The 121,896-nt window shown below is 48.7% G+C and overlaps 1 protein-coding gene and 1 pseudogene across 1 annotated transcript; one reads left to right on the forward strand and one right to left on the reverse strand.

Annotated features, from left to right (window-relative positions):
* Window positions 1–1,305: 1,305 nt before the first annotated feature.
* On the forward strand, window positions 1,306–107,523 carry LOC149334684 (sarcospan-like). The gene is made up of 5 exons (XM_089555294.1): window positions 1,306–1,468; window positions 6,802–7,234; window positions 64,961–65,053; window positions 95,131–95,325; window positions 106,681–107,523. Exons 2-5 carry the CDS (start codon window positions 7,094–7,096, stop codon window positions 106,933–106,935), a joined length of 684 nt encoding a protein of 227 aa, XP_089411420.1. The 5' UTR covers window positions 1,306–1,468; window positions 6,802–7,093; the 3' UTR covers window positions 106,936–107,523.
* A 10,072-nt stretch (window positions 107,524–117,595) lies between these two features.
* Window positions 117,596–121,452, reverse strand: LOC149334685 (uncharacterized; annotated as a pseudogene).
* Between the last annotated feature and the right edge of the window lie 444 nt (window positions 121,453–121,896).

Genomic DNA, 121,896 nt, shown 5'->3' on the forward strand with positions numbered 1-121,896 from the left:
CCTGTTCCCAATTTTCTTGTCGCGTTGCATTGTAATATAGCTTCTTTGTGACTGTTTGTAAGTAATTTCAGCCTTGCAATACCCCCTTAAATGCTTAAATAAATACCCACTTAAATACCAGCCTTAAATCCCCCTTATAAAGTTTTGTCGCTCACCCTAAAATCCTGATTTCATGCTCCATATTTTTATGATATTCTACCGTTTGAACTCCCTTTACCCCGTAATTCTGTACAATGATCCCACAAGTTATTCATTTACATATGTTAATTATGACTGGAAAAACATCTCAATTTTTCTTGTGACCTTCACGCGCGTGCGACCTGTATAATTTATATTTATCATGTATATATGTAAATAGATTTATTGTCAGTGTACTCCTCCCCCTGTCCTTTCTACTATCCCCTCCCCTCTTTCTTTTCACTTTTACACTCTGCCTGCTATCCTTTATTTCCGCTGCCCCAGCTCAGGTGCTTCCAGCAGCGACAGCAGATGCTGGGGTAGAAAAAATTATTTTACCTTCCATATTCAATGCAAAATAAAAAACCACTACTACTACCATTCTGTAACTGCTAACCCCCCTCCCCCCCAATGCACTCTGCGTGGGCCATGAAACTTGAAATAAATAAATGGAGAAGCCACCATTCTCAGAAAAGGTCATAGCGAACCTGTCGGATCGAGTAACTTGACAACAGCCATCTTTTCTACGGCAAATGCTTGCCTGGATAGATGGTGAGGGTGGGGGCCGATTACAACCATGGTTTTGACCCTTACCCCTCCACGCAGTGACTCTGCTGCGAGACGTCAGCAGAACTCAAAACGGCAGTTTCATTTCAACAACCAGCAACTAACACAGGGAGAAAAAGTGAGCGTATTCTTTCCTTATTTATTCTTTCGTTCAAAACATGAGCGTTACTTATTCTTTCTGTCATCAACGTATTCCCGGTAAGCTTTCTCCCAAAGCAATCAAGACGGGATCCAATCAGCTGGGAAACGGGGGGAGCTGACGCGAGTGGAAAAAAACGCACGGCTCGGGAGCCCACGTGCCGCTTAACTGCACCGTCATTTTGTTTTATTCGGTGCCCTTGCCCAAGTGCTATATTTGTTACTACGGACGCCCGCACGTACTTCCGTATCCGCTTCCCTGCTCCGAGGCCGACGCGCCCTCTCGTGCCACAAAACGGCACCAAGAACGCAGCAATGCGCTGCCCCCGCTGTCCCTTTCCTCCGCGTCACACGAGGCGGCGCTCACGTCTGGACTCTCTCTCGTCTACTCCTTTCCGCTGACGCACGTGTCCAGGCGGCGTTTTTTGCTGGGTTTTTCTCGTTCTCCCCTCCTCCGGGCCCCTCGGGTACTGGGAGCGCAAGCAGGGCAGCCCGAGCTCGAGTCGCGACTGGGCCGCTTAGCGGGGCGTCTGCATCAGGGCGCCCTTGAAGGCTGAGGAGACCTTGGAGGAAGGATCGCCACCCGGTGAGCGTCAACGTTTTCTCTTCTCCCTCGAACGCCGGCAATAATTCGAGCAGAGCTTGCAAAAAATTCGAAGCTTCGACACAACCTCGGATGCTTTCAAACAAACGTTTCTCGCTCGTAATGCGTCATCAACGGCTGAGCCACAATTATGGGACTGGTCGAAATTTCTGGAGCACTTCACTGCGGTGTCCCAATAGCCTAAGTCCCTTCGGGACATGAAATCCTCACAACCAGAATCTCGGCAATTATGGGGACATTTATCTGCCTCGAATATTCTGCTCTTCGAAGCGCAAGTCAGACGCCCAAGTACCACGCGTCATCCTTTGTTGGCTTCCGCTTCTAGTATTTGAGGCAGTAGCTGCATATGGACAGAGCGCTTCACGGATTCCAGGCCTTTCGCTACTTTTTCCGAATGAACTCGTAGCGCCTGTGTCGCCTCTTTGTCACTGTTTGCGCTAAAAGCCCCTCTACATAAATATGAACTGCCGACTCGCCCAAAAGGAAGTTTTAAGGCGCGGAATCCCTCTTGCAGCCGACCGCCACGTCACGCGTGGGCGTGTCATTAGGGAACAGCCGATGGCCTCTTTTGCCGCTCACGTGCGAATTCTTTCCTGCAAGTGCAGACACGGTATTGCACACCTTCCCTTCAAGTGTACCTCATGTCCCCACGGTCTGCTGATGACACCATTGCAGCCATCGCAGATTACGTGGCCGAGTCGTTGCGATGTTTTTGCGCCAACACGTAGATCTTTTCATTCGCAAAGACTTGAAAGGTTGTTGGCAGTGCGGGATGCTCTCATTCGCACAAGCGAAGCAGTCGCACTGTAACTGGCGATCTAGTGCGTAACACAGCTGCAATAGTGCCCAATGCGAACAGTGAATTAAAGCAAACATCTAACCGTTAGTCGCCATAAGCAGGCAAATAGTTTTCATGATCACGTTAAGTGGAAAGTAAGCCATTTAAGTGGGCATCGACAAACTGCTGTTCCCAAGGAGGTAAAAACAAGGTCATGAACGTAGCCACACGACGGTATTGTTTCCACTGACACCCTGTGGGGTTCCCACGCTATAGTTGAGTCGCTGTTGCCATCACCGTTACGTCTTGTGTGTCAGAAGCGCGGAGGGCAGTCGCGTTCTGCGTGCGTAACCGCACGAAGGTGTGGGATGCCGAAGTGAAACCTGGCGCTTTACGGGTAGCAACCGCGTATTGCCCGTTGTAAAAAAAGTGCAGACTGACGGTCTTGCGCCCTACAGAAAGGTGCTTGAAGTGCACTCGGTTCAATAGGAAGTTGAGATGCGGACCGCGACAATTCTGCTGTTTTGTGCACGTGTCACGAAGTAGCTCAGCGCATTGCTTGGTCTAGAGGCAGCACGCTTGTGGCCTTGTTTTCTGTCGTTAGAGCACACCAGGCGTAGCTGAGAAATAGCTCCTGCGATGATAGTTAGGAACGCTTTTGTTTCTATTCTCTCGAAACTCGATAAGCATAAGTCAAGACTACGCTAAAGAAGCTGTACAAGTACGAAAAAAATTATGGCAAAGCAGTGAAAAGGAACGAGCAAACGGAAACAAGGTAAAACCGGTACATGACAATCTTAAGATCAAAAATCGTATCTACATCTCTGATCGCGAAAAGAATGAGCGGTGTCTGTACCGTACTGAACAAGTTAAGGTTCTTCGATTCAAAAAGAGGGGAAACACTGCTAGCCCGACATTGCTTCAGTTGCAAACTTCAGGCAAGGCAGTATAGCAAATAAAGTAACTGATTTAGAGTATCTACTAATTTCTCAGAACCCTGATGTATTGATGTTGGCTGAGACATTTGAGAGAAAAAAAAAACTGACGCCAACCGAAATTTTAATTTTTGCCCAACGTTTCGGGACCAACTCGGTCCCTTCTTCAGGGGTGACTAAAATGTGCCAGCAGCACCCCGCTGCTGCCGGCACACTTTAATCACCCCTGAAGAAGGGACCGAGTGGGTCCCGAAACGTTGGGCAGTATTAAAATATTGGTTGGCGCCGGTTTTTTTTTTTTTGTCTCTCAACTGTCTCAAAAACCCAACCTGATGGACCTCCGTCGAAGATGTTTTCGTTCAATTGACTGAGACATGGCTACATAGTGCATTCTGAAGACACAAAACTACGCAGGAGACGACACAGAAAAGGTGCAGACAGGACGCTCGTCCTGTCTGCACCTTTTTTCTGTCCTGTCTCGTGCGTAGATTTATGTCTTCAGACTGCCTTACCAGATAGCCTCTCATCACACACTTCTAGAATTACATAGTGCAGTTAATGGCAGTAGTATTTTTCCTCCAGACTACAAGGTGTTTAGATGAGACAGGGATTCCAGTGGTGGTGGCGTGGCTGTTGTTGTGAAAAGCACTATAAACGCAGTCGCTCTTGATTGCAGTCTCCCTTCTCCCTGAAACGGTCTGGTGCAAGTTCAGCTGTGGAAACATGTGGCATATATTAGGGACTGTTTACAGACCACCAGCCACACCACCAAAATTTCTGGATGGCTTGAATGTATTTCTTAACTCCCATGAAAATGAAAACACAAGACTAATAATGGCTGCTGACTTTAATTTGCCGTATATTAACATTGAAAGCCTGGGAGCCTTAAGGCTCAGAATTGTGTAAGCACATAAGAGCATGGACGGCGACTGCTGAACGCCGGTCTTTTTTTTTTGTTGTTTTCTGCACCGCTCGTAACGCAACGCGCCGAGCGGTTACTACACGATGGAAATGACGTCAGCTGTTCCGCTGCGCTGTAGGGCTTCCATAGATGCAGCGCTGAAGCTTCGCTAACTCCATCGCCATTCCCGCCACTAGGGCGCTTTAATAAGCACAAGCGTTACCGGAGCACCGAAGAGACTATACTGCCCATTTACAAATGTTAGAAGCGGGGAGGATGATACCGGAACGCACTTTTCGCGAACACCGCACACTTGCTTGCAAAAAATAAGACTTGGGCACATGGCAAGCATGTAGGTCTATGAAAAATATTCTCCATTTGAGAGACATCGCGAAGGATATTTCAAGGCAGTTGGGGAACATAAAAATTACTACTTATAGGTATGAGAAAAGAATTCTAGGTAATTCTAGGTAATATTTAGGTATGAGAAATGAATTCAATTTAAAATTAATTCGATTTTATTATAGTACAGTATGATTTAAAATATGCGTTGTGATTAGTATACAGGCTTTTGCAGTGCTTCCAAATAACGCCAATCGAATTACAGCGTTCTCTACTGTCAGGAGATGCATTACTGCGTGTTCCAGCGAGGCACAGTTTGCAATCTCGGCAGTGAATACCACAGCGCGCAGGCTTCCAAGAGAGAAAAGAGAGTCTATAATGCGTAATAGAATCCGTTGTCCGAGTTGATTTTTGTCTTCCACAACTACAGCGGCAAATGGCCACATAGGAAATCATGGTGTTGTACCATTTCAGAACGAGTGCGCAATTTCTGCGAGTGCTTTCCTTGAACCGTTGTCGTTTTATCTTGGCCCAACTTTTTGCAGAATGGAAAGGGGATGTGCACATTCAGGAAGATGGGATATGTATTGGATCATGCTTAGCACCGACCCTCAGTGATATGTTCTTGGCCTTGCGTGACAAGAGACTGCAGGATCATTTGGAATGTTTAGGTGTGTGCCGCGTTGTAAGACCTGTAGACGATTACTTTGTATTTTTGCAGTCTGAGAACCTCGAATTTGAACAGCAGTTTTTTATAACTTTATTCAGTGTTCTCAGAGTGTTCTCTGAAACTTTGATTCTAGCACATTAACCATCCCTTAATGATTCTATTAGGTTCTAGGATGTTTGGTTCGGTTTATTGGGGTTTAATGTCCCAAGGCAACTCACGCAACGAGTGACGCCGCAGTGGAGAGCTCCGGAAATTTCGACCACCTGGGGTTCTTCAACATGCGCTGACATCGCACAGCACACGGTCCTCTAGAATTTCGCCTCCACCGAAATTCGGCTGCCGCGGTTGGGATCGAACCCATGTCTTTCGGGTCAGCTGCCGAGCGCCCTAACCACTGAGCCACTGCAGCGGCGGTTCTAGGAAGTGTCACTGCACTTCACTCCATCCCACGTGTGTTGACCGACGAGCTCAAATACCCAAGGTGCCATATGCATCAGGCTATTCTGAACTTGTAAAAAGAGCCATTGGTCATTCTGTTTTTAATGTTTTAAAAGAGCGTTGTGAGCGCTGTATGGAACGCAGCTGTGGAAAACAAGGAGATCGTCTTATGAAAGCTGACTACTCGTTTGAAGTTATGACTTCAGTGGGAAAAAAAACTTGAAAAAAAAAAACAGCTAGGAGCTCTAGCGACTCCGTTAGCAAAGAGAAAAAAGAAAAGTTGTGTTGTGCCATATCTTCATCAGGTATCGCAAAACCAAAGGATTGGAAACCGTGGGGGAGGAAAGGTAATTTTGTTTCTTCAGCGCCTAAAAAATATTCCAGCATATGCAAAGAGGTGGATGGCAGGAATTTTGAACAACGCAGGTATTCAGTAAGGCACCGTGAACATTCTGTTCCTTGCAGAGAAGGTGTCATCTACTCTCTGCCCTTGTCTTGTGCAAAGAAGTATGTCGGCCAACCTGGCCGCTGTCTTAATCAAAGATTAAAAGAGCAGAGTGACAATGTCGAACGGGTGGCCACCTCAGGCCACGTTGCCAAACATTTCAGGGTCTGCAGGATGACCGCGCACTTTGTGAACCTCTGTACGCCGAATGAAGCGTCATAGGAAAGAACCATGGCGCACTAACAAGACAGATACTGGAGGCACATATCACTGTAACATTGCAGGACGATTGAATAAGCGCGCACTCAGTAGCATTGTCCGTAAGAGAAATCAAGTATCTCGACTGTGATATTTGACGCGTGTCATTTATCCGCTAGCACTTGTTCCTTCTTTGCATGTTTTGTGTGATTTTTATTTTCTGCTCACCAGTGGGTATAGAAAGCCGGCTGGCCATCCTATAAATTCTGCTGTCAGTCAGCGCTCTCTGCATCTTCTTCGTCTGTGTGCCTTCTTCTGGGCCGTCAAATGCGCTGAAGTTATGGAAGTCGATAGTGCAACACAAATGGGGCGTTGAGGTTCCATGTGGCTGATGACAGCGTCCTGCCTGGCTCAATCAAGCTAACAACCTCTAACTGCCTGCGAGTCCCACGGAATCCATAGAGAATAGCACGCCGAGTGTAGGCCTTTTGACTCCAAAATAAACAAACACAGGAATGATTTAAGGAAACAATAACGAGAAGCTTGTCTCCAGTGACCTTCGGTTAAACCTCAGCAGCTCTTGGGTGATTCATTTCTGTTTCTTACAGCTTCGCAAGTGACGCCGTGGATGGTGCGAAGTGGCTGACTTCGGGCACGGTCTGATGGTCGCGCGAAGGAACTGCCTCCTCTGCGCGTGGCCAGCACACAGACTGAACGTTCTGCGGTCGGCCCAGTGACTGACAGGAGAAGGCCCTCCACTGTTCCTAATGGAAGCGACTGTCTTGGGTGCGCGCTCGCTGTGGCACAAACCCTGCCAAAGTTTCAGTGAACGTGACCGAACATGAGGCATGGCCTCGTGTCAATGAGCGAAGACGGAATCCGAGTGGTGCGCCCAACAAAATGAAGTGTGCCAACGTGGCCCTCGGCCTCGCCGCCGCCCAGCTTGTGGCCGGCCTGGGCCTCACCGTGCTTCCCATCCACACGATGCTCAAGGTTCCTTCGCTGGCCACCAGGGACTGCCCGCTTTGGGCTGCCGGGCCGGTGAGTGGTCACTCCATTGGGCTTCGTCGCGAAAAATACCGCCGACATTTGCTCCTGCAAGGCATGTATGCAGTGTGTTAACCGCGTGGAACCAACTCGCTAAAGGCAAACGCAGTTTCCCTTTTTCAAAGGCTGTGACGACGCCCAGTCGTTTCTGAAGAAAATACCAAGGGCATCGGGATCATTAAGGACAGAACCAACCTTACTAGTTGTGAATGTGTAGCAAACACGGGACGAACCGCAACGAAAAGACAGAGACACACAAGCGCACTAACTGTTTTTTTTTTCTTGGGAACGCATACTTATACACCTGACCACGCATGCTCAAACACAATCTTTAACCACAATAGTCATGCCAAGGGCTGTTAACGCAGACGCGAACGCAAAAAATTGATTTCAGCTACGTACACAGCCACGGACGTATCACTGATACAGTTTACAGCGTTTTCCTTTATGTGGAAAGCTTCCAAAGCCAGCCGGGCATGTTCGTTTATGCTTTTGCCAAATATCACGGTCTCGTTAAATCGCGGTGCGCAATTGCGGCAAGAACTAAGATGGGAAACAAGATGTGGCTCTTTGTCTGTGCTGTTAACTTTATTCGCATGCTCCCTCTACCAACTATAGGGCCAACCGAAGTTTAATTCATTCTGACTATAAAAAGAAATTTTCGCAGTCCATCGAAAACGTGGCCGCAGTGGTGCTCATGCGAACTAACGGCGCAGCAGTCGAGCCTTGCTTCCGGCCCACCGCATTGTCTGCCACTCGCGGCGGAGCGCAGAGGCTCGGCACTTATGTGCTTGATATGCGATGCCACTCTTCTAAGGAACGAAGCAGGAAAGTCACAACTGTTTCTTCATCTTGTGCAATAATGATGTGCTGAGATTAACACAAGTGCCTTAAAAGTCCTACTGTGTCCTCTTTTACGGGTGCATTTTCTCGGAAAAAAACTAGAAGGTCATCGCTTTCGTGACGGCCGAATGGAAGCATCAATTTTTTTACTGCATGGTAAGCCGATCGATCATTCTCCTTAAAAAATTGAGTTGAAGAATACAAGCATGAAAGAGTGCTTGGTTGGGTAGTTTTGCAAATACAAACTGCGGAAAAGCACTTTATCCGAGTAGGTTCTTCCTAAACTAACCACCGTTATTGACTTCGACTGCACATTTCTGTCAGGCGCTTGCGAACATCTGCATGACATATTTGCTTCCTTCATAATATCTGGACTAGAGGAGTAGTGTGTGGACATGTATTTAGGAGGAGGTACTGGAGCCTCAGAGATGTGTGGAGAGGGGTTGTGTTGGCCACTTGCATTGCTTGCCGCCACAGCGCGCGGTAACAAGGCTTTCGAGACCGCCTGAGTCCCTCCGCTCTGTCCCTGAATTAAAGTAGAGGTGCGAAGTGCGAAGGTTGGACAGAAAACAGTAGAAATTCGGTCATTGTTTATCACTACAAGCGTTTGAAGTTACCCTCGAAAGGACTATTGCGCGAAATGACCAAAATGCAATAATTTTTCTGGCAATCTTCCTAGCACGCTATTCCGTTTCAAGTGCAATTATGCCTTGCCTATTGGAAATGAAGAAAAATTAATCGCCATCGTTTCTCCATGAGAAAGCTTATAAAAGTAACGTCGACTATGCCATCATGCGTATGCCATAGCTGGAAATTTCTGCTATAGAAACACGTGAAGGAGGTTCAAAGGCATGGCGATCGCCTTTGTAACAGACGAAGGAGGGCAAAAAATAATCAGCGCAACGATAAACAACCCAAACATAGAAGTAGCTGAAGAAGCCGCCATTGCTCTGGCAATATCGCACGGCAACGCAACAGGACAAAACCTCACTATAGTGACGGACTCCAAACAAGCATGTAAAAAATACACAAGAGGCAGGATCGACAGCATCGCTAATCATATTCTACACACGACGAGAAGACACAAAAACACTAAACATAGTATAGTGTGGTTTCCCGGACATTTGGGGCAACGTGGCAGCAGACGAGTTAGCTCGACCGTACGTCAGCTGAGCAGACTAAACACTTTGCACCACAGGCACCTTTGACCCAGTTACCCCCACGTACTCAAATTTACTCGATCATTACAGGGGTCAGCGGAAACGCTACCCAGACCCGCACAAAAGGCTCACAGAAGAGGAGGTGGTAGACTGGTGCAGACTACAAACACGAACCAACCCACACCTGCACAAACAGACGAATGTCCATGGTGTCAGGGTAAACCTACACTAGAGCATGTCACATGGACCTGCCCTAAGGCAGACTTAGAGCCAAGAATAAACAACCCGAGTGTGATGCAGTGGGAGCACTTGCTAGCCAGCGAGGACGAGGAAGCGCAACGATTTCTTGTGCGCCGAGCCACGATGGCAGCAGTCAAGTGCGGCATCCTGGACCAAGGATCGACCACGGCGCCCAGTGATCCGTAAGGGTCAAGAACACTTGAAATTTATCGACAATAAAGTTTTTTGCATCCATCCATCCATCCGTTTATATTTGTCCCCACTTCCTAACGCTCTACTACTACCGAGTTTTTCGATAGCGCTACCCAATTTACGTTCACTCGCAAATCCAGCGTCTTAGCTTCGCATGCAAGCGTTTAATTTTGAATCAGAAAGTATCAGTGCTTAATGACGCGTTTTTGTGCTTCGCGCCCAACGACGGCCCTTATGTCTAGTTGTAAGTTCATTTTCGCTCACTAATCTCTGAGACCCGTCACCGAGAAGACAAAACTGGCTGTTTATTGTAGAGAAAGAAGCTACACTGGCCTGCCCTCAGTGATTTCGCCGGTGCGTAAAAGTATACAACAGCTGTGTTTTACCGGTACTCAACTATGGGGCAGAAACCTGGAGGCGAACTAAAAGCGCAACGCAGCGAGCTATGGAAAGAAAAATGACAGGTGTAACGTTGAGAGACCGCAAGCGGGCAGAGTGGGTGAGGGAACATGCGCAGTTTAATGACATCCTGGTCGAAATCAGGAGGAAGAAATAGCCTTGGGCAGAGCACGTAATGCGAAGGCAAGATAACCGCTGGTCCTTAAGGGTAACGGAGTGGATTCCAAGAGAAGGCACACCTAGCAGGGTGCAGCAGAAAGCTAGGTGGGCGAATGAGATTAATAAATTTGCGGGGATACAGTGGCGGCAACTGACAAAGGACAGGGTTAATTGGAGCGACATGGGAGAGGCCTTTACCCTGCAGTGGGCTTAGTCAGGCTGATGATGATGATTAAAGCGAGTGTCGCAAGCGCGCCGTGGCTATGGCAACCGTTTTCACCACAGGTGCGCCGCGCGTGACGTCACACATGCGCCGCCCGCTCCTCAGTCACAGTGCGCATGCGCGCGGCGGTGATTTTATGCTGGAGATGATGCGCTCGCTCGTCAGACGCTCGCCACGAAATAAACGAAGGAGTCTGGAGTCTGGGCCGCCGCTCAACGGCGATATAGGCAGCAGAAGGTCGACTCGCCGGATCCCGAAGTCGTCGCTCGGTACTGGGCGGGCAAGCAGAGGGAGAACGAGCTGAGTATAGCCAACCGAGCAGCCGAGAGGCCTGAAGAACGGCTAGCCAAGCGGAACGCCAAACTGCGGAACGCAAGAAGCGCCTAGCCGCTGTGTCGGAGCCTGTGATGTTCGATAACATCAGCCAAACAGAGGAAGAAGTGAAGGCCCATCGGCTGACCGTGTTTCGCTACGTACAGTCTTTGTTAAAAGTAATCAGGCTGCATGGTTTTGCTTCTCACTCGTATGTTTAAACCATTATGCTAGCCCTCAAGCTCTAAATCTCTGTATGGTAAGGAGAACTACTGCCCTCACCTTCAAAGAACTTTTTGAACTTTAGGGAAGCAGTCAGGGCTATACTATACAAATGAAAAGCAAACCATGCAGCCTGGTTTCTTTTGGCAAAGGCTGTACATCCTGGCATAGCCCAGCTACGCCACCCTTTTACCCTTTTATTGGTCCTCTCAAAAACGGTAAAAACAAAAGAAAGAGAGAGGATGCCTGGACCAGCAATGCTTTGCCAGGCTTAACGCCAATTCAATATAAATGAAAAAGAACTAAATGCTGCAAAGAAGAAAAAAATTAAGCGAAAAACAGAGCTGTCAAAAAAAATTTCAAAAGAAGAGAAAACAGAAGGCTCGTCACGGTAAAATTTAGTAGCAGCTAGACAGCCAAAGCACAATGTGCAGCCAGCGGAATAAATAATAATAAAAAAGAGAAAACCCAAGTCACTGCAAAGTCATGGTCACAGTAACAGTCTAAGAAAGCACTGTGCCGGACACAAAATAAAAATCAGAAAAATCAAAACATAATCAAAACAAAACAAGACAAAACCGAAGTCACAGTTACAGAGTCAAGGACACAGTCACACAGTCAAGACAGAGTCACAGTCACACAGTCAAGGACGCAGTCACAGTCACGCCACGAGGAAACCGCCTATGCTCAATAAAGGAACACGGGGCTCTCCTCTGTGCAAAGCTTGGGGAAGAGAAATTAGAGGAAAGAGAGAAATCAGCGTGAATAATTTGGAGTCGTACTACTTATGAGGTCAACCATTTGAAAGAAAAGAGCACAAGCAGCAGGGTCTCGGAGAAAGAAGGGGTAAACAGATGGTGTGATGTCCGATGAGCAAAGAGATTTTAAACGAGAAACTAAAGAAGCAGTAACGGAACCGTCCCAGAAGTAATAACGGAGGTTTTTACATAACAATCCACAGGAACAAGTTGAAGATGGAGACAGGCCAAATCTTTTAAAATTGAACGGAAGTCTACCATGCCCAGTAAGTAAAGTAATTAGAAGATTCCTGGGTAGACGAATAGGTGGAATATTAAGTGTATCAGGGATCCAATTGAATAACTCCAGTGCCACCATTATTTTCGCGCCAAAAAATGCTCCATGAAAGAAGTGAAGAATGATGTAAACGGGAACGCACGCAACGACGTGAAAGGGTAGAAATATGTAAACTTCCAAACTGCCCGACACTACCAGCAGCTTGGTCGGCTAACTCGTTACCGAAAATTCCGGAAAAATGGGGCTAGAGAAGAGAAACGATAGAGATCTTTCTTAATGGCAATAATTGTCGGATTGTAAGAAGTAACTGAAGACAGGCAGAAAGCAGAGAGAGAGAATCAGTGTAAAAATGAACAGGTGTAGAGGGAGGGTTGTGAATAGCATAAACAACAGCAGAATGAAAGGCTATAAGCTCAGCGGCATAGGCGCTAGAAGGTGGTTCTAAAGAGAGACGATGAACATGTACCAATATTTTGTTTGGTTTGGTTTGGTTTATGGGGTTTAACGTCCCAAAGCGACTAAGGCTATGAGAGACGCCGTAGTGAAGGGCTCCGGAATTTTCGACCACCTGGGGTTCTTTAACGTGCACTGACATCGCACAGTACACGGGCCTCTAGAATTTCTCCTCCAAAGAAATTCTAGCCGCCGCGGCCGGGATCGAACCCGCGTCTTTTGGGTCAGCAGCCGAGCACCATAGCCGCTGAGCCACCGCGGCGGCGCCCAATATTTTGTGTTGAGCTAAGAACAACAAATGCAGCACCAGCTGAGCGAGGAGTGAAAGACCCATCAGTGTAAATATGCAGGGCACGTTGACAAGAAAAGAATACAGCTTCTTGAGAACTAAGTTGACTAAGTTGAACAAAAGAAAATTTGAATTTCAATGAGGGATGCTCTCACCAGGGATCAAATAATGTTGAATTTGAGAGGGGTCATAAAAAGTATTGACGTACACTACGGATTGACGTAACGTGAAAAGCATAAACTCTGCGCATAAATTGTCTAGATAAATAGGCAGAGGAAGAACGTTTGCAAGAACATGAAGATTAGCGGTTCGCCTAGTATTATAGGCACCAGTAAGAGCCAGAACAGGAATTCGTTGAAGCGACGAAACGCGATCTCTTAGCCGAGAAAGGGGGCAATGAAACCACCAAGCTGGGGCGGCATAGGTAATTGTAGGAAGAATAACCTGATGATAACTTTGGCGCATATGAGAAGGATAAACACGAAAATGGAAATGGAACCAATTAAGGAGCTTGGTGGTAGATGCAAGAATTTTCGTTTGCAAATAATTAACATGGGGAATAAAGCTTAAGTGAGAGTCAAAGACAACCGCTAATAATTTAATACTCGGTTCACACCTGGGACTGTAAGTGTCTAGTCGAATAGTCGGCTTACGCTTATGTAACGCCAGGGCTCCATTAAAAACAAAACATAAGAACGCTTTTCTGGGTTTAACTGAACGCGGGATGTGGTACACCAGTTTCGGATTCAAGTTAAAACATTTGAGCCCAGCGTTAACAACTCGCGGCTAGTTCTGCCAGGGATGAGTATAATGGTGTCATCTGCATATGCCTGAATGCGGATAGGTGAGGGCACAAGAAGGTTTAGGAGACCATATTGCAAAATGTTCCAAAGCAATGGCCAAAGTGGTGAACCCTGCGGACTGCCGAGGGAAGAAGGCACAGAAAGAGCACAAGAAGGAGATTGATAGGTCAAATGGCGGTTATGAAGGAAAGACTCCAGAATGGAATATAGATTTCGAGGACAACGATGTTTTCGTAAAAAATGTCAAACGAGAGGGTGCCAAACACTATTAAATGCTCCACTGAAGTGCAGAGAAATTAGAACCACAGGAATTTTTTGTTGTTTATAAGTATGTAAGAACTCCCGCAAATTATATAGAGCCTGAACAGAACTGCGGCCATGCGTGAAACCGTACTGATTTCTATGAAGCAATTTATTTTGGCGCAGGAAGTAATACAGCCGACCATATAGTAAACGCTCGAGCACTTTACCGAAAGACGAATTAATACAGATCGGTCGGTAAGAATTCGGAGGTGCTTTGGTCTACTCAGTTTGGGAATAACAATATTTCTGCCAATGCACCAGGTCTGAGGAAAGTAACCCAAGTGCAAGGCAGAATTAAAGAGGGAGACGAAAAACAAGGGATGAGAGTTAAAGAAGGCGACAACAAAACGGGGAGAGATAAGATCAGACCCTGGAGAAGACGACAGATCTAATGAATTGATGACAGCTTCGATCTCCGCAGCAGTGAACGGTAAATCTTGGACTGAGTTATTGTAAGCCTGCGCAGTTATGTCCCGAACATTAGTATGAAAAGGGAGATCACGGGAAGAATCATCTGTAGCGACGTGAGTACGAAGGAGCAACTGTATGGCGTCAGGAAGCGTTTCAGTATATGTGCCATCAGCGTGCTGTAGAGGAGGGATAATTAAAGGGCACCTGAGCTTGCCAAAAGCATATTTATATGGCTTACCAAAAAGATGTTTCCGTGTAGCTGTGGAGCAGATCTCTTTTATATAACAATCATGTGTAGTTCTGATGTTAGAGCGATACTTTGCAAGAGCTTTAAAATAAATTGAACGGTGAAGAATTCTCAGCTGTGGGTCTGAAATGCGTTGGAAACGGCGACGAAGAGCGCGCACACGGGGCCTCTCCATGCTCAAATCAGCCGTCCACCAAATGAAACCTTCTGGAAAGTTTGGTTAATCCAAACGCCAGTTTTTCTTATAAAGTGTCATGAAGGTGGCGTTAAATTTAGAGGGGACATGATCAAGAGCACGCGCCGAATGAGACTGATGATAGTAAAAAGATTTTAACCAAGGCAGTGAAGTTAACTGAGAAATTAAGCGACTGGAGCTGGCTCTGGCGAGCCGCAAGAACGGCGACAACGGTTGGGAAAGAAAAGAGTATGCAATAAATCTGTGCTCGGAAAGTGATGAACCAGGAATGACTTCCCAGGAGTAGCCCTTTGCAAGCAAATTAGGTGAAGTGAAACTGATGTCAATCTAACTTGAAGCGTATGGAGTTTCGTAGGTTGGTAATGAGTCCGGATTATTCAGAAGAAACAGGGCATTAGAAGCCGCAAAAGCTTCAGCATGAGTTCCTCTAGCATCAGTGATATTGCCGCCCCATAAAAAGTTTTTTTTGCATTAAAATCACCGCAAATGATAATATTGTCAGTGGGTGAAGTCTGTATACAAGTGGTAAGCAAAGCCAGAGATACTGTGATATCCGCACGAGGCGGTACATATACTGCTACAAAAAGGAACTGATCAGTCGATGTCGACCATAAGATGGAAACAATTTCAGGAGAAGTTAAAGTTGGAAAGATATCAAAGGTAGGATTGCCTAGCAATATGACACACCGAGGGTTTTCAGGAGACAGGATTCTGTGAAAAGTAGAGGGAATTCCTACAAATTCGTTATGGGTACACCACTCTTGATTTAAACTTTTGTATAACAACCTATATGAAATCCAATAAAACAATTTTGTATACCCGGGGCTTGGCACATGACAGCCCTAGCCGCTTATGCGCCATCAAACCCAACACAACACAACCCCTCCACCAAGTGTAAGGGTGTTTTTTCTAAGAGCAGTTCGGTGGTCGTTGATGGAAGAGCGTCACTACCAGCACACTCTCAAGAGTCGTTGCCTCACTCGAGATCCCCAACTCCACTTCGTTGACCTCCGTCCCGCCGCTCGAACTGCTGCCGGTCCGTCCAATTACATACTTGACGATGTCAGTTTTTTTAACGGTATTCAAGCCCCCCTGCTGGTGGTGTTGTCCTGAAAAGGTCTGCAAGAGTATTCAATTTAGTGTGACATGGTGCATCCAGGCTTCAGGTAAGGCCAGCTGGCTGCTTATAGCACTACCAGATGTATGAAGCAAGGACACTCAAACGTTTTCCTCACAGAGCCACTTTTTAGGGTTTTGGCTTCCAAAGCAAATCAGTAGTCATTCGTGAAGAGGAGATCCAGTATACCTCGAAATAAGACATGATGTTGGGCTAGTCGGTTCATGGTTAGAGCGAAACAAAACTGCGCGAAGACGACGGGACAAAAGAAAGGCACGAATACACACATACAAAGCGCAGACTTCCAACTGACTTTATTTTGTAAAAGCAGGGTGTTTATAAAGGCAATCACAGCAAAATAGGAGACAAGCAGAAGCAACGTGCGAACGGCAATGACAGGGTAAACAAGACCACGTGTGAATTACGACGCATGAAAAGTTCGGATGTGTCCATCTAAGAACTTGATTTCCTGACATGAAAGAGATAAAGAAGGGGCGCTAACACACTTATCACCCCTTTTAGAAATGAAATAGGCCTCGATGACTTCTCTTTCGGTTTTTGTTTTGGCCTTTGAAAGGAACTTTGTTTTTTCCAGGTAAGGAGAACAGTTTTTAGTGTCGCAGCTCTTACAGTGCAAGGGTAGATTGCTGCCGGTGCCACTGCTAAGGGATCGCCTGTGCTCTAAAGCGCGTTCATTAAAACAACGGCCAGTCTGGCCTATGTAGGAACGACCGCATGACAAAGGTATTTCATAAACAACTTCGGAAACACATTTTGTAAACTTGTTCCGGTGGTTCTTCTTGCAAGTTGTGGGTTCTTTTCTTGTTCCAGCCAGTAGAGGGCACACTTTTTTCAGCTTGCAGGGAGCCGAAAAAACAACGCGTATCCCATATCTTTCTGCTACCTTCTTGATGTTATGGGAAAGGCAATGAAAATACGGCATGACAAATGGTGGCTTGGTATCCGAACATCCTTTATCTTTTACATGTGTAGATTTTAGCCTTTGAAGCAGGCTTTCGCAGGTGCCAAGAAGTAGATGACGGGGATAGGCAGCGGAAAGAAGGCGCTCAACTTGACAGTGAAAACTGGATGACATGGTGCGGGTACAGGATTTCTGCAGGGCAGATAGGCATGCAGACATGATGATGCCACGTTTGACTAGCTTAGAATGAGCGCTTTTGTAGGGTAGTAGACTCTTGTTCGACCTTGGGCTATACGACCAGCAAACGTGGGCATCAGTGAAGTGCAGATTTAAGTCTAAAAACTGTATGCGGTTGTCCCTTGTCAGTTCATGAGTAAAAAGTAAGCCTTGCCCCTCAGAGGAGAAGGCGTTAAGAATGTTAGTGACAGCACTGTCAAGGTCATAGTTAGAAGAATTGTCTAGAATCACTAGAAAGTCATCGACATAACGAAACACACGTGATACAATGTGGTTTAAAAGCTCTTTTTCTAAGCGTCTGTCTAAAAAAGCCATAAAAATGTCACACAGCACTGGAGCAACCGAAGACCCAATGCAAATTCCGGACTTTTGAACATAAAATCGTCCGTCGTAAAGAGTGGCTGTGGAACTCAGGTAAAGCTGTAAAAGCTCTAAAAAATGCTCGGTACTGATGCCAGCCATATTGCGAAAAACTAATTCACCATGCTCTTGAATGCAATCCCTCACAGCAGTGTACAACCCCTCATGCGGTACTGAATAGAAAAGATCTTGTACATCAACGGAAATAGCTGTGTAAGCGGAGGGAATTCCCTGTTCCAGAGCCAGCACAAGGTCCTTGAAGCTGCGGATGAGGAACGGATCACGACCCAAAACTTGGTCGAGGTGGCGTTTTAGGAAGGAGCTAACAGAACGTTGCCAACTGTCTCTCTCGGACACAATCGCACGTAGCGGGCAGTCAAGCTTGTGCGTTTTGCCAGTGAAGAAAATATCCAGAAAATCTCTGCCTGCTTTTGACACCGAGTTTTCGACAGCGTCCAGATTCATCTTGTTCAGCAGCCTGACAGCTTGCTTCCGCTGGGTAGAAGCACGGAAATCAACAGGTTTGGAATTCTTGAGCACTGCTTCTCGGGCCTTTTCTTCAAACATGCCTTGCGGCATGACGACGAAGCCCCCCTCCTTGTCAGCTTCCACGATAGACAGTCCGTGCTCCTTAAGGTATGAGACTGTTTTTTTGATCGGGGCTTTTGTAGAAGAAAGGCGACTTACATTGCGTAGAAGGCAGTTCACGCTGTCACTCACGGCGCGTTCCCTCGTCTGATCGGAGGCGTGGGAACCGACGCGTCGCACCGTGGCAAGAAGCTCCGAACGGCCTGACGGAGGTTCGAAGCAGAACTTCGGCCCCTTCTGCAGAGTTTGCTTGACAGACTCCGAGAGTGTCTTTTACAGCTTTAGAGCTTTTACAGTTTTACCTGAGTTCCACAGCCACTTTTTACGACGGACGATTTTATGTTCAAAAGTCCGGAATTTGCATTGGGTCTTCGGTTGCTCCAGTGCTGTGTGACATTTTTATGGCTTTTTTAGATAGACGCTTAGAAAAAGAGCTTTTAAACCACCCTGTATCACGTGTGTTTCGTTATGTCGATGACTTTCTAGTGATTCTAGACAATTCTTCTAACTATGACCTTGACAGTGCTGTCACTAACATTCTTAACGCCTTCTCCTCTGAGGGGCAAGGCTTACTTTTTACTCATGAACTGACAAGGGACAACCGCATACAGTTTTTAGACTTAAATCTGCACTTCACTGATGCCCACGTTTGCTGGTCGTATAGCCCAAGGTCGAACAAGAGTCTACTACCCTATAAAAGCGCTCATTCTAAGCTAGTCAAACGTGGCATCATCATGTCTGCATGCCTATCTGCCCTGCAGAAATCATGTACCCACACCATGTCATCCAGTTTTCACTGTCAAGTTGAGCGCCTTCTTTCCGCTGCCTATCTCCGTCATCTACTTCTTGGCACCTGCGAAAGCCTGCTTCAAAGGCTAAAATCTACACATGTAAAAGATAAAGGATGTTCGGATACCAAGCTACCGTTTGTCATGCCGTATTTTCATTGCCTTTCCCGTAACATCAAGAAGGTAGCAGAACGGTATGGGATACGCGTTGTTTTTTCGGCTCCCTGCAAGCTGAAAAAAGTGTGCCCTCTACTGGCTGGAACAAGAAAAGAACCCACCACTTGCAAGAAGAACCACCGGAACAAGTTTACAAAATGTGTTTCCGAAGTTGTTTATGAAATACCTTTGTCATGCGGTCGTTCCTACATAGGCCAGACTGGCCGTTGTTTTAATGAACGCGCTTTAGAGCACAGGCGATCCCTTAGCAGTGGCACCGGCAGCAATCTACCCTTGCACTGTAAGAGCTGCGACACTAAAAACTGTTCTCCTTACCTGGAAAAAACAAAGTTCCTTTCAAAGGCCAAAACAAAAACCGAAAGAGAAGTCATCGAGGCCTATTTCATTTCTAAAAGGGGTGATAAGTGTGTTAGCGCCCCTTCTTTATCTCTTTCATGTCAGGAAATCAAGTTCTTAGATGGACACATCCGAACTTTTCATGCGTCGTAATTCACACGTGGTCTTGTTTACCCTGTCATTGCCGTTCGCACGTTGCTTCCGCTTGTCTCCTATTTTGCTGTGATTGCCTTTATAAACACCCTGCTTTTACAAAATAAAGTCAGTTGGAAGTCTGCGCTTTGTATGTGTGTATTCGTGCCTTTCTTTTGTCCCGTAGTCTTCGCGCAGTTTTGTTTCGCTCATACCTCGAAACGCAAGCACTTTTACGCAAGCACAGTTGCAAGTACCGCCCTGTGTCGTCTTCTTTCTCTGTCCCGTGTCCGCTGCGGTGTCTAGCTCCTTCATGTCTCACCAACTGGCCTACACATCTACCCTCCTAAGTTTAATTTAAATATTTACAGGAGTTGCAGGGGCCCTTTTACGGCCACTCTGAAATGTGTAGCCACATAAAGTTTATCGTGTTCATAGTTTGGGGATGCTGTGGAGTGGGATAACCCACGTGCAAAGAGGTGTTGGCCAATTTATACATACTTTATAAGCCTGGAAAAGTTGGTTGTTGTTTTAAGGCTACATATATTTTTTCCTAATCTTTGTGTCTCGTAATAACAGTAATAATGATTATAGCTATAGCATTTATTCAGTGAAGATACAGTGACTAATTTTTAACAGCGCGAAAAGACGACGACGTTTACACACGCAACAACAGGAGCGCTTACTTTCAACTGAAAATTTATTATCAGAAAAGACATTTATACATAATCCCGCCAAAAAACAGACACAAAAAACCTACTTATCCTGTCTTAAACTTCCGGCAAAGGCTACTCAAGAAGGGCAAATTGTTGTGTGTATAAACGTCGCCGTCTTTTCGCGCTCTTAAAAAATGAACAATCACCAGCTCGCCTAGCTTTCTGTTCTTCTTTTAATACAGTGACTAGTGGCACTGTTTTTGAAATAGAAACACCGGCAAACAATTCCACTATTGACCGGCATTTCATTGTGATTCACTAATTTCGTATTTCTTTCTCCGACGTGTGGTTCATAACTTTGGTTTCAGACCAGCTCCATTCTATTTTCAAGCTTGCCAATGCTGTTCACTTGTGTATTGAATTTGCCGTATAGAATGGCAATGGTGCATACATTGCCGTGTAGGCACTGTCATTCCATGCAAGATCCACTGGAATAGCAACACTGGGTTTGACAACAATAATTAAATCTAGAAAAGTGTGGTGAGGGGCTAGTTGGTACGACATTATGAGAAGAAAGAATAACTGCGCAAAAAAGGACTGGACAAGAGAAAGAGAACCACATGGGAGAAACGCAGACTAACAACTGATTTACTCCACCAACTCTTTTTCCTTCAGCAGCAAAGCGCATGCGCTCCAAGCACAAAAACAAAATCCACACTCATCTGGTGAAATCAAGAAACTCCAACTCCTTGCGGTAGAGGTGTACTGAAGCATCGCTAACACATTTGCCAGGCCCTAATCTCGCGATTTCCAAGGCTTCAATAATTTCCCCTTCTTTCTTATCCCTCGAGTGTCCGGTATCCTTAGTCCTGTCGAAAAGCGAATTACAATCTTTCTCATCATGCTTACAGGTGTTGCAGTGCTTAGGCAGATGCTGCTCCCTTAAATGAGCTAAGGAATTGGCATGCTCTGATAATCTAATATTGATGCAGCGGCGAGTTTGCACGATGTACACCCTACCACAACTCAGGGAAATCTGATAAATTACATTGCATGCACAGTGTACGAACTTATTCTTGTGGTTAATGTCAAACACAACCTTCTTTGGCTTATCTTTTCTCGCTAAATTTCACAAACGTGACAACTTGCAAGGTGCTAAAAAAAATGACCTCAACGCCGAATTTACCGGCGACCCTTTTCTTTGTTCTCATAAACATTATTCTCCCAACATAGTTATTCTTTGTTCTCAACATAGTTATCATTCAGGTGTTTTGTAGTGTTTGTATGTTTTCTTTCTTTTTTGAAGTTTGGTGTGATCTTTGGCTGTTGTTAAATTGCCCACTCTGCTTGGCCCTCGGGCTGCAGTATTTTGTAAATAAAATAAATAAATAACAATAATTAGAACGAGGTATTATCAATCATGAGAAAGGATCACCTCAAGTATAGGGATATAACTGTGTTGAACCCTGCCCAATGGTAATGAATGGTTAGGGCCCAGAACTTCGCAATCGCGATGTGAGTATGGCAAGCAGTCAGAGGCTGGCCGTGCCCGCATAGCTTTGGTGCGAGGCTATTTCAACATGATAACGTCAAAGGCCCTGTTGCCGAGAAAATTCGGCGTCGCCGTTGTGAGTTAAAATTGCCCGGAGAGGAAACCTAGGAGGCAGGTGGGCCGCCCAGGTCACGTGAACTTTCGGCCCCATGACAGCCTGCCCATCGGATATTGAATAAGCTCTCTACGATGGATGGATGGATGGATAGGAGCGCCCCCTTTGAAACGGGGTTGTGGCAATTGCCACCATGCTCAGCTTTTCTTTATTTATTATTTTTTTTGTTTACTGTGTTGGCAATTCTCATTAAGATTCTCCATCAACTTTGCCTACGGTTTCCTACTATTCTAACCTTATGCCACATCTCTGCTTTTCAGCCACCAATCCTCCAATCGCTTTTTACTGACTTCCGCTGCAGATTTATTTACATGACCATTGTTATCTTTAAACCCTAGGGCCTCAGAAAGAGTGACTGTGCCTGCATCGACATCCGAATGGATACCATCACATTTGATTATGAGGTGTTCAATTGTTTCCACAGATCTACCACACACTGCACATGTGTCATCTTCTTCGTTAAATTTCTTTTTGTAGCTGCGCGTTCTAAGACACCCTGATCTAGCTCTGATCTACCGCGGCAAGCGGCAGCTCCACTGATGGTTGGTCGCGCGGCAAGAGCAACCGCTGGGAGCACCTGCCATCTCAGGGTAGCGGTGCACCGCTTAACCGCTCCACCACTGCACCAGGAGGAGTATCAAGACCCCTAGGCATCTCTGAATGCAAATTAAAAAATGACCTGCTTCATATATGGGGATTAACTCATTACGCTATAGCGTCGCACCTTAAGGCAAAGCTTATGTTTCCCCTCTAATTTTTTTGAGCGCCTGATTTCAGGTGCAGCCCCTGCAAGAGGGACGTAACTGGAACGCGGCTTGCCTTCAAAATACAACCGACACAACGAATTGGAAGTTGGCGCTTCGTCCTGTTACCTTCCTTTGTGTCTCGTCTGTTTTTTGCGCCTAGAAACTATTTAATTATGAACCAAAACCAACTAGCCCAGCAGCAAGTGCCTTTAGATTCAAATGCGAATATGTGCAACACGGTTCAAATATAGCTGCTTAATTAACTGGGACGCTGTTCCACGTATTTCATCATTTTATATGAAATCAGGTTCCGCATCAGTGGAACTTGTTCGGATAAGTTCCACGTTATCTCCGGTCGCTTAGTGGAACCTAAGTGGAATCAGATTAAAAGTGGGCTGATAGAAAGTGCTTCACTAGTTCCGCTGCCATAAAAGTCATTTCTGTGAGGGAAAGACGGGGACCCTACACCGTAGCACTGCTGCCTGGACTCTGCGGCTGTGCAAGCTCTCTAGACTCAGTCACCACCCGCCAGCTTGTCCGCTGGCCGCGTCTGCAGCGAAGAAGAGCATCCCACCGAGGCAGACGAGAATAGCAGGCAGGCCCATCTCTCAAGCCGAAGGATGACGTACTCGTCGAGGCTGGCGCGTGCCTCTCACAATGAGCACTTCCTTTGCACGGAGCGAGGCTTCCCCAAACAAAAACAGGCGCAACGCCAACCAGGAGCGAACACGCGGCTCGCTCGGCTGCGCGTCGCATGCATGCAGACTGACCCTGTGCAGTGTGAGATTATTCAGCTCTCCGGCCTTACGAGCAATATTAAGGAAGTCGGCTTCAGCAATGTGCGCGTGCTCCTTCTTATACCGGAGTGGTCGGCCGTAAGAAGCAATAAGATAGAGGCCGATGCCGCCAGAAAATGCCAGTTGTACATGCGCCGTTCTGATGAGGCTTTGATGTTCGCTTTCCATCCATTTTTTTCACTGTCTACGGCAAAACATCCTCCCGGATGATCTATGAGGAAGGTCGCTCAGGAGGCGCCGGAAATAACCGCATCAAAGTCACTCAATATCACTACTCAGTGTCACTCCCGTTCTTGTGCGGGTAATTTGTTGGTGCTAAAAAAAAACAAAGAGGAAAATGCTAGTATTCTTTGTTTTTCTTCTGTCAGTCCGTCCCAAAGGATTATTTTACTGCTGTATTTGTACTATGCCTGGTGAAAATAAATCTGTTGCAGTAATTGATTTTGCTGTTTCATTTGTTTGCTCAGTAACAAGTATGTGCTCTGTAACAATTAACGGCATTACTTTTGTACCTGTAATGTTACTGCGCTTGCTTATTTTTTTTTCTAGTTGGGCATATATTTGGCTTCTCAAGTCAAGTTGCACTTACTGTATTGTATTCATCGATCTGTTTTGCTGCATATGTATGCGAGAGCCCGAGGCCCCGTCAGGTAATCCTACGCCTTTAGCTTCGGTCCCCCTTAGACGTGTTCGAAGAAAAAAATACAATGTTCTGATTTCCGAGGTGGTGTGGGACAGAAGGAACTTGTCGGGCGATGTGCTGGAAAGTACGGTCGCAAATGGTAGTCTCTCACTTCTCCCGGTCGGCCTCTCTGGACCTTTGCCCGTCGGAATACGTGTTTGCGCGCCAAGCACATTTACTGATGTCATACATGAATGGTCCCTATCAGAAACGCTTCTTGCGAGATCAGCGTAGGCAAGTAAAGGGTGTATGGACAGGACATATGTTGACTGCATGCTCTTGCGCCAAATTAGGCACGCCATGTGGGCGCGTAATTTGCATGTAACTCGTTCTTCAATAATTGATGCAGTAAGTCAAATAACAAATGAACCACGTTTCCGCAGTCGTTATGCTTTCTTGAATGGTTCATATCCTTTCTCACAGCTCTCCTAAAGGCGCGTCTCTGAGTTAAATCCTCTCATCGGGCCAGCCGGGCGAATGCTTGATCCAAGAATTTTCGAGAACTCTCTAGCGTAGATTTGGTTTATTTCCGCTTGGCGTCCACTCCAACCTATCGGCGAATACCGTCTCCGCGTGTTGCAAACCCTGTAGTTGTGGACATGGTCCTGCTCACTGCTGCTCGCCTGTTCTTCAGCAACCGCAGCGGTGGCCTAGTGGTACGAGCATTCGCCTCGCATGCGGGAGGTACGGGGTTCGATCCCCAGTGCCGCCTGGCACCCACCTGTGATACAGTCGGTACAAGCTCTCTTCCCCTGGTCTGGTGCTCGACTTATTCAGGGTGAATTGCTTGGGAAAGGACACTTTGACCCCACCTTTAGTAGCGAAGCAAATGCCCTGTGGTATGGCGCTCTTTGGCCACAGATGCCCTTGCGCCATAAAAATCTATCACCGTCACCATCATGTTCTTCAGGAATTCACGCTGCTGGTTTCGTCGGCTGTCACAAAATTCAGCACATTTTTGAAAAAAGAACCGAAAACAGCGCCGCGCGGAAGGCTCTCACCGGCGCGCGTCGTAACAGAGGGGAGAAGGAGACCCTGGAGTGCGACTGGATTTGTGTGTGTGGCTGCCCCCACCCCCACCCCACCGCCGCTCGCCGCCGCAACGCTCCGAGGGATTGCATTAGCCATGGCGTCGATTTTTGGGGAATGTCGGAGACGTTTCTACTCAATACCGACGGAGAGGGCGTAGGCTTGCGCGTGCTAAGAGAGGCCCTCCCCCTCTACACTGGCGCGTCAGCGGCGATTCCGCACCGGAAAGGTCTCGGTGCGCCTCGAAGACACTTCTGGCGTTCTGACCAATGGGGACGCGCGCCCGGCGCAAGAAGGATAAAGCGACTGCACGGCCGATAGTGTGGGCATGTGCGCGTCTGTCTTGGCTCGAAGAACGGACAGACGTGGAACAAGCCTGTATAAGGGCGTTTACCGCTGTCGACCATTCCAATTACTTAGGCTGTAGGTGAAGCACGTCAAGTGTTTTTGCGATAGAATTTAAAATGACAACATAATCGGCAATTGAATTTTAGGCTTCTCCTCAAAGCAATTGAAATGGGCGGGCAAGTGCAGTGAGGCATCACGACAGGTAAAATTTCAAATTACCGCTGCCGTCAACCACACCCTTCTCTGCGTGCATGGTTTGATGCTGTCGAACAACTCTCGGCGGGTTTTGCATTCAGTGGCGTTGGTTATTTTTTTCTTCAAAGCAAGCTGGTTGGTTGGTTGGTTTATGGGTTTTAACGTCCCAAAGCGACTAAGGCTATGAGAGACGCCGTAGTGGAGGGCTCCGGAAATTTCGACCACCTGGGGTTCTTTAACGTGCACTGACATCGCACAGTACACGGGCCTCTAGAATTTCTCCTCCAAGGAAATTCAACCACCGCGGCCGTGATCGAACCCGCGTCTTTCGGGTCAGCAGCCGAGCACCATAACCACTGAGCCACCGCGGCGGCTCTTCAAAGCAAGCGTTTATGCGTTGGAAATTACCGGAACCTTCGATGACCTCATCATGCGCCCCCCAACTTGGCGCTGTGTGTTGCGGAGAAGCTTGAAGGCTGTCGCGATTTTAATCGGCGAGTATGTCACCATTTCAAATGCTAGCCCAAAAGGACTTCGCATGATTTGTCTGCAAGTTTAACACATTCGGTTCCTTTAAGCTCGTCGATTTCTGAAACCTATGCAGTTGCACTTTAAGCCCTCATTTCCTCTCCCTAAATGCACGGCTTTTAATTAGTGGGGAACGAGGGAGCTTACACACCAGTAAATGTAATCTAAAAGGCGCCACGTTGAGTTCAAGTCAATGGGAAAATATCGTGCTCCTCCACTACAGTCATTTTCACGAAAAATAAGCGCTGGCTTCCACAGTTGTGGAACCCTGGCCTTGTTACGCATAAATTGATGAAATCGTTCAGCGTCTGTTAGAGGGGTAATGCTGACAAAAGTAGTAAAACAGTAACTGCCACAGCCTGTTCCAAAATATAGGAGTCCCGCACACAAACTGCAGTAGCCGTGGGATGGGCTCACACTTTTTGCGTGTCTTCTGTCGTAATATCTTGGCAATAATGGGTCACCAAAGTAAATCATGGTCAAACGAAGAAGTGGACAGGACTGGCGCGGTCCTGTCCACTTCTTCGTTTGTGCTTGTCTTTTCGCGCTGCATTCTTCAACCATGATCACTGACCAACAAGCCCAAACAGCCACCTTAGTTCACCAAAGTAAATGCCTAAGCAATTAGACATCGTTCAATAGTTGAAAGCACCACTTTGCTTCTATTCATTTCATTCACATATGGCATCCCCTATTGCGAGTTTCGGTAGCCACCTGAACAAGGCAAATTCCAGTGCACAGCAGCTGCCGACTCGACGCGCAGTGGACACCAGCTGCCACCCGGAGCACACTTTCGCTGCAGACAAGCAGCTCTCCCTCCAAGCCTGAGCAAACGCCTGCCGCCACTTGCGGCTTTCCTGCACTCAAAAGGGGGCATTTTCCGCGCTAGGCTCGCAGGCACGGTGCTGTTATTTTCCTCAGCTCGGTGGCCCGCGGCGGCGAAGATGAATTTTTATGAGGCTTCGTCGTCCGCCCAGCAGGTGAATAAATGATGGCTGAGCGTCGTTCTCAAGTCGGCCCGTTTCTGCGGGCATTGCGTGCGGGAAGCTCTTAGCCATCGCAAGTATACACCGAGCTGCGGTTGTGCGAGTCGCTGCGGACACTGGCAGAAAGCCACTGTGCGCACAATGTGCGCTCAGATATCTTTTAAACGAGATCACCATTTACACTGCTGTAACCCCTAGTTAGAAGAAAATATCACATGAAGAGGCAAAAGCACTGATTACAACAAACGGTTGTTGAGCAGCCAAGCGTGAGTAAATCAGGCCGTTATGGAATACATGCCAAGATTAGCTAATGGCTTTCTTTGTGTATAAAAAAGGCACGGTATTTTTAGACTGACCTCATTACACTAGAGTGCTAAATGGACCTTAATGTTAATATCTCGCCCGTTCGCTGTATATGTGGCGACGGGTGTAAATAGAGCTTCGGCGATTGTTTAACTGTTTGCGCGTAGGAGGCGGATGAAGTTAAAATTTATGACAAAATTGACACTAGGACAGGCAGCCTTGCCTCCGACCCATTTACACAACTAGTGTAACAATCCAGATGCGATATAACAAAACATGTCCAACATTGATGGAAAAAAAAATTTGGATACTGGTAAACTGTAAGCTACTGTTATGGAGGTAATCGTCCATTCTTCCGATGCGTAGCAAAATATTTATTTTAAAGGTTTTCCAAGCATTCTGGAATGTTTTTAAACGTCAGCACAACTGTTAATGGCAAAAAATGCAAGCCTGCCAACGGAAGATCTGCGGATGCGTTGATTGCTCCGCTGAAATGTTACAAGATATGAAAAAATTACGCTCATACACTATTTCTCGTTCAGAAATTTTTTTCTCTACATTTTTGGGTGTGAAGTGCGGTGATGGCGTTCCCTGCTAGATAAAATACCAACAATTGGGGCTAGCTGGTACGTCCTCTTGAATAAAAATGCCCCAACTTGTACAAGCTGGACCACCGTAGACAGAAAATACAAACACTACACTATCAGAAAAAATTCTGCATAAGTACGTCGCATGTATGGGCTAACCTTGGTGCTGCAACATGCGCTGTACTACTCCGTTATGAACGTGCCCCGTAGAGGCATGTTACGGCGCATTCTTCAACAACATGATTAGCGCACACATGCTACGTACTCCGTCATGACGTCAAATGTGCTCTACCACACGGTTCATGTGCTCTACTTTGAACGCCATATCTGCTGTCATGCAAACTACGGCGTATATCATGACATGTCATGTTCCTTTCCACGTGACTACTTGCCAAGTTCTGTACAGTGGCTGTACAGTGCTATGTTTAGTAAAAAAGTTAACCTAGACGTGCCACGTGACACCTCATCATCATCATCAGCCTGACTACACCCATTGCAGGGCAAAGGCCTCTCCCATGTCTTTCCAATTAACCCTGTCATTTCCCAGTTGCGGCCACTGTAGCCCCGCAAACTTCTTTATCTCATTCGCCCACCTAATTATCTGTCGCCCCCTCCTACGCTTGCCTTCTCTTGGAATCCACTCAGTTACCCTTAAGGACCAGCGGTTATCTTGCCTTTGCATTACATGCCCTGCCGAAGCCCATTTCTTCCTCTTGATTTCAACCAGGATATCATTAACTCGTGTTTGTTCCCTCACCCACTCCGCCCTCTTCCGATCTCTTAACGTTACATCTATCATTTTTTTGACACCTATGACAGTCAAAGTTCCTTTTCGAACCTTGACAGAACGGCGTTTCTTTGATGCTTGATATTGCACGTGTTTCGTGTGTACCAGGTGTCCCACCTTAAGAAAACAAGCTTTGAAAAGACGGGAGTGTTCTAGCCCCACGAAACCAACCAAGTGCAATTGCAGGTTGTGTGGCCTAGCCTGCCGTGTTTTCTAGGCCTGAAAAGTTATTACATTGAAATGACATCTTGTCAAAAAGCTGTAATTAGAAAGACAAAAATGATACTAGAGGTAGTATACGCAAGATATACAGGGAATTATGCGCACAGGAACACAAAAACATTTGTATAAGCTGCAAAGTTATTGTATAAAATCAAACTAAATCTTAGCTGCGCATTCTTGCCACTATCCAGAACTTCTCGAGCAAAAGGGCGTTGCACACTTTCTGTCCACTGGCAGGATGTTCAGAGGAGACAAATGCTGGCTCCCACCAGGTTGATGCCCACCAGCTGCACAAAAAGAAGTGATATATTAGAAGCTATACCGTTCCGTATGGATAGCAGATTTCTAAGGCAAGCTGCGTGGCTATTATTCGTATAGGAAATAGTTAAATTCCTTTCATTCAAACATTATTGGAGCCAAATTCTTCACGAGAACAGGAGCTCAGATCGTCCCTTATATGATGGTTATACCAAATTTTCATGTAAAATGAAGCGCGTCAAAGCCTTATAGATACGCGCAGCAAGATACATATGATAGGTACTCCATCTCCCATAGCCAGTCAGCTAATCTGGCGCATGTTGTGCACACCATATCGGACGATGTGTACCACGTGATTTTAAAAATGTTTACAGATTGTTATTGTTGAACAGTGATGGAACTATGAGCCACGCAACACTGCCGTTTGTGCCGGTGCATTTTACAGCAATGTGGAGATCTGGCACTTGTTTTATTGCAATATTCCACAATTAAAATTATCTAGTTACCGTTTTATTTATTATTTTAGGGGGTAGGATTGTACTGCAAAACTTGAAAACTGCCAACATAGGTGAGCCCAGTTGCTAAATTTCCCTAATCCATAATGTGGTTCAAAATATCAACCGTAAAAATAGGCTCCTGAGAGATAACAATTGCTGTTTCTGCGTTGCACATTTATAGAACGGCGCTCCTGCGTATAGTGTCGGCAAAATCAATTGGACTGCTTCTGCGTCACAAAATGGACAACCTTCATTGGCAATACAAATTCAAGCAACACCATTGTATAAATGCGCAACATTAAAAAGCGAACTGAGCGAGCCAGTTTTTAACGTGCACTTCAGAAGTTCAATATCTCAAACCACTATGCAGATCAAGAAATTTAAAAACTGTGTGCACCTTCGATGTTCAATTCTGCAATATAATCTTGTCTCAATCAAATGTAAAAACGTGGGTGGCGCTGATGAACACTCTCAAGGTTAGGTTACTTGTAAACATAAATACCCCCGAAAGCAGAAGAATTGACAGCCGTCGCCGCAGCTCAGAGGTAGAGCATCGGACGCGTAATTCGGAGGTCGTGGGTTCGGATCCCACCGGCGGCAGGTGGCTGTTTTTTCTTCTGCTTTTCTAATCAGTTATCTTTAAACGATAACATATTCAGTAATATTCTAAATTGATCAACACCACAAAACAAATAAATTAAAAAAAAATCCCCTGTGCCCCTTGGTTTCTGTGGCTGTTGGCTTCTGTCAAAAAGTTGACTAGTTAGCTAAGTGTTTAAATCTTGAGCTCTGTCAAGTACGTAATGCATGCCTTCTGTGCAATCCACCTGCGCAAACCACACCCACATCTCTTAGTTATTAAAATATAAATCTGTAAACATGACAAAAAATCACCCAACATATGTGACCTCCTCCTTTCGATTGGAAGTTTGCTTTGTTTTGCTTCGTTTGTTCTCCCTTTTATGGTCACACTGCCCGAGTTGATGCTGACTGCAACTTTGCAGGTGGGCACTTGACCGATAATGCTTTTAATGAACCGAGTTGCAAGCATGGCAGGTTTATTTAGGGCACACAGCTATGAGCTGGTCAACTTGGGTGGAATCGTGGACGTTTGACGGAGGCAAGATACAAAAGATACCATCAGCAAGAAATGAAACGCAAACAAGGCAACTGAACTACGGACAGCAAAATACGCTGCTCTTAGCCAGGGGAAGCTGAATACGGGTTTCTACTATTTTATTTTCGAAGGCGCGAAGACTCTTCTTTAAAAGTTTTATTCAACCTCGTAGTATTTCTCATCCAGGAGCTCATACTTTGGTGTTAATTTGTTGCCACCTACGTTTTCTGGTGCGCGTTTCATTCGTTGCTGATAGTACCTCTGTGCAGTGCTATGTCAGTGCACGTTAAAAATTTCCAGGTGGTCGAAATGTATTCTGAAGCCCTCCCTTACAGCATCTTTCTGTCTTCCTTCTTTCAGCCCCTTCCTTCAAAGTGAGGCGGTTGAGGTATCCACGGAGCAGCGAGAGAATTATTGTGCCATTGCCTTTCCAAAAAAAAAAGTTCTGCATGGCTCTGCAATCCTTTGTCTTTTACTGCACATTCAATTTTCAACTGGCTTCACAGCCTACTTTGTAAAGTATCGGTGGTGGTGGTGAAAGCATTTATTAGGAAGGGACAGGAGGTATATCTGGATCAACACACAAGGGACCTTACAAGTACTAGGTGGAGGTCCCTAGTTTCGGACCCCAGTGGCAATGGCCACCGCCCGGGCGCGCCCGACTAAGGCTTGTTGGGCCTGTAAGTCGTGGCAGCCGAGCAGGGTCGCCTCCCAGTCCTCCCGGGAGGACTTTGCTTTCGTCCGTACATACCCATTGCAGCCCAGTCTGGGGCAGTACAACAACTACCAATTTAAACAAAGTTCTAATATCGCAGAAACGCGCGTTCGAAGCTATAACTGATATCCAGATAAGATCGCTATTGATTCATTTATTTCCAGATATAAAATCATGAAAGTTACCGACATATAAAAGTGCTTGTTCTAATCTTATACAAGCCCCAGTTACACCATAACAGCTGTTTGCATTCAAACATTGTTCAGTTAATAACAAATACAAGACCTGACACAATGAATACTGGTACGTCACACGCCCGCGCAGCAATTTTGATTTCCAAAGTGTCACCTTTCGCGCACTAATGCCGGCACTCTCGCACACATTAGAGCGTGGGGGTTGGGGGGGGGGGGGGGTGGGGGTAGCGGTCTCGGTCTTAAGGGCACAGGGTAAGCCCTATACTTCCCATGCATTTTAGGCCATGTTGAGGTACATGTTTCTCGCCAACTAATAGGTGTACCTTGGTAATATATATATCATTTTGTTCCAAATTTTGCGCTCTTTTTACTGAACTAGAATAATTGAAATATGTTGAAAATTTAATTTTTAATCAAATTTCTACCTGTAGTACATAAATTTCGGCTTTCTTTTCACATTTGAAAATTCATAACGAAAAAACTACTGAGTGAAATTGCTTAATTCTAGTTCAGTAGTTGCCAACACTTACGTAGATGGTTTAGAAAGAAAATCAGCTGTCTGTCTTGAAAGACGTTGGAAATAATGGTACCTTTGTAAGCAAAAACACTGTTTTGAGATAATTGAGCCTAATTACTTCAGTTGGTACAACTCCGGAAGCTGCACATTTGCGACAGGGAAGAGAACTCTACTTATCCTTTCCGACACAATAAAAGACGCATGCCAAAAACTAGAACCAACTATGGTAAACAAACAGTTCCTTATCAAATGGCTTCAATTCTTAATAAACTTGAAGGTAACTTAAATTTCGCATCTAATATTAGCACATTCAAAAAGCACATTAAAGATGTCCTAATAATATCAGGTGTTTTGTACGGGGAGTGACGAGTACTTATGACATGCATACACAGGTTGTATCCTTCTCTTGTACCATGGTTTTTCACTTTATTTTTTGTTATAAGTGTCCGTCAATGTATTGTATACTGAACAAAATCTCTGTATAATATCCTTGCATATTTTTGTACTTATCATACTGTGTTAACGTTGTGATTATAATGATATAATTTACCCACATTTGTTTTAATTATGTGACTTGCTTTCTTCTTATGTTCAAATTTGTATTGCACTTCCGTCGACTGCAGAGGGACAGAGGCCTCGTCAGGCGCCACAGCCTTTAGCCTCTGCCCCTGCAGCAGATGCTGTAACTGCTCTGCTCAAATAAATCTTTTCAATTCAAAAATTCAATTCAAAAACACTGTTTTGAGATAATTGAGCCTAAAGTGAAAAAAGATGTGAAAAACAATTTTTTAATCGCACAAACACATTCATAGCCATTGTTTGAATAGCCCCCTACTTCGTAGTCACTGTCGCAGTCAATTTTTTGCGTTTGGGCTGGTCATTTTGCTTGCCGGGCCTTTTTTGTCAGCTGTCGTGTTGCTCGGTCCGCAAAGTACATACGTTTGTGGTCAGCTTCCCTCAGCCACTTGATGGTGTTGCACCCTGGGTTCAATCCACACGCCTTCAAAACGTTGGCCCGTGCGATGCTACCATCATTAAATAAAAGAACAGCGTCCAGTGCTGCCATCCTTAGCGTCTGAATCCTAACAAACGCGCGCTTTGTCAGAATTTCGGTGAACTCAACCGTTTCACCGCACTGTCTACACACACAACTCTGTGTAATTGCAGCACAAATGCCGTCCATGTCCATTAAGGTATATTGGCTGCTGCTGTGCAGCAGATCCTCTTCCTGGAAGCACACAGAAAATCTTGAAAGCTTCGATATCGAGGAGCTGGCGCGTTTGGCATTCGGCGTCTCATTAGGTCGTGGACATCCTTTGATTTTTCACGGTGAGTGTAACGGTTGCCGTGAAATTCAGGCCTGCCGAAGGCCTTCTTTGCTCAAGGCATATCATCTTATCAACAACAACCAACGCCGGCACAAAGTACAATACTCATCGGAAGGGAAAGCACTCGTACGCAGCTGCATGAAAGTTGCAGAAACGTGGAAAAAACGTGCGCAGCGTCTCTCAGGATTATCTTGGCTAATAAAGACACCTGAATAATAGTTGGCAAACAATTTTTTATATGTAGCTGATTTCAGACAAGCTTTCAAATCAGGTGGTGGACTTTTTGGTTGAAAAAATTGGCGACAAATGCGGAGGGTATCCGGAAAGGGGGCGTGGGGGTGGTGGTGGTGGTGAAAACATATATTAAATCATAGGGAGAGGTGTTGGGGGTCGTGACCTGAAGGGTCACGCCCTTACAACCACTAGGTGGGATGCCTAGACAGGTACCCCATTGGCGTTTGCCGCAGCCCGGGCGCGCTGCGTTAAGGCCCTTTGGGCCTCGAGGGTGCAGCAACCGGACAGGGTCGCCTCCCAGTCCTCTCGGGTGGGGTTTGGGATAGGGGGTAGGGATGGGTTCTGCTGGCAGGCCCACACCATGTGGTAAGTGTCAGACACCTCCCCACAGTGTGAGCACCGCCCGTCGAATTGAGGATCGAAATGTTGCAGAGTTGCCGGGCACAACATCGTGTTGGTGAGCAGGCGCAGGAGTACCCGCTCGTTGACCTTCCCCAGTCCTTTGCACGGGGTGGGAAGAGTTTGGTGCGTGGATTTGTAATACTCGCATATTTCTTTAAAAGTATAAATCGGATTGAAATCAGTGTCCTGGTCGGCGTCGGGTTCCGTGGGAAATGCCCGGAGAGAGAGCGCGCGGGCGGCGGCGTCGGCTGCCTCATTTCCGTGGACGCCTTGGTGACCTGGAGCCCAAACGAGAGATCGGTGCGCGGGATCCGAGTCTCGGCTACAATTTTGGTAAATGCGATAAGCTAGGGGAGTAACCCACCCTTGCGTGACGTTACGGCAAGCCCCTCGCGAGTCGGTGATTATGTATTTGGAGGAGGTGTGAGAGGCTGCCAAAGCGATGGCAACCTCTTCTGCGTGAATTGCTGACTGGGCCTTGAAAGTAAGGGCGTCTACTGTTTTACCCTCGTGGACAACCGCGGCCGTGTACCATCCCCTGGGGTCCGGGCCGGACGCGTCCACGTAGAAGGTTTGCTCCGAAAATGGCGGTCCAAGGCTTCCGCCCGCGCCAGGCGCCTGCCATTATGATCCTCTATGGACATATTGGTGGGGAGAGGCCGCACGTGGAGGGCGCGTCTCCAGTGTACGGGAAGGCCGCTGACTACTTGGTTTCGGAAAAACCGGTTTTCAGCCCGAAATATGGCTTTTTGAGGAAAGTGCGATCATGGAACATGTGTAGAAAGAATTGAACTTCTCAAATAGCAAAAGAAAAAAAAACTTTTTTTTTTCTAATTTTACCTTACCCTGTGCCCTTAAAGGAGATGCCCTCGACTCAGCGTGCAAGATCAGCCAGAAACCAGCTACCAAGTGACAAGGGCAGTGGCCGTTTGGTGCCGAGCTTTCGCCGGTCGCAAGCCTGAGAATGGATCGGAGCCAAAGGTTGGCAGACAGAACGAACTTCATACAGCAAAGAGACGGTAAAGGAGATTTCTAATCACTCGTACAAGTACATACAAAGTGATTTACAACACAACGCAACTCGTGCAAAGTAAAAATTCAGGGAACACCTTGGCTCTCTAAAGTGCTGCAAGGCGAAAGCGTTTCCTGGCGCACTGTTTGTTTTTAATTTATATATTTTTATTTTATTCTTATTTTTCCTTCTTTTCTTATTTGTATTGCTTTTTATTTTCTATACATATTTTTCATTTTATTTTTATTTCGTTTCTTTCCTTATTTTTATTTTTTATTCATTTTATTTTATTTTTGAAAACCATACACTCACTAGATGCGCCTTTATTCATGCCCAAACCTTGAGCCTTTGTGGCGGAGTGGTAGCGTCTCCGCTTCAAATGCCAAAAGCCCTGGTTCGATTCGCAGCCTCGACACAGTTTCTTTTTAAGTAGTGACGCCGAAACGAAGACAAATCTGCCGACACGGCTGTCGACACGGCTGCTAACGACAGTATGAGGCATTAAAGGCTGTCGCCTTAAAACTCGAGAGGGACTACAGTTGCTACTCTGAGCCGCGGTGGCTCAGTAGATATGGCGCTTGGCTGCTGACCCGAAACACGCCGGTTGGATCCCGGTCGTGGTGGTCAAAATTTCGATGGAGGCGAAACTCTAGAGGCCGCTGTACTGTGCGATGTCAGTGCAGGTTGAAAAATCCCAGATCAGGCGTGAAGACTGGTTTCCAGAACATTCCAGTTCTTTCATCCGCCCGGCCTTGCCGGTGCGCGAGCGAAGTGGGGAGGGCATCAGTCAGCACGCGCAACGCTACGCCCTCCCCGAGGCTCTTTTATCCAATGTTCCAGAATGCTCTAAGGCGCGCTGAGGAGATTCTTTTGATCATCACATTAATTTTTTGTTTCATGGCACCCTAATTTTCTAACTTTGTCTTTATTAACTCAACCACTGTATTGTTACCTGCTTTGCCCTGGCGAATATGCATAGGTGATGGTAGCTTGCCGAGCCGCTTGATGCGGCTTTTTACTCTCATTTGTTCCTCGATAATCTATCGCTTGCTTGGAAAGAAAGACAGAGAGAAAGAGCGAAAGGAAGGAAGGAAGGAAGGAAGGAAGGAAGGAAGGAAGGAAGGAAGGAAGGAAGGAAGGAAGGAAGGAAGGAAGGAAGGAAGGAAGGAAGGAAGGAAGGAAGGAAGGAAGGAAGGAAGGAAGGAAGGAAGGAAGGAAGGAAGGAAGGAAAATGGGGCCTCTATTCATGTCACACCCTCGCCACAGCTCCAGAGGCGGACGCTACGCGGGTGTGATTTCACAACTGCCTTGGGAAGTTCCTCCAACCTTTCCGGCCTACCCAGCGAACCGAAGAAAAAAAGGCCGTGTTTAGCACAGGGCACTCATGATCAGTTTAGCCTCATTTTTTCACCAACAACATGAGTGCCATGTCCATCACGCGTATCTCTCGAACACAGCTGTCTGAGAGAGGCGCAACCACGGTCGATTCTTCCCTCTTCGCTAGAAACAACCGCCAAGACTCATCGATTTCCCGGGCGACTTCATCGTATTTGCCCCGAGTGACTGCGTTGTATGCAATATCGCTGGAACACAGGAGTTCAGTATATAGCCTGTGTACCGCTACCGTGAAATTCGCGCACATACGACGTGAACGGAAGCCACGGAATACATGACGCGAGGAATGTTTCTGCAAAGTACTATGAGCACCATTAAATCGATGCGTCCTCAAAAAGCCGTCCAAGCGTTCCATGAGCAGCTACGTATGAATTTACTACTTACATACCCGTTTTTATCGGCCCAATGGTTGGTGGAAAAGGGGATGCTTCGTTGTGCGGGCGTATTTTGCGAAGCATCGCTCCGGAAAAACGCTTGCTCTGCGCAAGTTGTTTCATTCTGAACAAAAAAGCGGCGCGACGAAGACGTGGACAAAGCCAGAGAACTGGACGGGACCACAGCTGCTAACATAGTCACAAATTTCCTCCTTGAATAGGTTAAGGCGCTGATCCCCTCTGCGGTTACCCGCCTTCCCAGTACGGATTCCTGTGGCATATTAATTTTATTAGGCCGGTTGACCTGTGCGTCCGGTGGGGTGAAAGAAGGAATTTGCGAAACTTTGGCTTGTACACAGCTGGGCATTTAATCTTAAGGGAAAGTTTACAAAAGAAACAGAAATACTAAGAAGAGTGCTACAGGGCTAAATAAAATCGAAATAAAAAATTCAACAAATCAAGGATAAGGTGGCACAAACAATTGGCTTGGAGTATATACAAGATTCATTACATTGATGCAAAACATAGATCAAGTCAACACTAAAAGGGCGATGTTAGGCGATTTTAGGACGTACGAGCACACAAAAGCACACAATAAAATAAATAAAAAAAGCAGAAACGTCCGAATGGATCGCTCAGGAATGTACAATGCTTACACAGTTCTCACGTTGCGGCGGAGGCGAGGTGGGGGGCGGGCGACGCTGTCGTAGCAGGGTCGCGTATAGGCCTGTTTACATGAACTCTACAGAGTCGAGTCGAGTTTGCTTGTCGGGTAAAAAACCAGTTGTCGCGTTCATGTAAACGCTGTCGGGTCAAGTCGGGTCAAGCGAGTCGAGTTAACTCGCCTGCAGCGGGTAGGTGAAAGAGTCGGGTTAGAGTGAGGGGAGAGGATACATGCGAACCTGTTTTTCACTTGCGCCGTCGCGCCTGCGAGGCAGCGGTGCCATGTCGCAGTCTTGGAGGCTGTCACTGCCCTTTCCCGCTTTGCTGTTCGACACTTCTGTTGAACCGGTCTCGACTCGCTAAAATCGAATTCATATAAACACGCATCGTCGAGTTGGGCTGACCTTGTTCAACTCGACCACCTGACTCTACCCGGCGCTGTCGGGTTTATGTAAACGCGGCTTATGACGGACGACGGACGCTCGGTTCCGCAGGAGGCACACAAGACACTGGATCTCCCAAAACCTTCCCGGCCGCCGGCGGCACTAGTCCATCTTTTCAACCCTTCTCTAGGGCTGCTTGGCGCGGGGCCGGCAAGGCCTCGAGCTGCCCAGTCACTGATCCGAGGTTCCTGTCGGGACATGTCCGGCGTGCAGGGAGAGGGGGGGGGGCGTATACTTTCCGAAATGTGGCGCCATCTGGTCAACTACCACTTTAACAGCCAAAGTCATCAACAAGCTGCCACGGTAAAATGGCAGAAAATAGAAAAAAGGTTGCTTCGATATTTTCGGCTGACGTGGTTGGTATTGTGTACACAGCCGGCGTAGGTGCAGTGTTCACCACAGCCAACTGACGAGGTCATCTAATGTTGCCACATGTGTGTTCGACTAAAAACCGAAATAGATTCGAAAGCAAACAGAATCTGAAAGCAAAACCACAGCCTATTTCAGGACCCTTTTCTGTAAAATAGGGCATTTTTAGGCACCGGCGTCGGAAATGGGCATTTATAGGCACTGACACCCAAAATAGACATTTATAGGCACTGTAAAAAGAGTATTAAACGTATTGTGAACACCTAGTTCATGCTCATTTGTAAAAATGGTGGGCCTATGAAGCGTTGAAAAAAATAGGCATTTGCCTAAAATCCGGTCTCTAGTCACCACACAAGAGCAGTAGTAAGTCAAGAAAAGAAGCGCGGAAAGTAATTCTCCGTCGCATGTACAGTTCTGCTGGGCGTGACACCGCTACAAAAGAGTAGTTGGTACTTTTGATATAACGATCTAAGTAACTCAGCTGAAAAGTAGGACGGGTGAGTGCGCCATTCTGGCACTGGTGTCGTACCCAAACTAGGCCGGTGCGGGCTGGCATTTATATGCCGCGCCATTTGGGCTGTCGTAATATGCTCAGCTTAGCGCCCCGGTTAGCCCCGACGAGCTGTTCGCGACCGTTAAGGGCATGAACGCCGCCTCAGCTCCAGGCCCTGACGGCATCCCCACTAGCTTTTATGCTAGGTTTTTCACCGTCCTGGAGCCCCACCTTCTCCGGATGGTGAACGCCTTTGTCAGGGACGGCGAGAGGCCGGAGTCTTTCAGAGATAGCCGTGTCGTGCTCATCCTGAAGCCCGGCGGGTGCCCATCTGACCCGCAAGCGTGGCGCCCGATCACTCTGCTTAACGCAGACTACAAGATCGTGGCGTCGCTGCTGGCTAAAAGGTTGAGTAAGGTTTTATCGGTGCTTGTAAGCCCTGCGCAGACCTGCAGTGTGCCCGGACGCTCGGTTTTCTCGTCTCTCGCACTAACGCGTGACTTGTTCACGTTTACCTCGAGAACGGGAATTCCGGGTTGTTTCGTTTCGCTCGATCAGTCTAAAGCCTTCGATCGGGTCGAGCACCGATACCTTTTTGGCGTTCTCAGGGCTTTCGGCTTCCCGCCCGAGTTCGTAGAGCGGTTGGAGCGGCTGTACTCCGATCTCACAGCCCGCTTGCTCTTTAACGGCGCGTTGAGCGGCCCGTTCGGCATCCAGCGCGGCATTAGACAGGGCTGTCCCCTATCGCCGTTGCTGTTTGTGTTGTGTATTGACCCCCTCCTGCGCCGCGTAGCAGAGTCCCCCTCAATACGCGGTTTCCCTTTGCCTGGCCAGGGCCAGGTGAAGGTGTCAGCCTACGCCGACGACGTGTCCCTGTTTTTGCGGGACGAGGACAGCTTCGTAGCGTTTTGTCGGCTATTTTCTTCTTACAGCGAGCTGTCCGGCGCCCTGCTCAACAGGGGCAAGAGCAAGGCTCTCCGCTTCGGAGCCTTCGCGTCCGACCTGCTAGGCGAGGTGGAGTGGGTCCCAGCATGCAAGGTGCTAGGCGTAGTCTTCCTCTCCTCCGGGGAGGTAGCTCGCGAAACGTGGAGCGAGCTACGAGCGACCGCGGAGCGCCGTCTCGCAGTGGCGGCTAACTTCCAGCTTTCGCTGTCGGAGCGCGCGTTCGTCATCCGCTCCTCCGTGTGCGCGTCGCTGTACTACGTAGCTCGCGTCGCTTGCCCGCCACGCACCTTCACGCGCCGCTTAGCCACCCTTTGCGGCAGTTTTTTCTGGGCGGGAAAGACGGAGACCGTCGCTCGCGCGCTCCTCCGTCTTCCGACGCGCATGGGCGGGTTTAGCCTGCCCAACCTGCGCACCATGTGCAGCATCCTCGCTGTTAGAGGCGTCCGCGACCTAGTCAACTCCACCGACTACCCGGGCAGAGGGCTCCTCGCATACCTGCTCGGGACTTCGCGGCGCCACTTTTTTAGCAACTTCACAGGTCCTTCAGCCGAACAGCAGCCGGGGTTCTACCGGTATGTCTGCCGGACGGCCGAGTCCCTCACCGCCACCTTGCCCGAGGTCGACGTCTCTGAGACGCAGGCCTCCCGCGTTTGCGAGCTCCTTGCCATCCAGGAGGCTACACCAGACCAGCTTCAGCGGAGCAGGCAGGTGCGGTGGCGGGACTTGACGTCACATTCGTTACCACCCGACGTCCGCGACTTCGGCTGGCTGCGAGGCTGGAGTGTCCTACCGACGGGGGTCCGCATCGCCGCGTGGGGCATCGCTCCTTCTTCGCGGTGTCCCCAGTGCGGTGCGACCGAGACCCTCGAGCACGCCATGTTCGAGTGCGTCGTGGCGCGCACTTTTTGGAGACTCATGTCTCGCATGTTTTTTGTTTCTTTAGACGCGCGCACTAGGCCGCGCGACTTTTTTGTGCGCCTCCTTCTTTGTGTGGGCGCCTTTGTTTTGTGGCGCCAGCGTGGCGTCGCTTCGTTGCAGGGTCGGCCTCAGCGCGCGATGTTCCCCCTGCTCCAGCGCGTACGAGCGCGCCTGTTCCAACAGGCGTGCTTGGACAGAATCCAACTACCAGAAGAGGAGTTTTTGCGGCGGTGGAGCACCCGCTTCATCGCCGCCGACAGGGGTCGCGTGACGGTGCGGCTCCTGCCCTATTAAGTGTGTGACGTGCGCGTTGGTGGTATGTACCGTAGTGCGTGCTTCCCCCGCGCGTTCTGGACATTTGAGGACAATCCGGACTCTCGTGGAGTTTGTTGGTGTTTGTGTTGGTTGTCGCCTTTTGTATCTTTTTTTTTTTTTTTTTTTTTCGCGACTCGGGTTATTGAGCGACGAATGTCGCTGTATTGTTCATTTGCCTGTTCGAGGGACTGTGGTCCCTTTTATGTACTTGTGGGTCCAATAAATTTCTCTTTATCTGCTTTACTGAGCACGTATTTCCTGAATCATTCAAAAGAGGCCGCATTGTCTTTATTCCTAAAAAGTCTCCTATGTCGACATGTCCGGCAGACTGGCGCCCTATCACCCTGCTAAATTCAGATTACAAAGTATTAGCAAAATTACTCGTTCGTCGTCTACGAGCTCTCCTTCCGTCACTTATTTCCTGCCACCAGGTTTGCTCCATCCCAGGCCGTGAAATACATAGTTTATCTTCTGTAACGCGAGACATCCTAGCGTATACTTTACGACGGCGCGCACAGGGTCTTCTTGTTTCCCTTGATCAGGAAAAGGCGTTCGACTTCTTGGAGCACGAGTACATTTACGGGATGCTGGATGCTTTCGGCTTCCCACCTTCTTTCGTGCTTCTCATTAAAGAGATGTACAGAGATATTTCAAGCACTCTGTTCCTCGATGGCCGGGAAAGTACCGCATTTGATGTTCGCCGCGGCGTCTGTCAAGGTTGTCCGCTCTCCCCCCTTTTGTTTGTCTTAGCATTAGAGCCTTTCCTTTTGGCAGTCAATCGCTACTCCTTTATTAGAGGTCTGGCTTTGCCAGGCAGCGAAGCGGTACGCGTCACTGCTTATGCAGACGACATCACTCTGTACTTAGCTGATGAACGCAGCCTGCTTGAAACTTTAAATGTTTTCCGTGAGTACGCCTCCTTGTCTGGGGCTGCTCTTAATTACTCGAAGAGTTGTTACTTTTTTGTGGGGTCTTCCCAGACTCGTATTACATCTTCAATACCTTTGCAGTGGTGCGCGCAGATGCGCATTTTAGGTGTGACCTACGACTGTGCTGGAATATGGAATGGTGTGTGGTCTTCGGTCGTCGAAGACATTACAGCTCGTGTGCGAAGGGCGCAGACATTCGAGTTGCCTCTGCTTGAGAGGCGCTACCTGGTTCAGTCCGTCATACTTGGTGCCTTCTGGTACCTCTGCTACACTGTTAAACCACCCCTCCGTGTCATAAGGCGAGTGCAGACTACAGTTTTTTCGTTCTTTTGGTCAGGCGGAACCGAGCTTGTAGCCCGTGCTGTTCTTGGACAACCACGGGAGAGAGGAGGGTTTGCCTTTCCAAATTTGTCCGTCACGTCCTCGCTGTTAGCGTTGAAGAGTATTTTGCGTATCCTGCTAGGAAACGCGTCTCCGGCGCGAATCCTGGCTCGGTACTTTTTGGGCCCTTCTTTACGCTTTTTGGATCCGGCGGCCCCTGTTAATCATGGACCCCAGTCAGAGCAACCTACCGCTTTCTACGCTTCATCAGTGGCCTTTTACAGGCATGTAAGAGCAGTAGCACCTGCTGTCAACATCGTTGCAGACCGTGTGGTGGACATTATGGGCACACTATTGTTACCTGTTGTGCCGGCGTCTCGCCGCTCACCTATGCGCCGCGTTCAGTGGGCGCGTTTAGCGTCGACACCTCTCCCAGACCATCCACGCGACTTTGTCTGGAAACTTGGCTGGGCAGTGCTCCCTACTTGTGATCGGTTAGAGCGATGGGGTGTTTTAGCTCCAGTATCTGTCCGAATTGCCCACTCCCGGAATCTAATCGCCACGCTAGTCACCTGCGTGGTAGCGCGTGTCTTTTGGCGCGCGGTTCATGCGGGATTCCGTGGGCAGAGCATTTCGTACTTCGTCTCCCGCGGCCGCTTCCCCAGCGGCCGTTTTGCTCGCCTGTTAATAGTTGCAGGTCTTTTTAGTTTATGGCGCAGTCGATGCGCCGCGGTCTCTAGTGGCTTTCGACGCCGCGCTGTGTGGCCAATTCTCGGCCGTCTCCGACGGGAGCTGATTAGTTTTTTGTCCGAGGAACTCTTTTTCTTGGGTGAGGAAGAGTTTCTCCGACAATGGTCATGCCCATTTATTTCTGTTAATAACGGTCGTCTTGTCTTGGTTTTTAGGCCAAACTGGCGCTAAGGTCTCTTTTTCAATGTTTCAATGACTAATTATCGACTTTTCGCTCTTCTGTTAATCGGTATATATGCATTCTTATTTTACATTGCCCATTGCTGTTAGTTACTTAGAAATGTTTATGGTACCTCTTTAATTGGCTCACCTTACATGCTTAATGTCATGTGTTTTTGTTAATGTGAATGTATCTTGTAACCTTGGCATGTGTACATATGTAAATAAATTTTTTCTAAACAACACAGAACCCGACCTTTGGGCCGCCTTCATAAGCGATCGATAAATCCTGCGAAAGTACGACCTGCCTGCGGTGTGTGTTCCGGCCGCCGGCTTGCGTCGGTGGCCGGTGTTCGACCTTTGGACGTGCGCTTTTGTTAAGGTGTCCTTCGGCTGGCGGGCGCCTCAATATGGTGAGCCAGCCACCTACAAAGGCTCTTGCCTTTGATGTTGTCGTCCCTGAGGGGGCTAGTCCGGAGGATGTCGTCGATGCGACAGCCTCCGTTGTTGGATTGGAAGAAGTGTACTGCGTCCAGCACTTCGGTGGACGCAACTACCAAGTCACTGTGAAAAGTGAAGCCGCCATGGCTAAAATCGTTGAAGCTTCCTGCCTCATCATCGGCAAGGAACGCGTCGCCATCGTTCCCCTGAGCCCGCAGGTGACCCAGGTGACTGTCCTCTTTCTGCCCGCCCGTGTACCTAGTGACGCCCTTGCCAAGGCTCTCTCCCCTTATGGCAAGGTGCTGCACATAAGTCGCGGCGTCATGGGGTCGCGTCCCACTGTCACCACCGGGACCCATTATGTGCGGATTGAGATGAAGCCGGAGTCACCCGTACCAAACTACATCAAGGTCGCGGGCCACCGCGTGACGTGTGACTACAAGGGAATGCAGCGCGTTTGCCGGCGTTGTGGGTCCACTGCGCACTTCAGGGCACAGTGCACGGCTCCTTTCTGCGCCCGCTGTGGGGTCTTTGGGCACCAAGGCCAAGGTTGCGTGCTCCCATATCGCCGTTGTGGCGATCCACATGCTACCGTGGCGTGCGCCATCAAGCCCTCGTACTCGGAGGCTGCGGCCCGCCCTGCGCCCCCGCAGGCCGCTCAGGGAGCCGCTGAAACCATCAAGAAGCCCGGCGCATCCAACACCGACGCCGTTACGGTTGCTTCCGCTGCGTCCCAGCCTCACTGCGTTGAAGAACCGGAGTCTGCTCTTGATGCGTCCAATACTGCACCAAGTGAGCAGACAGTAAATGTGCGTGCTGCGTCAGCCTCCGTCTCTCCGTGCGTCCCTGATGCCACGGGGGTCGAGCCTACTGTGGCCCTGGAAAACCCTGATGCTGAGAACGTGCCCCTTTCGGAGCCTGTGCTACAGCCCGCGGCCAGCGTTGCGGATTTGAGCAGGGACACCGACATAGCTGAGGTTGACGGTGACGACAGCAGCTTGCCATCCTCAGCCTCTTCAGTCAACCTCGTCATTGACGAGACTGTCATCACGCCTGAGGAGGACCCGACGCCGCCGTCGTCGTCGCCGACATCGCTTGGAGAGGAGCCAAGATCATCTCCAGACGCTGATCCTGTGCAATCGCCGTCCTCTTCGACATCGAGGACCAGCGCCAGCACTTCCAGCGCACAGTCTTCCGATGTTGAGATGTTCGCTTTGAGTTCAAGCTTAAAGCGTCCACATGCGTCAACTACGGACTCGGACAATTCTGCCGGTCGGCCAAGGAGGCCTCGTGCCTCCTCTGGTCCGACCCTCCGCAAAAAGTGAGGTGGTTTAGCGCCGTTCGCGGCGCGCTTTGTATTGCCTAAACATCACGACTTTTCAGGTTTAATTTTTCATTTCCAAAATGACTCATCTTCAAATTATTAATCTTAACGTACAGGGGTTCCGCAGTGTTTTGAAGCAGGCAGCGGTGGTCGCATTCGCTCGTTCTTCGGGTTGCTATATTGTCTGTCTGCAGGAAACCAATTTTTTCGCCTCAGTGACGTGTTGAAATTCAAGCGTAGATTTGGCGTCGATGCCTTCTTTTCGTACGCCAGCACGTGTTCTAGCGGCGTTGGCGTTCTCGTTTTGAACCGCTCACTCTTGCGAGATCATCATGTTATCTACGATGCGCTTGGACGCGTGCTGGCGTTCGACTGCACGTTTAACGCACTTCAGCTGAGAATTCTTTGCATTTATGCGCCTGCTCATTCTAATTTGGTAAACGCATTCTTTAAAGATTTAGATGTGTATTTTCTTGGAGGGCGTAATGTTGTGATGTTGGGCGATTTCAACTGCGTGCTCGATACGCTCGCCGATGTGCAAGGCCCTGGTAGGGGTAGGCCAGGCTGGAATGCGCGCGAGTTGCGCCGCCTAGTCAGCCATTTTATGCTCATGGACGCTTATGAGCTCCTCTATGGCAACGTCTTTGTGTGGACTTGGCGTCGCGGGTTATCGGCGAGTCGGTTAGACAAGGCGTATGTTCCGACGAGCCTTTCGCGGACAGTGTGTGCAGCCAATGTAATGATGCTACCATCCTCGCCGGTGCACATATCAGACCACCGCCCTTTTCTTCTATCGCTCGCGGTTCCGGCGGCTGCAGGATCTCCTCAGAGACCATGGCGGTTGGATGCACGCATCCTTCACAACGCCAGCACTAAAGAGGGGCTCACGCGCGTCTTGCGTTTTTCGGTTGTTGGGGCCGTGCCTGGTGACTGGGACCGTCTGAAGGAGCAGTGGCGTCACCATTGCGCCGCATCTGGTCGAGCCCTTAGGGCTCGCGTGTCAGATTTGCGCGTGGTGACGGCGAAGTTGCGTATTGCTCAACGCACCCCGTCGCCTTCGTCGCTTATGTGCGCATGGAAAGAGGAGCTTTCGGAGCGCCTACAGCGCCTTTTACGTGCCTCCTCTTTGACAGCTTCTGCATGGCGTTGTCGACGCAGTCCAACTGCTCATCCCGAGGTACTACTTCGCTTTGCGCGTCAAGAGCTGTTGACCCCTCAAGGTGCCCCTGCCTTTACACCTACCGCAGGGGCTATGTCCCAACCAGGTGGCAGGAATTTCAGTGCGTTTTATAACCATTTCAGAAGTATTGCTCAGTCGCTCCTTCTACTTGATCGCAATGTAGTTTCCGCAAACCAATTTTTAGCAGGCTTGCCTCAGGTTTCCACTGAACTCCATGACGGCCTTATGGCTCTGCCAACAACAAGGGAAATCAAGGAGGCGTTGGACTCCATGAAACGAGGCTCAGCACCTGGACCAGACGGCCTTCCTGTGGAGTTCTATTTACAATTCTGGGATATTGTGGGCCCCATTTTCTCGGAAGTGCTAAAATTATGCTTCACTCAGCAAGTTTTCCCTAAATCATTCAAAAGAGGCCGCATTGTCCTAATTCCTAAAAAGTCTCCTTTCTCGACATGTCCGGCAGATTGGCGTCCTATCACCCTACTAACTTCAGATTACAAAGTACTAGCAAAATTACTCGTTCGTCGTCTGCGGTCTCTCCTCCCGTTGCTTATTTCCTGCCACCAGGTTTGCTCCATCCCAGGCCGTGAAATACATAGTTTATCTTCTGTAACGCGAGACATCCTAACGTATACTTTACGGCGGCGCGCACAGGGTCTTCTTGTTTCCCTTGATCAAGAGAAGGCGTTCGACTTTTTAGAGCACGAGTATATTTACGGGACGCTGGATGCTTTCGGTTTCCCAGCTTCTTTCGTGCTTCTCATTAAAGAGATGTACAGAGATATTTCAAGCACTCTGTTCCTCGATGGCCGGGAAAGTACCGCGTTTGATGTTCGCCGTGGCGTCCGTCAAGGTTGTCCGCTCTCCCCCCTTTTGTTTGTCTTAGCATTAGAGCCTTTCCTCTTGGCAGTGAATCGCCACTCCCTTATTAGAGGTCTGGCTTTGCCAGGGAGCGAAGCGGTACGCGTCACTGCTTATGCAGATGACATCACTCTGTACTTAGCTGATGAACGCAGCTTGCTTGAAACTTTAAATGTTTTCCGTGAGTACGCCTCCTTGTCTGGGGCTGCTCTTAATTACTCGAAGAGTTGTTACTTTTTTGTGGGGTCTACCCAGACTCGTATTTCATCTGCAATACCTTTGCAGTGGTGCGCGCAGATGCGCATTTTAGGTGTGACCTACGACTGTGCTGGAATATGGGATGGTGTGTGGTCTTCGGTCGTCAACGACATTACAGCTCGTGTGCGAAGGGCGCAGACATTCGACCTGCCTCTGCTTGAGAGGCGCTACCTGGTTCAATCAGTCATTCTCGGTGCCTTCTGGTACCTTTGCTATACTGTTAAACCACCCCTCCGTGTCATAAGGCGGGTGCAGACTACAGTTTTTTCTTTTTTTTGGTCAGGCGGTACCGAGCTTGTGGCTCGTGCTGTTCTTGGACAACCACGGGAGAGAGGAGGTTTTGCCTTTCCAAATTTGTCTGTTACGTCCTCGCTGTTAGCTTTAAAGGGTATTTTGCGTATCTTGCTAGGAAACGCGTCTCCGGCGCGAACCCTGACTCGGTACTTTTTGGGCCCTTCTTTACGCTTTTTGGATCCCGCGGCCCCTGTTAATCATGGACCTCAGTCAGAGCAACCTTCCGCTTTCTATGCCTCGTCAGTGGCCTTTTACAGGCATGTAACAGCAGTAGCACCTGATGTCAACATCGTCGCAGACCGTGTGGTGGACATTATGGGCTCGCTATTGTTGCCTGTTGTGCCGGCGGCTCGCCGCTCACTTATGCGCCGCGTTCAGTGGGCGCGCTTAGCGTCGACACCTCTCCCAGACCATCCACGCGACTTTGTCTGGAAACTTGGCTGGGCAGTGCTCCCTACTTGTGATCGGTTAGAGCGATGGGGTGTTTTACGCTCCAGTATCTGTCCGAATTGCCCACTCCCGGAATCTAATCGCCACGCTACAGTCACCTGCGTGGTAGCGCGTGTCTTTTGGCGCGCGGTTCATGCGGGATTCCGTGGGCAGAGCATTTCGTACTTCGTCTCCCGCGGCCGATTCCCCAGCGGCCGTTTTGCTCGCCTGTTAATTGTTGCGGGTCTTTTTAGTTTATGGCGCAGTCGATGCGCCGCGGTCGCTGGTGGCTTTCGACGCCGCGCTGTGTGGCCGATTCTCGGCCGTCTCCGACGGGAGCTCATCAGTTTTTTGTCCGAGGAACTCTTTTTCTTGGGTGAGGAAGAGTTCCTCCGGCAATGGTCATGCCCATTCATTTCTGTGAATAATAGTCGTCTTGTACTGGTTTTTAGGCCAAACTGGCGCTAAGGTGTCTCTTTAAATATTTCAATGTCAAATTATTGCCTTTTCACCCTAGTGTCAATAGGTATTCTATTCTGTTTTACATCGCCCAAGAGCAATTCATATTAGTTAGAGATGTCTATGGTAGCTGTTTAATTGGCTCGCCTTACATGCTTATTGTCATGTGTTCTTGAAAATGTCACTGTACCTGGTAACCTTGGCATGTGTACATATGTAAATAAATTTTTTTCTAAACACAACAGAAGCCGATGCTCCCAGATGCTGCGACCATGTATTACACGGCTTGGGCGAGCCCAGGGTAGGCTCATCGAAGACGTAGGATCGGATAGGTCGCACTCCAGGAAGCCAGGGGAAAGCGCTACACAGTAGCTAGACCGGGGAAAGCGCGGGTTAACTTCTAAACGCGACAGCTCTATAAAATTATCCGCGATATATCCGGTCCCCACAACCGTCACTGAGTGCTGCATTCTGGCAGTGGTGTCATACCTCCATCAATAATTCGAAGGATTAGTTACCAAGGATTAAGGTGCCAATTACTGCAAGGCGGACATTTTGTTCCTCGTAAGAGTCGATAATTAAACGAATATTTAACCTAAATTTACGAATGCACTTCTTATTTTCGATTTAGATGGACAAGGTTATATTGCAAAAAACAATGGCCGTCAACATCCAAGGTGGGCTGTGTTTTATTGCGTAAGCAATATTACGACAGGTGTCAGCCCGTCGCGTCGGGGCGGCCGCGAGGCACGTTTGACCTTGAAGGGCGGCACGAGCCGCGGCGCACTACAGCTGTAGCCGCGCCGCTGCCGAGTGGAGGCGCTGCCCTCGCCAGCTGCGGAGTGTGGAGAGGAGGCTGGAGAACGGGGGGGGGGGGGGGGGAGGGTGCATAAAATGCGTTCGCTCGCTTGCCGGATCCGTCGCGGTTGTTGCTGCGACGCGCGTCTTTTTTCTTTCACTCTTCTTATCTTTTATCTCTCCTCTGTCTGCACGTGCCAGCGGTGGTGGCTCGGCTCGAGCCAGTTGGCAGGCCCGTGCAATTTTTCTTTTCATTCTTCTCTCAGTCGCAGCAACAACAACTTGGCCAGACAGGGCGCTGCCTAAATGATCGCCTAAGTGAGCATAAACGCTCCCTAAAACCACCCCCCAAAAGCAATTTGGCTCTACATTGGCTTTCTTGTAAATGCACCCCTTTTTTCAACCGTACTACAATAGTGTATAAAAATAAGGACCAACGTACGCGGGAAATAGTTGAAGCTCTTTTAATTCACCGGGGTCTTGACAATTGCGTCAGCAAGCCTTCCATCACGCTAACACAAAAAGAAATTGACTATCTTAGCAGTTAAGTACGCTAGTGTAGGGTGCGATTGTGTGCTTTGTTTGTTGTGTTTCTTGACAATCATCACTGATGCCGTATCTGTTGATTGTGCTCCTTTTTCGCCTATTTATTGCGTGCGAGCAATAAAGCATTTTAGTCGCAAGTCAGCGCTGTGTTTGTCCCTTCCTTAGTCCTGTCTTCCGTGCGCTGTTCCTTCAGTTTTAACAACAACGGCTCCGTCCTTATGCCACCTGATAAACAAAGGGAGGCTACGTCGGCTTGACGAAGCCAGGAAACGACAGCGGGCTTCGGAGACAGATGAAGAACGCGAACAGCGCCTTGCTAAGCGGCGCGCTCAAGACGCTGCTAGACGGGCGCACCGCGCCTCTACCGAAACCGAACGGTCTACAACCGGTGATGATCCCGACTGGAGCGCTATGGATGCTTACGCAACCTACCAGGTTTAACGAAAGCTAAACGCCAACAATTATTTAAGTTTTCTTTCACGACAAAAAATGTGCATTTGAAAAGCAGTTTTACCCGCATTGCACATTTATAAAAAAAAAGGCGTCTCCCGCTCTTCTTATTCATGAAATACAGGCGCAGTTGGTGATGATGCAGAAGGAGTTAACTTGATTTCGACAACGATACCGCGCGCGGTGACGTTATGTCATAATTAGGTAATGGAGGAAAGCCAACTCAACAAGGTTTTCGATGTTCGATAATTATTGCCAGTCACATTGATTATTAAGAATGTTTATAAACAGGGCTCGCCTGTGATGTCCACAGCCACAAATATCTCAATAAAACCTTGCCCCCAAAACCCAGAACTAGTTCATCGGGTATTTTAAGTTTTTAGTCGTCTAATTATTGATATATAATAGGTAAATTATGTCCACCTTATTGTGAAATTCAGCTCAACAGACCGCCCCGACATACACTCCGTTATTAAAATGAAAAAATGCAGGGGGCACTTTGACTGTCTAAAGTGGGTAGAGGCGGAAGCGTTTTCCGCACCACCTTCGCTGTTTCTGTGGCACTGGTGGCGTCACATATATTTGAGTACTAATTACTAAGTGATGGCAAATCACTAATTAATTGTTAATTACTGATTAATGCCTGAATGCTAATTAACTGCTAATTAATGACGCTTAAGCTTCGCCTTTAGGAGTGGAACGCGACAGCGCGTTGTAGCGCTGCCAGGGAGTCCACGGAACGCCACCACCCGTTCGGCGCGATGCCTTGCCCTTTTAACGCAACGCTTTTTGAGGAAAGGAAATGGCGCAGTAATTCTCTGTCATCTCGGTGGACACCTGAACCGCACCGTAGAGGAAGGGAGGTGGGAGTGAAAGAAGATAGATAAAGAGGAGCCGTAATGAAGAAAATGAAAATTGTATTTGAGGAAAGGAAATTACGCAGTAACTGTCTCACATATCTCGGTGGACACCCGTCAAAATTCAGGGGGGGCACTTTTTTGACCTAATGTGTGGTCACTGATGTGTGGTTAAGATGTTAAGCTTCGCCCCTAAGAGTGGAACGCGACAGCGTCTTGCAACGCTGCCAAGGAGTCCATAGAACGCCTTCTCCCATTCGGTTCTACGCCTCGCTCGTCGGTACATTGGCTTTTGAGGACAGGAAATGTATCTGTCTCTCATTTGTCGGTGGACACCTAAACCTCGCCGGAAGGGAATGGAGGAGGATGAGAGTGAGTGAAGACACCGTATTCACTAGACGCGCCTTTGTTCATTCCAAACCATCGAGCTGGCATGGCGGAGTGGATAGCGTGCTCGTCTCTCACGCCGAAGACCGGGGTTCGATTCCTGAGCTCGACCAATTTCTTAATCGCTTTTATTTATTTATATGGCCTGACTAGTAAAGCTAGTTAGGCTAATTGGGTAATTAAGGAACTAACTAAGCTCAGTCCCACTTACTTGGAGCACCACTATACGATCCCTTCAATTGGTTGTATGGTTACTACCCAAAGTGCAATTGGCCCCGTTTGAAATTCGCGCACTGTGACGTCACGACCGTTTCCACCAATTGAAAAGCGTGACATTTCTGTCGACAACTGCTGCTTACAACGATGAGACATTAAAGGCTTCCGCCTTAAAATCTGTAACGGTTAAAAAAAATCATCCTGTACTGTGAAATGTATGTTTGTGTTACCCGCGTATACACGTGTTATCAATGCTTGCTAGCGGTAATTTGTCGGGATATTCATTGGCCATAGCAGCAAGAGTATATTGTATTCATTCAGTAAACATTTGGACAATGAACGCACGCTCCTGTTTTTAATACGACTGCTGCTGCCTTATGCGCGAGCCCCGATAGGCACCCTTAAAATATGTCAGAAAACAGCTTTCTCGCCTGAGGACCTCAATTGAAATACTGTGTATTAAACTGTGTGGTATCGAGATTATTTTAGCTTGCGCTTAGATTAAACTGAACCGAATAGAGTGAGCAGTTGAGCACGTGCGCCGCTTCAGGGCCGCAATCAGGCCGCAAACCTTATAAAAAGGTCTATAGACAGTCTATAGACTTCTTATTGACTCTATTGACTTCCTATAGACATTGTTTTTTGTCTATTCATAGTCTATTGACTGTCTATAGACAAAAGTCTACTAAACGTGTGGCCATAAATCTATAGATTGTCTATAGACTATTGCATTTGTATTGCCTATAGACTTTTGTCTATAGACAGTCTACAGACTTTATAGACAGAAGTCTATAGACACTCTATAGACTGTCAAAAACTTTTTTTGTAAGGGCACGCTTGGTGGGCCGGGCCAGGCTGAGGGCGAAGAAAAATTTCCCTGGCATGGGTCAGCACAGATCTTTAGATGCACATACAATGATGTATGTGCATAGATGCACATCTTTAGATGCACATACAGAGGCACATACAATGCACTACTCAGAATAGTGACTATTACGAAAGATTTGAAAAGAAGAAATCCCCTGCCTCGGTGGCTGTCAGTAACAGCCCAAGGGCCTCTTGTAGGAATGTGGGCGAACCCGAGGGCTCTTTCAAGAAGTTCAAGCCTAGATACATGTTAAAAATAAAGAGGAACCGGCCAAAAAGGTGTAGTCAATATGACAGACGTTTCGGCTTCCGCATGGAAGCCTTGTTCATTGAAGGAAAAAATTTCCAACATAGAGCTTAAGTACGCCGCTTTAATCGCCGCAGGCATCTAGCGTACGCGGGCGGCAGATTACCGATGTTACGATTCAGCGTGTGGTGTGTTGTCTGTATAAACAAGGACTCCAGATATTGGCGTGACGTTCAGTTTTTCTCACGGCCCATAACTGCGGCCGTGAGAAAAGCGATACTGTGCTTTGCGCTTTCGGCATGGTCAGCAAGTGCGTTGGATGCCACCTTCTTGCTTCTGACGTCATTCTTGTGATCTTTCAGCCGTCTCTCGAAGTTTCCGCTTTCCCTTATGTAGGAATAATCGCAGTCTGAGCAGGGGATTTTATAAATTACGCCGGGAAATCTTTCCTTCTTCATCTTGTCTTTTACGGCCACCACCTCATGACGAAGCTTGCACGCAGGAACGTGGGCTATATGCACATCATATGTGCGAAAAGTGCGAGCCAATGATTCACTCACGCCTGGCACGTAAGGGATGGCAGCTCGTGCACGGCAAGGAATGCGATGCGAGCGGGCTGAGATGGCCTGGCTGTTTGGCGTATAGCAGCATCCACAAAGTGGTTTGGGTAGCCACATTCGTTGAGCTCGTGGCGTACTTGGCATAGGTCAGAGGCTTTATCCTGAGGCTCCGAGCATATTCTTTCCGCACGTCGGACGAGGGTAGAAACGACGGAGCGCTTGTGGCAAGTAGGGTGGACCGAGTTAAAATGAAGATACCGGCCTGTGTGCGTGTCTTTTCTGTGCACCTTGAATGACATTCGGTCATTGCATCACTGAATCATAACATCCAGAAAAGGAAGACGCCCAGAAATCTCCTCGACCGTGAACTGAATGAAATCTTCCATGCTGTTCAAATGGTTCGTGTAAGCAGCCAAGGCATCCTTTTTGATTATGCAAAAGCAGTAGTCAACGTAACGAAAAAAGACCTTCGGGCGTGGCTGGAACAAAGCCATAGTTCGGCCTTCCAATGCTTCCATTGTAAGGTTTTCTGTTGTAACCGAGGTTGATGCTCCCATGGCAGTACCGTGAACCTGCTTGTAGACAGTACCCCGAAAGACAAAGTATGTGCTTTCGAGGCAGAACTGCAGCAGCCTCAACAGGTCCGGTAGCTCGATAGGTGTTCTGGTACTCAGACCGTCGTCGTTCTGAAGAACTGATCGGCACACATCCACAGCCAGATGCACGGGAACACTCGTGAACAGTGATATGACGTCAAACGACACCATGACCTCGTCGCTGTCGATAGTGACCCAGATACCACACCAATATTTGAATGAATTGGTCAAATATTGAAAAACTTGCTAAACAACTTAAAAATAAAAAAACAAGAAAATGCATTTAGGTTGCTTGTTATGGCGTCCTTACACAACGACTGTCTCATGCTGTTCTACCAACTTTTCTCGCCGAAACCCCGGTTGGTTCCATTGCCCTTATATGGTGTGGTTCAGACATCACCTATAATCACCTTCTTGAGTACCTTCCATTGGATTATCCTATCTAACTGCACTAATCCACCCCACTAATCCACCTTAATCCATTTTCTAAACTTTTAGTGCAACAGCGCAACGGCGCGAGGGCACAGGAAGAGAAGGGACGAGACACAGCGCTGTGTGACCAACGTGCCCTTTTATTTATTTAAAAATACTGTTTCCTCGGAGGAGAGACATAGCAGGAGTGGGTATATACGTTAGTAAAAACAAATAACATGAGTAGTCAGTTCAAGATGCACATTCCCTGGAGTGGGCGTGCTTGTATAAATTTGGGTGGGGCTTTGCAAATTTTACGGATGGTCGGAAACTGAAATTTTGGGGGCTGTCATGTTTTGAAATTTGACGGTGCCCTATGATTGGCTCACTGGTGGTCATGTGGTGTTGTTGACGTCACAAACCTCTCAAGCAACCAGGGAATTTCGTGAGAGAGGAACCGGATTTTCTTTGTGACACGACAACCTAGATTCTACCGCATTGGTATGTAAAAAATTCGAGATCACTGCGGTAACCCGCATTGGAATAATGCGAAAGCCATGACTCCTCCTGATTTCATGTTGCTTTTTGGTTTTAATTGGTTCCTTAATTACCCGCCTCATTTAGAATTAATTCATTTCCTTGCCCCTTATTTCGCAAACAATTAAAAGTAATCCACTTAATGCACACTTAATTCACCTTAATGTAGCATTATTTCACATTTAAATCGCAATAATTCACCTTATTTCATAATAAAGCGCCTTTATTCGCAGTAATGCATCTCAATTAACCTCAATTCATGATTAAACCGCCTTTATTCGCAATTAATGCACCTTAATTCACCTTAATTCACTTTTGACACCTCCTATAGGATTTCGATTAACTGCACATTTTCCCTCGTTTGCTCTCAGTATTCATTCCGGATTTTCAAGTTTGGCACCACGCGTTGGCTCGGCTTAAACTTCCGGTCACGTGGCCCCACAATTCCGGCATTTTCAAATCTGGCGCCACTTTTGCATCCTCTTTCGAGTGCCACCACTCGTTTTGACGATACCTCTTATGTAGGGGTGTGCGAATATCAAATTTTTCGAATACGAATCGAATACGAATACTTGGTTCCGAATATCGAATCGAATATCGAATAATCAAGGACAGGCACATTTAAACACTACAATACACTTATTTGAGCACCCAAGAACATCACAGTTCAACTATCAGTGATGAAATGAGCACAAAAGGTGTGTGTGGCTGCACAAAAAGTATCAAAGTCTCGAACACTGTTTTTAGAAGAGTGGAAATATCATAGAAGATGGCTGGTACACGGCATTGATCAAGGCTAGCTTGCCATAAGCACAAAAGCGCGTTTGCTGGGATGAACATAAAAGGTTGTCGTGAAGGAAAACCGGCTGCTCCACATGGTCAGGTAGAAGTAGTTCCCTTCTAGCTGAAACGACTTCTCCAGCCACAGAAAATGCCCTCTCAATTGGCACTGAACTGGCTCGTATTGCGAGGTATTTCGTGCACAGCTCTGACTTTACCAGCTTCGCAGGTATAGCCACAAAGAAGCTAACCAGTGCAGTCAGCTACTGCATGGCCCAACGTTACGCATTGCTCTGGGCACCGCCATGTTGTTATGTCTCAGTAGATAGGACTTGCGGACCGAAATGAACGCCGGTGCTCGCAACAGAATATTCGGCTGGATACAAATATTCGCGTCTTGTCGAAAATTCGAAACAACACGAATACTTGGACTTCGAATCGAATACGAATACTAAAAATATAATATTCGAATTATATTCGAAAATTTCGAATATTCGCACACCCCTACTCTTATGAGTTGGCCACAACTGCTGCCTACTCATTTTGCGGACACGACCCCGCCGGCACAGCCTAGTACTTGATTATTCGTTTTTGCAACTTCTTCTGCAAGGGCCTGCCTAGCTCACCTAATACAGACCACCGAAGAAGCACAACAGTCGACGTAGTAAAGGAGAACGAGTTGGCACAGTCCCGTGGTACGCAGGAAGCTGCCCTTCGGCGCACAAACTGTGCACTGCGGGACTGTAGTTATCATTGCCATCATTACTGCAGCACTGGCGACGCGACTGCGTACTTGTAGGCTCTGCCAGAGCTGTACCTGCTCACGAAACGGGGAATACCTTGAAAGTACCTCCACACATGCAGCAGACGCGTCGTGGGAGCTATGGCGCTAAGTCCTTTTAAGAAAATATGCACCAGTTAGCACCCCAGCAAGTATTAAATATCTGCCTGTGCAGCGAAACTTTCCATCGCGCTGTCTGATGCATGACAGTGAAGCGACACCGTTTCATGCTGCCATGTTTCCGAAAATTATGTACCAAGTAGGCAAATGACACTTATATAGTGTCCCGGAACCAAGGCAGGAGACACCGTTCGCCAGCTGCGCTAACAGAACCAGCTCTCAGGGCGCGTGAGCCAACTCTCACCTCTTTGTCTTCTGATGCCACCTGGGGCCACCTGGTGGCAATATTCCCACTCCCGAAGAAAAAAGAAAAGAAAAACGGGAAACCATTACGACGCCACGAGCTAACTGAAGGGAGTAGGGGAACAACAATCGAAGGGGCAAAATGACAGGGGGAAAACGGGCCTCTGCGAAAAAGCAGAAACCGAAACAACTGTGGAAGCGCGGTAAGTTAGTGCGTGAAAAAGGGCTTCATACGCAGTACGTGCACTACTTCAGGCTGGGGTCGACGGAGCGCACTGTGCACAGAACCGTCGGGCAGAACTTCATAAGTCACATATGTTATGCGACGCAACACTCTGTAGCGGCCGAAGTAGCGACATAGGAGTTTTTCCGACATGCCTCGGCGACAGACAGGGGTCCATACCCGCACTTGGTCGTCCGGTTGGTACTCGACTTGGCGGTGTCGTTGGTTGTAGCGGCGTGCATCTGAGCCCTGCTGCCTCCTGATGTTCATGCGGGCGAGTTGGCGGGCTTCCTCCGCGTTTTGGAGAAATTCTTCGGCGTGTGGCGTGAGCGCCCGCTCGTCGGCAGTGCATGGAAACATGGCATCCAACATGGTGGGCACATCGCGCCCATAAGCAAGGCGAAATGGCGTAAAGTGAGTGGTTTCTTGTACGGCCGTATTGTACGCGAAAGTCACGTATGGAAGGATCTTGTCCCAAGTCTTAAGCTGGACGTCTACGTACATAGCGAGCATGTCTGCTATAGTTTTGTTGAGTCTCTCGGTGAGCCCATTGGACTGGGGGTGGTAGGCAGTAGTCTTGCGATGGCTGGTATGACTCAACTTGAATACCTCGTGCATGAGCTGCGCTGTGATTACGCTGGACGGGGCGCCGTGTAGCAGAAAAAAGCGATGCATGAAGAACTGCGCAATTAATTTCAGACGATGTGCCACCCGGCACCGCTTTGGTTTCGGCATAGCGTGTCAGGTAGTCTGTGGCGACAATTAGGATATCTCACCTAATACTTTACTCAGTTTTTAAAAACAGGCTTTTTCTTTCAGAACAACGCTTTTTTCGGATAGCGTTTTCAACTGTGTAGTACATGAGAATACAACTAAGATGTGCTAACTGTTTTGTTGGGTTTAGTGGCTCCTAAGCATCTAAGGCTATCATGCGCCAACCTAAAGGTATAGGTCAGGTAGGTTATGCTAACTGGGAAGATGGTTAACTGATATGGAAGAGCTACCTTTTTAACTATTACTGCTAGGCTCCTTAATTACGCAGAGGTGTGTAGCGCACCGTAAGTAGTATCTATATCAGGTCTACAATTTGGAAAACGTGTTTACCTTCGGTGCTGCGGCCCAACAAATTTTGGCTACATCGCGCCAAAATTCGCGCGCTTTCGAGAAGCTTGCAGGCAAAGCAACCTCCCCAGTGCACGTAACTCGTCGAAATTGCCAGAATTTGGTGGTCTACATCGCCAAGAGTCGAAATTCTAAAAAATATTATGTATAATACTTACGGTGAGCTACACGACTCTCAATAACTAAGGAGCCCAGCAGCAATAGTTATAAGGTAAACTCCTCAGTATTTGCTAAATAGGTTCCCGTTAGCACATCTCAGCTCTATTGTGATGTACTACACGGCTGAAGATGCAATGCTAGAAAAAGTGCTATTTTAAGGCAAAGAGCCTATTTTTAAAAACTGCGTATAGTCTTAGGTTAAAGGCCCTGTATATTAGGCGTGGTTGTGAAGTGGCTACGCATGCGAGATGGATTTTTCTCTTCACTTTCGCGTGCGCTGGTATGGCCCACGGAACACATCAGTCACTGGAAGTGTTTTTCAAATTACAGGATTTCTCTTATTCCCGCCAAAGGATCTGCAATGGGTGCCGCCGCCATACGTCTCCAGCGCAGAAACTACCTTTGTGGGGCCTTGCGTATCTGCCTTCGTAACTTTGTAATAATAAGTGCTAGCTTAAAAACCTTTTAACCTATGTGACGGCGAACTTGGAGGATATCGACAACACTGAAACCAAACGGCAAAAAGATATTAAGCAGTTCGTTTCGGCCTACTTTGTGGATCTTTGCAAGCTCTAGAGGACATAGTAGATGCTTTAAAGAAGTGCCGCTCTTTGTAAACTATCCGCAAAAGCTTGTGCTCGATGTTCGGGCAATGTTGGCCTGCGACAGCCATTGACCGTTCGCGGTGCGATGAATGCTTCAAACGAATCCTTCTCCAGTGACTCTAGGCAATTCATAAAAAGGTGCCTTTCAAAACTGTTGAGACGGCGTTGTCGGTGGACAAGCCGCTCCCGGTTGATGCACCAGACAGCGTAGCCAGGCCGGAGAATGAGGCTTTATTCTCGGATCAAGGGGTATTATATAGCCAGAGGGGCGAGGGAAAGAGGGAAAGAAAGAATGAAAGATCGGTGTCGGCACGGGTTCATAGTTGGTGGCTTATCGCTTCTGCTATCAGCAGAATCCCTTCCTCCTAATAGCCATAGCGATCCACAGGTTTCTTCACCCGGGCTGACCGGCGCAGCGTCGTCTCCTGGGGTGCAGGGTCAACGGGTGCTGACGTGGGTGCGTTGTGTTCAGCCAGCGGATGGTCCGATGGTACTGCTGCTTGACTGTTTGTCCCTGTGTGTGTGGAGCCCTCGTCGTAGCGTTTGCGGACTTGATCAGCATGACGACGAACCACCACCTCATCTTCCGTCTTGACAGTCACTAGTCGAGCGCCTGTTGTCGACTTCACCTTTCCGGGTGTCCACTTGTCACCCACTCCATAGTTACGGACTAGTACTGGGTCCCCCGGAGCGAAACTCCAGCTGGCGTCGTCCGAAGTTCTCTTAGCTTCTCTGCACAGCTGCGCAGCTTTGTTCCTGGGAGGAAAACACATGTCAAGTCGAGTGCGTAGTCGATAACCTAACAGTGTTTCTGAAGGTGAAAGGCCGGACTTCCGCGGGGCATTCCTGTAACGACACAAAACTCGCGCGAGTGCGGTTGAGAGATGCACGCCCGGCATCTTCTTTAATCCATCCTTCACCGTCCTGACTGCACGTTCTGCGAGTACATTGCTCTGAGGATGGTAGGGCGGTGTCCGAATGTGGGCAATGCCGTTTCTTTCCATGAATGTGGCGAAATCCGACCCCGTAAAGGGCGTGCCATTATCCGTTACTACAGTGCGCGGTAGTCCGAACTGGCTGAAGAGCGTACGCAGCGCGTTTACCGTGCTACTTGACGTTGCACGCGCTAGTGGAATTGCCTCGATCCACTTACTGTGGGAATCTACCACGATTAGCAACATTTTATCTGATAGGTCCAGCAAAATCCAGGTGCAGACGGGACCACTTTTCTTCGGTTGCCGGCCAGTTCACTGGCTCACGAGCTGGTGGCATTGGTAAAGCCTGGACACAGTTCCTGCATTGAGCGGCAATTCAGCAAATATACAGGTCAATCTCCGGCCACCAAAATTTAGACCGCGCTACCTTCTTCATGGTGCAGACGCCCTGATGGGCTTCGTGCAGCATCATCAGCAATCTAGCGCTTGCCTGTTTGGGGATTACTACACAATATCCCCACAGTAGGAGACCATCCTGAACAGATAACTCCTGCCGCTTTTTGTAGAAAGCCATCATCTAAGAGTTACCGTTTGAACATGCGTTGGGCCAACCCTCACGGACGACCTGCATACAAGGGATAGCACCTCCTCCGTTGCTGTAAGCGACCGCAATTCATTTATGGTGATGGCCGACTGGTCCCACTGGTCGATGGCGAGAACAAACTCTGCGTCGCCTTCTGGTGCAGTCTCGGTTTCCTGCAAGGTTTGAGGTAAACGGCTTAGGACGTCCGCGTTGACCATCGTTTTACCGGACTTGCAAAGCAGCTTGTATTTGTATGCTCCCATTAAGAGCGCCATCTTTGTATTCTGGCGGCGGTCATGACTGGGGCCTGGCGATCCATTCGCAGAAGGCCAAGCAGAGGACGGTGATCCGTGACCAGGGTGAACTCCGTGCCAAGTAGGTAGTCACGGAAACGTGAAACACCGTAGACAAGAGCTAACGCTTCCCGTTCTATCTGTGAATACTTCGTTTCAGCCGAAGTCAAGGTCCGGGACCGAAATCCAATAGGCCTGTTTTCTCCATTTATGCGATGGAACAGTGCCGCTCCTACCCCGTGAGGAGAGGCGTCGCATTCCAAAAGTAGCTCGAGCTTCGGATTGAAATACGTTAACACAGGAGCTGCGCAAAGAGCCTTTTTTGCCAGCTCGAATGCAGCTTGCTCTTTTTCGCTCCACATCCACCTGGCTTCTTTCGTCAGCAGCTTGTACAAAGGAGCAAGTAATGTGGACAGATTAGGGAGAAACTGATTGTAGAACGTGATGAATCCAAGAAAAGCACGCAACTCTGTAACATTACGTGGAGAAGGGGCTAGTCTGATAGCATCGATGTTCTTCTCAATTGGATGCAACCCGTTTTTGTCAATGCGATGACCAAGATATGTTACTGCTTGCTCGGCGAAGCAACATTTATCAGAGCGCAGCTTAATACCATGTTCCCTGAAGCGCAGCAGCACTGCTTTCAAGTTGGCGTCATCTTGGCTCTTATCAGCTATCAGCACATCGTAAAGGTAGGCCTGCACGCCGGTTAACCCTTGGAGTACCGATTCAATTTTCCGCTGGAAGATTGCTGGCGCCGACGAGATACCGAATGGTAGCAGATTGTAGCAGTAGAGCCCTTTGTGAGTGTTAATGACTGTCAGTTTCCGCGAATCCTCGTCAAGCGCGACCTGGTTATAGGCATCCCGCAGATATAGCACACTGAACCGTTCTCCTCCCGCTAAATTGGCAAACATATCGTCAATGACTGGCAGCCGGTATTGCTCAATCTCACACACTGGATTTAGTGTAGCTTTGAAGTCTCCGCAAATGCGCACCGAGCCGTCCTTTTTCAAGACGGGAACAATGGGCGTGGCCCATTCCGAATATGGCACTGGAGATATTATCCCCTCTTCCGCGAGCCTATCCAACTCCTGCGACACTTTCTCTTTGTATGCAAAAGGAACCTTCCTTGCCTTGAAAAACTTCGGAGTCGATCCGCTCTTGAGATGAATCCGGGCTAGCGGGCCTTTCAGGCGTCCCGTGGTCTCGGTGAAAAGATCGGCCTAACTGGTCAGTAGTGCCAAAGCCGGTAGCGGGGCAGCTGGCGGAATTGTGCTGGCCTTGTTGGGTTGCGCCTTGACGTGAAGGAGAGCCGTTCCCGTGTCATCCACTTTCTGCAATAGATCCCGACCACAAAGACTGGGGCCTTTGCAGTTTAACACCACCAGGTTGCATTCAACTGTCGCTGCTTGATAAGACACGTCCATGCTCATTACCCCAAGCACGGGTAGCTTCCCGAGATAGCACAACAACTTTATCGGCGATTTCGCAAGCGGAGGCCATTCCTTACGATGCTTGTCATAGATAGCTTTTGAAATGACGCAGACTGGGGTTCCGGTATCAATGTCCATTTTTAGGTCAACGCCGTTCCACGTGAATGTTTTCTGAATGGGCGGTAGCAGTGTCTGCTTCGTGCGGAGAGACCAAATCTGCGATGTACTACTATCATGTCCTCAGATTCCTGCTGCGCTTGCGCTTCCATGGTACCGGTTCTGTTAACAATGTCCGATGAAGAGCACATCCTCGCTAGATGACCGTACTGTCTGCATTTGAAACATTGCCGTCTGTTAAAGCGACACGCTTCCGTCTTGTGGCCATGGTTCCCGCAGCACTGGCATTGCTTTTGTGGCCTGAACTTCGGCTTTTCTCTCTCTGGTTTGCGCCGACGAGTTACAATGAGCACGTTAGCATCCAGAACTTCTCCGGTTATGCCCCGTGAATTAAGTTCGGCGCTTTCTGCAGCTAGCGCGAGAGCCTCTGCTTCCTTTAGCGACAGGTCCTTTTTCGCCAGAAGTTGCTTTTGCAAACTTTTCGATCTGACGCCGCACACGATGCGGTCTGATCATTCTGTCTAGCATAGACGAAAAATTGCAGTTCTGTGCTATTTGTCGTACAGGAACAATGAATTCTTGCACGGATTCCTCTTCTTTCTGATAGCGGTTGAAGAACTTGAAACTTTCTGCTATCTCGTTCGGTGTAGGATCATAGTAGCTGCTCAAAGTGTCGACCACCTCATCGTAGCTCAGCGAGCTTGCTTTTGGGGGCGCTACTTTACTGCACAAAACTTGAACTGTCTTTGTCCCAAGGGCGGCTTTGAGCAAGGCCCTTTTCTTTGCGTCAACTGTGATTTCATTGGCTTCCAAGTACGCTTCAACTTTCACTAGGTAAGCTTGCCACTTATCTTTTTCATCATCGAAGTCCGGTAGCCTGTGACCCATGTGTGCCGCTGTCCTGGGCCCGATGTCCTGGTTCAGCCTCGTCGCCACTGTTGAGACGGCGGTGTCGGTGGACAAGCCGCTCCCGGTTGATGCATCAGACAGCGTAGCCAGGCCGGAGAATCACGCTTTATTCTCGGATGAAGGAGTATTATATAGCCAGAGGGGCGAGGGAAAGAGGGAAAGAAAGAATGAAAGATCGGTGTCGGCATGGGTTCATAGTTGGTGGCTTATCGCTTCTGCTTTCAGCAGCAGAAACAGAATAAAACTAGGCCATCAGACCTGTCTCTGTTTTTGCTCACCTGCAACGGCTTTTTTTGCGTTTCAGCTCTTCTGCGTATTTGGAACCGGATAAAGACCTGCCACAACCAGTAGTGCTCCACGCGATCACATACTTCTCTCTCAGTTATACTGCTCTCTCATACTCCTCCCTCTGACCTTCACTTGCGAAGTTCCAAACGAGAATTTTCTACAGTTTTTAGATATTGATTTCAAGTTCGGTGGGGATCACCTGCGTTGGCGGTACTCTCCACGTGTGCAGAAACGACTTTTACCATATCAGTCTGCACACCGTGAAATAATTAAAAGAAGCATTGTGAACTTATGGCTAGAATCTGCACTAGATAAATCGTGCGAACACGAAGAGGAGGGAAGTTGAGCGCACTGTGCGTCCGGAAGTTGCCCTCTACCTGCACACAGTCTCTCATAACGTGAAGAAAGTAGCGAAGAGGTTTGGGGTGCCGCTCGTTTTTTCGGCTCCGAAAAAGCTCGGCCAACTATGCCCTCGTATCTCCGATGAGGAGGCTACTAAAGCTGGATGCGGGAAAAAGCATACCAAGCCCCATGTACACTGCCAGTCAGGAGTGGTATATGAAATTCCACTGTCATGCGGAAAAGCCTATGACGGCTAGTCTGGCAGATGCGTCAACGATCGATTGAAGGAGCATGAAAGAAATTTTGACAATGATGAAGATGTTAACTTCGTTAAACATTGCAGGCCTTGCCAGGATTGTTCGCGCCGCCGCGGTGGCTCAGTGGCTATGGTGCTCGGCTGCTGTCCCAAAAGACGCGGGTTCGATCCCGGCCGCGGCAGCTGGAATTTCTTTGGAGGAGAAATTCTAGAGGCCCGTGTACTGTGCGATGTCAGTGCACGTTAAAGAACCCCAGGTGGTCGAAATTTCCGGAGCCCTTCACTACGGCGTCTCTCATAGCCTCAGTCGCTTTGGGACGTTAAACCCCATAAACCAACCAACCAACCAGGATTGTTCGCCGCATTTTGACGGTGCAAGGATTCTAGGAAAAAGCAAAGATCAAACTGCACGTGAACTACTGGAAGCTTGCCATATAAAGAAAAAGGGCGATTTTTGCGTAAGCGATAGTTCTATTCATTGGTACAAAGCAGAATATAATCTTTCCTCTGTCACATGGTAAGACGTATCTCACGGTGTGATAATCTGTTTTTTTGTTGACGGTGGCACGTGTACTTTCCTGCCCGCACATTCGCGGCGGAGCCTTTATATTTCCCATTGCTGGCCAAATAAAATAAAATCAGTTGTGAGTGCAGCGTTTGTCTGTGTCCTAGGTGTTTCTTCCTTTGTGCTCATCTTTTTTACACTGCAGTTATGTGGAAGCTCAGTTATCAGTTAACCATTATACGAGCATTAACAACTTTCCTCGTTTCTTTTCCCACCACAGTTGCTGTGCGCCGGCATCGTGGGCATCCTCGCAGTCTACAGCAACACAAACTACAAGAGCCAACAGAACCGCAAGCCCATCTTTGTTCTCAAGGTAAGGCATTCCGCACCTGCACAGGCGGGCGATTTTTCTCCTCTAAAGCCAGGTTAAAGCTTCCGTGTCGCATTTCGTGAAAACGGGCTGTTTTGCCCTGCATATTGCGGACGGCTGTCTTACCAAGTAGATGAGCGCACCTCGGTAATTCAGGGAAACCTGCCCTGCAGTCCTCAGTAATAAGCAACATGCCAACTAGTCACCATGCAAATATGCCGCTTTCACAAATAAAACCAGGCTAGTGGTTGTGAACTGAAACTGTTAACTGCAGCACAGACAGCCCTAAACGGAAAGATAAAACACAGCGAATCTCACAGAGCAACTTTATTTGCGATGAAGCAGTTCAATTTCTCTACGTCTATAGAATTGGCTGACGCGAAACTACGCGCACGACGGAAATCTACACAGCCGATGCTCTTGTTCCCTGTGTCGCTTGTACCAAAAGGAGAGGTCAGTAGATGTTACATCACTGGTGGCAACATTTCTTGTGAGTAAGGGATATGAAAGTTGTGAGATTAAAATTAACAATAACATCGTCCTTTCCATCTCTTTCTTTCGAAATAGCCAGTGGCCATGCACGTTCAGCCCGTGTGTATAGAACGAGCGTCTTCTGCTTCTTCGCGCTGTGTACGACGCGCTATAGTTGCCAACTCGCCCAGCTAGCTTCTCTTTGTTGGACGAGGTGGTGGAAAACGTTTGTTTGCTCTATCTTACAAGATTTTTTTTTGCGGCTTCAGCAGGAGTCTTCCATCGTATCATCAGGGTCGGTTCCCTAGTCCAGGGCTCCGCTGAGGGCAGCTGCCCTGCGTGCACGCCTGACTAGTCCTTGTCCGACTTTCAGGATGTCGCTGGATAGCATCCTCTCCCACTCTTCCGCACTCGGGTTTTCAATTATGGGTAGCTTGTTTATTTTCTGGCATGCCCATGTGGTATGGTATAATGTTGGTTTGTCTCCACACCACGGGCACTCGCTCTTGTACTGTGTGGGGTAGATTTTACTGAGGATGTTTAGGCACGGGAATGTTCCCGTTTGTAACTGTCGCCATGCTACGGCGTCTTCTCTATTGAGTTGTTTGTGCGGGGGCGGGTATTTTCGTCTGGTCCCTCTCTAGTAGTTAAGAATGTCTGTATAGCTTGGGCTACCGGCTCGGGTACCGCAGCGGTGTCGGGAATGTTGGATGCTCGGTTTGTTGCGTACCCTCGAGCTATCCTATCCGCCTCCTGATTTCCCGTAATGTCGGTATGCCCCGGCACCCAAACTATCATGTGTTTGGCCTGGTTGTTTTCGGTTCTGCCACTTCAGCGGAGAATGCTGAGCGCGCTGTGGCTGATTCTGCCGTGTGCAGCTTGTGGGTCGGTAAGTATTGTTAAGGATCTGTTGGATCGGTAGCCCTCCGCTGCCGCTAGAGCCACGGCTGCCTCTTCGGCCTCGACTACCGTACAGTTCCGGATTGACAGGCTGGTGATTTCTTTTAGGTCCGAATTGATCACCGTTGCCACTTTGCTTTTCTTGTGGTTTCCGTTACCAGTGTTTGTCGGACGTGCCCTTAGGGTGGGCACTCATAGCACCACTGTAACGCCCATAAAGATCTTAAACAGCATCTTTTCCAGCCGGGCTAGGTATTTCCACTTGTGTGGCGCTGTTGTCTTGAATGCATTGCGGCTGATCTTACAGAAAACACGCTATGGATGGAAGTTACAATCACTTAAGAGTGCTGCATGGTTACACCAGACGAGTATTTATATGGGTTGAGAAAAGGCTGTTACAATGCGCTTTACTTAACCCCCCCCCCACGCACACACACACACACAAAAAAAATGTTTGACAAAAAGATTGCCGACGATTACGTTGCTTGCGAATGCGAAATTTGAGCGCAGCTCATCAGCTGTTCGAGGTTCTCGATAGATTGAGGCAAAGAATTCGAGCAAGACATGTATGTACAATTACAGACTTGTTATTTTTCTCACATATTCCTTCTTCACGAAACCCTCCACTAACAGTTCTTGATTGTCATGAAGGAAGATTTGCGGACGGAGAAATAGACGGATATTTGCTCGACTTGCTGCACCAATGCCTGGTTCTCAAAGACGAGGTCTGTGGAAGTAGAGCAAGGTGTGTTGCTGGGCGAGTTGGTTGGGGTACATTTTGAGAAAAAACAGCGCTTGCAGACAAAGGAGCAGAACAAGAAGGACACACAACTGCGCTGCCAGAACAAGAAGGACACACAACAGCGCAGTTGTGTGTCCTTCTTGTTCTGGTCCTTTGCCTGCAAGCACTGTTTTTTCTCAACCTGTGGAAGTATTTAGCGAGGTTGTTGTTGCGACTGTAAGAAGGGCGAAAAGGAAAGTGCACGGGCCTGCCCACTGGCTCGGGCTGAGCTACAGTCACTGTCACGTGCGGACAGAGGATACTTGAAAGATGGGGGGGTAGTCACGAGCGAGAGGAGCGGGATGTTCTCCCGCATAAGTGGTAAGAAATTTCCGCTCGTCTTTATATCTACATTAAAGTCCCCACCTAGCTACCCTGGCAAGTGGCAGTAATGGTTGATTGCGAGAGTTCCCTCATCGTTTTCAGCGCTTACGCAGGCAGCCCACATCTCTCTCTCATTACCCCACGTACCTATAAGCGCGATTCAAGCGTCCAGTGACCCAGGGAGCCACTTATGCGCATTTCCTTTCCATAAATGATCGGAGTGTAAATCGTTGTCAACGCCAACGCCAATTAACACAACGAACGTCGACGGCCTGTGGCTTCAGCGCCGCGTTTCTGGCGAAACGTTGTCAATGCCAACGCATGCATACAGATCTGTCACTACCGCCATGTAGCTTGAAGCACGATTGAGGTGTCTACGGTTCCAAGAGAGCAGTTATGCGCCTTCCTTCTGGTTCAGGTGTCCACCGAGATGTGTGAGACAGATACTGCGCCATTTCCTTTACTCAAAAACCAATTTGCCAATTGTACCGTCTGCTTTTCATGCTCCCGCTCCATTGGTTTCGGCTTAAAGCACCTCTAAACGTCCACTGCTGGTTACAACGGACAACGGCGACGCCGGGAAACGCAGAAACGGGCGCCAAAGAGCTGCGCTCTCAAATGGCACGAGCTTAAAGCGTGGTGAAGTATCCATAAGGGTGTCCAGTGGCCGTACCTCGGCGGCATAGCACAAAAAGTCGGAACACACACACACACGCACGCACGCACGCGCGCACACACACACACAGTCGTATACGCACGCACAGTCGTGCGTGCGTACAAAACGTGTTTTGACCGAGGCACCACGTGCTGCGGACAAAGAATTTATTGGAAACTCCACTCCAATGGAATGTGTTTGCCTGTGCGTGTGTATGTTCCGGCATTTTATGCTACACCCGAAGCACGGCAACTGGACAGCCTTATGGATTGTGATTGGTGGTGCATTTTTGGCATTTTTTTTTAGGCGGGGGGTGTTTAACTCAGGCGCATTGTAATAGCGTTTTTCCAACGCTTATAAAATTCGCCTGGAACAATCATGTAGCACTATGAAGAACACGTTTTGGCGGACTAGTTGGTTAAGCATCTTGAATAAACAGCGCGAACGAAGACGAGCACAAGAGACAAGGAAACGGACGACACAGCTCTGTGTCGTCCGTTTCCTTGTCTTTTGTGCTCGTCTTCGTTCGCGCTGTTTATTCAAGATACTATGAAGAAGACTTGTCCCCAGTCTAAACTTCAGTAAACCCTTATGTTTTTAAGCGTGTGGTCTACTAAAGAGTGTGCGTGCGTGCGTGCGCGTGCGTGCGCGCGCGCGCGCGTGTGTGTGTGTGTGTTTGTGTGTGTGTGTGTGTGTGTGTGTGTGTGTGTGTGTGCGTGCGTGCGTGCGTGCGTGCGTGTGTGCGCGTGTGTGTGTGTGTGTGTGTGTGTCTGTGCGCGCGCGTGTGTGTGTGCGCGTGCGCGTGCGCGCACACGCAAAAAAACTACAGAGCACCTTGGTAAGCGCTAAGGCAGCTCGCCCGTCTCGTAACTTAGTGTTCCGCGGATCGATTCCTCGCTTTGGGCCCGTATTTTTTTCCCCAACGTTACGCAGAAAATGTAAATTTCTGCGTGTGTCAGCAACTTCAGGCCAGCTACCTTTCTATCACCTTAATAATGTCCCTCTAGATCCTGTTTCATCTTACAAATATCTTGGTATCCATATTACTAGCAACCTCAAATGGTCACTTCTTACGTGATTAATAATGCTAATCGCATGCCGGGATATCTAAAACGTAATTTCTCTGAGGCACCTTCTTCCCTAAAAGTACTGTTATATAAGTCACTGGTCCGCTCAAAGCTTGAGTATGCTGCAGCAGTGTGGGATCCCTTTCAACAAAACCTAATTCACTCATTAGCAGACACATACAAGCGCAAAAAAACACGTACAGAGAAGAGACTTGGACAACACGAGCGCTTTCAACTGAAGGTTTATTGATACACAAGCACAAACATATACACCTTGCTGCATGACGTTAAACTGACATCCCTGCCGACATCACGTGGCTGCTTCCAAAAACATTATTTCCTTTTTAGTCAATGTGATAGATGGTGCGCTGACGCAGGATGGACCGGCTTTTCTAATAAAATCTGCCTCTATTATCTGTCTCACATCCTGACAACTGTGTTTGGCCACAATCTTGCATGCGCTGAAGACAGGTTTGCATGGTTTCTCATTCTTTTCAGCACAATCATGACAATCTTCAGAAAGATTACCGTCTCTATAATTGCCTATCTTCCTCCTGTGTTCCAAAAATCTTTCATTCAGACATCGGCCAGTTTGACCGATGTACCTAGAGCCACACGATAGAGGAATTTCATAAATCACACCAGAAACACATGCTACAAAAGGATCCCGGTGCTTGATACCGCATGGTTCTTTAGGCTTTGGAAAAGGGTTAGTCAACTTGACTAGTTTTTCCAACTTCTCAGGCGGCGAGAACACTACTCTGACGTCACTGCGTTTCGCAATCTTCTTTAGGCGATGCGAGGTGTTGTGCAAATAGGGGATGACTACCGTTCTGTTTCCTCGTGTTGTCCTTGTCCAAGTTGTCCAAGTTGTCCAAGTCTCTTCTCTGTCCTTGTTTTTTTGCGCTTGTACGTGTCTGCTATGAACCAACTAGCCCAAAGGTCCGTGCTTCTCACTCATTAGGACTGGTCGAGAACGGTTCTGCTCGTTTTATTCTTTTTAATTATAACCGAACTTCCAGCATTTCTGCAATGAAACTAAACCTTAGCCTGCCATCTTTAGCATCAAGCCGTAAAGCCCTTAGACTTTCACCTACCTACCTACCTAGCTACCTACTAACCCACCCACCCACCTACCTACCTACCCACCCGCTCACCCACCCGCCCGCCCGCCTGCTTGCCCGTTCGTCTGTCTCCTCAGTGCCCGATGGTACTGCTTGGCCCCGTGACAGGATCACCTCACAGCCTTAAAGAACACCCTCCCACCCACCATGGAGCTCAGCACCCAATAGCTCCCAGCTATATTGAAGTCACAAACCGAACAAATGATCCTTCCAGTGCACCTGCAGTGCCATATTTTCCGACCATCGCTGAAGCATATGACCTAATCAACCAACGACAGACACCTGCCTCGCAAGACCACCGTCGGAGGATTCCGGCCAAAAATGCTTTACGGAATACACTGCCAAGATCTTCAGCGGACACCAGACTCCCCAGGGCAACTCCCAAGCGCCCTTACCGAGCTCTGCTCCCAAACGCACCACAAAGAGCACCGGATTGTACAGTGTCTCCATTCGCCACCAAACCACCCAGAGTTGCTGCGGCAACATGTCGGCGGCACCGTTATGACCACCGTTGCACCACCGGCGGCATGTCGTTGTTATCTGCTTTTATAATCAGTTACCTCTAAGTGATGAAATTTATGAAATATTCACGGATAACATCCTTTGACCAACACCAATAATTCCTTTATGCTCTTTGGTTTCAGTGCCTGTTCGCTTCTCTCATGTATAACGAGCCCTTCATTTCCCTTCTTTTTATACAGGGTCTGTTCTGAAAGTAGTAGGACTGGTTTTTTCCTGGGTGAACGGGCGGACGAGAGGTGGTCTGCGCGTGCAGGATCGTTGAAGGGGGATATTGGGAATGCTGGGGAAAATCGGCAGTCGGCTCTCGGCCGTTGAAGAGAGGAGGTCGCTTGTACTGTGAACCCCTGTCGAAACGTCTCGTCACGCAGAATTGTCGAGCGTTTACTGGATCACCGATACGCGATCAAATTTTGAGGAAATCTTGGTAAAACGGGCAAAGAGACTCACAACATGATTAAGGATGCCTTCGGTGACGCTTCCATGGGTAGATCAGGTGTTTTTTGAGTGGCACAAGCTTTTCCGAGAAGGTAAGGAAAGTGTGAAGGAAGACGACCACTACAGACGCCCTTAGACCAGCAAGACCAAAGAAAATGTCATATAAAGAGCTTTTCATATAAACAGCTCCGAACTTCGCGACAGTATTGGTTGGAAGACTTTAGCAACCCGAAGAAAAATCTTCAGGCTGAAGTTCTTGCACAGTATTTACAATGATTGTACCGGTATTAATAAAAACACTTATCTAAAGCAGCCATATTACATTTCGGAGAGACTCGATAACACGAAAAAGATTAATAGTTATAAATGCCGCATTAATGTATTTAAGTATTCGTTTTTCCCTAACACAATCCTGGGCTGGAATAAGCTTCCGAATGATGTGGTTTGTGCACCTGATTTCGAAAGTGCTGTTGAAGCGATAGTCTGATGTATTTTTTTTTAGTTTTTTCCATGTCTCGTGTGTTTACCAGCACTGTGCGATCACGCACACTAGTTGTAAACTCATTTAGTCTTCTTTTAATATGTTGTGTTATCCTTGCTGACATGTTTTCCAATATCTTCTTTGCATTTGTTATTGTATATAGTAATAACCTCCTACAATAATGCCTCATGGGCGCTGTAGGTACTTTGAATAAATAAATAAATAAATAAATAAATAAATAAATAAATAAAATAAAATAATATAAAATGTGTAGCGAGTGAAACATTTACTTAACAGTGATCGTAGAATGAGTATCAGAATGATTGCTGATGACTTGGGCATTCCTCAAACCGAAGTTTTTGAGATCGTGACAGGAAACTTATCCATGAGGAAAGCGTGCGCGAAGTTCGTGCCGGGAGTGTTGTCAGAGGAGGAAAAGGCCAACCGGTAGGATCTTCTTCATCATGTGAATGAGGACCCAGATTTTTGCCCAGCACAAGGCGGCAACGATGCCTCAGCCCCCCTACAGCCTCGACTTGGCCCCGCCAGACTTTTATCTATTCCCGAGAATAAAATCAGCGCTCGAGGGGAAACATCACGGATCGGTAGAGGTGGTTCAAAAGGCCGTGACGAGGGAGCTAAACAGCATTCATGTCCAGGCGTTCCTGGAGGCGTACGAAAACTGTAAAACTCATTGGCAGCAGCGTGTAGGTGTGGAAGGGTGCTACCTTGAAAAATTGTAATCGTTTGTACTATTCGCTTGAATAAATTTTGTTTAAAAAAATGAGTCCTACTACTTTCAGAACAGACCATGTATATATACGGGGTGTCCCAGCTAAGTGTTACCAAGCTTGTTAAAAAAACTCTGCCTCTCCCGTAAACGAGAGTAGAGTAAGCATGAAATGTTTACGGGCCTAATGTCATCTCGGTGGACACCCGAACCGCACCGTACAGGAAGGGAGGAACGCCACCACCCGTTCAGCGCGATGCCTTGCCGTTTGAACGCAAGGTTTTTTTGAGGAAAGGAAATGGCGCAGTAATTCTCTGCCATCTCGGTGGACACCCGAACTGCACCGTAAAGGAAGGGAGGAACGCCACCTCCCGTTCGGCGCGATGCCTTGCCCTTTGAACGCAGCGCTTCTCCCCCGGATCACGTATGACAACGAAGTGTAACGTGGCATTTATGTGCTTTTTGCACGCCTTATTAGAAATCGGAAATTATAATTCCGTGCATTATCAAACCCACAGCTCCACTGATATCTTGATAAACATTGAGAAGGCACTGGCAGCAGTTATTTTTTGTCTCGTTTGGAGACCAACCGGTGCTTGCATGCCGGTCGCGTAGGAGGGCTTAGAGAGTCTCGTTAAATCTCGTTAAGTCTCGTACGGTGCCCGGATGTTCTCGTTTCAGAGCCCGGATGACTGGAATTCAGTGCCCGGATGAGTGGATTTCAGTGCCCGGATGACGGGAATTCAGTGCCCGGATGACGGGAATTCAGTGCCCGGATGAGTGGATTTCAGTGCCCGGATGAGTGGATTTCAGTGCCCGGATGATGGCTCTAGGTCTCGGCGTGACGTCACCACACTCCCGACAACGGGGGCTAAAAGCATTTCATGCTTAAAAAGAGGAAGTTCCCCAGCCCCAGTGAGACTAACTGAGGATTGTTGGCAGTTTGCGGTAGTTTTTCATTATACAAAAGTAATTAATTAGAAGAGACTAATTAGTAGACTTTTTAATTATTGCTTTCAGTAAAAAAGTGTCAATGCAGGAGTTGTAGATCCCATAGAATTTGTGTCATCCCCTTTTTTCCTGTGTGTGTCTTTTCGCCATTCTGAACTTCAATCGAAAAATAACCGTTTGCCGTGTTTGCAACCAAGTACCACCTATACAGCTTTTTTTATTTGCATCGTGGTGGAGCAGCGCAAAGGACGGGACACAAGAAACAAGGAAAGACGTCCTTTGCGCTGCTCCACCACGATGCAACAGCACCAACTAGCCCAGCAACTTGCTCTTCTAAACTTTTTTTATTTGCCTTAAAACAAGCCCGTGAAATACAAAAAGAACCACGTGATAGGGAAGCAGTTTCAGCGCTCCCAAACGAACGGTCAAGCAACAACATCCGCTTATGTTTACAGCGCTGTCCCAAACGGCGTTCGGCGTTTTGAGATGGTGGCCAGGAACTGCTTATGCGTCATGGAAAGTAAGCGGGCGCTGCTTTCCAAGGAAGTGAAGCGCGGCTCGCATGGAGCGCTTTTTCATGAGAAACCTGGCCTCGAGTGATAGGCATGTGGCCGTGCCGCCGATCGTGCACCGTCACGCGCGGAAGAAGCGGTCGCCCTAGCGCCTATGCGATAGTTGCTGGCGTATATCCCGCAACCAACGCAAAACGCCGAACCCCGTTCGGGACAGCGTTGCAAAGATAAGCGAATGTCGCTGCTTGATCGGTCGTCTGGAAGCGCTGAAACTGCTACCCTGTCACGTGGTTCTTTTTCTATTTCGCGGGCTTTCTTTTAAGGCAAATAATTGAAGCTGTATCAGTGGTACTTATTTGTAAACGTGGCAAAAGGTTATTTTTCTATGGGATCTACAATTCTTGCGTTGACACTTTCTTCCTGAAGGCAATAATTAAAAAGTTAGCTAATTAGACTCTGCTAAATAATTACGTTTGCATAATAAAAAATGCTGCAGACTAGGACGAGCGACTGGCAACAACCCAAAGTTGGTCTCACTGGGGCTAGAGCAGTTCGTCCTTTTTATACGTTTGGTTACATTTAGCTGGGACGCCCTATATATATATATATATATATATATATATATATATATATATATATATATATATATATATATATATGTCTACATATCACTCTATATATCTATATATCTACATATCATATCACTACATATCACATATATATATATATATATATATATATATAGCAAACAAGGGAATGGGAATGAGGGGCTCGTTATAAACCATGAGAGAAGCCAACAGCCACAGAAACCAAGGGGCACAGCGGATTTTTTTAATTAATTTATTTATTTCGTGGTGTTGATCAATTTTTAATATTACTGAATATGTTATCGCTTAAAGCTAATTGATTAGAAAAGCAGAAGAAAAAACCAAGGGGCACAGGGCACATGCCGCCGGTGGGATCCGAACCCACGTCCTCCGAATTACGCGTCCGGTGCTCTACAGCTGAGCTACGGCGACGGCTGTCAAACCTTCTGCTTTCGTGGGGTATTTATGTTTACAAATAACCTAACCTTGGAAGTGTTCACCAGCGCCAGCCACGTTCTTAAGCGGCGGACGTAGCACGTCCTGAGTTACCGCTGATGTGCCGTAGAATGTCATCGAAAGGCGAGGTAGGAAGCCGTGTGAGAACCCTCTTATGCTTCCTATGGCATCAAGGCTGCCAGAACCGTGGCCCTCGCTAAGCAATTAAGCAAATAAGGGAATGGGAATGAGGGGCTCGTTATAAACATGAGAGAAGCCAACAGCCACAGAAACCAAGGGGCACAGGGGATTTTTTTAATTAATTTATCTATTTCCTGGTGTTGGTCAATTTATAATATTACTGAATATGTTATCGCTTAAAGCTAATTGATTAGAAAAGCAGAAGAAAAAACAACCACATGCCGGCGGTGGGATCCGAACCCACGTGCTCCGAATTACGCGTCCGGTGCTCTACCGCTGAGCTAGGGCGACGGCTGTCAAACCTTCTGCTTTCGTAGGGTATTTATGTTTACAAATAACCTAACCTTGGGAGTGTTCACCAGCGCCACCCACGTTCTTAAGCGGCGGACGTAGCACGTCCTGAGTTACCGCTGATGTGATGTAGAACGTCATCGAACGGCGAGAATGGAAGCTGTGTGAGAATCCTCTTATGCTTCCTATGGCATCAAGGCTGCCAGAACCGAGGCCCTCGCTAAGCAATTAAGCAAACAAGGGAATGGGAATGAGGGGCTCGTTATAAACATGAGAGAAGCCAACAGCCGCAGAAACCAAGGGGCACAGGGGATTTTTTTAATTAATTTATTTATTTCCTGGTGTTGATCAATTTATAATATTACTGAATATGTTATCGCTTAAAGCTAATTGATTGGAAAAGCAGAAGAAAAACAACCACATGCCGCCGGTGGGATCCGAACCTACGACCTCCGAATTACGCGTCCGGTGCTCTACCGTTGAGCTACGGCGACGGCTGCCAAACCTTCTGCTTTCGTGGCGTATTTATGTTTACAAATAACCTAACCTTTGGAGTGTTCACCAGCGCCACCCACGTTCTTAAGCGGCGGACGTAGCACGTCCTGAGTTACCGCTGATGTGACGTTAAACGTCATCGAACGGCGAGGGTGGAAGCTGTGTGAGAACCCTCTTCTGCTTCCTATGGCATCAAGGCTGCCAGAACCGAGGCCCTCGCTAAGCAATTAAGCAAACAAGGGAATGGGAATGAGGGGCTCGTTATAAACGTGAGAGAAGCCAACAGCCACAGAAACCAAGGGGCACAGGGGATTTTTTTAATTAATTTATTTATTTCGTGGTGTTGATCAATTTATAATATTACTGAATATGTTATCGCTTAAAGCTAATTGATTAGAAAAGCAGAAGTAAAAACAACCATATCCCGCCGGTTGGGATCCTAACCTACAGCCGTCGCCGTAGCTCAGCGGTAGAGCACCGGACGCGTAATTCGGAGGTCGTGAATTCGGATCCCACCGGCGGCATGTGGTTGTTTTTTCTTCTACTTTTCTAATCAATTAGCTGTAAGCGATAACATATTCAGTAATATTATAAATTGATCTACACGACGAAATAAATAAATTAATTAAAAAAATCCCCTGTGCCCCTTGGTTTCTGTGGCTGTTGTCTTCTCTCATATATATATATATATATATATATATATATATATATATATATATATATATATATATATATATATATATATATATATATATAATATATATATATATATATATATATATATATATATATAGAATAATAATGCTCACAGAAGCATCTCTTTTTCCCACACCTACTCAATCACTACGATCAGCTTTCTGGATGTCAAACTTCAGATCTCGCAAAACAAGCTTGTCACCTCCGTGTTTAGGAAGCCAACGGACAGGCACCAATACTTGCATTTTAAAAGTAGCCACGTAAATCATTGCAAGAAAGGAATACCATATAGCCAGGCTCTCAGATTTAAACGCATTTGCTCCCGTGAAGAGGACTTCGCTTCTAACTGTGAGAAACTCCGCAAGGATTTGGTCCGACAGCGCTACCCGAAGCCTATCATCGACGATGCCTTGGAAAAAGCTGCAGTACAAGACCGCCGTACAATGCTAAATAACACCAAGACTGCGCAGACGAACTACAAAACTAATCTGATATTAACATACTCTCCAACAGCACCGAATGTTAACGCTATTCTCAGAAAGCATCACAACATTCTCCTTCAGAGCGACAAAATGAAGCGCTTGCTTCCCGAACCACCCCCTGTCGTATATCGGAGGGCAAGAAATATCAAAGATGCCGTAACCTCCTCGAAACTAGACAACGGCGAAGTCTCAGGGTGCACACCTTGCAATAAACCGCGCTGTAAACTTTGTCCAATGATGAATAAGGTCACAGAAGCTCGCAGCACAGCGTCGTCTTTCTCATTCAAAATTCGAGGGGATTTCAACTGTGACACCAGCAACGTAGTCTACCTCCTCGAGTGCGGTGTGTGCCGTGCTCAGTATATCGGGCAAACTGAAACTCCTTTCCGATTGAGAATAAATAACCACAGAGCACACATAAGATCACTGCCAGACCTGCCTCTTTCAAGACACGTAACGACAAAAGGCCATTCATTTGGAAACTTCAAGGCCACCATACTCCAATCTGGCTTCCAGACACATTACGACAGGGAAGCCTGTGAATCATATCTAATATTTAAATTTAACACCTTGTCGGCTGGAATTAATGAAAGCCCTGGCAAACTCTCCTGCCTTTCTGGCTAAATCATCCTGCAATGTTTTGTTTGTTTGTTTTTCTTTTCCTTGTGAACTCTTTTGCATCGAAAATATTGTTTCTTAAATCTACTATGATGACAGTTGCATAACGATTTGTTATGTATTTAACACTTTCATTTCTAGTCGAGGTACTGACATTATTTTTGTTGTGGTTAAGCACGAATTCTGTGACGCTCTCTCTCATGTGTATTCACCGCATTATTATCATTTTGTTGGTGCTGATCACGGCGTTTGGGTAAACTTTGTTTCTTGGGACAATTTTTCACACTCTTGAACTCTATTATTTTGGGCGCCTGTATTATCTCGCGTGCCATTTGTATTTATTCTAATATTGTTGTTGTGTTATTCCTAAGCGGTGTTTCCTGTAATGAAATTCGCCTTTTTGGTACACTTTCTAACACTCTGGCGCTGCCTTTAACTTAATTTGTGGGCTTTTACGCATTTCCCCACATATCCTCTGCTAAAGAATGCTACAAAAGTGACACAATTTTGTGTATATTCTGTGTATTCATGTCGCCTCTGCGTGTGTGTTTTTGTTCCTTTCGGCCATCGCAGTGCCATTTTCTGTCTTTATACTTTTTTTTCCCACTCCTGTAAAGAAGGAGCCTATCCATGTGGCTCTCACGTGCGACCCTCATGTGGTTTTGTTTCCTTCGGCCATCGCAGTGCCATTTTTGTCTTTACTTATTCTTTTTTCTACTCCTGTAAAGAAGGAGCTTTCCATATGGTCTTCATATGCAACCTCATCTGGTTTTGGGGGTCCGCGTGCCACCCGTGGAGACACTTAGCTCAACCGCAACCTGTGCGTTCTCGTGCTTTTTTCTGGAGTCGCGCGGGGCCACACAGAGGTGGCTAGAGGCGCTACTTACGCACACAATTGGCAGGCACTTGCCTTCTTTTGTTAACCACCCCTACGCTCTTTTTTTTTTTTTTTCTCAACTAGTCGCGTGCCCGCCCAGGCCCACCACCCTCTTTCACCTCTTTCACGGCGGCGCCTTTGCTGGCGCACCTTGGCGTTTGGGTTTCGTGTCTTGGCTGTCTTCCTCTTTCCCCTTTGATTTTTTCTCATTTTTCTTTTTCAAGCCCTGTGTGTGCCATGTTCACTGCTATAAGAAGACCCTTCCATGCACTGTATGATCATTCTTGAAAAAGACCAGTCCCTGGTCGAAACGTTGAATAAATCTGTTAAGTTTTTCAATGTGACTTCCCCAACTTATTATATATATATATATATATATATATATATCAAGCCTCCGCCGTTGCCTTCCTATATTTATTTTTATTTTTTAATGTTACTTTTGCTTCCTTTATTTTTATATTTTTGTGCATATATGTTTTTCCCCTTCCCTGTCCTTCGCAACCGTCACCCTCTTCCCCCTAAATGGACTGGAGCACTTGCGTCTTATACTGACTTTGCGTCCCTTTCCACTAACGAGAGAGAGTGGTTTCACCTCACCCTTTGCGCACGCTGCGTAGCAAATGAGAAATTGTGTTCATTCTTGTGTATACCCTGAGGAAGGACGGTCCTCCGTCCGAAACTGTCGGTATTAAATTAAGATAATTGCAAGGTTTTCACCCCTTCTTCTACATATATCTACATATATCTATATATATGTAGATATATATGTAGATATATATATATATATATATATATATATATATATATATATATATATATATATATATATATATATAATGGAAGGGGAATGAAGGACTCGTTATAGATATGACAGAAGCCAACAGCCGCAGTAACCAAGGGGCACAGGGAACTTTTTTTTAATTTATTTATTTAATTTGTGGTGTTGATCAATTTAGAATATTACTGAATATGTTATCGCTTAATGCTAATTGATTAGAAAAGCAGAAGAAAAAACTACCACATGCCGCCGGTGGGATCCGAACCCACGACCTCCGAATTACGCGTCCGGTGCTCTACCTCTGAGCTACGGCGACGGCTGTCGAATCTTCTGCTTTCCGGGGTGTTTATGTTTACAAGTAACCTAACCTTGAGAGTGTTCATCAGCGCCACACACGTTCATAAGCGGCGGACGTGGAACGTCCTGAGTTACCGCAGGTGTGACGTAGAACGTAATCGAACGAAGAGAGTGGAAGCTGCGTGAGAGCCCTCTTATGCTTCCTATGGCGTCAAGACTGCCAGAACCCAGGCCCTCGCTAGGCAATTAAGCAAACAAGGGAAGGGGAATGAGGGACTCGTTATAAATATGACAGAAGCCAACAGCCACAGAAACCAAGGGGCACAGGGGATTTTTTTTTAAATTTATTTATTTAATTTGTGGTGTTGATCAATTTAGAATATTACTGAATATGTTATCGCTTAATGCTAATTGATTAGAAAGGCAGAAGAAAAAACAACCACATGCCGCCGGTGGGATCCGAACCCACGACCTCCGAATTACGCGTCCGGTGCTTTACCTCTGAGCTACGGCGACGGCTGTCAAATCTGCTTTCGGGGGTATTTATGTTTACAAGTAGCCTAACCTTGAGAGTGTTCATCAGCGCCACCCACGTTCATAAGCGGCGGACGTGGAACGTCCTGAGTTACCGCAGGTGTGACGTAGAACGTCATCGAACGAAGAGAGTGGAAGCTGCGTGAGAACCCTCTTATGGTTCCTATGGCGTCAAGGCTGCCAGAACCGAGGCCCTCGCTAGGCAATTAAGCAAACAAGGGAAGGGGAATGAGGGACTCGTTATAAATATGACAGAAGCCAACAGCCGCAGAAACCAAGGGGCACAGGGGATTTTTTTTTAATTTATTTGTTTAATTTGTGGTGTTGATCAATTTAGAATATTACTGAATATGTTATCGCTTAATGCTAATTGATTATAAAAGCAGAAGAAAAACAACTACATGCCGCCGGTGGGATCCGAACCCACGACCTCCGAATTACGCGTCCGGTGCTCTACCTCTGAGCTACGGCGACGGCTGTCAAATCTGCTTTCGGGGGTATTTATGTTTACAAGTAGCCTAACCTTGAGAGTGTTCATCAGCGCCACCCACGTTCATAAGCGGCGGACGTGGAACGTCCTGAGTTACCGCAGGTGTGACGTAGAACGTCATCGAACGAAGAGAGTGGAAGCTGCGTGAGAACCCTCTTATGGTTCCTATGGCGTCAAGGCTGCCAGAACCGAGGCCCTCGCTAGGCAATTAAGCAAACAAGGGAAGGGGAATGAGGGACTCGTTATAAATATGACAGAAGCCAACAGCCGCAGAAACCAAGGGGCACAGGGGATTTTTTTTTAAATTTATTTGTTTAATTTGTGGTGTTGATCAATTTAGAATATTACTGAATATGTTATCGCTTAATGCTAATTGATTATAAAAGCAGAAGAAAAACAACTACATGCCGCCGGTGGGATCCGAACCCACGACCTCCGAATTACGCGTCCGGTGCTCTACCTCTGAGCTACGGCGACGGCTGTCAAATCTGCTTTCGGGGGTATTTATGTTTACAAGTAGCCTAACCTTGAGAGTGTTCATCAGCGCCACCCACGTTCATAAGCGGCGGACGTGGAACGTCCTGAGTTACCGCAGGTGTGACGTAGAACGTCATCGAACGAAGAGAGTGGAAGCTGCGTGAGAACCCTCTTATGGTTCCTATGGCGTCAAGGCTGCCAGAACCGAGGCCCTCGCTAGGCAATTAAGCAAACAAGGGAAGGGGAATGAGGGACTCGTTATAAATATGACAGAAGCCAACAGCCGCAGAAACCAAGGGGCACAGGGGATTTTTTTTTAAATTTATTTGTTTAATTTGTGGTGTTGATCAATTTAGAATATTACTGAATATGTTATCGCTTAATGCTAATTGATTATAAAAGCAGAAGAAAAACAACTACATGCCGCCGGTGGGATCCGAACCCACGACCTCCGAATTACGCGTCCGGTGCTCTACCTCTGAGCTACGGCGACGGCTGTCAAATCTGCTTTCGGGGGTATTTATGTTTACAAGTAACCTAACCTTGAGAGTGTTCATCAGCGCCACCCACGTTCATAAGCGGCGGACGTGGAACGTCCTGAGTTACCGCAGGTGTGACGTAGAACGTCATCGAACGAAGAGAGTGGAAGCTGCGTGAGAACCCTCTTATGTTTCCTATGGCGTCAAGGCTGCCAGAACCGAGGCCCTCGCTAGGCAATTAAGCAAACAAGGGAAGGGGAATGAGGGACTCGTTATAAATATGACAGAAGCCAACAGCTGCAGAAACCAAGGGGCACAGGGGATTTTTTTAATTTATTTATTTAATTTGTGGTGTTGATCAATTTAGAATATTACTGAATATGTTATCGCTTAATGCTAATTGATTAGAAAAGCAGAAGAAAAAACAACCACATGCCGCCGGTGGGATCCGAACCCACCACCTCCGAATTACGCGTCCGGTGCTCTACCTTTGAGCTACGGCGGCGGCTGTCAAATCTTCTGCTTTCGGGGGTATTTATGTTTACAAGTAACCTAACCTTGAGAGTGTTCATCAGCGCCACCCACGTTTATAAGCGGCGGACGTGGAACGTCCTGAGTTACCGCAGGTGTGACGTAGAACGTCATCGAACGAAGAGAGTGGAAGCTGCGTGAGAACCCTCTTATGCTTCCTATGGCGTCAAGGCTGCCAGAACCGAGGCCCTCGCTAGGCAATTAAGCAAACAAGGGAAGGGGAATGAGGGACTCGTTATAAATATGACAGAAGCCAACAGCCGCAGAAAGCAAGGGGCACAGGGGATTTTTTTTAATTTATTTATTTAATTTGTGGTGTTGATCAATTTAGAATATTACTGAATATGTTATCGCTTAATGCTAATTGATTACAAAAGCAGAAGAAAAAACAACCACATGCCGCCGGTGGGATCCGAACCCACGACCTCCGAATTACGCGTCCGGTGCTCTACCTCTGAGCTACGGCGATGGCTGTCAAATCTTCTGCTTTCGGGGGTATTTATGTTTACAAGTAACCTAACCTTGAGAGTGTTCATCAGCGCCACCCACGTTCATAAGCGGCGGACGTGGACCGTCCTGAGTTACCGCATGTGTGACGTAGAACGTCATCGAACGAAGAGAGTGGAAGCTGCGTGAGAACCCTCTTATGCTTCCTATGGTGTCAAGGCTGCCAGAACCGAGGCCCTCGCTAGGCAATTAAGCAAACAAGGAAAGGGGAATGATGAACTCGTTATAAATATGGCAGAAGCCAACAGCCGCAGAAACCAAGGGCACAGGGGATTTTTTTAATTTATTTATTTAATTTGTGGTGTTGATCAATTTAGAATATTACTGAATATGTTATCGCTTAATGCTAATTGATTAGGAAAGCAGAAGAAAAAACAACCACATGCCGCCGGTGGGATCCGAACCCACGACCTCCGAATTACGCGTCCGGTGCTCTACCTCGGAGCTACGGCGATGGCTGTCAAATCTGCTTTCGGGGGGTATTTATGTTTACAAGTAACCTAACCTTGAGAGTGTTCATCAGCGCCACCCACGTTCATAAGCGGCGGACGTGGACCGTCCTGAGTTACCGCAGGTGTGACGTAGAACGTCATCGAACGAAGAGAGTGGAAGCTGCGTGAGAACCCTCTTATGCTTCCTATGGTGTCAAGGCTGCCAGAACCGAGGCCCTCGCTAGGCAATTAAGCAAACAAGGAAAGGGGAATGAGGGACTCGTTATAAATATGGCAGAAGCCAACAGCCGCAGAAACCAAGGGGCACAGGGGATTTTTTTAATTTATTTATTTAATTTGTGGTGTTGATCAATTTAGAATATTACTGAATATGTTATCGCTTAATGCTAATTGATTAGAAAAGCAGAAGAAAAAACAACCACATGCCGCCGGTGGGATCCGAACCCACGACCTCCGAATTACGCGTCCGGTGCTCTACCTCTGAGCTACGGCGATGGCTGTCAAATCTTCTGCTTTCGGGGGTATTTATGTTTACAAGTAACCTAACCTTGAGAGTGTTCATCAGCGCCACCCACGTTCATAAGCGGCGGACGTGGACCGTCCTGAGTTACCGCATGTGTGACGTAGAACGTCATCGAACGAAGAGAGTGGAAGCTGCGTGAGAACCCTCTTATGCTTCCTATGGTGTCAAGGCTGCCAGAACCGAGGCCCTCGCTAGGCAATTAAGCAAACAAGGAAAGGGGAATGAGGAACTCGTTATAAATATGGCAGAAGCCAACAGCCGCAGAAACCAAGGGCACAGGGGATTTTTTTAATTTATTTATTTAATTTGTGGTGTTGATCAATTTAGAATATTACTGAATATGTTATCGCTTAATGCTAATTGATTAGGAAAGCAGAAGAAAAAACAACCACATGCCGCCGGTGGGATCCGAACCCACGACCTCCGAATTACGCGTCCGGTGCTCTACCTCGGAGCTACGGCGATGGCTGTCAAATCTGCTTTCGGGGGGTATTTATGTTTACAAGTAACCTAACCTTGAGAGTGTTCATCAGCGCCACCCACGTTCATAAGCGGCGGACGTGGACCGTCCTGAGTTACCGCAGGTGTGACGTAGAACGTCATCGAACGAAGAGAGTGGAAGCTGCGTGAGAACCCTCTTATGCTTCCTATGGTGTCAAGGCTGCCAGAACCGAGGCCCTCGCTAGGCAATTAAGCAAACAAGGAAAGGGGAATGAGGGACTCGTTATAAATATGGCAGAAGCCAACAGCCGCAGAAACCAAGGGGCACAGGGGATTTTTTTAATTTATTTATTTAATTTGTGGTGTTGATCAATTTAGAATATTACTGAATATGTTATCGCTTAATGCTAATTGATTAGAAAAGCAGAAGAAAAAACAACCACATGCCGCCGGTGGGATCCGAACCCACGACCTCCGAATTACGCGTCCGGTGCTCTACCTCGGAGCTACGGCGACGGCTGTCAAATCTTCTGCTTTCGGGGGTATTTATGTTTACAAGTCACACCTACGTCACACCTGCGGTAACTCAGGACGTTCCACGTCCGCCGCTTATGAACGTGGGTGGCGCTGATGAACACTCTCAAGGTTAGGTTACTTGTAAACATAAATACCCCCGAAAGCAGAAGATTTGATAGCCGTCGCCGTAGCTCAGAGGTAGAGCACCGGACGCGTAATTCGGAGGTCGTGGGTTCGGATCCCACCGGCGGCATGTGGTTGTTTTTTCTTCTGCTTTTCTAATCAATTAGCATTAAGCGATAACATATTCAGTAATATTGTAAATTGATCAACACCACAAATTAAATAAATAAATTTAAAAAAAATCCCCTGTGCCCCTTGCTTTCTGCGGCTGTTGGCTTCTCTCATATTTATAATGAGTCCCTCATTCCCCTTCTCTTGTTTGCTTAATTGCCTAGCGAGGGCCTCGGTTCTGGCAGCCTTGACGCCATAGGAAGCATAAGAGGGTTCTCACGCAGCTTCCACTCTCTTCGTTCGATGACGTTCTACGTCACACCTGCCGTAACTCAGGACGTTCCACGTCCGCCGCTTATGAACGTGGGTGGCGCTGATGAACACTCTCAAGGTTAGGTTACTTGTAAACATAAATACCCCGAAAGCAGAAGATTTGACAGCCGTCGCCGTAGCTCAGAGGTAGAGCACCGGACGCGTAATTCGGAGGTCGTGGGTTCGGATCCCACCGGCGGCATGTCGTTGTTTCTTCTTCTGTTTTCTAATCAATTAGCATTAAGCGATAACATATTCAGTAATATTTTAAATTGATCAACACCACAAATCAAATAAATTAATTTAAAAAAATCCTCTGTGCCCCTTGGTTTCTGCGGCTGTTGGCTTCTGTCATATTTATAACGAGTCCCTCATTCCCCTTCCCTTGTTTGCTTAATTGCCTAGCGAGGGCCTCGGTTCTGACAGCCTTGACGCCATAGGAAGCATCAGAGTGTTCTCACGCAGCTTCCACTCTCTTCGTTCGATGACGTTCTACGTCACACCTGCGGTAATCAGGACGTTCCACGTCCGCCGCTTATGAACGTGGGTGGCGCTGATGAACACTCTCAAGGTTAGGCTACTTGTAAACATAAATACCCCCGAAAGCAGAAGATTTGACAGCCGTCGCCGTAGCTCAGAGGTAGAGCACCGGACGCGTAATTCGGAGGTCGTGGGTTCGGATCCCACCGGCGGCATGTGGTTGTTTTTTCTTCTGCTTTTCTAATCGATTAGCATTAAGCGATAACATATTCAGTAATATTCTAAATTGAGCAACACCACAAATTAAATAAATAAATTTAAAAAAAATCTCCTGTGCCCCTTGGTTTCTGCGGCTGTTGGCTTCTGTCATATATATATATATATATATTGTAGTGTGCCAACTGTGACAGGTTCCGCTACCGCCATGCGCCGACACTGCGCTGCGCCTGACGACGACGAAGTTATGCGCCGACACTACGCTGCGACTGACGACGACGAAGTTCCCCCGCTCTCTTGGTGCTGGCTACGCCCGTCTACGCTGCCAGACCCTGCACAGCGGTTCGGTCTCTTGAGGACGCCTAATAAACGCACCCCTACAATTGGTGGAGGTGCTGGGTTCGTCCCCTACCAACCTGGAACTCCGGAGCCGTACGCTGCCGCCTGTGTCAACCATGCCAAATGAGGCTGCCCCAACACCGGCGGCCAGTTCAACCACCCTCATTTGTTCTGGCGCCATCCGGCAGCGTGATCCTGCCCTCTTCAGTGGCACTGCCGACCAAGATGTTGACGACTGGTTGTCATCGTATGAGCGAGTGAGCAGCTACAACAAATGGGATGACACTATCAAGCTGAGTAACGTCATCTTTTATCTCACGGACGTGGCGAACCTCTGGTTTCGAAACCATGAGGCGGACCTGCCCACTTGGCCGGTATTTAAGAAGAGTTTTGCGGAAGTATTCGGCCGCCCTGCGGTGCGCAAGCTCCGTGCCGAACAGCGCTTACGGGACCGCGCTCAACACACCGACGAGACCTTCACAAGTTACATTGAGGACATCGTTGACCTCTGCAAACGTGTCAACGCCGCCATGCCAGAAGCGGACAAGATCCACCACATCCTAAAAGGCATCGCTGACGACGAATTTCAGATGCTCCTCGCGAAAAATCCTACCACCGTCAGTGAGGTTATTAAGCTTTGCCAGAGCTACGACGAGCTCCGCAAGCAGCGCGCTTCCACACGGCGTGCCGGTGTCTGCGACGAGGCCCTCTACACTGTCCCTGGGCGGTACTTCTCCTGAGGACTCCCCTCTTCTCAACCAAATCAAAGCCTTCGTTCGTGAAGAGGTCGCTCGCCAGCTGTCCCTCATATCACATTTTCAAGACCCCGCCCGCCAAGTTCCTGACTCGACCCCGTCTTTGGCTCCTACCATTCGCCCCACTTTCGTCGGCATTAGGGAGGTGCTGGGTTCGATCCCCAGTGCCGCCGGGTACCCACCGGTTTCTTTAATGGGTACAAGATTTCCCCTGGCCTGGTGCTCGGCTCTTCTAGGGTGAAATGCTTGGGAAAAGGGTCTTAGACCAAACAGTTGCCTTGACGGATGAGTGATAAGTTCCCCCGCCAAGCAACCATAAGTCCGCCTCGTGCGGCATAAGCCCAATTTGTGGCCCTTTTTTTTTCACTTCTCCCAAACGTACACCCCTAAAGGAAGCCGAGCGCCAGGCCGGGGGACGCTTGTACCCTTTTGACCGGTGGGTGCCCGGCGGTGGGTTGGTTTCGAACCACCCACCTCCCGCAGCCGAGACGGGCGCTCAAACCACTAGGCCACGACTGCGGTAACTAGGTTGCCCCCGAAGGGGCGCAGCGGGGTTTACGGAGCTTCCTCCAAGCGCACACCCCTGAAGAAGCCGGGCGCCGGGCCGGGGGTGGCTTGTACCCATTTTTGCCGGTGGGTGTCCGGCGGTGGGTTTCGAACCAACCACCTCCCGCAGCCGAAGCGGACGCCCAGTGACTACCCCACTTTCTGACTTTTCGCTTCGCACCGCCTCATCACAGCGCATTCATCCCTCAGCCGCATGGACGGCCCGTGTCCTCATTCAAGATGTTTTGTACACCATCGAGTTTATTGTGCTGTCTCACTGCTCACACGACATCATCCTGGGATGTGACTTCCTTTCGACCCATCGTGCCGTTATTGACTGCGCTCGAGCTGAAATCGCCTTTTCTCCGCTGTGTGACGCTCCCTTTTGCGACGTACCTACGCAGTCTGCCAAACTTGTGGTCGCGACTGATACCGACATTCCTCCGTTTTCTGCTGTCCTCGTACCCCTCTCCTGTGCCGGCGTCACTCATTCAACTGTTTTCTTCACGCCTTCCGAAACCGCTTCCCGCCATCCCTGCCTCCTGCTTCCATTTGCTGTTCTGACGATCGACCATGGACAAAGTGCAATTTACGTCTCGAACCCACCTTCGTGCCCGTCAGCAGTGCTCCGAGGTGAATGCCTCGGGCGTATTGAAGAACTTGATTCCTGCCTTCCCTACCCTATTCTTGATACCACCGCTTCCTTCGATGTCGATGTGCTCAGCTCCTGTGATGTTAAGAATGATCCACCGCCCTCCGACGTCTTCCACCGTGCCATTGACGCTGACCTTCCACCCGCGCTACGTGATCAACTCGTCGCCCTCCTCCAGCGCTTCAGGTCTTCTTTTGATCTTCCTCAGACTGCCTTGGGCCGTACGTCTGTCGTTGCGCACACCATCGACACCGGTACACACGCCCCTCTTCGCCAGCGGCCCTATCGTGTCTCGGCTTCTGAGCGCCGCGTCATTTCTGATCACGTGGACGACATGCTCCGTCGGGGTGTCATACAGCCCTCTCACAGTCCCTGGGCGTCTCCTGTTGTGTTGGTAAAAAAGAAAGATGGTTCCATCAGGTTCTGTGTTGATTACCGCCGGCTCAACAATATCACACGCAAGGACGTCTATCCCCTGCCACGAATCGATGACGCCCTGGACTGCTTGCAGGGAGCTGAGTATTTCTCCTCGCTGGATTTGAGGTCAGGTTACTGGCAGGTGCCCATGGCTGACACTGATCGCTCAAAAACTGCCTTCATAACACCTGACGGCTTATATGAGTTCAACGTCATGCCGTTTGGCCTTTGCAACGCTCCGGCAACTTTCGAACGCCTGATGGACACCATCCTTAGTGGACTCAAGTGGGAGAGTTGTCTTTGCTATCTCGATGACATCGTCGTCTTTTCTGCGGACTTTTCTTCTCATCTCATCCGCCTGGCGCGCGTTCTGACTTGTCTTACTGACGCTGGCCTCCAGATGAATTTGAAAAAGTGCCGCTTTGCTGCCCGACAACTCACCATTTTAGGACATGTAGTCTCTAAAGACGGCATTCTTCCGGACCCCGCCAAACTTCGTGCAGTTGCCGAATTTCCGAAGCCCACCTCACTGAAGCAGCTCCGTAGCTTCGTTGGCTTTTGCTCGTACTTCCGTCGCTTCATCTTAAATTTCGCCTCGATCATCGCTCCTCTGACCCAGCTACTCGCACGCAGCTCCAACCTCTCCGCTTGGACGCCTGCTTGCGATGACGCCTTCGACACCTTGCGCCGCCTTTTGGTTTCGCCTCCTATCCTGCGCCACTTTGACCCGACTGCGCCTACTGAGATCCACACTGACGCTAGCGGTATTGGACTGGGTGCCGTTCTCACCCAACGCAAACCTGGCTTCCGTGAATATGTGGTCGCCTACGCCAGTCGGACCTTGAGCAAAGCGGAGGCCAACTATTCTGTTACCGAACGAGAATGTTTGGCCATCATTTGGGCCATTGGAAAATTTCGTCCATATGTCTACGGTCGCCCGTTCTGTATAGTAACCGACCACCATGCCCTGTGCTGGCTGGCCTCTCTCAAAGACCCGTCAGGCCGCCTAGCTCGCTGGGCTCTGCGATTGCAGGAGTATGACATTCATGTCATTTACCGCTCCGGCCTCAAGCATAATGACGCGGACGCTCTTTCCCGCTCGCCGCTACCTAGTGCTTCATCACCTACTCCTGTGTCTGCTTACGACTTGTCCTCGCTTGCCACTGCCGACATGTCAACCGAGCAGCAGAAAGACCCTTGGATCGCCACTCTTATTAACTTCCTTTCGAGTCCTTCGACTGATAATTCGTCCCGTTCTCTCTTACGTCAAGCCCGTCACTTTTCTATTCGGGACGGTCTCCTCTACCGTCGCAATTACCTGTTCGAGGGACGCAAATGGCTCCTAGTGATCCCCCGCCATCTACGCACCGACATTTGCGCCGCTTTTCATGCGGACCCACAGTGTGCCCACGGCGGCGTGTTGAAAACCTACACGCGTCTGCGTCTTCGATTCTACTGGCGTGGCATGTGCCGCTTTGTTCGCCACTTTGTGCGATCTTGCCCATCCTGTCAACGGCGTAAATGTCCGCCTCACACCTCGCCTGCTCCACTGCAGCCGTTACCCTGCCCTGCCCGCCCGTTTGACCGCGTTGGCATAGACCTCTACGGCCCCCTCCCTCCCACTCCCGCTGGTCACCGCTGGATTATCGTGGCCGTGGATCATCTCACACGTTATGCTGATACGTCTCCATTACCATCTGCCTCCGCCCGCGACGTGGCTTCCTTTCTTCTAAAGAACCTGATTCTTCGCCATGGTGCTCCTCAAGAACTGCTCAGCGACCGTGGACGCGTATTCCTGTCTGACGCTCTTGAGGCCCTCCTCAAGGAATGCCGCATTATTCATCGAACCGCTTCGTCTTACCACCCTCAGACCAACGGCCTGACCGAGCGTTTCAACCGAACCCTCAGTGACATGCTGTCCATGTACGTCGACGCCAACCACTCCAACTGGGACCAAGTTCTTCCCTTCGTCACCTACGCATATAACACTGCGACACAAACCACCACTGGATTCTCTCCCTTCTTTCTTCTGTACGGCCGCGAGCCCCCCTGCACGATGGATACTCTTCTTCGCTACCGGCCCGACATTTCCGAGTCCACGCCACTGTCCGACGCTGCCAGGTACGCCGAAGAATGCCGCCAGCTTGCTCGCTCGTTTACCACGCAGACCCAGTGGCAGCAAAAACATGACCGCGACACTTCCGCGGCCTCTACCTCCTACCCTGCCGACTCCCTTGTGTGGCTCTGGGTGCCTCCCACAACTCCCGGCCTTTCGCGGAAACTGCTGCATCGGTATCATGGTCCCTACCGGGTTCTCAAGCAAACATCTCCGGTCAATTATCTTGTTGAGCCTGTTGCACCCGCTGCGGACTTGCGTCGCCGTGGCCGCGAAACTGTCCACGTCGACCGACTGAAGCCGTACTACGACCCCTCTGTCCTTCCTTCCCCTTAAGACGCCAGGATGGCTCCTTTTCACCCGGGGGAAACTGTAGTGTGCCAACTGTGACAGGTTCCGCTACCGCCATGCGCCGACACTGCGCTGCGCCTGACGACGACGAAGTTATGCGCCGACACTACGCTGCGCCTGACGACGACGAAGTTCCCCCGCTCTCTTGGTGCCGGCTACGCCCGTCTACGCTGCCAGACCCTGCACAGCGGTTCGGTCTCTTGAGGACGCCTAATAAACGCACCCCTACAATATATATATATATATATATATATATATATATATATATATATATATATATATATATATATTGAAGGTGCGAACGACAGGAACTATAAAGGGGGAAGGGAAAATCTTTTCCCCACCACCTCATCGCTTTCCTACAAAAACAGCGGAGTGACCCTCGTGGTATCGCTCAAAAAGAGAGAAAAAATAATTGCTTTTGCACAAGAATTTGCAAAATGGCACTCAGTGAAAGGTGGTGGCAGCACGACAGAATACAAAAAAATGCATTCCACACTGCGAATGCATTCCACACTTTCGACGCTGCAAGATTCTGAGAAGATACCCCCGAAAGCTCATGCGAGAGATATACGAAGCGTTCATCATTCAAAAGAATCGTTCCACCTGCGTAAGCACACCATCACTAACGTTGACGAAAAAAGAAATGGGTTATCTGGACAAGCAATGACGACAGAAGTGACAAAATGACAATTTCAAGGCTTTCTTTGTATTTTAGACGATACTTTCTGTATTTATTGCAAGCAAAGCAGTAAATTGCTCAGTTGTCAGTCAGTGCTGTGTCTGTGTGTTTCTTGACTGTGTCCTGTCCATGCGCACTGTTTTAAGTTGAAAAATGAACCAACTGGCCCCGCTACTTCCCATGATACAAAAAAAGGACATCGTCAAAAATAAAAAGTTTCTAATCGATCTTTACTCGAGCACACCGTACACGCAAAAAATGGGGGAAAAGAGACGAGACTAACAACAAATCCAACACAAGAAATGAACTGCAGTGAGTAAAAAGTACAATGTACCGTAAGACAAATGGAGCTGCAGGAGTATCCAGGGTTAAACAAACGCAATGGCTCATTATGAAACAACAGCGGGAAGAAGGACGAGACAACAGGGAAGACGACAAAACAGCGGTGACTGTGGACTAACCTCATTTGACTAGAATGCAATTTATGGGCCTGAGCGTCTGGAAAAATTGCGTGCAAAGAAAAGGAAGAAATGGTACAGTCACACACAACAAACAACATGCAATCCACTGAGCCCTCAGCTTGTGTCCAGGAATGCGAGCTTTTTATGTGTAAGAACTATTGTGGCCCTGCTGCTGCACTTGCACCGATGGTCCGCGACGAGGGATCACGCGCAGAGGGACCTAACAGGTTAAATGAGAGTAAAGAGATGGCAGAAGGGGGCAAATAATGCGTCGCAACACAATACAATAAAAAAAATAAACGGGGCGAAAAACAACACTGACAGTAAATGCGTGGCAACACTAATGACATAGAAAAAAAGAAGAAATCACGTCAGCAGCCATGTTTGCTATGCTTTCTACCGCCCGTTCTGTCAGTTTATGCACCCAACATGTCTGGGATAATTATTTGTTACTCCATTAAGGGTGTAAACATGATGGCCGGTCTACTGTTTCGATGATGTCACTTCAGACCTAAATTTGAGAGTCAGGCAGGATTCGCAGCTGTCGCTGCCACAGTGTGTTTTGAACACCGAATGTATAGTACAGTAGTTGTAAAGAGCTATGGGATGGATGTCCACGGTTGTGTAGGTGTTTTGAAAGTGGGAGACTTGGCTGTGTCCTCACATATGATCTGTGATTGCTGATGCGGATTCTCAACTGTGTAACTCTTTGTCCCACGTACTGAGATTTACAGGTGCCACATTCTAAGAGGTAGACAACATTAGCGCTGTGGCATGAGAAGTTGATTTTATCTGGAAGGAGAAAGATGACGCTCTGCTCTTCGCACTAGTTGCTGCCATCATCGGACAGAGATGTAACTTCAAGCTTGAAAAAGGACAGGCTCTCTCCGAAACGTCGACTCAGTAAATGTTTACCTAAATGGAACGTTTCTCAATTTCGTACGCACACACACGCGCGCGCGCGCGCACGCACACACACACACACGCACGCACGCACGCACGCACGCACGCACTCGCACGCACACACACGCACGCACGCACGCACATGCACGCACGCACGCACACACACACACACACACACACACACACAATCGTCAGTCTGACCACGCCAACGGGACAGGCCCGTGTCTCTCCCATCAACCGTGTCTTTCCCATCAACCATGTCCTTTGCGAGCTGCAGCCGCCGTCTCCCCGCAAACTTCTTGATCAGATCCGCGCACCAAACTTTCTGCCGCCCCCTTGCACGCTTGCCTTTTCTTAGAATCCACTCTGTTACCGCCGGTTATCTTGCTTTCGCGTTACATGCCGTGCTCAAAATCATTTCTTCCTCTAGATCTCGACTAGGACGTCATTAGCCATCGTTTGTCCCTTGCCCCCTCTGCCCGCTTTCGGTCTCTTAACGTCACACCTATCATTTTTCTTACTATTTCTCACTGCGCTGTCCTTAACTTCAGCTGAGGCATTTTGGATAGCCTCCACGTTTGGTTGCTTGGGTAAGTAATCGGTATAAACAATAAATTGCAATTAACAATAAGTAAGGATATGACGCTGTTGGCATTAGCTCATAGTGAGAGACAGACGAAAACAATGTCCGAAATTGAAGCTACTGCATCAACAAGGACATTCATCTTCATCATCATCATCAGCCTGACTACACCCACTGCAGGGCAAAGGCCTCTCCCATTTAGCAAAACGTTCAGTTGGGCGAGTTGGTAGATATTCATGATGTAAGCAGCGCGAACTACAAGGGACAAGAAAAGAAGGGACACAGGACGAGCGCTGACTCGCAACTAAAAGGTTTATTCACTGAAACCTTCTTATATGAAGGTTTCAGGAAACCTTCTTATATGAAACCTTCTTCTTCCCATATGCACAGTTTATCTTTACAAACATTAGAACATAGGCGCACACGTGAACGCATCATTATGCTGCACAAGATCGTTCACACATCATCTGGCATTCAGGCACCCTTCACATTTGTGTCATCAAGCGCACGTGCAACCCGACGGAACCACCCATTAAACATTGTTCCCTTCAAACCACATATAGATTGTTTTAAATTTTCTTTTTTCCCTCTAACCGTTGAAATTTGGAATGGATTGGACGGCTCACTTCGTTCATTGCCAATTGAAGAGTTTGTTGTTCAGTTGCCTAACAATTTGACCCGTTGATTTGTTTTTAATATTTCTGTGTTATCTATTTCTATGCTACCCATGTTATTTGTTTTTACTCATGTATTCACCCACTCCTGCTATGTCTCTCCTCAGAGACAGCAGTATTTATAAATAAATAAAATAAATAAATAAAACAATCAAAGGGAAGAAAGGGGGCCTCTACCATGTCTCTCCAATTAAGCCTGTCCTTCGCCAGTTGCGGCCACCGTATTCCCGCAAATTTCTTAATCTCATCCACCCACCTAACTTTCTGCTGCCCCCTGCTACGCTTCCCTTCTCTTGGAATCTACTCCGTTGCCCTTTAGGACCAGCAGTTATCTTGCCTTCGCATTACATGCCTTGCCAAACCCCATTTCTTCCTCTAGATTTAGACTAGGATGTCATTAACCCGCGTTTGTTCCCTCACCCACTCCGCCCTCTTCCGATCTCTTAACGTTACACCCATCATTTTCCTTTCCGCAACTCACTGCGTTGTTCTTAACTTAAGCTGAACCCTCTTTGTTAGCCTCCACGTTTCTGCCCCATAGGTGAGTACGGGTAAGATACATCTGTTGTATACTTTCCTCTTGAGGGTTATTGGTAAACTGCCATTCGTGATCTGAAAGAGCCTGCCATATTAGTAGGTGCCAATTTTCCAGGCGCGCCGGATTTACGTGCCGTGGCGCAATGCGTGTGTGTCGTGCAGGTGGTGAGCTTCGCCGTGAGCAGCCTGAGCGGCGTGCTGTGCCTGGTGGCTGCGGCCTTCCTGGTGCTGCACGTGCTGCTCTACATCGACCGCTACGCCCAGTGCCGCGACGACCCCATGCGCAGGCAGTGCTTCTGCGCGCTGGCCGAAGGCGCCGCACGCCTCTACCGCTACGACAGGGTCACCTGCCTGCAGGTACTTCTTCATGGCTCGGTGCAAATACTTCTTCGCAGAATGCATAGCCAACGTGAACAGAACTCCGTCACCAGCTGCACACCGGTCACACAATATAGGGCAAGCATTCTAGTTGCCCCACGTCTTTATCACCCGCAGTTGTCACTGTCGCTTCGCATTGGTATCGACGCAGGGCTCCTGCTTCGAGCAACGCTTCCGCCGAAGCTTCCTCGAGTTTCGCATTTCTTGTCCCATCGCTTGACGCCCATTTTGTCACAGCAGCGCCGCCCAGCGATAAGGCTAGCGAGGAATCAAACACCAAAAAGAAGACGAAAAGAGAGATTAACCTTTTTGGGAAATGGTGGATCCTAACGAGCTGTCCAACCTTTCACTGGTCTAAGTTGTTTGTTTTCGTCGCCTAAGAAGCGCCACACAGCGTAGGACTACATTGAAGGGACATGACACCGCAAGCCGCGTCAGTATCTCTACCTTCTTGTGACACGTGTGGTGCTTGACAAATCATTACAGTAGTGTAGAGACGAAGGGACTATTAAAGCAGCGGTCCTCTGCAGAAGGAGGGCAAAAATTTGGGCATATTGGTATAAATTTGTTGCTAGTAAGCGTTTGTCGTGCGTGGCCTTTCTGCTCGTCATTTTGCCTTTAGTATCCATTATGAGTCCTCTTCGGCTGCTAAGGGGGCAGTCCAGCACACATTACAAGAGAAGGACGTATGTTCACACGTGTTTAGCTTGAAAGAGCGGGCGTGGATATCTATAATATACCAGTTGCTTTACGGAAGGTGATCACTAATTTTTTTTAATAGGGTTTTGAGATAAAAAGAAGCTTCTGCGACACAGTAATACCAGTGTTGGCGGTCTTCAATAAACAGGCGAATTATGTTCACTAGTAAAGTGATTAACTAAATTCTCATAGTTCCCTTTCAAACTATTAGCGACAGGCACTTCATTGGAATCAGAGATTTGTAGCCTTCCGTTAGCAATAGCCAAAAGCCTTTGGGCTAGTTGGCTCATAGCAGACAACGTACAAGCGCAAAAAACACTGACAGAGAAAGAGATTTGGACAACAAGAGCGCTTACTTCCAACTGAAGATTTGCTGCCACACAAGCACAATTATATATTACACCTTGCTGCTCGACGTCGAACTGACAGCTCTGCCGACATCACGTGGCCGCTCCCAAAACATGATTTCCTTTTTAGTCAGTGTGACAGATGGTGCGTTGACGCAGGATGGACCGGTTCGTCTAATCAAATCTGCCTCTATTATTTCTCTGACATCCTGACAACTATGTTTGGCCAGAATCTTGCATGCGCTGAAGACAGGTTTACATGGTTTCTTATTCTTTTCAGCACAATCATGACAATTTTCAGAACGATTACCGTCTCTATAATTGCCTGCCTTCCTCCTGTGTTCCAGTAATCTTTCATTCAGACATCGGCCAGTTTGACCGATGTACCTAGAGCCACACGGTAAGGAATTTCATCAACCACACCAGAAACACATGCTACAACAGGATCTCGGTGCTTGATACCGCATGGTTCTTTACGCTTTTGAAAAGGATTAGTCAACTTGACTAGTTTTTCCAACTTCTCAGGCGCCGAGAACACTACTCTGACGTCCCTGCGTTTCGCAATCTTCTTTAGGCGATGCGAGGTGTTGTGCAAGTAGAGAATGACTACCGTTCTGTTTCCGTTTGCTTCGCTCTGGTTCTTGTCTTTTTTCTTTACGGTTCTCAACATTCCTTCAGATACGGATACAATGAGGCTTGTCGGATACCCAGCTGAGTAAAGACGCGTCACTTGCTTTTGGAAACCATAGCTCAGTGAATGGCAACAAGACTTTTTCAGTGCATTATTTAGTCCATTGTAGAAAAAACCAGCGCTTACGAACGCGGACAGAGGACAAGGGAAACGGACTGACGGCGCTGAACTTACAACAGTTGTAAGTTCAGCGCCGTCAGTCTGTTTTCCTTGTCCTCTGTCCGTGTTCGGAAGCGCTGGTTTTTTCTGCAATGGATCACCACCAACTCGCCCAATCCTCAGTTCTGCATTATTTAGGCATTGCTTAGCGATTGCTCTGCACCCTTGTAATAAAATTAAAAAATCGTCAACGTATCTAAAAACAGTCACATTGTTAAAAACCTTCTGGTGGTCAGAAACGACCCTGTCACAATGAGCTAAAACTATGTCGCTAAGAACTGGGGCAATACAAGATCCTATACATACCCCTCGCTTTTGAATGAAAACCTGGTCATTCCATTCAAAGTAAGTGTACCTGAGATAAAACGAAACAATTCTAAAAATCCTTCTACAGAAAAACAAAATGCAGCAGGTTTTTCCCCCTTTCGGCCTACCATAAGCTTGCCGTCCCGGTTAGCTCATTTGGTAGAGCGACTGCTCCGGTGAAGCGGTCGTCCCGGGCTGGAACCCTGGACCGGGAGGAATTTTTCTTTAACAATGAAGTTTCTAAGATGGCTGTGTAGCTTTTTTGTGCAGCCGTATGGCTGCGCTCAGGTGGCTATCAATTAGTAATTACTCCTTTATTACAAAAGTACTCCACCTTAGGGCATTCCCCTAAGCATTTGACGATATCTCCCTGTTAGTGAGGCATAGGTTTGGCCGTACGAAAGGGGATTTCATAAACAGCCCTACAAGCGCAATTTACACAAGGCCTGACATGGCGATTATTGCATCCAACCTTGCTCCTTTCCACTCACTCCGATGATGCAGGCCACAGCTTCGTCTGTGTTTCTTTTTTTTTTGTAAGCACGAAATGCGTTAGCTCCCATCTTGGCAACTCGGTCACCATCGTCCTGTAACCGTACCACGGCTGTAGACACGGCTGAGCGCAAAAGCACGTAAGAAGCGTGAACTGCTCCGAGCGAATTCCAGCTGCGAGAGAAGGGACTGTCCTCAAGACCAGACGCTGGCGAAGGCGCGTAAAGTAGCAATATACTCCAGTACCGTGTTATTCTTAATCACGGTCATGACATATTTACTGCAGTTTTGTCCACTACTCCTTCGGCGTTCCTGACTCGAAAGAGAGCCGATCACTATATTATCGGCATCTTAAAGGCAGACTGAGGCGGTTTTCGAATCAGCTAATTTTTTAGGGTTTTGAAGTAGTGTCATTGCTGATCATGTCTGTGAAATTATTTTTTCGATTTTGGCCAAAACAGTGGCGCAATCACCAATTAAAAACGCGATGTTTCAATCTCCCGCGCCACGCGCGACCGCAGGAGAGAACTGCGGCGAGGGAAACCTCGTCCATGTCTGCCAACGTGACGTCACGTTGAGGAGCCGGGGATACTTCGGCGCACCCGAGAGAGCTTTCAGCGCGCGTTGTTTCTTGTGCTGCATGCGTTGTTCCTCGTACTGCGTGCGTTGTGACGTACAAAGCGTGTCAGCCTACCTTGAGAATCAGATTCAACACGAGGTACTACTCTGCTTTCGTGTCCACGAACAACTACGCCCGCGACTGTGTCGTCTTCCACTGTTTTCCGCAAGATCATACGCTCGCAGCGCAAGCGCTCGCTGCTTTGACGAAGAATTCAAGCCGACCAAAGCAAGCGTACTGTGCTCGAAGCACTTTCGTGAGACCGGCTACATGCAGAGCTTGTCGGTAATGTGATCTCAGCAGATCTCGGTCGCGGCTGAACCATGACGCAGTTCCTTTCATTTCCTCGCGCATGAGAGGCGTGTAACCATTTCGAAGAAGCGCCTCTTCTAAAAGCAGAAACATGCTCACTAGAAACATGCTCCTGCAGAAACCTAATAGAGGCTCAAGCATGTGTTGCTCTTCTCAGCTTATAGGTGCGGCCAGACCACCTGAGGCGTGCTCAGCAAAGCTCGGTTAGTGATTTTATACTCGGTTCGACGTGTCCAAGCAAGCAAGCAAAGCAAAACACAATAAAGCAAAGCAAGCAAGCATTGAAGCTCTTCATATGCGGCATCTCGTTTAATCGTATCTAAGCGATTAAAATGAAAGCGTTCGACGTTCTGATTTCGGATGCAAATTTAACAGAGAAATGAATGCCAACAAAGTTTTTGCAAAAATACATCATGTCTCGCAACCTTAGTCGGTTTCTTCTTGAAGTTGTGGCAGCGAACGAGTTGCAGCTAGCTTGGCTTTTAAACACACATATAGTTGGCCACTACTTCACTGAGCCTAAACTGCAAATATAGGAAGGGCGAACGTTTCCGAGGCAGCGATTAATATTTTCTGGCATCTGCTGAACGCGCCACGAGTGACGCAGCAGCCTAAGCTTGTGCGCGTATTTAGCTTGGTTTCCAGCGCACAATGATTCCTTCAATATCCTGTGGTCACATGCCTCGCAGTGCTTGGCCACTGCGCTTCGCTCATTTTGACATCAGCTTTGTGCTGCTTCATCGTTTCCTTGAAATACTTTCTTGCCCCAACCTAAGCCGGGTAGTGAGAATAGGATTTTTTGTACACAGCGCTTTGGGCCTTTTCTTTAGGATGACGCTCTTTCGGGCGAGCCAGGAGGCGTCCGGTGGTGGTAATTGACTTGAGTATTGTTCGCACCCCTTCCTTTCCGAGAATACCAGCCGAGGTTGTGCTGGCACCTTTTACGCATGATCTGCGTACGTGTCTTTCACGTTAGCGTATGCTTGTGCTAGGCGTAGAATTTTTTGCTCGTGTCTTTTTGATTTCAGGTGATACGTGGAATGAACAAACTGTAGTATCCTTTTCTTTGGAGGTCAGTAAAAAAATAGTCGCCATATTCGCTTTTACAACGCCACGGAAAGCTGCGATCTGTACTCAGCGCAGCGCCGGATCCGCATCGGCAGCTTCTCCAGGCCTCAAAGTGACGTCACGACCTCTCTTGACCAATCACGGGCGGCGGCGCGCCGCGCGGCGTGCCCCGCGGCACAGGCCGCATATTTCTGCTAAAAAAGGCAATTCGCGCTTGTTTTTGCCTTATTTGGATGCGATATTCGAGCATACAGCATGAAAAACGATAGGACGCCGCTGCCAGCCGGATTTTCAAAAAAAGTGCTTCAGTCTCCCTTTAATGTGCCTTCGATACAAAAGGCTTTTGGTGACAACGTTCTGGCTTGAACTAGTATGTTCATGAAGAACATTAGAAACAGCACGAGAGAAGACGTGTACGACGATACGGAGCACTTGCCGTCAAGACGGGCGCTCTGTTGTCCGCTGGTGTTCCTTATCATCGTCCACGTCTTCTCTCGCGCTGTTCCCAAGTTTTGCTGACAGCGCGCGCATAGATATCTCAGACAAAACAAGAGTCCAGTAAGAAAAGCGCTGAGGTCGGCTTTCACTAAAAACGTGCTGTTCGAGTTAGTAGTAGGAGTAGTAGTAGAAGACGTTTATTCGACTATAATTTACAGGCTGAGCATGTCGACCGCCTGGGCGACCAGAAGCCGCTGTTCTTCCTCCCCTTCAGCGCCAAGCCAGTCGAGCCAGGTGGTGATGGATAGAGAGGGTGGAGGGTAAGAACCCGACTGCTGAGCAGCCGGGCAATAGAAGACGACATGGCCAGGTCCGTATAGATACAAGGGTTGTTGGGACAGGAAGGGTCCGATCGGTAGCGATAGAGAAAGAGGGGGGACGGGTTGATGACTGCATTCATCTGGATGTGCCGAAGAAGGCGAGCCTCCGGCACCGTGAGTGAGGGATGAGGGGTAGGGTAAAGGCGTTTGTCGGGGCGGAGCTCGAGGTAGACCTCTTTTAGAGTGCGGCGAAGGGTGAGTCTCCCACCGTCCTCCGAGGGCTTGGGCCAAGGGATCAACGATGCCCGGAAAAGTGTGTCGCGAGCGAGCTGATGGGCTAGCTCATTCCCTTCAATCCCTGAATTAATCAGTATAAAGTCCAGCAATAGAGTGGACCAGAGAGGGCTAGGCAGGAGATCCGTTTGCCGCGATAAGCTACTTGTCAACAAGTAGTCCTTTTGACGAGATTCAGTTTTCAACGTATTTACATAGAGAGGGGGATTAATAAAGACCGGACACTCCCATACGAACCAGCAGCCTAACTGACTGCAGCGCACCAAGCGGCTGACTGAGAGGCTTCCGGTTTCAGGCGCGTGCAGTTTGAGTGCTAGCATGGGCTTTGGGTTTCCGCGCCCTTACGGCGCATTATTTCTGTTCAGTATGGTCTCCTATTGTTATCTGCTTACTTTTGGTCCAGAAAGGTGAAAAATTACATTCCGGGCGCTCTTGACCGGGCATAAATGCAGCTGCACCACGGCCTTCGTCAAACAGTGCAAATCTAGAAAAGACAGTAGCTTGGTTTGGGCTAGTTGGTAACAGTTCTCAGAAAACATAGCGCAAAAAGGACACGGACGACACAGAAGTGGACAGGACGGGCGCCCGTCCTGTCCACTTCTGTGTCGTCCGTGTCCTTTTTGCGCTATGTTTTCTAAGATCTAGAAAAGACACCAGGTGCTTTGACAACAGACCATTTTGCTGCATATAAACCCAAAACCGATACATCATGCCGCCGCGGTGGCTCAGTGGCTATGGTGCTCGACTGCTGGCCCGAAAGACGTGGGTTCGATCCCTGCCGCGGCGGTTGAATTTCTTTGGAGGAGAAATTCGAGGCCCGTGTACTGTGCGATGTCAGTGGACGTTAAAGAACCCCAGGTGGTCGAAATTTCCGGAGCCCTCCACTACGGCGTCTCTCATAGCCTTAGTCGCTTTGGTGGTGGTGGTGGTGAAAACTTTTATTTTGGGAAAAAGAGTTTGTGAGCCACAGAGTGGCCCCGCTACATGGTCGGCGTCCCTAGTCCGGGACACCGCACGACGAGGCCCCGTCTCTCGCCCGTTTCACCAGAGCCCTTTGGGACTCAAGCGAGGAGCAGTTGAGGAGGGCAGTCTCCCATGCCTCTCTGGAAGGGGTAGGGGAAGGGGGGAGGTGGGGATTTTGAGTACATGCCCACACCATGTGGAAGATATCACAGGTCTCGCCACAGTGTGGGCATCGCCCATCCGTGTTAGGATTGTAATGTTTTATTATTGCAGGACAGAGTAGAGTACCTGTCTGCACGCGCCTTAAAGTTCGCTCCTCCGTCTTACTCAGCCCTTTTGCAGGGGCCGGGAAAAGGCGGTGGTTGTCGCTATAATGTGTTAATATTTCCCTGAATCGCAGCAGCGGCTGGTTAGTCTCCGAGCCAGAAGAGCTGGGATGAGGAGCCCGGTGAGTAAGCGCTCGGGCAGCCGCGTCAGCGGCCTCATTACCTCGTAAGCCCTGGTGGCCAGGAGCCCAAATGATTCGTTTGGGTGTTGGATCAGTGGCAGTCCGTCGTAGAATACAAGCAGCTAAGGGGGAGATCTCCCCTGCCAAGTAATGTTCACATGCCTTTCGGGAGTCCGTGATGATTATTCTCGAACTGGCGTGGGCGGCAGCAAGCGCTATCGCTACTTCCTCGGCCCGCATTGAATTCGGGGCTCGAAAGGAGAGTCCATCAACGTGCATTTCCTGGTGAACGACAGCGGCCGAGTAAAATCCCGTGGGCGATGGCCCTGCTACGTCAACATAATATACACCGGGTCGGGAGCCGTGTTGTCTCTCAAGAGCCCGAGCCCGCGCTTGTCGTCTGTTTTCATGCATGTCGGTGCCCATGTTACGGGGGAGCGGGGAGACCCAGAGCATATGGCGCCATAGTACTGGGATACGCTCCGCCTCCTCTGGAGTGCAGTCGTGTTGGATGTGTAAGCGGTTTAGCAGGCGGCGCCCAGGAGCCGTCTGCGTGAGCCGCGTGTATTGGTTCACGAGGTGGGCCTCCCGCAGCTCCTGGTAGGAGTTTAGCACCCCCAATGCCTTGAGTTTGGCATTAGAGGTAGCCACCGGGAGATCCAGGGCTCGCTTAGTTGCCTTGCGGATGACGGCGTCTATTCGCGCCTCGTCTTGCTTAGTAGTGCGGAGATATGGCACGGCGTAGAGGATCCGGCTAGTCACGAAGGCATAAACGAGCCGAAGCGCGTCCCTGCCCCGCAGACCACCCCGCTTGTTGGAAACGCGGCGGATCATGCGCCCTACCTGTTCGCCTACTCTCTTGAGTTTCGCAATAGTGGAGTCCGGTCTGAGTCTCTGGTGAATGAAAAGGCCCAGAATACGGAGCTCCTCTACCTCTCTAATAGGACCTCCTGACAGAGAGATGTGTATTGCTGTCCTATCCTTTGGGTTCGCTCTGACATGCAGAAGCTCTGATTTCGCTGGAGCACATTGGAGCCCACAGTCATTAGCATACGCATCGACTATGGAAGCAGCCTGCTGAAGGCGGTCCTCCATGTCCCCAAGGCTCCCCTGAGTGGTCCAAATTGTAATATCATCTGCATATAACGCGTGTTGAATGCCTTCCACCCGGGCCAATTGGCTTGGGAGGCGCATCATAGCAATGTTGAACAGGAGCGGTGATAACACTGCTCCCTGAGGGGTACCCCGTGTTCCCATCATGTGACGTTAAACCCCATAAACCAACCAACCAAAACCGATACAGACACCGTCGAACTTTTGCACATCACTAAGCTGTCCCGCGCCTCTTGTGCATTCATTGTTACAGCAACACGGCTCACAGCAGTGACTATCGACCTCGCACGGCACGGTCAGCTGGAAAATCTGAATCACGAGAAGATGTCATTCTGATAAACCTTACACAAAAACTGTGCGAACAGGCGAAACGCGCGAAACTAACAAGGAAAGGAAAGCGTTGTTACGAACCTTGCATATGGAACATTTATGCACCGCCTACAATACTACACTATATCTCCCAAGAATTTACAAGGGTTGCTTCGTTCCCGGACGTTATTCTCTGCTCTGCCTGCCGAATGCGGCAGGTCCCATTACACAGCCAACTGGGAGTTCTCTTCGACATATGTTTGGCACCGTGACGGCTACAACACGGGCTCACAGTGTGTCGGAGCACTGACAACAAATGCGCTCTGGTGCAATGTGAATGTCTTCAGAACCGTAGAAAATTTTCGGCGCACCAGCTCCTTTTCATGCGTGTTTACTTGTTCCCCTGTTCATTTTGCAGAGGGCACTCCCGTGTTGTCACTGCGCGGGTGGAATGCACGTTTTCACAGGAACAAACGCCGGCGTCTTCAATGCACAAGTCTCAAGCTCTTCAGCTTCTTATGCTTTTCTCCCGGCACTCTCGAAAACCACGCGCCCGTAGTACCAACGCGTCAAAGTTTCTTTTCGACGCGTTTGCCCACTTTCTTTTTTTTCAAATTAACAACTAATTTTACCCGACCGTCAAAAAATATCACTCGAAAGAAGTTGTGTATTGTTGGAGGCCGCAATAAACTTCGCGTTCCCGTAAAGTCAACGCGCGTCCATGTCAACTAAACGCTAGGCGAAGCGCACAAAGCACGGGCGCGCCATTCGCTGACTGCACACCGACCGGCGTGCTCACGCCCTGGCGTGGGCAGGTAGGCGTACCTTTGATAATTGGGCAATTTCCTCACTGGCGTCCCAGAACCCTCCTCGCAGCGCCGCCTCTCCTCCTCCGCTCTTTTCTCCCTTCTCCTCTTTTTTTCTTTCACGGCTGTTGCGCTCTTCGGTCTATTCCTCCGGCGAGTCTGCCTCCGCGCACCGCCGCCGCGAATCTGCGCGTCTTCTGAACCGCGGCCTGGTCAGCGCGCCTCTCAATGTGCTGACGCATGAACACGTAGGTGGTGGTGGAAACGTTTATTGCCAATGATGTAAATCGTAGGGGGCGCCTGGTTTGCCGCAAAAGTTTGCATGATTACGAGAATTGGTCTGGGTATCGGGCATGCAGCAGTATTGGGTATTGAGCAGTCCGGGTTTGTAGTTGTCGCCAATGTGCAGCCTGCGCTATGGTGAGGGACGGAGCGGGGGGTGCGTATTACCTTCTTTTGTCTCGGTAATACGAGAGAATATCACGGAAGGAGACCAGGTAGTGCGCGGGCCGCGGGCGAACGGACCGTCGTGTGAATCGCCCTTTAACGCCATTTTAAGTACGTGCGCAGTCGCCTTCTTTGCGCGGGGAACGTGCCGGCCACACAAATGGCTCGAAGGGCAACGCGAAAATCGCGAGCCGGCTGCCCTAGAAGCTCGCCAGGAGCAGAACAGCTGTGAAAGACAATACGAGCAGAATCGCTTTATTAAGGCGAAAGCCTTTAATGCCTCATGCTGTCGTGAGCAGGGAATGCACTACCTGGTCTCCTTCCGTGATATTCTCTCGTATTACCGAGACAAAAGAAGGGAATACGCACCCCCCGCTCCGTCCCTCACCATAGCGCAGGCTGCACATTGGCGACAACTACAAACCCGGACTGCTCAATACCCAATACTGCTGCATGCCCGATACCCAGACCAATTCTCGTAATCATGCAAACTTTTGCGGCAAACCAGGCGCCCCCTACGATTTACATCATTGGCAATAAACGTTTCCACCACCACCTACGTGTTCATGCGTCAGCACATTGAGAGGCGCGCTGACCAGGCCGCGGTTCAGAAGACGCGCAGATTCGCGGCGGCGGTGCGCGGCGGCGGTGCGCGGAGGCAGACTCGCCGGAGGAATAGACCGAAGAGCGCAACAGCCGTGAAAGAAAAAAAGAGGAGAAGGGAGAAAAGAGCGGAGGAGGAGAGGCGGCGCTGCGAGGAGGGTTCTGGGACGCCAGTGAGGAAATTGCCGATAATTGTGCCATATTGCGCCGCCTGGCGCGCTCACAGAAACTGCTTGAAGTGGAGCCTAGTTTAGCGAAGACAAAATTTCTCACCTTACAGCCGAGGACAGCAGGAGTGCCACAAACCGCGCCGCAACAGCCGGCAAGCCATGAATCTTGCGCGACTCTTCACGAGCTGTGTCGTACAAAGTAGCGGCTGGTGTGGTCAGCGTAGACTGCTTGAAATGCAGAGCAGTTGGGCAAAAAAACATCTCTGACCTCGCAGTCGCCAGAAACCGCACGAGTTCCGCGCTGAAGGCCAAGACAGACGCAGAAGGCACGGAGTCAGCGCGCTAACAATGACGCCATACGCTCAGAGGCACAGCCGCACAGACTACCGTCTTCGGGTTTCGTTCTGCTTCGTCTGCTCCGTCGCTTGTCGCCCGCGTGCATGCGCATGCGCGCTAGCGCTGGTGGCGCCACTAAACAGAGGGGATACCAACTAATCTTTTACGCACTTCCTGGGGCGAGATTTCACCATGTCCGCTATTTATAAACTTAGATCTCTATGGTCTTCACTTGCAGTCATTGCGAGAGTCACGGGCGCGCACTAGGCATAGAGGCAGGTGGAGGGTGGACACATTTTCACACTGCTTACACACATGACAACCGCCGTCAGGCGCATTGACACACCTCGGTCTGCCTGACATCCGCTATATTCTGCCTTCTCTGCGCCCGCAGGTCCGTAGCACAGTGAAGGGGCTGTTCTACACCACGGCCTCGGTGTCGGCCCTAGGCGGCGTGTGCAGCCTGTGGTACCTGACTCTGCTCTGGAGCAGCCGGTACGTGTACTTCAACGCGGGCCTGCGCCGGTCGATGAATCCCGGGGACCCGCTTCCCGGAGGCGGAGACCTGGGCGGAGAGCAGTACTCGGCCGACCACATTGAGCACGGAGGCGATGCGGACGCCGCACCCCGCCGCCTCACCGTCTCGTGACGGGAGCTGGTCGCCACCGCAGCATCCTTGACCGCCCCCTGGTTTCTTAGCCAGCCATGCAAGCCCGAGGGATTGAAGTGCACGTCCAAAGACATTCTTGAGTAGGGTTCGCAGGCGATGAACATGGACGTGCTGTACATATTCTCAGAAATTGCAGCTCGTCTCCAACTGCCTTCTTCAGACAGCCAAGCAGCAAGAACAGCAGAGTAGCTGTCGTTGTAGAGCAGTGTAGAGTCGCGGGCAAAATGCTGTGCTCCATGCTTCGGCGGTCAGTCCTTTTACGCGATCGCTCCTTTTTTGTACTTATGCACCTACATGCCGTTTGTGCGCTTCTGCATGAAGGCCACAAATGTTTTATTTCCGTTAAGCGACGGGAAGGAAGAGTTGCAACGCCGAAGCGTGGCCTATATTATTCTTTCCAGCAGTGCGCAGTTGTGTTTCTACAGCCAAAGTAGCTAAGAGAGTCCTGGAGAACCTCTGAGCTCCGATGTCTGCTGGGCACTGAGGTGTCGTGTACGATATGGGCTCCGTGCTTATGTTACGGAACGACTCAATGACTGAATAAATGGTACACAGAAAGCCTCGGCATATCTCTTGTGTTAAGCGCGTAGGCAGCGCACTTCGGAGGGGTCAGTACCTCGCCCGTGGTGCGCGTTGTTCCATGTGATTTCGCGCATGGTCATGTTATGCAATGGCAAATGTGTGCGTAACTCCTCCCAAACCTAGTTGCCATCATTCGCATGGACAAACTGCCCATGGCCCTGTCGCTATGGCCCAGTGCATGCAGGTCCGTTGCTTTCCGCGAAGCGTTTGCTATTCGCGGAATTAAACAGCGCCTACCGTTGTAATTGGGACGTTTCCGACATCGAATTGCAGCAGCGCTCTCGCTGCCTGACAAGCAGCTCTGCTCCCGATGTTTCCTCACACACTAAACAGTCTCTCGTATCGTAAACCAATAAATCGTACACCGATATTTATGCCCACGTCAGGCCTCGCGTGCATGCAGGCCTCGCGTGCATCCACATCTGCTTTTCACGGCATTTTGAAGAGGAGAATGAGCTACGCAGTAAACGTCTCCAAACTCAACACAGCATCCTTTAGCGCTTATGATATGGCTTTACACGGAAGACATGGACAACTTCTGGTCGTACGTGGCGACGAAGGAATGCAGTCATTTGGTCAGGGACGACTTCGTAGTCCAGTTCACCTAGCCCACGAAGGACCTGGTTGGGGCCGAAATGGCGGCGCAAAAGCATGTCACTCAATCCGCGGCAGCGAGTGGCCGTCCAAAACACGACTCGGTCTCCTGGTTTGTATTCTGCGCTGCGTCTTCGTAGGTTGTAGCATCTGGCGTCGGTCCTCTGCTCGTCCTTGTAACGTAATCATCATCATCAACAAACCTGGATGGTCCCGCAGGGACATTGCATAACGTGGGGATCCATAAGGGGATACAAGTGTCCGATGGTCGTACATATGAAAAAGCAAAACAAAAAGATAAAACTAGCCAAAGCAAAAGAGTGAGAAATTAATAGTCATAGACCCATAACATAAGAGTAGCGGAAAACCAGGACGACCGACAAAAAGGGAGAGAACACACACCCACAACACAGGCGCCTGTGTTGTGGGTGTGTGTTCTCTTCCCTTTTTCCGTCGTCCTGGTTTTGCGCTACTCTTATGTTATGGATCATTACCGACTTGCGCAAATTTCCACCCCGGTCAGTCAAAGACAACGTGAAACATAATCATACAGAAATACACACTACACTAATACAACGTGCCCAATCAAGTGCTTGATCGTTTTGTAGTGCATCGTAGCTGGTACAGGGTGTAAGAAAGTTTTATTCTTTGAAATGATCGATGAGTAGCTGTCTAAAGATGGAAGGATTGGTCTCAACAACAATATTTTGGGCAGGATATTCTCGGAATCAATCAGACAAGGAAGAAACGATTCGTTGAATTCTTTAGGCTAGTGGATAGTTTTAGAGCTTCTTCAGCGCGTTGAAGGTAGGCAGCGACATCGACGTTATCTTCTTCCGCAACGTTGGGCAGCATGGCGTCAAGCGGGGTCGTTGCCTCCCTGCAATGGACGAGCCTAAAAAGCGCAATCTTGGTGGTCTCCAGCACTGCGGTGTTGTAGGCGAAGACGATGTAAGGCTGGATGATTGTGAGGAGGTGAAAAATTGCAGGGAACGTCTCTACCTTCCGCGGGAAGGTGAGAGGAATAGACCAGGCGGATTGTAGAAAAAACTAATTTATGTTTTAAAGGAAAGCCTCACTAATACACACGTCAGAAGAAATAAACCACACGCGAAAGAAACCCGAAAAACTCTACAAGAGGAAAGAAAAGTCCACTCAAGTGCTAGCGTTCGGTGTGTGCTTCGCCGGCTGGTGCGTCGAAAAAGTTGAGGCCAGGCGTCGGCCCAGTCGGTAGAGTTCCGCTCCTACCCGCGATGAGACGTGGAGCAGAAGAAGGCGATGGGCACGGCGGGCATCATCGGAGCTGCGTGAGCCCGTGACGGCTGCGGGACCCCACAGCAACTTCCCTGGCAGCTGTGGTGGAGGCCGGCCACGTTCGAACTCTTCGCGAACGAGTACGGCACGCCGTAAACAGCGGCCCCGAAGTCTGCTGGTTCCAGGCTGTCGACAGCGGTCTGGTGTCCGGGTCTGGGAGCTCGGACGTACCCGGCGGTGGTCCAAGCCTGGAAACTCGGGGCGCCAGGAACGACGTACTCATCCGTCACCGAACGCGTTCCAGCTCTCTCCTCCTTCTTCCTATTCCACCCGGTGCGCCATACTCCACTGAACACGCTCTCTGTGCTTCGTCGTCTTCGGCACCCCACAACCAGCGCTGGGTGGCGCTATCTCCTTACAATGATGTCCCAGGTCTTTTATTCGTCATGGCCATACACGGCGAGCGTATCGGCGATGGTTTTGTTGCATGGTAGCATGCAGTTTCGCATGTGGTTGATGGCATTAAGTTGTCCTCCGATGGCTGATTTGGCTGTGAATGCTATTCTTCTGTCCGTGATGACCACATCGGAGGCTCTGTGTCGCAGAAGAGTGCACTCTACGAAAAATTTGGCGACTTTTGCTGCTGTTCCGTTCGGTAGGGCCTTTGCCTCGGTGGAGTGGGTTAGGTAGTCGGTCGCTATGATGATCCACTTATTTCCAGACATTGACTTCGGGAAAGGGCCAAGAAGTCCATGCCGATCTACTGAAAGTGCCTTGAGGGAGGTTCAGTGGTGTTCAGAAATCCTGCAGGTCGGATTGGAGGGGTCTTTCGTCGCTGACAATCTCGGCAGCTTTTCACATAATATGCTACATCGGCAGACAGTCGTGGCCAGTTATAGTCGTCTTGAATGCGGCGGAGGTTGCGAGAAAACCAGACATGTCCAGCTGTCGGCTCGTCGTGTGAAGCATGAAGAACTTCTTCGCGCAGACTTACAGGTACAAGGAGGTAGGCTGTTTTGTTTGCTACAAAGTTCTTCACAAGCACAACATTCTGCACACAGAATGGAGATAATCCTCGCTTGAATGAGGCGGGAGGTGAAGAAACCTTGTCTTCCAAGTACTCGATGAGGTTATTTATCTCGGGGTCCAAGCATTGCTGCTGTGCAAAAGAGCTGAAGCTGGTGGGTCCCAGCAAGGCATCCTCATGTAGAGCGAGAAGTTGAGTGTACTGGTTCATCTTGATTGAGGGACAGAGCAGAAAAAGACGAGACAATCACTTGATTCTGGATGTATACCCGAAGACTGGAAAACAGCTCATGTTCTGCCAATATTTAAATCCGGTGATAACACTGTCTTCAGCAACTACCGGCCTACCTCGCTAACATCAGCTAGTTGCAAACTTCTTGAGCATTTTCTATACACTCACATTATGGCCCGTCTCAATCGAAATAATTTGCTTGCAAACAACCAGCATGGTTTTCGCCGGAAGCTTTCATGCCAAACATAGCTTTATGAGTTCGTAACGGACCTTCATAATTTATTGCACCTGTGTCAGTATGTAGATGGTATTTTTATTGATTTCTTTAAAACCTTCGACCGTGTACCTCATCGAAAAACGGCGCACAGAAAAACACGCAAGACACCGGGAGACCGGACAGGACAAGAGCGCATAAACCTCATAAACGACTAACACAGAAAGTACGCAGCATTGAACTCGACGCCAAAACAACTTGATGGCTTGAACAATTTCTAACAAATCGTTCTCAAGCAGTTAAATTGAATGATAATATTTCCAGCCTAACCCTTGTCAAGTCTGACGTCGCTCAGGGCTCATTAATAGGACCTCTTTTGTTTATTTATTCAAATACCCTAAAGGCCCTCCGGGGAAGGTATTACATGGGGGGGGGGGGACACACGAAGCATTCTGATAGCAATTTGTTCGAAATGAAAGGTGCAAAAAAGAGATAAAATTAGAATACAGACACCATTTTTGAAGTACAGAAAACAACAAATAAAAAAGAACAACAGCAACAGAGTGCAACAAAAACTAAAAAATGCAAATAGCTGAGATTAAGAATACAAAAACAACGCAGATTAAGAACGCAATAAAAATATAAAATTTGTAACATATTTTAACGATATAGCACTAAATATCAATTCGACAGTTCGCCTTTTTGCCGACGACTGTGTAATTTACAGAGATATATTTAGTGCTGACGACGTCAAAGCTTTGCAATCTGGCCTGAACAATCTAATAGAGTGGTGCGGCAAATCGCAGATGCAAATAAATAGAGAAAAGTCTAAACATTGAAATTTCCTTCAGTTTCAAAACCACCACTAACACATACCTAATAAGTGATAGCATAGTAGACTCGGTTTCATCAGTTAAGTACCTCGGCATCCTGCTAAATTCTAGCTTAACATGGACAGACCACATCGAATATCTTACATGTAAAGCAGAAGAAAAAACTTGGCTTTTTGCAGCGGCGCTTATATCTAGCCGACAGGGACACCAGGCTTCAAGCATTCAATTCTCTTGTTCGCCCTTCACTGGAATATGCGTCAATCATTTGACATCCCTACCAAATCACCGTCACCAATATACTTGAAGCCGTTCGGAATAAAGCCGCGCGATTCATCTTATCACGTACTCGAGATTTCAAAGCGTACCTGGAATCTCAGCGCGTTCAGTAAGCATATTTGCTTTTTATCTTACTTACTCGCAAACCAGTATGTTCTCTTTCTTTGATATTTGTGCATTCCTTGTAACAGTTTTTACGTTGTTATGCTCTTTCTCAACTTAACGTATTAACCACCTGAAGTGGTTTTTTGGCTTTGAAAATTGTGATCTGATTTGTCCCCCCCCCCCACTAACGCCCCCAGTGGGCCCTTAGGGTGTTTGACTAAATAAATGAATTAATAAATAAAATAAGGCGCTCGAAGTGTGTTCCTTCGAGTGTCTCGTATTTTTTGCGCTGCCCGTCAATCAAGATGAAGGCATCCTCATCTTCGCTTGGCGGCGGTGCATCTACAGTGGCTCGGGGCAGGCAGTCAGCGCCAGAGTGCTTGCGCCCGCACTTGTAAACGACGGTGACGTGAAACTCCTGAAGGCGCAGGCTCCACCGAGCTAGGCGGCCGGAGAGACCCTTCAAACTGGCAAGCCAGTACAGGGCATGGGGATAGCTGACCACCTTGAACGGTCGTTCGTACAGGTAGGGGCGGAATTAGCCCAGATGATGGCAAGGCACTCCTCATTTGTAGAATAGTTATCCTCGGCCTTGGGTAGCGTATGCTAGCGTATGCGATTGCCTTCTCCAGTCCGTCAGTTTTTTGAACGCGGACAGCGCCTAGGCCCAAGCGAGAGGGAGACGACTTTATTCACACCGACATGGGCCTCGGGGCAGGGGCTCAGCCAGAGGGAGGGTCTCCCCCTTGCCGGCCCTCCTGCGCCGTGACCGCAGAGAAGGTCGTGGAGTAAGCCTCCTCCGCCAGGCGTAGGACAATCTTCTGTACATCCGCATTTGGGCTGCGGATGTAGGACTCCCAGGCAACTTGGTCAAGGGGATCAGTCTGTTTAGCTCCCGGAGATTCGGGACATTGCCAGATTAGATGATTTTGACTCAGAGGTACGTTGCAGAGATTGCAAGCCTCCGGGTCGCCTGCATGCTCATTGTGCAGAGTAACATTAGAGAAGAAGTGATTGGCCTGAATTTTTCGCCAGGTCCTACATTCTGAGGGTGTTAGGGACCTATCTGGGGATGGATAGATCCTTCGGCCTAGTCTGGGAGCCTCAGAGAGCTCCTTGTAGGTGATGAGGGGGTCTTTGTCTCTGGGTAGCGGGGTTTCTACGGCCGCTCGGGTATATATATCTCGAGAAAGGCGATGGGCAGCCTCATTGCCTGGTAGACTCCCATGAGCTGGAACCCAGATGATTGAAACCTCCCGGTTGAGAGGGTGCGTCCTCAGTAGACTGGCCGCCTGCCTGAAGATTAGGCCTTTGCCGAAGTTCCTAACAGCCGCCTTATTATCTGAGAGAATAGTTCTGGTTTCGGTGCCTGTACATAATAGCGCTATCGCAGCCTCTTCAGCTATTAAAGCGTTACGCGTATTAATGGATCCAATTACCTTCTGGCAGTGGTTCCCATCTACCACAGCTATGACTGCGGCCCCTTCTAGCCCGCAGGCAGCATCGCGCCCACCAATCCTCGCGCACTCTGATGAAAGCGCCGGGACTGAAATTCATGAGGACGCAAGCAGCGTGTGCCTAGGAGTGACTAATAAGGCTGGTTCGTCACTCCTAGGCCCACGCTGCTTGGGTCGGCATGAATTTCAGTCTGGGCGCTTTCATCAGAGTGCGCTAGGATTGGTGGCCACTATACACGACGCTGAAGTTCTTTGAAGGCTTCTACTTGCGGCGAGTGCCTCCGCAGTGGCTCAGTGGGTATACGGCGCTCGGCTGCTGACCCGAAAGACGCGGGTTCGATCCCGGCCGCGGCGTCGAATTGAGATGGAGGCGAAATTCTAGAGCCCCGTGTACTGTGCGATGTCAGTGCACGTTAAAGATCCCCAGGTGGTCCAAATTTCCAGAGCCCTTCACTACTGCGTCCCTAATAGCCTGAGTCGCACAGCAACGTTAAATCCAAATAAACCATACCAAACTTACGGCGCTTCCCATTTAAACGGCACGTCTGCCTTTGTCAGGTGGGTCAGGGGCTCGGCGATGCGCAAAAATTTCTTGGCCAATCGTCGGTAATAAGGGCGCTGTTCCGAGAAATCTGCGCAGAGCTATCTTATCGGCCGGAGGCGGAAATAGTGCGATAGCAGCTATTTACAGAGGGCCTGGGCGTACTTTCTCCGTGCTAAAGATTTGGCCTAGAAACCGCAGCTCTTCATAGGCAAAGTGGAACACCGCTTCTTTAAAGGTTAAGCCGGAAGACTTGGTTGCGCCTATTATTGTTCGAATCTTTTTTACGAGCTCTTCGAAGTTCGAGGCGAAGAAAACAACGTCATCTAAATATACCCGGCAAATTTACCACTTCAGGCCTGCCAGCACTGTATCCATTACTCGCTGAAACGTCACTGGTGCAAAGCAGAGACAAAATGACATCACCTTGAACTCGAAGAGGCCATCCGGAGTGGTGGTGGTGGTGGTCGTGAAAACAATTAAACAGTTATTTGGTAGGGACAGGAGGTATGTTTGAGTCGGCCCGTAAGGGACCGATCCTTACAAGCACTAGGTGGAGGTCCCTAGTGTGGAACCCCAGGGGCGGTGGCCGCCGCCTGGGCGCATCCGACTAATGCTTGTTGGGCCTGTAAGTCGTGGCAGCCGAGCAGGGTCGCCTCCCAGTCCTCCCGGGTTGGGTTGGGGATGGGGGGAATGGCTGGGTTTGAGGGGCAGGTCCACACCATGTCATAGGTGTCCGAAGATATCGCACTATAGTGCGGGCAGCTGCCGCCAGAGGAGGGGTCAAAATGTTTTTGTTCTGCCGGGCACAGCAATGTATTAGTGAGAATGCTGAGAAGGAGCGGCTCATCCGCCCTCTTGAGGCGGTCGGAGCTGAGGCTAGGAAGAGCCAGCTCTGACATCGTTGAGGTTCGAACTGCTTTTTAATTGCGCTGCTCGCCCTGCGGCGGTCTAGCCCAACTTCCTCCTCTTTGTCCGGCGCCGCGTGCCATGGCCTGCGAGCCGAGCGCGGCGCGAGAAGCGCTACAGGGCTGCCCGCCGTAGAGCAGAAGCCGAAGCCACAGGATCCTTTCAAAGGTATCACAACCTACTATCAAGATAGCCATCGCCTTTACCCTAGCCCATGTAAAGGCCTCAAGAAGGCGGATGAGCGGCTCATTCTCCGCTTCTTCACCAATACATTGCTGTGCCCGGCAGCACTAAAATTTTGACCCCTCCTTTAAAGGCAGCGGCCCGCACTGTAGTGCGGTGTCTTCGGACACCTATCACATGGTGTTGGCCTGCCCACCGAACCCGGCCATTCCCCCCATCCCCAACCCAACCCTGGAGGACTGGGAGGCGACCCTGCTCGGCTGCCACGACTCACAAGCCCAACAAGCCTTAGTCGGGCGCGCCCCGGCGGCGGCCACCGCCACTGGGGTCCCATACTAGGGACCTCCACCTAGTGTTTGTAAGGATCGGTCCCTTACGGCCGATCCACAAATACCTCCTGTCCCTTCTGAATAAATATTTTCACCACCATCAAAAAAAGAAAATCACAGTACACTATACTGATGGGCGACTTCAATGCGAAGGTAGGCAAGAAGCAAGCTGGAGATGAGGCGGTGGGCGACTATGGCCTAGGTTCTAGGAATAGCAAGGGAGAGTTATTAGTAGAGTTCGCAGACAGAAATAATTTACGAATCAGGAATACCTTCTTCCGCAAACCAGCCAACAGGAAGTGGACGTGGAAGAGCCCCAATGGTGAGACTAAAAATGAAATAGACTTCATACTGGGCGCTCAGCCTGGCATCGTAGAGGATGTGGAGGTCCCCGGAAAGGTCCGTTGTAGCGACCACAGAATGGTTAGGTCTCGCATTAGCTTAGATTTGAGAAGGGAGCGCAGGAAATTAGTGAAGCGGAAGTCTATTAACTAGTTAGCATTAAGAGGGAAAGTAGAGGAATTCAGGATTTTGCTGCACAACAGATTTTCCGCTTTAACTGAAGATGACGACCGTAATGTTGAAACAATGAACAATCGTCTCACAGATCTCATAACGGAGTGTGCCGTAGGCGGTAGGCAGAAGTAGGCGGTAGGATGGTTCGACAGGATACCGGGAAGCTATCTCAGGTCACTAAGGATCTAATTAAGAAACGGCAAAGCATGAGGACGTCTGACTCCATAGACAGAATAGAGCTAGTAGAGCTGTCGAAGTTAATAAATAAGCACAAGGTAGCTGCAATCAGGAAGTTTAACATGGAGAAAATCGAGCATGCTCTAAAGAGCGGAGGTAGCCTAAAAGCAGCGAAGAGAAAACTAGGCATAGGTAAAAACCAGATGCATGCGATAAGAGAAAACGAGGGCAATGTCATTAGCAATATGGATAAGAAGAGGGCAACGTCATTAGCAATATGGATAAGATAGTTAAATTAGCCGAAGAGTTTTACACAAATCTATACAGTAGCGATTGCAATCAGAATGTTACTGAGAGAGGCAGTGGAACACAGCAATGGGGCATCCCGCCAGAAACAAAGGAGGAAGTAGAGAAAGCCTTGGGAGCAATGCAGAGGGGGAAAGCAGCTGGTGAGGATCAAGTAACAGCAGATATGTTGAAGGACGGAGGAGAGATTGTGCAAGGAAAACTAGCCACCCTGTATACGCAATGCCTTGTGACCTCGAGCGTACCTAGAGCATGGATGGCCTGTAGGCCCAGGATGGCCTGATGCCTCTTGGACACCACGAAGAAGTCGAGAACGGCGCAACGGTCACCCAGAGCTACTTCTGTGCGAATGACACCCTCATGCTTGAAACACCGCCGTCGTAGGAACGCAACACCGAGCTGCTTGGTTTCGTGACGGCTTGGGGCGAATTTTACGGTAGCATCCGAAGGGTAGTAAATTTCCTTGCCCGCCTGTATCGACCTTGAATTCGAGCGGCACATTCTTGATTTGAGCGTGCACAGTTCAGTCGTGTAGGCTTGCCACGCTGCGCGACACGTCCAGTATGTCGCAGTTAATCTTCACTGCCCTGATGTACGCCAACGCCCTCAAATATTTTGTAGCAAATAGGAAAAAGGTTGGGCCGCTAAGGCTTTCGGCATGTTTTCCCGAATGTAGGAAACCTTCGTCGTGGGTGCACCCGTCCGCACTTGCAACAATTGCGATGTCTGGGCAATTCACTTTGTCTACTAACATGTTCCATGCGCATCGTGTCAATCTGCTTGTCATCCCGTGCCCAGAGTTTTTGCTGTGCTGCTGCAACTTCAGCCGCTTTAGCAACCTGCTCAGCCTTCTGTAACGTCAGTGTGGTGTCCCGCAGCAAAGTTTCCTGAACTTTCGCATCGTTAGTTCCATACAGAATGTGGTCTCTGATCATGGCTTCCATTTGAGAGCCGAAGTTGCATGCTCGTGCTTGGTTTTTTAAGTCCCATAGAAAGGTTTGAAGGGTTCACCCGGGGCCTGTACTCGAGTGCGGAAGACGTAGCGCTCATGTACTTCGTCCTTCTGCGCCGCACAGCATTCATCAAATTTCTTCACGACAGTGGCTCAGTCATTCTTGTTCTCGTCTTCGCCAAAGCTGAACGAGCCGAAGATCTCGAGGGCTTCCTCGCCCGCTACGCTGAGCAGGAGTGCTGTCTTGAGCGACTCTGTTCGAGGCTTGTCGGTTGGTTCTGATGCGGGGAGCAAAAATTCCAATCTTTGCTTGAATGTCTCCCAGTTCTTGGCAATTTCCCCAACCGAGCTCAGCGGGCCTGATGGCTTCAGGAAGTCCATCGGCTTGGTCTTGTAGCGTAATCTTCAGTTCGCCAAGATTGGACGTCGGTGGTGATCCCACTTCTGACACTATGTATCGTTGCGCGCTGCAGACGAGAGAAGACCAGAGGCTCCGAGCAAGGGGAGCAGAAGAACCGCTACTTTACTGAACACCCGTGTATATGTACACTTAAGCGGGAGAGGAAGGCGTGTTCCCTCACCAACATGTGTTTCCTCACCAACAATACAAAATCTGATATCACGTACGTCGCACGGGTCATAGATACGTGCACCGCGCTGCATCGGATATGATACAAGCAGCAGCATTCTCCGGGCCATGGACGCGCGGAGATCCACTGTAAACTCGGAGATAAAACACAGTTGGCAGATCTCGCGTGCAGTGTAGGTGCTGTGGTTCTTTTGGAAGGCAAGCGTCAAGGGCTTATGGTCCGTGATGACGTAAAAGTCCCAGCCCTCCTGGAAGTAGCGAAAATGCTTTATGGCAAGGTGCACAGCGAGCAGTTCTCGACCGAAGGTAAAATGGTAAATGGTAAATTGGTTTTTGAGAAAAGCAAATAGCGTAGTATCTGTCTCACATATATCGGCGGACACCTGAACCACGCCGTAAGTGAAGGGAGGAAGGTGGGAGTGAAAGAAGAAAGAGAGAAAGCGGTGCCGTAGTAGAGGTCTCCGGAAAAATTTCGACCACCTGGTGATCTTTAACGTGCACTGACATCGCACAGCGCACGGGCGCCTCTTGCGTTTCGCCTCCATCGAAACGCGGCCGCCGTGGTCGAGGTCGTGCATTTGGTCTCAGGTGGCTGCAGCTTTCGAGAGAAAAAAACCGAGAGGCTGCCAACTAGAGACGTGCTGCTCGAGAACTGCGCCGACGGCATTGCTCGAAGCGTCGGTGACGAGGCACAGTGGAGCGTCAGGAACTGGTTGTGTGAGTATAGTGGCGTCTGCGAGCGCCGTCTCGGCAGCAGGAAATGCAGCTGCAGCGTCTTCAATCCACTCAAGTGCCGCGGCAGAATCTTTTTTCGCAGCCAAAAGATCGGTCAGAGGCTTCAGGGAAGAGTCGCACTTAGGGAGACATCGGCGATGAAAGTACAGGAGGCCCAAGAATTCTCTGAGCTTTTTGAGTGACGTGAGGGCTGGAAAATCTTGAATGGCTTTCACTTTGCTGTCGAGAGGCCGAATACCTTGTGGAGTGACAAGGTAACCTAGTAACTCTATTGTGTAGCTGCGCCAAAGCGTCACTTGTTCGGGTGGATGACGAGCCCATATTCATCAAGTCGGTGGAAGAGGGCGTGCCGATGAGCTTCATGCTCAGACCCGGATGGACTTGCGACGAGGAGATCATCGATGTGAGCGAACAGGAAGTCGAGGCCTCGCGTAACCTCACTGATAGTTCGCTGAAAAGTCTGTGCGGCGTTGCACAAGCTAAAAGGCATCCGCACATTCTCAAAGAGATCGAAAGGTATGATAATGGCCGTCTTCGGATTATCACTAGGCTCCACGGGAATTTGATGATAAGCCTCCAATAAGTCAATTTTAGAGAAGATCGTGCACCCAGCCAGATTCGATGTGAAGTCCTGTATGTGAGGAAGTGCATAGCGGTCTGGTGAAGTGTGAGCATTGGGGGCGCGATAATCTCCACACGGTCTCCAGTCACCCGGATCTTTCTTTGGCACCATTTAAAGTGGCGATGCACTGTTGCTGGAGCAAGCCCGTACGATGCCGAGTTCAAGCACGTGTTGGAACTCACGGCGAGCGATAGCAAGGGTTCTGCAGACAAACGGCGATGGCGAGCAAACACCGGAGGTCCCGAAGTCACAATGTGGTGGGTGATCGAGTGTTTCTCTGGTGACTCTCCGGTGGGCGTTTTTGTCAGGTTGGGAAAACCAGCGAGAACTTTCGCATATGGCAAAACAGAGACGAGAGCACGAAGTCCCGTCGCCGCAGCGGAGAGATTGACGAAGAGGTGCGTGCTGAGATATATGAGGCGATGAGCTTGCATGTAGACTGCTAGGTTGAAGAAGCTAAGGAAGTCTGCGCCGAGAGCAGCGTGTGAGACGTCAGCGATAATAAGATTCAGCGAAACGTGCGGCGTAATCCCAGATTAAGCGTAAGGGACCGTTGAACGTACGTGCGACTGTGTGAGTTGATCGCTTGAAGCGGGGAGGTCTGGTTGTTGCGACAGCAATCTGCCCCAAGAGGCCGCTATGACGCTGACCTGTGCTCCCGGGTCGACCAGGAAGCGAGCGCCAGTGATCTTGTCCGATACATGAAATAGACGGCATGCCCGTCCACCAGCACCACCTGCCGCCGTCCGTGGCCGGTCGCAGCGCAAGGTGACGGGCCGCGCGGCAGAAGTTGGAGCTCTGAAGAACGCGAAGGTGGCGGGGAACGGTGCCGTGACCGGAAATTCAGCGATGACCGGCGTAGTTAGGGCGCGAGGACATCGAGCCTCCTGGCATGAGCATCAAGTCGACATTCGATGCTGGCAAGCTGGGAGTCTGCGGTAGTAGTTGGAAGCGGACTGGTCCCTGACCTGATGTTTGGGAGCCGTGAGTAGTCTTTAACACGGTCAGCGAGTTCAGCGAGCTCGTCTAATGAAACATAACCCGCAGCGGCGAGGACGGGGAGCATGTGCTGGGGAAGCCGCCGAAGGAACAACTCCCGCATAAGGGGGCCGTGCTGAGCAGCAGAGTCTCCAAGAAGCTGGAGCATGCGGCGGAGGAGCTGCGAAGGGCGGCTGTCACCAAGCTCTGTAGCGCTGAGGAGCTGCTGGAGTTTGCTGCGCTCGGACGCTGAGTTGCGGTCGATGATAGCCGCCTCCAACGTGTCGAAGGGTCGAGCTGAGTCCAGCGAGCTGATGACGTCCACTAAGTCATCAGCGACGTCAGGAGGCAAGAACAACATGAGGTGGAGGAATCTGGTCTCCTGGCTGGGGATACGTCGCAACTGGAAATACGCCTCAACCTGCAGGAGCCAGGCGCGAGGGATACTGGGCCGAAATGGTGGCAGGCTGAATGACTGAACGCGGCCACCGAAGCAGCGAGAGGATGAGCGTTCGAGGGTGGGTCGCTGCCGGCAGGAAGGGCGGAAGAGCCGGGGATGGGTTTCGTGTTCGAAGCAGGGTCGCCAAATCTGTCGGAGCTAAGGCGAGGAAGAACCAGCTCTTACAGCGTTGGGGTTCCAACTGCTTTTTAATTGCGCTGCTCGCCCTGCGGCGGTTCTACGGCTCTATGACGTCGTCGCGCAGCATTTCTTCCACTTGGTCCCGGATGGCTTGTCGTTCTCGCGGCGACAGACGGTAGGGCTTTGGCGGTGAGGTCGGACGTGGTGGTCGGCTATAATGCGATGCTCGGAAATCGGCGTTTGTCGGACCTTCGGTGAGGACGAGAAACACTCGATGTAGATTTGAAGCAGATTGCAGATCTGCTCTTGTCTGTTCCGGGACAGGGCTGGGTTGATGTCGAAAGTGGGCGAGTTCTCTTGGTCAGACGGATCTTCAGGGGATAGCTCGGAGAGGGCGAACGAGTCTCACACGTCGGATATCTCGTCGAAGAAAGCAATCGTCGCTCCCCTGTTAACGTGCAGGTACTCTTCGCTAAAGTTAGTCAGCAGTACTTCAACTTGGCCATTGCGGAAATGTGCACTGCCTCTTGCGATTCCGATTCCTTGGTCTAGAAGCAAATGCATGTTTCCCTCTATGACGGCTCTAGTCTTATTCGCTTCCGTGGCGCCTACGGTGACGGTGGCGCTTGGGCGGGGTGTTCCACTCACTTGTTCTCCAGGACACTAAGCGCAACGTATTATTCCGGAGTTCTCATCGAAGCGATGGCCTCGTGCATCGAAAGCCTGATGAGCTTGGATCGCAGGTCGATGATCGCCTGATGCTCATTAAGGAAATCCATGCCCAAGCCTAGGCAGCCGTTACAAGGCCTAAGAGCAGACACAGTTGAAAATATTGCAATTGCAATTTTTCCAAAAACAGGAGAACCAAAAAGTGCAAAGTCATCGTTAATACAAATAAGTAGGTACAAAAAGAGATTTGTAAAATATGTAAGGGAAGAGCTGTACTTAGT

This window comes from Amblyomma mixtum, chromosome 8 (assembly GCF_055824585.1).
Source record: "Amblyomma mixtum isolate Tamu chromosome 8, ASM5582458v1, whole genome shotgun sequence".
NCBI lineage: Eukaryota > Metazoa > Arthropoda > Arachnida > Ixodida > Ixodidae > Amblyomma > Amblyomma mixtum.

Excerpts from the sequence above, each read along its gene's own strand:
- LOC149334684 (XM_089555294.1), top strand. The coding sequence starts at position 7,094 with ATGAAGTGTGCCAACGTGGCCCTCGGCCTCGCCGCCGCCCAGCTTGTG. Across the intron at positions 7,235-64,960 it reads CGCTTTGGGCTGCCGGGCCG|TTGCTGTGCGCCGGCATCGT; the intron begins GTGAGTGGTCAC and ends TTCCCACCACAG. Across the intron at positions 65,054-95,130 it reads AGCCCATCTTTGTTCTCAAG|GTGGTGAGCTTCGCCGTGAG; the intron begins GTAAGGCATTCC and ends TGTGTCGTGCAG.